Consider the following 144,179-nt stretch of genomic DNA (forward strand, 5'->3'; position numbering starts at 1 on the left):
GCCAATTTAAAGGGGTTGTCCGGGTTCAGAGCTGAACCTGAACATACCCAGAATTTCACACAGGCAGCCCCCCTGATGTTAGCATCGGAGCATTTCATGCTTCGATGCTCTCCCTTTCCCTGTGCTGTATCACGCAGGGCAAGGAATTTTTTACTTATAACACACTGCTAGGCGGAGGCTTCCGCCCAGCAGTGTATTCGGTGATGTCACCGGCTCTTGCGAGCCTACTTTAGCGCTGCCCTAGCCGTTTAACAGGCTAAGGCAGCGCTAAAGCCCACCCATCAGTGTCGGTGACGTCACCGGGCTCACTGCTGGGCGGAAGCCTGGCAGCCCTATAGAGAGCCCGGTACGTCACCGGATCTCCTAAAAAATGCCTAGGAGAGCATCGGAGCATTTCAACCCCTTTAAAAGACTGGTGCAAAGGACCGACATTTAGTGCAATCACTTGTTTATGGCAACAGGCCTTACTGCTAGTGGGAGCGGTATATTGGTTCAGAGCCCACCATGCTTTTACATGGGATTAGCTACCTGCTGGAGGGTCTGCACCCCACTGTGGGAACTGCAGTAGATAATGTTAATGATTGTGCACCCCTTTTGGTTGACTTGGAAAGTTGTTTGGAGTTAATAGAGAAACTCAAAGTCAGCCATCTGTCGATCATCCCATGATCAGCCTTGGAAGTATTGTGTATGTGCTCTGGAGAGACTGAACTGAAAGCTACCAGTGTCCCTGTTTATGAGCTACCTAAACTACCTCAGTAAGAAACACTGGCTGTTACGCTAACACTGGCCTGACTATTGCCTTGCACCACCATTGCTCCGTTTCCATTATCCGGCCCTGCACCTGGACTCCTGCCTTGCACCCTGCCAATCATTCACCTTCAAGATGCCTAGGGTGTGCACCAAGAGAAGAAAGGTTGCACCCTCCATTCACTAGACATGGCCACAGGGACTACTAGAGTGAGGACAGCCACCGTGAACCACTACTACTCCTATCTGTGCCACCACTACCACTCCTTTCCTCCTCACAGCCTCCTTGGTGGGTCGCTGCACTTACACTGCTGCTTCTTTTACTGACAGCCTGTGGTCCATTACCTGCATACTTTGTAGTATCACCATACCTGCCAACCATCCTTGATAGTCCTGGATTTTGGTGGGTGTCCTGCAGTCCGAGAAGGTCTGAGGTATGTCCCGCTCTCAACTGTCCACCCCCTGCTTCCCCATTCAACTGTCGATGCTCCCCACAGGCACAATGCGGTCACACATCACACTGCTGGGCTGTGTAAGAGAAGCGTGCTGCCCGGAAATCAGCCTCCAGCTACACAACCAGCGCGATGTTTTTTTATTTTATTAACAGAGGTGGCACTACTAAAAGGTATGCACAACGTGGCCATAACTACTGAAAGGGGAGCATAACTACCGACGGGGGGCACAATGTGGGCATAGCTACTGTAACAGGGCACAATGTGGGCATAACTACTGTGAGGGGGCACAAAATGGACATTATTGCTGTGAGGGGGTACAATGTGGGCACAACTACTAAAAGGGGGGCACAGTGTGGACATAACTACTATAAGGGTACTTTCACACTTGCGGCAGAGCGATCCGGCAAGCAGTTCCGTCGCCGGAACTGCGTGCCAGATCCAGCATTTGTAGACGGATCCGGATGAGAATGCATCTCATAAATGCATTGCAAGAACGGATCCGTCTCTCCATTTGTCATACGGACAAACGGATCAGTTTCTAGTTTTTTTTAAACATTTTTAAAGGTCTGCGCAAGCGCAGACTGGAAGGACGGATCCGGCATTGCAGTATTTTTAATACCGGATGCAGCACTAATACATTCCTAAAAAAAAAAATGCCGGATCCGGCATTCAGGCAAGTGTTCTGTTTTTTGTGCCGGAGATAAAACCGCAGCATGCTGCGGTATTATCTCTGTTTTGAAAAGTCAAAAAGACTGAACTGAAGACATCCTGAACAGATTTTTCTCCATCCAGAATGCATTAGGATAAAACTGATAAGTTATTTTCCGGTATAGAGTCCCTAGGACGGAACTCTATGCAGGAAAAGAAAAACGCTAGTGTGAAAGTACCCTAAGGTGGGGGGGGGCACAATGTCGACATTACTACTGTAAGGGGGCACAATGTTGACATTACTACTGTGAGGGGGCACAATGTAGGCATAACTACTAAAAAGGGGCACAATGTGGACATTACTACTGAAAGGAGGGCACAATGTGGGCATAACTAGCAGTGGCGGATTATAATAAGGATGTTTGGGTCGGCAGCCCTGGGCCCGGCATCTCTGGGGGGCCCAACGCCGACGCAAACGCCCACATACTGCGACGGGCCACGGGAGCGCATAGCTCCCTGCCCTGCTGCCAATCACTGCCATAAGCTTCAGGCCTAGTAGGCCTGAGGCCTATGCAGTAGTAAAATCCCAGTGCAGGCGGGCGTGATGAAGTCATCACGTGCCTGTGCCGTCCCGTACCAGCAGCTAGTGAACGCCTGGACATAGATGAGTATTTAGCTTTTAGTTTTTATTTTATGTGCCAACTTTGGGGGACATTACTGGGGGGGTCACAGGAAGACATATTAGTGAAGGGGCAAATTACTACATCGGGGGAAAATTACTATATAGGGGCTGTGTGGGATCAAATTACTATATGGCGGCTGTGTGGGGGCAAATTACTATATGGTGGCTATGTGGGGGCAAATTACTATATGATGGATGTGTGGGGGAAAATTACTATGTGAGGGCAGTGTGAGGGGAAATTACTATGTGGGGCAAATTATTATGGGGGGCAAAAGTGGGGCAGTGTGGGGGTAATTACTATGTGGGAACAGTGTGGGGGAAATTACTATATGGGGCAGTGTGGGGGAAATTACTATATGGGGCAGTGTGGGGGAAATTACTGTGTGGGGGCAGTGTAAGGGAAATTACTATGTGGGGGCAAATTACTTTGGGGCGGATTACTAGGTGGGGGCAGTGTGGGGGAAATTACTATGTGGAGGAAATTACTGCGTGGGGGCAAATTACTATATGCGGGCAGTGTGGGGTCGTTGCTATTGGGGAGGCACTGTAGGGGTAATTCTATTACAAGGACATATTAGGGGACATTATTTTTGGGGACACTATACAGGGATTATTACCTGGAGCACAATATAGGGTGTTATTACTGGGGGCACTTTAGGGGACATTATAAGGACATTCGGGGTAATTTATCAAACTGGTGTAAAGTAGAACTGGCTTAGTTGCCCATAGCAACCAATCAGATTCCACCTTTAATTTTTGACAGCACCTTTGGAGATCCAGTTCTACTTTACACCAGTTCGATAAATGACCCCAATTATGTCTACTGGGGTCATTATTTTTTCAGCAGTATAGTACCTGGAGCATTGGTGTCACGAGGGTGTCAAGAGCCACGTCTGACTCAGTTATACCCGGGGTCAGGAAGTCGCAGCGGGTGGCTGCGCGTTCGATGTACAAAGACAGTGCTGTTTCGTAATGGTAGCTTTCTGGGTTTGCCTTGCAATCCTTTTTGGCTCACTCAGGGATCGTAGCTTTTCCTCCTCAGCTGTTTCTTGTCCAGCACTCCCAACCTCCTTATATTCCAATCTCCCACTTCTCTGGTTGCCAGATATAGAACTTCCTGCCTGGACTTCTATACTGACCCACTGGAGCTGAGTAGCTGAGATCCCTGGTTGTTGTTCCAGAGTGTTACCCTCCGGATCCCTGTTGGGCCTTGGTGGTCTGCTGTTGTCGCCCACCTGGGATTATATGTTTGTCTGTATTTTCTGTCCTCTCCTTGGTGTTTTCCTCTTAGTGTCAGTGGTGCGGACTAGTGATCCCAACGCCCTGTTCACTACACAGGGCTCATCTTAGGGAAAGCCAGGGTTTAGGCACGTGATCGGCGTACGGGTGAGGAACCCGTCTAGGGACGTCAGGTGCCAGCCGCAAGGTGAGTCAGGGGTCACCACCTTTCCCTCTCCCTTGGACAGGACCTTCCCATTTCCCTCCCTTTGTGTGACGCCGGTCATTACAATTGGGGAGCACAACGGGCACAGTACTGGGAGTGGCAGCAGGATGAGATTGTCGGGACACCAGGATGGGGAGGTTGATGGGAAACCTGAAAAATGTAACATGTCTGTGTAACACTCTGTAGAGATGAGATGTGGCTGAACAAATTTTTCATGGTGGTCTGGGTCAAACGGAGGAGAAGAGGAAAGAGAAGGTCTACATGACAGTGGATATCACTGAATGTAAGGGGTAGGTGGTGCCAGGGGAGCACCCAGAAATTTTGCCTGGGGGGGTCCGAGGTAAAAAAAACCTACGATGCGCTGCACAATTTTTTGGCCCCGCCCATTGTTATAATCCTCTTCTACACATAATAGGCTACTCCCAACAAACACCATACAGCTGAAATGATATTGTTGAGGATGAAGGTAAGAGTCTCACCCTCATCCTACATAGACACACTGTACTCAATACTCAGGGCCCCAACATAAAGCTACTGTACTCAAACTCTTCTTGGTCCCTCCCTGTGACTGGAATCACCATCCAGTTCTGTTTTACACAGTGCCCCCCACGTAGCACTGTGGCAGGAGCTGTTGCAGTTTCACTTCCTCCTTCCTAGTCCTGAAGGTGCCAAAAGAGGAGTGGAGAAGGAGCTGTGCAATATTTAACGTATGTAGGTCCGGGTGGAGGAACACAATTCTACTCATCATACAGAGAGGGGAGGGCCTGCCCTGGCTGCAATGCCTGCTTTACATTATACAATAGACAACAGCAGGCTACAGCCAGGAAGCTCCTTCTCTGTCCTCCTTCCCTGGATCCTGCATGAGGCCTGTGGTTCTGACCACCATCCGCCTGTGGCCTGCTGCACCCCCTCGGCTATCCTCACCAGGCCGAAGCCCCCTGCCCCATTTCCAGCCACCACCATGCTTATAGCTGCCCAGCTCTAAATCCTCCTTCTGCAAATGGCAGGGGGAGGAGCCGGAGCATCTCGTCTCCTACATAGCGCCATACCTCTTATATCCAGTGATGTCACCTTTGATGTAGACATTCTCTTTCCTCATCTTCTCCATTCAGACCAGACCGCCATGATGACACTAATAGTATAAACATAATGTCCCCCAAAAATAATTGTGCTAAGCTGATACTGTGCCAGGATGCCCGCCAAAGTAACAGTGCTCCCCAAAATCCCACCAATAAAAATTATTCTCTGCCAGAGCACAGTAGTAATAATGTCCCCATCGTGCCCATACTAGTAATCATGTTCTCTATAGCCCCCCAGTAGTAGTAAAGCTCACAATAATGCCCCCTAGTACTAATATCTCTTTTTATAATATGACAGTACAAGAAATACCCCCTCTTAGTGCCTGCAGTTGAGCTAATGTCCCCATAATGTATGCCAGTATAAAATACCACTATATAGTGCCCCAGTAAATGCCCCCATAGTGCTCCTCTGCCTCTTTCCCATAGTGCCCCCCTTAATGTGCCAGTATAAAATACCCCATCTTAGTGCCCCCAGCACTGTCACGGTGCGGTGTGGGAGAGAGACTCCACACCGAACACCGTAAAGAAGCGGGAATTGAAACTAGGTCAGGACACCGGGGAAAAGGAGCAGTGAACCTCCTAATGCATTCCTAGACCTCGCCCTGACTCCTAACCGTATGAGCGGACCCAGATGGTAGGAGGGCTCATACACAGGAATCTCGGGCCCTACTAACCCTAAAGATACCTGGAATACAGTCAGGACCAGAGACAACCGGTTCCTCCAAAACAAGGATGAACCAAAAGTCTCCCACTGGCCTAGCTGCAAGGAAAGGGAAAGACAGAGAAAAGCAACTTGTTCGGCAGGTAAGAACCCAGAACAACTAGCACTTACCTGACGCAGCCACACACCAGAAACTGCCTAGACCCAATGTGAACCAGATACATGACGGCACCAGGCAGAGCTGCTCACCCAGGAGCCCTCTCACTGAAGGCACAGACAGGGGAACATCTAGCATCCATGCAGGACAATACACACAAACAACATTCCAGATATGAAACAACAACTAGACATACAACAGACCCTGAACTTTACCCACACCAAACATATACAAGGGAAGGTAGGGTAGAATAACATAGAAAAAAAAGGGAAGACATTGATGTCAAACTAGGGGGCCCTCACACTGGACAGATGGAATATCCAGGAAAGGAGCAAGGCTCCTGCACCAACCAAGGCTGGAATACCACTGACCTCAGTCTCACAGCAACAGGATAAGTAGAGCTATGAGACCACACCCAGATCCACACCTTAACCCCATAACCACCAGACAGAAAAGGAACCAGGAGAAAGAAGTAAAGCACACACATGCAGCAAAAACAACACGTTGCCCAAGGCAACTGCATGCACAGCAGACGTGTCATGGCAAACTACACCGGAACCGAGACAAGCACATGCCTCCAATGTGCTCCTCTCCCCCATAGTGTCCCCCGTAGTATGCCAGTAAAAAAAATCCCCCTTCTTAGTGCCACCAGATGCCCCATGATGTGCCAGTAAAAAAACAAAAACCTTAGTGCCACCAGATTCCCCCATAATGTGCCAGTAAAAAAATGCCCCTTTAGTGCCACCAGATGCAAGCATAGTGCCCCCATAATGTGCCAGTAAAAATACCCCTTTAGTGCCACCAGATACAACCATAGTGGCCCCATAATGTGCCAGTGTAATAAATGTCCCTTTAAAGCCACCAGATGCCCCTATAGTGCTCCTCTCCCCCTTAGTGCCCCCCATAATGTGCCAGTAAATAATGCCCCATAGTGCCGCTCTCCCCTATAGTTTCCCCCATAATGTGCCAGTAAAAATGCCCCCTTAGTGCCACCAGATGCCATAGTGCCCCCTATAATGTGCCAGTAAAAAGAAAATGCCCCTTTAGAGCCACCAGATGCCCCCAAATAATGCCCCTATAGTGCAACCAGATGTCACACAGTGCCGCTCTCCCCTATAAAGCCTTCCAAATTGTGCCAGTAAGAAATGCCCCCATAGTGCTCCCCCCAAAATGGGCTAGTAAGAAATGTCCCCATAGTGCCGCCCCCAAAATGGGCCAGTAAGAAATGCCCCTTTTAATGCCACTAGGTGCCCCCTATGATGTGCCAGTAAAAAAGAAAAAGCCCCTAGATGCCCCCATGGTTCTTCTTTCCAATAGTTTGCCATCTGTAAAAAAAAAAAACAACAACACTAATTCTTACCTCTATTCGGCTGTTAGCGATGCGATGCAGGCCTCTTCCGGCCTGTGTTCCGCTCTGTATGCTGCCTGGCTCAGGTGGTGCAATGATAATGACTTCATCGTGCCGCCTGAGCCGGCCTCTGATAGGCTATTAGACGCCTCTCCCTCCCCTGTCCTGAGGACGGCGATACAGATGAATATGAAGATGAGTGCTTTCACAATAGAAGCGCTCATCTACTGCCGCAGCCTGGCCACCGCTTAGATCCAGGGCCGGGCCACCTGTGGTTATCAGCGGTGCGGCCCTGACTGATTTAAAAAAAAAAAAGAATGGTCGGGGGGGGGGGGGGGGGGGGGGGCAGGGGGTCCAGACCCGTCGGAATTTGGCTCCTAAAGTTTTCAGTTTAGGATCCAATTTGGGGTATTTTTTTTTAGTCTGGAGCACTGTGTGCTGCTGTGTCCTAGATAAATGTGATGTCCTATAGCCTAGGAACAGACTGTGGCACTCACGAAGCACCGCAGCCTCTTCATACAGAAAAAAAAAAATTTAATGAAGGGAGGGGCCTGAGTTGGGTAGACAGCTCCTGTCATGCACTTAATCCTCCCCTGATAACTAGTGTGATGGGGCACATTGTAGATATAACTTCTTCATTGGGGCACTAAGGGGACTGGGCGTGTATACAGTTAGGTCCATATATATTTGGACAGAGACAAAAAAATTCAAATTTGAACAAAGCAATTGAGATGCAGTTGAAGTTCAGACTTTCAGCTTTAATTCAGTGGGTTGAACAAAATGATTGAATAAAATTTTTTGTTGCCAATGCCTGAAGTCTTGAACTCATGGACATCACCAGACGCTGTGTTTCCTCCTTTTTCATGCTCGGCCTTTACTGCAGCTGTTTTCAGTTGCTGTTTGTTTGTGGCCTTTCTGTCTGAAGTTTAGTCTTTAGCAAGTGAAATGCTCTATTGGGTTCAGATCCGGTGACTTGGCCATTCAAAAATATTCCACTTCTTTGCTTTAATAAACTCCTGGGTTGCTCTGGCTTTATGTTTTGGGTCATTGTCCATCTGTATTATGAAACGCCGACCAATCAGTTTGGCTGGATTTCAGCGCACAGTATGTCTATGAAAACCCCAGAATTCATCTGGCTGCTTCTGTCCTGTGTCACATCATCAATAAACACTAGGGACCCAGTGCCACTGGCAGCCATGCATGCCCAAGCCATCACACTGCCTCCGCCGTGTTCTACAGATGATGCGGCATGCTTTGGATCATGAGCTGTACCAGGCCTCTTTGCTATACTTATTTCTTTCCATCATTCTGGTAGAGGTTGATCTTGGTTTCATCTGTCCAAAGAATGTTCTTCCAGAAGTGTGCTGGTTTTTAGGATGTTTGTTAGCAAAGTCCAATCTAGCCTTCCTATTCTTGAGGCTGACGAATGGCTTGCACCGTGCAGTGAAGTGTGAACCCTGTGTATTTACTTTCATGCAGTCTTCTCTTTATGGTAGATTTGGATATTGATACGCCTATATCCTGGAGAGTGTTGTTCATTTGGTTGGCTGTTGTGAAGGGGCTTCTCTTCACCATGGTAATTATTCTGCGATCATCCACCACTGTTGTCTTCTGTGGGCGTCCAGGTCTCTTGGCATTGTTGAGGTCACCGATGCTTTCTTTCTCAGGATGTACCAAACTGTAGATTTTGCCGCTCCTAATAGTGTAACAATTTCTCCGATGTTTTTTTTCTGTTTTCGTAGATGAAGGATGGCTTGTTTCACCTGCATGTTTACTGCTCAGCAAAATCTTCAAAATGCAAGCACCGCACCTCAAATCGACTCCAGGCCTTTTATGTGCTTAATTGAGAATGAAATAATGAAGAAATCGCCCACACCTGCCCATAAAACAGCCTTGGAGTCAAATGTCCAATTACTTTTGGTCCCTTTAAAAACAGGGTGCCACATGTAAAGGAGCTGCAACTCCTAAACCCTTCATCCAATTTTAATATGGATACCCTCAAATGAAAGCTAAAAGTCTGGACTTTATGTCCATTATATAACTATAACTTGAACATGTTTTAGTAAACAGGTAAAATAAAAAATAAGAAATTGTGTCAGTGTCCAAATATATATGGACCTAACTGTAGATATGCACTGGGCGGACTTAAAGGCATGGCTTAGTAGTATAAGATGTGCCTTGACACACTACGCTCCTCATTGTGGTTTTATAAAGTTGATAGGTATGCTCTGACTGTGACTTACCTCCCAATGTCCCTTATCTGGCAGGATGATTGGGCTTTTTAGAAGAGGTAAGTTAGGCTGTGATAACAACATACCTTTAGTGTTGAGCGAACTTGTGTTTTAAGTTCTGCGTCCAAAGTTCGGTTTATCGAAGAATCCCGTTACAGATTCCGGTACCACGGACCATAACGGAATTTGGAATCCATAACGGGATTGTTCGATAACCCGAACCTTGGACGCAGAACTTCACAAAATAAACTACAGAATGTTTAGGCACCAGTTACTCTGAGAGAACCTATGGAAGGGCGTCGTGGTCGCTTTGCTCCACACCGTCCCAGTAGCAGGCTGCTGCTGCTGCCCCTTCACAGAATTCCCGCCACTTTTAAACAGCCGCCACGTCACTGACAGCGGCTGTGGACACGCCTTCGCCGTCCGATTGGCCGTGCGCGCGCGCCGTGCGTGTGACGACTGCGTTTGAAGAGTCGAGGGCGGGGCCGGCTTCTTGGCGAACAACTGGCGCTCGTATGAATACTTCCTAAGTGAAGGGGAAGGAGGAGGCGGCGTCGGCTTTGTTGTCGCCCTGTCACTCGCAGGTAACGCTGGCTCCGTGCTGAGGCTGTGACTGGTGGCCACTGGTGTGTGCGGCGGAGAGCCGGGTCTGAGGCCTGGGAGTGGAGCTGGTCGCTTTCCTTCACTTGTCACGGCGTGGCCGGGTGACAGCCCGTGTCCTGACAGTCGCGACACTTAGTCCTGAGGATTAGACTCGGTGTAGTTGCATTATAAGGACACGTGACCTGTGGCCTCAGCACTGTGTATGTGAGAGGATGACCGTGCGTCTGACAGGAAATCCCTGTCATCAGTGCTTTCACATCCCCCCCCATATCTCTAATAGGCGGGGGTCCCACCTCTGGCCCCTCATCTGGAGGTCCTGTGACAACAATTTTTGCTCACTTTGGCTTTTTCTTTATCTTCTTTGCCCAGAAGCACAAGTATCAGATGAAGATGCCAGAGGAGCACCCCCTCAGTACATGTGCATGCATGTTGTGCTGAGCATGCATGTGTCCTGAATGGGGCGAAGGAAGAGAACTGCTGTCAGGTGGCTCTATCAGCAGGAAGGCCTCCATCCCTCCCACATGTATTATTAGATGGTTTGCCCAAACTGACCTGTTCTCTATATGCAGGGCCAACTTAAAGGGAACCTGTCACCTCAAAAATGCATCTACACCCGCCAGCAGTACCTCATATAGCCCGCAGCCTGCTAATAATCATATGTTTCATCCTGTTGTCCGATGCTGCGCAAGTTAAAAAAAACGCGGTTTTCTTCTCCATCAGCGCTATAGGGGCGGGGGCCTCCTTGCTTCAAATCAAGGTAACCACCCCCCTAACCGCCCCCTGTTGCCTCAGAGTGACAGCCTGCGGTGCGGCCGCAATTCCCCAAGTCTCGCGCATGCGCGGTGCGCTCTGTAGTAATGCGCTATCTCATCTCCTGCTGCTAGCCGGGTTTCAGCGGAGCAATGCGCATGCGCGAGACTTGGGGAATCGCGGCCGCGCTGCAGGCTGTCACTCTCAGGCAAGAGGGGAGGGTTAGGGGGCGTGGTTACCTTGACTTTAAGCAAGTAGGCCGCTGCCCCCTTGACTTCAAGTTGGCCGGCACTATAGCGCTGATGGAGAATAAAACCGCGTTTTTTTTAACTTGCGCAGCATCGGACAACAGGATGAAACATATGATTATTAGCAGGCTGCGGGCTATATGAGGTACTGCTGGCGGGTGTAGATGCATTTTTGAGGTGACAGGTTCCCTTTATAGAGTCCCTGTCCTCTCTCCTGACATGTAACTACTTGCATGTGATCTATGGCTCTGATGTGCTGTTCCTCTGTTGTTTCTACTAGAGGTTTCTGAATGAATGGTTAGCAGCTTGCAGTAAAATTTTTTTTTTTTTTTTTTGAGATTTTAATACTGATGAGGCCATCAGTATCTGATTGGTGGGGGTCCGACACCAGGGACCCCTGCTGATCAGCTGTTTGAGAAGGCACCGGCGCTCCTGTGAGCGGGCCTTCTTTCAACTTTCCCCTAGGCCAAGTGACGACACGTTCATCAGTCACGTGGCCTAGGAGCAGCTCGGCTCCATAGAAGTGAACATGGCTGAGCGTGATGCACAGCCACTATACAATGGATGGCGCTGTGGCTGGTGAGCACGGAGAAGGCTGCGGCGCTCACAGGAGCGCTGGTGTCTTCTTAAACAGCTTATCGGCGGAGGTCCCAGGTGGCAGACCCCTACCGATTTAGATACTGAACGAAGCAAGCTTTGGATGCTACATCCGAAGTCTCTTCGTTCAGAACTTCGGGTTAATACTGTACAGAGTTCAGCCACTGTATAGTATTAAAATGTATGGGCTCTGATGAGGCGGAGTTGCGTGAGACTTCGTTGAATGATTTCGGTAGTTGATTTTTCAAGTGGGAAAACCACTTAAAATTTTGGAACAGAAGTCTGCTTCGGTTCCGAGGTGACAGGTCATATATAATTAGATATTCGCCACTTTTTCACATATATCTGTCGCAGATTCAGTCGCGAAGGGGATTTGTGGCTGAATCTGCGACTTCTTCCTCATTGACGCTGGGTATACCAGTTCTAAAAAAAAAAAAAAAAAGAGGGGGACGGGCCAGCCGCCCTGTCTCATTTATAATTTTCTACTACGCTTTTAAGTCTAAGAAATTATCTAAATCTGCGGGCGAGATGGCGTACATTTTGGCTGGCGGTGTGTGCGCCGAACTTATGTGGAGGCCGGCGCCTCTACATAACTTTAGGCGCATGAAGCGACAGAACACGGGGTATTAAGATCGGTGTCTAAAACGCTGGTCTTAATAAATGACCTAATTCTTTTGCTCTGTCAGATGTGTCTAGCAGCAGCTTTCTCATCACTGAAAACACATGCATGCTCAGCTGAGTATGCAGGTGTATGGGGAAATCGGGAGGAACAGCTGTTGGCTCAATGTGCTTTTGGCTGCTAGCTATTGAAGGTGTATGGACTCCTTACTGGCTTATTCACAGGACAGTGTCTGCTTTGAAAATCTGCCTTATCTGGCACATTTTGACAAATCTAGCATTTTCTACGCTTTTTCTCGACCTGCTCGACAAAGGAGCAGGCCTTAGCGGAAAGGGCGCAGAGATTCACGGGACAGGGGGGTGACGCCTAAAGTACCATTTTGTGCTCAAATTCTGCTGCAAAAATTTGTCTCAAAGTAAGGCCTAGTTCACACGAACGTATGGCTTTTTCAGTGTTTTGCGGTCTGTTTTTCACGGATCCGTTGTTCCGTTTTTTGTTTCTGTTCCGTTTTTCCATTCCGTTTTTCCTTATGGCATATACAGTATACAGTAATTACGTAGAAAAAATTGGGCTAGGCATACAATTTTCAATAGATGGTTCAGCAAAAACGGAACGGATACGGAAGACATACGGATGCATTTCCGTATGTGTTCCGTTTTTTTTGCGGACCCATTGACTTGAATAGAGCCACGGAACGTGATTTGCGGGCAATAATAGGACATGTTCTATCTTTCAACGGAACGGAAATACGGAAACGGAATGCATACGGAGTACATTCCGTGTTTTTTTTTTTTTTTTTTTGCGGAACCATTGAAATTAATGGTTCTGTATACGGACCGTATACGGAACACAAAAAATGGCCCGTATACTCGCAAAAAAAAGTTTGTGTGAACTAGGCCTAAGCCAACCTATAGTCGCAGACAATGGTGTCTATCCCTGCACCAGATTTATCCTCCTGCCCACAGCTCTAGACGCCTGCCTGAGCGTCCACCATCTTTAGGATTAGTGAATCTGGGTCTGTGTGTATGGAGATCTCTGTAGCATATGTAGGCACAGTAGAAGGCTCGTTCACTTATAATGCCTGATTCACTCCCAGACGGACCACGAGTCCCCTGACCTGAACTGACTGCATCATAGTGATTTATGACAGTTCCTATCTGATCGTGGATGTATTGTACTGTACTCACGATGATGATGTCAGCACAGTGCAATAGAGCTGTGATCAGATAGGAATAGGGTTGAGCGATATACTGCGGTATTAAGAAACATTGATACAGCGATATCACCATTTCCTAATAACCGCTGTGTTTTGTGATGTCATAGGAATGGTCACGTGTCCTGACCTCTTCTAAAACGTCTGCGTCCAGCCGCCTGCATAGTGCATACTAGTACATTGCACATTGCTTCCCGCAGCGGCCGCCCCCCAGCCCTCCTATTTCTCTGCCCATTTCTGACGTCTGAATCGGATAATAGCTGAGCACACGAGCAAGTCAGCAGCCAGTCTATCCTAGCGCTATTCCCCCAATATATGAGATGGGATAGTTACATCATAGACATTATGGCATCTCAATACCATATGCCACAGATGTCGGATTGGTGTCAAAAGTAAAGTGGCTGCCCCTCCAGGTAGGGAGTATATGGAGCGGTGCTCGGCACTACCACATAGTCATACAGATGTGCGGCCATCTCTTCATTCATTCCCTGTTTGGATGTGGAGTCTCTCTGACCAGGCCGGATGCCATAAAAGTTTTTCCCCCTCACCCGTGACGGCACCCATGTGACTAGGACCTCCCATCCAGGACAGGAAACCTGAAGAGCTAAAATGGTTCACACCCCCACCACCCCTCAGTTCAGGTTTCCTGTCCTCCGGATGGAGCTCTGGCAACTACCGTTGCTTTGGTTCTCACTTCTGGAGACTGGGGAGGTCCGGGTCTACTTACTGTAAAGGGACCTATCCCTGGCGGCATCAGTCTCCTTGGGAGCCGCTGCCCGAGCCTGCTCTTCTTCTGCCTCCTCCCAAGCCTCATTGGGAGCTGCTATGGCCATGTTCAGGCGGCTCCTGGTCCATTGCAGCAGGGTGCCCGCCGTCCCGCTTCCAAGTTGGCGGCACTCGGGCAGATGACATCAGCGATTCCAGCAGTACCTTATGCACAGATCCACTCCAGAGAGCTTCAGGCAAACATCCTAAAATCATGGGACGGCCCCCCGTTATTCCTTGGATCAGAGTCTCCACCTTTCTTCAAAGACAAGACTTTCCCTGTTGTGGTGGACAATTCCTGAGAATCTATCCGCAGGGGTTCCATGGACATTTCTAGACCCAACTATAATTGCCACCGACGCCAGCCCTTGGGGGGGGGGGGGGGGGGGCTCCCAGAACAGGTGCTGGCAGGGGAGGTGGGACTTGAACACGAGGAAAGCCTCCTCCAATTTCAAGGAGTTAAAGGCAGTAGAGATGGCACTGAAGTTGGCTATACCAGAAGTAGAACACAGGAAGATTGTCTTGTTAGATTGTTAGAAATCTTGGCCACATGCATGTGCATGTAATCTGCCGGGGATTTTCTGTGCACAAATCTGCACAGCAAATAATATGTGCTCATCTAACCGTATAGTAGGCATTATGGTTGTCACTCAGTTTAGCAAATGTGAATGGTGACCTTTAGGCCGTTTTTACTCAGCAGTATTTTGGTCGGCATTTGTAAGCCAAAACCTGGATTGGGTCCAAACCATGGAAGAGGTGCAAATCTTTCCACTTCTTGTCATGGCTCACAGATAAGGATACAAAATTCTATCTAAATACTGATAAGTCAAAGTCAAAATTAGGCTTCTTTTGACAGTGGAATTTGGTACAGGTTCTGCACCAAGAAGCCAACAGCTGCTGGAGGCCATGTCGCCATTCGTGCAGCTGCGGTTTATGATCAAAACCGAATCAGATGATGCAGGGCTGTGGAGTCAGTCGAAGCTAGTTTGGGTGGAGTCAGTCAGTTTGTAGAAATCTACCAACTCCAGCTTAAAAAAAAAAAAATCTGTTAAATGGGTTTTCTGGAATTTTTGTTATTTATAATAAATTGATAGGTGCATAGGAATGGGACGGCTTCTTGTAATTACACCTCCACACCGCTGCGATGTTGACGGCGAGCAGGTAAGGCTACTTTCACACTTGCGGCAGAGAGATCCGGCAAGCAGTTCCGTCGCCGGAACTGCCTGCCGGATCAGGCAAAATGTATGCTAACTGATGGCATTAGTAAGACTGATCAGGATCCTGATCAGTCTTAAAAATGCCTGATCAGTCGAAAAAATGCATTGAAATGCCGGATCCGTCTTTCCGGTGTCATCCGGCAAAAACGGATCCGGCATTTATTTTTTCACCTTTTTTTCAGTCTGCGCATGCGCATACCGGAAGGACGGATCCGGCATTCCGGTATTCTGAATGCCGGATCCGGCACTAATACATTCCTATGGGAAAAAATGCCTGATCCGGCATTCAGGCAAGTCTTCAGTTTTTTTAGCCGGAGATAAAACCGTAGCATGCTACGGTTTTCTCTTTTGCCTGATCAGTCAAAACGACTGAACTGAAGACATACTGATGCAAACTGAACGGATTACTCTCCATTCAGAATGCATGGGGACATACCTGATCAGTTCTTTTCCGGTATAGAGCCCCTGTGACGGAACTCTATGCCGGAAAAGAACAACGCAAGTGTGAAAGTAGCCTAAGCAATGAAGGGAAGGCTGCTCTGACGTGGCACACTGCCTTCTTTTGAATCAGCTAATTTGTGGGGGACCCGGCTGTAGGACCCCCATCAATCTGATATTGATGGCTAGTAATGAGCTTCCCGACACATTTCCCCAGGTGGCGATATCCACGTGGTTCATCAGGGGAATAATGGTCCAGCACCTAGATGATAAGTGCTGTAAATGGTACTGAAGATTACACAAGATGTGGGCACCAAGAAGAAAAAGGAGCGCACCAGCAATTCTACCGGCGCCTCCTTTTAACCACCTCAGCCCCCAGTGCTTAAACACCCTGAAAGACCAGGCCACTTTTTACACTTCTGACCTACACTACTTTCACCGTTTATTGCTCGGTCATGCAACTTACCACCCAAATGAATTTTACCTCCTTTTCTTCTCACTAATAGAGCTTTCATTTGGTGGTTTTTCATTGCTGAAAAGACAACTTTTCCCATTTTTTTTTATACAAAGTTGGCATTTGACCAAGATATTTATCTCACCCAGCATGGGTATATGTAAAATGACACCCCAAAACACATTCCCCAACTTCTCCTGAATACGCAGATACCACATGTGACACTTTTTTGCAGCCTAGGTGGGCAAAGGTGCCCAAATTCCTTTTTAGGAGGGCATTTTTAGACATTTGGATACCAGACTTCTTCTCACGCTTTGGGGCCCCTAAAATGCCAGGGCAGTATAAATACCCCACATGTGACCCCATTTTGGAAAGAAGACACCCCAAGGTATTCAATGAGGGGCATGGCGAGTTCATAGAAAAAAAATTTTTTGGGCACAAGTTAGCGGAAATTGATTTTTTTGATTTTGTTCTCACAAAGTCTCCCTTTCCGCTAACTTGGGACAAAAATTTCAATCTTTCATGGACTCAATATGCCCCTCAGCGAATACCTTGGGGTGTCTTCTTTCCAAAATGGTGTTATTTGTGGGGTGTTTGTACTGCCCTGGCATTTGAGGGTCTCCGCAATCATTACATGTATGCCCAGCATTAGGAGTTTCTGCTATTCTCCTTATATTGAGCATACGGGTAATGAGATTTTTTTTTTTCCGTTCAGCCTCTGGGCTGAAAGAAAAAAATGAACGGCACAGATTTCTTCATTCGCATCGATCAATGTGGATGAAAAAATCTCTGCCAAAAAAAGAAAAAGGAGGGGAAAGGCGTCTGCCAGGACATAGGAGCTCCGCCCTACATCCATACCCACTTAGCTCGTATGCCCTGGCAAACCCGATTTCTCCATTCACATCAATCGATGTGGATGAATAAATCATTGCCGGGATTTTTTTTTTTATATATACAAAGTGTTTGCCAAAGTATATGAACACCGCCACCTCCTCAGCTCATATGCCTCGGCAAACGTATCTTTTACTGCAGAGGAGAAATCTCGTCTTGCAGCGCCGCATACACCGACTTGCGTGTAATCTGACAGCAGCGCAATGCTTCTGTCCGAATGCACATCAGTGCTGCAGCTAGTCGATCGGTTGGTCCACGTGGAAGGTAAAAAAAACAAAACAAAAAAGAAAAAACCAGGCCGCAACGCAATAACTTTATTAACTTTAGAACAGAACATATTAACTTTTTTTTAAACTTTTTTTACTTACCGGTAATTTTTTTTTTTTTTAATTTTTTTTTTACCTTTTATAGAACAAACCTCTCCTTCCCCATGGGACAATGTGCAAAGCGCAAATCGCCCAAAGATGTGGCAAAGTACGTTATGCACTTTATCCCAGGTGAAAGGAGAGGTTTGCAGCAGCTGTGAGTAAAAGGGCCCTAATAGCCCTGTGTGCCTGTCCTGTGAGATGCAATCCCTATGCTAGGTGTACCTGTGTGTGGTACTTCCGGAAACACTCACCAAAGCATAGGGCAGGGTGGTCAGGACAGAAATAGCGGGTGTCACGCCTTATTCCACTCCTGCTACAGACACAACATCTTTTTCGGGGTGACGGTTGGGTTGAGGTACCAGGAACGACACTGGGGAAATGTCGCTCGTGTAGACGGCTAACTACACTGGTGGATGGGGCCACGGAACCTCCTGGGTACAGGAGGTTCTCGATGATCTCTTCCTGGAATTTGAGGAAGGATCCTGTTCTCCCAGCCTTACTGTAGAGAACAAAACTATTGTACAGCGCCAATTGAATTAAATATACAGACACCTTCTTATACCAGCGTCTGGTTCTGCGGGAAACTAAATACGGAGACAACATCTGGTCATTGAAGTCCACCCCTCCCATGAGCGCATTATAGTCGTGGACACAGAGGGGCTTTTCAATGACACGGGTTGCTCGCTCAATTTGTATTGTCGTGTCTGCGTGAATGGAGGAGAGCATGTAAACGTCACGCTTGTCTCTCCATTTCACCGCGAGCAGTTCTTCGTTACACAAGGCAGCCCTCTCCCCCCCTTGCAAGACGGGTGGTTACAAGCCGTTGGGGAAGCCCACGCGACTAGTTCGCGCGGTGCCACAGGCGCAAATCCGTTCTAGAAACAAATCCCTAAAGAGGGCCACACTTGTGTAAAAATTGTCCACATAAAGATGGTACCCCTTGCCGAATAAGGGTGACACCAAGTCCCAGACTGTCTTCCCACTGCTCCCCAGGTAGTCAGGGCAACCGACCGGCTCCAGGGTCTGATCTTTTCCCTCATAGATCCGAAATTTGTGGGTATAGCCTGTGGCCCTTTCACAGAGCTTATACAATTTGACCCCATACCGGGCACGCTTGCTTGGGATGTATTGTTTGAAGCCAAGGCGCCCAGTAAAATGTATTAGGGACTCGTCTATGCAGATGTTTTGCTCGGGGGTATACAAATCTGCAAATTTCTGGTTGAAATGGTCTATGAGGGGCCGAATTTTGTGGAGCTGGTCAAAAGCTGGGTGGCCTCTGGGACGGGAGGTGGTGTTGTCGCTAAAATGCAGGAAACGGAGGATGGCCTCAAATCGTGCCCTGGACATAGCAGCAGAGAACATGGGCATGTGATGAATCGGGTTCGTGGACCAATATGACCGCAATTCATGCTTTTTTTGTCAGGCCCATGTTGAGGAGAAGGCCCAAAAAAAATTTAAGTTCGGAAACTTGGACTGGTTTCCACCGGAAAGGCTGGGCATAAAAGCTTCCCGGGTTTGCGGTTATAAATTGTGTGGCATACTGGTTGGTCTCTGCCACGACTAAGTCCAAGAGCTCCGCAGTCAAGAACAGCTCAAAAAATCCCAGGGCCGAACCGATTTGAGCCGTCTCAACCCGAACTCCAGACTGGGCGGTGAAAGGGGGAACTAATGGTGCGGCTGAAGTTGGTGACTGCCAATCAGGGTTTGCCAGCACCTCAGGGATTCTAGGGGCTCTACGGGCCTGTCTGTGCGGTGGCTGCGACGGGGTAACTACTGCACGTGCCACCGTACCAGCTTCAACTGCCCTTCTGGTGCTCGCCACGTCACCATGTTGTACGGCAGTGCTGGTACTAGGTCCAGGGAGGGCTGCGCTGCTGGTGTATGCCTCACCACGTGATCCGGCAGCGACAGCCCCACTCTGCTGCTCTTGAAGCGGATCCTGCGTAACCTGTGGTCTAGCGACACGGGGCCGGGTACGCCTGGTGCTGCCAGGGACCTCAACCTCCTCGTCCGAACTTTGGGTCAGAGAGCCACTGCTTTCTACAGGTTCATATTCTGACCCGCTAGATTCGTCAGATGAGGGTTCCCACTCCTCATCCGACTGGGTCAGAATCCTGTAGGCCTCTTCAGAAGAATACCCCCTGTTTGACATTTTGGACTACTAAATTTAGGGGTATTCCCTGAGACTACCCAAGAAAAAAAGCAAACCTGTCTTACAAAGGGGAGGCTAGCGAAGTACCGGAGGCCGCTGCGGTTGATAAAAAATATCAAAACTGATTTTTTTATCGCCGCAGTGCGTGTAAAATGAATGTGCAGTGATCAAAAAAAAATATATTTTTTGTCACTGCGGTGGGGGCGGGCGTGGGGGAACGCACGTGTGGGCGACCGATCAGGCCTGATCGGGCAAACACTGCGTTTTGGGTGGAGGGCGAGCTAAGGTGACACTAATACTATTATAGATCTGACCTTGATCAGTTTTGATCACTTACAGATACTATAAAAGTACAAATGCTGATTAGCGATACGCTAAACAGCGAATAAGTGACTGCGGTGCGGTGGGCTGGGCGCTAACTCACGCTAACTACCTAACCAAGGGGCCTAAACTATCCCTAAAACCTAACCGCTAATACTAGTGAAAAAAAAAAAGTGACAGTTTACACTGATCACTTTTTTTCCTATCACTAGCGATTGACAGGGGTGATCAAGGGGTTAATTGGGGTGCAGGGGGGTGATCAGGGGCTACAGTGAAGTGTTTGGTGTACTCACAGTTCAGTCTGCTCCTCTGCTGGATCCAACCGACGAAAAGGACCAGCAGAGGAGCAGAGAAGCCATATAACAGATCATATTTACTAATATGATCTGTTATATGACTTGTGATTGGATTTTTTGAAAATCGCCAGCCTGCCAGCCAATGATCGTTGGTGGCAGGCTGGTGACGAACTTGTTCTTTTAATTTTGCCGGCATCGCGGGCCGGCTTTGAGCGAAATCTCGCGTCTCGCGAGATGACGCGTATATGCGTGATTGTGCGCAGCGCTGCCACCTCCGGAACGCGAATCTGCGTTAGGCGGTCCGGAGGTGGTTAAAGCTCTAAAAGGTGTGCGCGTCTGACATCACTTCCGGTCATGTGATCGGCAGGTATCCTAGTGATTGAGCATTTTATTAAAATAAAAACCTTACCATAGTCTAGGTAAACATAATTAAAAACGAAAGCGCCAAGTCAGCTGAAGTTATATATGCTGAACAGCGCTGATTTAGATCTATTGAGGCCGGAAGAGACGTACCTGGTGCGGTGCGGTGTGCAGTGCACCAGTGAGATGTCTAGGAGGTGGAACGCATGCTGCGCTCCAAGGACCGGAAGTCCAGTGCCGATAAGCGGTTGTGGCACTTCAGCGGAGGACAGGCAGTGAGAAACCGCTGCCATAGATACAGGACCAGTGCTCCAGACTAAAAAAAATACCTAGTAGCCATTGGCTCCTGAACTGAAAAATTTAGGAGCCAAATTAAATTTTTAGTCGCCAAATCGAAACCGAATCAAAATTTTGGTATCGTGACAACTCTACGCCAATCGGCGTAGGATTGTTTCGATACCAGAATTTTGATTCACTTTCATCACCATAAAAAAGTATTGCGATACTCAATACCGCGCAAAAAAAAAAAAACACCAAAAAAAGCTGTGTGCATTTCGCATTTTATGAAACGTTCGGCCCATAATAGAGCAGTCCTATCCTATTTTTTGGGGTGACTAAAAAATGGCGAATGCTCACCGCATAGGAGATATTTTTTAATAATTTAATAGTTTGGACTTTTCGGACGCAGCGCTATGTAATTTTGTTTATTTATTTTATATGAAAAAATTGGGAAAGGGGGAATTTAAACTTAATATTTTAGGCTATTTTCACACTAGCGTTATTCTTTTTCGGCACTGAGTTCCGTCACAGGGGCTCTATACCGGAAAAGAACTGATCAGTCATATCCCCATGCATTATGAATGGAGAGTAATCCGTTCAGGATGTCTTCAGTTCAGTCATTTTGACTGATCAGGCAAAAGATAAAACCGCAGCATGCTACGGTTTTATCTCTGGCGAAAAAAACGGAAGACTTGCCTGAATGCCGAATCCGGCATTTTTCCCCATAGGAATGTATTTGTGCCAGATCCGGCATTCAAAATACCGGAATGCAGGATCCGTCCTTCCGGTCTGCGCATGCGCATACCGGTAAAAATGTGTAAAAAGATACAAGACGGATCCGTCTGTCCGCATGACAAGCGGAGAGATGGATTGGTTCTTGCAATGCATTTGTGAGACGGATCCGCATCCGGATGCGTCTCACAAATGCTTTCAGTCACATCCAGATCGGCGGATCCGGCGGGCAGTTCAGACGACGGAACTGCTTGCCGGGTCACACTGCCGCAAGTGTGAAAGTAGCCTTAGTGTTTTTTTTTTTTGTTTTTTTTTTTTGTTTTTTTTTTCTTACTATTAGCCCCCTTAGGGGCTGGAACACTTGTCCTATTCACCCTTCGGCCCCTTTCACATGTGTGAGATTTCTGCACGGGTGCAATGCGTGAGTTGAACGCATTGCACCCGCACTGAATCCGGACCCATTCACTTCTTTGGGGCTGTGCACATGAGCAGTGATTTTCATGCATCACTTGTGCATTGCGTGAAAATCGCAGCATGCTCTATGTTGTGCATTTTTCATGCAACGCAGGCCACATAGAAGTGAATGGGGCTGCGTGAAAATCGCAAACATCCTCAAGCAAGTGCGGATGCGATGTGATTGTCACGCATGGTTGCTAGGATGAAAGTCTATTCACTGTGTTATTTTACCTTATAACATATGGTTATAAGGGAAAATAATAGCATTCTTTATTACAGAATGCTTAGTAGAAGGTCAATATAAAACATTTTACACACCTGTATAATAAACATTGGTGGCGCAGTGCGCCCCTCCATTACCCCAGTATAATAAACATTGGTGGCGCAGTGCGCCCTCCAACACCCCAGTATAATAAACATTGGTGGCGCAGTGCGCCCCCCCCAACACCCCAGTATAATAAACATTGGTGGCGCAGTGGGCATTGCCAATGAGGGTTAAAAAATAAAATTTAAATTAACTCGCCTCCTCCAATTGATCGCGTAGCAGCCGGTCTCCTGTTCTTTTTTTCAGGACCTTTCAAAGGACCTGTGGTGACGTCACTGTGCTCATCACATGGTACATCACATGATCCATCACCATGGTATTGGACCATGTGATGAGCTCAGTGACGTCACCACAGGTCCTGAAGAAAGAACAGGAGACCGGCAGCTACGCGATCAATTGGAGGAGGTGAGTTAATTTTTTAAATTAATTTTTTTAACCCTCATTGGCACTGCCCACTGTGCCACCAATGTTTTTTATGTTGGGGGGGGGGGGGGGGGGCGCACTGCGCCACCAATGAAGATAACTGACCTGTTAATACAAATACAGGAGGAGGTACCGCACCTGAGGGGTTAACTGCAGTTGATCGCAGCTCCCTGTCATATAGGTCGTGTGCCGGCTATTTGATTCCGGCACCCGCCTCCTGTATTTGTATTAACAGGTCAGTTATCTTCATTGGTGGTACAGTGACCACAGCCCCTCCCCTCCTCCTCCCGTCTCTCTTCTTATTGGCGGTGGCAGCATTACAGGGGGGAGGGAGAGACTCCTCCTCCACTGCGCTGCTGAGAAGAACATCGGCGGCGGGGCAGAGAACTATCATCTCCTGTGCCCCGCCGCTGTATTCAACGGCAGAGCTGCGCCGGCGGGTCTAGTCGCAAATGGCGACAAGACTAAAAAGTCTTGTCGCCATTTGTAAATTATAAGTCGCATTGGCGACCATTTTTGTCGCCATCTGGAGCCCTGAGGACGGTTACAGGTGGTAACCACAATGCGTTACTACATTAAAGCGTCTAGATAAAAAGCTAAAATGGGTGCCCAGCTAAGGGGGAAAAGCATCGGTTTATCCTTTCGATGATTGAACTACAACGGTGGGTGGGGGACCACATAGGTGACATCAGTCATCGGAGGGATAAACCGTTAGCGAGACATGTTTTGGAATATCACTCGGGTGACTCTAGAGTCTTGCGTTTCCAGGTGATAGAGGTGGTGCGTAGATCTCCTAGAGGTGGGGACTGGGACAGGAGGATTCTCTGCAAGGAGGCCCAGTGGATTCACCGGCTCTAAATTGTGAACCCATTGGGTCCCAATGAACGGATCTCATTCTCCTGTTTCCTATAGCCAATTATTTCACTGGCATTTTCATTGTGGTAAGTTTATAGTTAGTATCAGGGTACCTTTTCAGTGTACAGACCATAATCCTGTTTTTATATCTTAGCCAAAAATGGCCAATTTTGTACTCCTTATTCTCATGGGACTCCCTGGTCCTCTTATCAAAAAAGGGGTTACCAGCTTTTTGTATATATCATATGTCCCTCTCTATTCCCCCTTAGCTGGGCACCCATTTTATCTTCTTATCTAGGCGCTTTAATGTAGTAACGCATTGTGGTTACCGCCTGTAAGCGTCCTGTATCCATGGCAGCGGTTTCTCACTGCCTGTCCTCCGCTGAAGTGCCACATCCGCTTATTGGCACAGGACTTCCGGTCCTTGGAGTGCCGCATGCGTTCCACCTCCTGGACATCTTGCTGGTGCACTCCACACCGCACCAGGTACGCCTCTTCTGGCCTCAATAGATCTAAATCAGCGCTGTTCAGCACATATAACTTCAGCTGACTTGGCGCTTTTGTTTTTAATTATGTTTACCTAGACTATGGTAAGGTTTTTATTTTAATAAAATGCTCAATCACTAGGATACCTGCCGATCACATGACCGGAAGTGATGTCAGACGCGCGCACCTTTTAGAGCTTTAAAAGGAGGCGCCGGTAGAATTGCTGGTGCGCTCCTTTTTCTTCTTGGTGCCCACATCTTGTGTAACCTTCAGTACCATTTACTGCACTTATTCATCGTCGAGGTGCTGGACCATTATTCTCCTGATGAACCACGTGGATATCGCCACCTGGGGAAATGCGTTGGAAAGTGTGAAGAAGCCAACAGGGACATCCAGGGTTTAGCCACCGATGAGTGCGGTCGCCCCTTTCGGGGCGGGTGCTCCACTTTAAGGCAGGGGTAGCAATCGGGAAAACCTAGGGATTTGACACCTCCCCCACCCCATCTTGTCGGCTGCTACCCCTGGATACAGTCTGGTATCAAGTAACCGTGCGTTTTGTAACAACCACCCCCAGTTATTTACTGCATCATTACGATATATCAAATATGCAGTTGTAATGTTATTTTTGTCCCTGTTGTCTTGCTTTTTGGTACGTGCACTACACTGACCTATTATCCTTGGTGTAGGCACAAGCTATCATTTTTTGTATACTATCTTACTGTATCTATACTTTGGGGTTTATTTGATATTTATTATTATCTATATTAAAGGTTATATATTGGGGGTTTTGTGTTTGCTCAGTGATAGTTAATGCTGTACAGGCTCCGATGAGCCGAAGTCAGTTATTTGCGGAGTCCCTCACTACTTTCACACCTCCGGTTTTATTTCCGGCAGGCTGTTCCAGCAGAGAATTCTCTGGATCCGGCGCTGCCGGACGCAGACGGAATGTCCGTCGGGCCCATCCCGGCAGACAAGCTGAGACTCGGCCCGACACAAACCACTGCATGCTGCAGTTTGTGTCCGTATGATTCTGCCATTGTCTGATGGATCCGCCATGCCGGAGGTGTGAAAGTAGCCTAATATGGGGGAAGTCTTGATGTTGTGGATTTTCTAGTGGAAAATTTCTCCACGTGTGAGGGCACCCTAATATAGGGGGAAAATGTGCCTGCATTATTCTCTTGGGAATCTGGCCTTAGACCCCACATACATGGCAGTACATTTCTCATAATTTTGCATCAATATTTGTAACCCGCAACTAAAGTTGGAACCTACAGAAAGAAAAATATACCACTCTATAGAAATGCACCCCATAAAAGGAACCTCTTCCATGCTTTGGACCTGTTCCTAGTTTTATCTTAGAAGTACTAATACAAATGACTGACCTAAATACCGCTGTGTGATGCCTTAGGCGGGGTTCACACACCCTAAAAACCGTATGGTTTCCCTTATTGAGGTCAATGAAGAACAGCTGCAATAAAAATCTCAGTCGATATCCATGTCTGGCTGTACTTTAAAGCACAAACACCTCTGCAGTTTTTCTTTACCCCTGTGGAAAAAAGCTGCTGTGTAGGAACATAGGCCTAGATGCGTGCTCTAAACTTGGTGTACCTTGGTATACTTTGTTTTTCCTTGGTTTTTCAGGGTTTTTAGATTTTATGGCCTCATAATAGGACATCAGTATCAGATTGGTGGGGCTCCGGCAGCCCTCTCCACTGCCATTCAGCTAGTACCTTGGAGCCCCATCACCAGATCTACACAGCTCAGTCTATTGTGCAATGGACAGCGCTGGTAACTGCATCACTGCTCCCATTCACTTCACTGCGCACAGCGTTGCAAGCTTAGCACGTGCACAGTGCTGTGGGCAATGTTAATGGAGACTGCCGATGGGTGGGACTGGTCAAATGACCCTCATTCAGCGCCCATTTTGGGACTGTAGCGTCAGGCTGTGGGTAAGAGAATTGAGATTCCTCAGTGGTTGATACTTTTTAATGGCAAATTGAAAAGACGAGACAATTTGCAAGCTTTCAAGACTAATTAGGCCTCTTCCTCAGGAGTCTTAAAAAAAAAAAAAAACAGAGAAAGAGGCCTAAGTAGTCTCGACAGCTTGCAATTGTCATATTTTCAGTTAGCCATTAAAAGGTATAAACCACTGTGGAATGTCAATTTATATATTTTCTTATTTACATGTTAAACCATCAGACATGAGCACTGATGGTTTAAAAGCTGCTGCCAGACACCTCGAATGGCGGTTTATCCCTCAGGAGAAGAAAAGGATCAGGCTGAAGTAAGACCGTACAGATCTCATCCTTTGGATGTTAGATATTGCTTTTACCAATAATATGTTAAATTCCGCAGCACTCTTCCGTTTATGAAAAATCCAGTCTTTTTATTTTAAATCAGCAGCATAATGACAGCGACGTTTCGACCATCTCTGGTCTTTATCAAGCAGATATTGCTTTTATTCACTGACTGCAAGGGGCGTCTCCTCCTTCTCCATGGCTGTGATCTGGCCAGTCGCAGCGGAGAGCGTCACCTTTCTCTGCCACAGCTCCAACTCCCTCCCCCTAACCACACCCAGCTAGTTTATAGCTCCTCCCACACAGCTAGTTACAGACACTCCCCTGTCACTGAGACGCCCATGGACATAACATCACAGGAAATAAGAGCTGCAGCCCAGAATGAAGGTGAATTCACTTTCTTTTAGCTCAATGATGTTCATTTTAGAAATGTCATTTTTTTTTTTTTTTTTTTTTTTTTTTCGAGCACTGTATTAGTGCAGCATCTGCACTTCATTTAAGGCCTCATGCACACGACCGTATGAAATTTTCTGGAGTAGGGTCTTCTCTTCCGGGTGTAGGGCTGACGTCATCGGCGCAGGCACACTGAGGGAGGAGCGACCAAGCGAGCGCCCTTCTCTGAGCGCCTGCGCCGAATGAGGACCGGTACGGCGCAGACGCGGGATTTGAGGCTGCAGGCAGGGCCAGCGAGAGGAGGAGAGCGCTCGCTGGCCCTGTCAATCAAGTGGAGGAGGGGGCGTTTTTTCAAACAGAGGATGCGGCGGCTACCAGCAAGTCTGCCCAACTTGCTGGTAGTGAAGAAATTTACATATAATAAAAGTACGTTTTTTACTGTAATTACTGCACAGCCCGAGGTAAGAGGGGCATATATAGAATATAATAAGTCAAAAACTGAAAATTGGGGGTTTCGGGGTGACTGAAGCCCTTTAACCACCTCAGCCCCCATAGCTTAAACACCCTGAAAGACCAGGCCACTTTTTACACTTCTGACCTACACTACTTTCACCGTTTATTGCTCGGTCATGCAACTTGCCACCCAAATGAATTTTACCTCCTTTTCTTCTCACTAATAGAGCTTTCATTTGGTGGTATTTCATTGCTGCTGACATTTTTACTTTTTTTGTTATTAATCGAAATTTAACGATTTTTTTTTGCAAAAAATTGACATTTTTCACTTTCAGTTGTAAAATTTTGCAAAAAAAACGAGATCCATATATAAATTTTGCTCTAAATTTATTGTTCTACATGTCTTTGATAAAAAAAAAATGTTTGGGTAAAAAAAAAAAAATGGGTTGGGTAAAAGTTATAGCGTTTTCAAACTATGGTACAAAAATGTGAATTTCTGCTTTTTGAAGCAGCTCTGACTTTCTGAGCACCTGTCATGTTTCCTGAGGTTCTACAATGGCCAGACAGTACAAACACCCCACAAATGACCCCATTTCGGAAAGTAGACACCCTAAGGTATTCGCTGATGGGCATAGTGAGTTCATAGAACTTTTTATTTTTTGTCACAAGTTAGCGGAAAATGATGATTTTTTTTTTTTTTTCTTACAAAGTCTCATATTCCACTAACTTGTGACAAAAAATAAAAACTTCCATGAACTCACTATGCCCATCAGCGAATACCTTGGGATGTCTTCTTTCCAAAATGGGGTCACTTGTGGGGTAGTTATACTGCCCTGGCATTCTAGGGGCCCAAATGTGTGGTAAGGAGTTTGAAATCAAATTCTGTAAAAAATGGCCGGTGAAATCCGAAAGGTGCTCTTTGGAATGTGGGCCCCTTTGCCCACCTAGGCTGCAAAAAAGTGTCACACATGTGGTATCTCCGTATTCAGGAGAAGTTGGGGAATGTGTTTTGGGGTGTCATTTTACATATACCCATGCTGGGTGAGAGAAATATCTTGGCAAAAGACAACTTTGTATAAAAAAATGGTAAAAGTTGTCTTTTTGCCAAGATATTTCTCTCACCCAGCATGGGTATATGTAAAATGACACCTTAAAACACATTCCCCCAACTTCTCCTGAATACTGAGATACCAGATGTGTGACACTTTTTTGCAGCCTAGGTGGGCAAAGGGGCCCACATTCCAAAGAGCACCTTTCGGATTTCACTGGTCATTTTTTACAGAATTTGATTTCAAACTACTTACCACACATTTGGGCCCCTAGAATGCCAGGGCAGTATAACTACCCCACAAGTGACCCCATTTTGGAAAGAAGACACCCCAAGGTATTCGCTGATGGGCATAGTGAGTTCATGGAAGTTTTTATTTTTTGTCACAAGTTAGTGGAATATGAGACTTTGTAAGAAAAAAAAAAAAAGAAAAATCATCATTTTCCACTAACTTCCGACAAAAAATAAAAAATTCTAGGAACTCGCCATGCCCCTCACGGAATACCTTGGGGTGTCTTCTTTCCAAAATGGGGTCACTTGTGGGGTAGTTATACTGCCCTGGCATTTTCCAGGAGCCCTAATGTGTGGTAAGTAGGTAAATGACCTGTGAAATCCTAAAGGTGCTCTTTGGAATGTGGGCCCCTTTGCCCACCTAGGCTGCAAAAAGTGTCACACATGTGGTATCTCCGTATTCAGGAGAAGTTTGGGAATGTGTTTTGGGGTGTCATTTTACATATACCCATGCTGGGTGAGAGAAATATCTTGGCAAAAGACAACTTTTCCCATTTTTTTTTTTTTTATACAAAGTTGTCTTTTGCCAAGATATTTCTCTCACCCAGCATGGGTATATGTAAAATGACACCCCAAAACACATTCCTCAACTTCTCCTGAATACGGAGATACCAGATGTGTGACACTTTTTTGCAGCCTAGGTGGGCAAAGGTGCCCAAATTCCTTTTAGGAGGGCATTTTTAGACATTTGGATACCAGACTTCTTCTCACGCTTTGGGGCCCCTAAAATGCCAGGGCAGTATAAATACCCCACATGTGACCCCATTTTGGAAAGAAGACACCCCAAGGTATTCAATGAGGGGCATGGCGAGTTCATATAAAAAAAAAATTTTGGGCACAAGTTAGCGGAAATTGATATTTTTTATTTTTTTCTCACAAAGTCTCCCTTTCCGCTAACTTGGGACAACAATTTCAATCTTTCATGGACTCAATATGCCCCTCACGGAATACCTTGGGGTGTCTTCTTTCCGAAATGGGGTCACATGTGGGGTATTTATACTGCCCTGGCATTCTAGGGGCCCTGAAGCGTGAGAAGAAGTCTGGAATATAAATGTCTAAAAAATTTTACGCATTTGGATTCCGTGAGGGGTATGGTGAGTTCATGTGAGATTTTATTTTTTGACACAAGTTAGTTGAATATGAGACTTTGTAAGAAAAAAAATAATTTCTGCTAACTTGGGCCAAAAAAATTTCTGAATGGAGCCTTACAGGGGGGTGATCAATGACAGGGGGGTGATCAATGACAGGGGGGTGATCAATGACAGGGGGGTGATCAGGGAGTCTATATGGGGTGATCACCCCCCTGTCATTGATCACCCCCCTATAAGGCTCCATTCGGATGTCCGAATGTGTTTTGCGGATCCGATCCATGTATCAGTGGATCCGTAAAAATCATACGGACATCTGAATGCAGCCTTACAGGGGGGTGATCAATGACAAGGGGGTGATCAGGGAGTCTATATGGGGTGATCACCACAGTCATTGATCACTCCCCTGTAAGGCTCCATTCAGACGTCCGTATGTGTTTTGCGGATCCGATCCATCTATCAGTGGATCCGTAAAATTCATACGGACGTCTGAATGGAGCTTGACAGGGGGGTGATCAGGGAGTCGATCTGGGGTGAATAAGGGGTTAATAAGTGACTGGGGGGGGGTGGTGGTGTGTAGTGTAGTGGTGGTTGGTGCTACTTTACTGAGCTACCTGTGTCCTCTGGTGGTCGATCCAAACAAAGGGGACCACCAGAGGACCAGGTAGCAGGTATATTAGACGCTGTTATCATAACAGCGTCTAATATACCTGTTAGGGGTTAAAAAAACACATCTCCAGCCTGCCAGCGAACGATCGCCGCTGGCAGGCTGGAGATCCACTCTCTTACCTTCCGATCCTGTGAACGCGCGCGCCTGTGTGCGCGCGTTCACAGGAAATCTCGCGTCTCGCGAGATGACGCACGGATGCGTCCAGGAGGAATGAATCAACCACCTTCCGGATGCATCCGTGTGTTAGGCAGTCGGGAGGTGGTTAAGGTGAATGGAACCGATTTTCAGTTGCAGAATTTTTGCCACAAAATCTAGCGCGTGTGAACCCTAAAGTAGTCTACTGTTAATTGGGTTCACCTGGCAAACTAATTTATCACAGGTGTTTTCAGTGATCCAAAGAGCCCTGAGACACAATACCGTTCAGGAGTTTAATTGAAAAACAAAAAATTGCATCTTTATGACACTTAAATCCTATTAGCGTAATAATTTGGAAGGCGGTGTACATCCTCCCTCTAGTGTAGATGTGCACCCCTCTATATACAGTGCACCTAGACAGATATAAAAAAAAAAAAAAAAAGTAATCGATAATCATCCATGAGGTTGAAATAATTCACTTTTTTTTTTTTTTTTGCTATAATTGGCACAGTCCTATAAGGGATGTTGATAAAAACCAGAAAACCCCTTTAAAGGGAACCTGTCACCAGGATTTTGTGTATAGAGCTGAGGACATGGGTTGCTAGATCACCGCTAGCATATCCAGTCTCCATAGCTCTGTAAAAAAAACAAGATTTGATACATATGCAAATTAACCTGAGATGAGTCCTGTCCCTGACTCATCTCAGGGACAGGACTCATCTAAGGTTAATTTGCATATGTATCAAATCGTTTTTTAATACACAATGAAAGCACACAGAGCTATGGGGACTGGATATTGCGGATGTGCTAGCGGCCATCTAGCAGCCCATGTCCTCAGCTCTATACACAAAATGCCGGTGACAGGTTCCCTTTAAGTTATTACGGTATTGCCTAAACCAGGAAATTCTTTTTAACTGTCACCTAATGGACCGGTGTCCTTCCCTGGTGGGAACGGTGGTTCCTGGCGCCCTGTTTAGGTTACATCACTGTTGTATGCTGAGTATGCATGTTGGTTGCCAGCTATGAAAACTTTATAGGCTCTAGTCACTGCTTGTGTAGTATATTTCAATGCATTTTTAACACCCTGAAGTACCTTTAATTTTCCCCGACACCTCCACAACGGCACTTACAGGAGGGTGTCCCCGCTCCAGGACAGGAAACAACGCAGAAGCACATGATTTAAAAGGCCTCCTCCCCTTACCTATTCAGTCGTTATTTCCTGTCCTCGGGTATGCACGGAAGCATCTCCTGGAGTGCCAGGAACATTATCCTATCGCCCAGCCTTTACTCTTCTCCGCACGGTGTGGGAGGGCTGTAGCAGGGAACAGGAACCCCGGGGACGCATGGCCTCCCTTACCCGTTCCTTGGAATAAGCCCTGCATGCAGGCCTCCCAGGGCTCGCGATATTCCCAGGTAAGGGGAAGTCGCGCAGGATCCGACGTGATGACGTCACCAGGCGGGATTCTCCTTGGGCAAGAGAATCTCGCGATCAAGTGGTACTTCCGGTGGTGCGGTGTTCAAGATTTAAACAGAGAGAGGAAATCCACTTTCTGTCCTCGCTCTCCGCTTACAAATATGCTTGCCCCGGTGGACACTGACACCACTAAGAAGTCTGGAGATCCCTCTGCCTCAGCCCGGTAAGCCTCCTCCCCAGCTTCTTGGACATTTGTATGTACATTTTATTGGGTTTAAGAAATTCCTGCTTCCCCTAAAATTATCACGTGGTGTTAGTTGTGTCTTATCTTCAAATCCACCCCTGGTGTAGGTGTTGGTCTCTCTCTACTTGGCCCTATACATTTTTTTTGTTTTTGTTTTAATCCTTCTAGGGCAGAGAGACCATGATGCCAGCAGGTGCAGACTCTGGGCGCATTTCTTGCATCCAATTTGCGAAAATTCCTTTTCCTCAAAATCTAAGAAACCTTTGTGCCCTAAGTGCACTGCAAAGGTGGTTACAGAAGAGTCACCTTCCTTTTTTGAAGACCATGAGAACCATGATTAAGGAAGAAGTAAATGCAGCAGTGGACTCAAATTACGCCACAATCCCCAGGCCTATCCACGTCCCATAGATCTCTTGCTTCTGATATAGCGTTTGATCTGGATGAGGGTGACTTTAGTATCCAGACTCTTCTTCCTCTGATGACTGTTCTGGAAAACCTCTGTTTCTCCCTAAAGAGACAGAAGGGCTTCTAAAAACCATAAGAGCCACTATAAATATAGAAGTCAGCGAGACCCACTCCATCCAGGATCAGATGTTCCAGGGGTTGGGTGAGAGAAAGAAAAGGAATTTTCCCATCCATAACCATATCAAGGCCCTAATATCCAGGGAATGGAAAGATCCAGAAAAAAGAACAGCTGTGACAAATTCCTTTAAAGGGAAATATCCCTTTTCAGAAACCGATCCTAATCTGTGGGACAAGACGCCAAAAATAGATGCTCCAGTCGCCCGCATTTCTAAAAAAAAACCTCCCTCCCGTTTAAGAACATGGGTCTCTTGAGAGATCCCATGGACAAGAAGTGTGAAAATTTATTGAAGAAATCATGGGAAACAAATACAGCCATGTTGCATCTACCTGTACAGCCAGAACGTTATCCATCTGGCTTAATCAATTAGAAGAACACCTGGCAGCAGGTACACCTAGGGATGAGATCTTAGCTCCAACCGGTATAAGAGCTCACTCTACTAGAGCAATGTCTTCCTCCTGGGCGGAGTCTGCATCTGTCTCCTTGGACCAGATTTGCAGGACAGCCACTTGGGCTAACCCTAGGACTTTCTTTAATCATTACAAATTAGATATCCTCAAAAACCAGGACTTATCTTTTGGCCACAGAATTCTTTCAGCTGTAGTTCCCCCCCCCCCCCCCCCCCCCGGAGCTGATTTATCTGTTAATCCTCCTGTAAGTGCCGTTGTGGAGGCGCCGGGGAAAAAGGTAAATTACTCTTACCGGTAATTGGTTTTTCCAATAGCCTCCACAACGGCACTGGGATTTCCCGCCCTTTTATTTTCTTTTATCTTCAAATTATGTAATTTTGCTTATGTTTAATACGTATTTTTTTGTTCTTGCATCACTTCCGTGTCCTCTCTTATTGGCTGAATAGTTAAGGGGAGGAGGCCTTTTAAATCATGTGCTTCTATGTTGTTTCCTGTCCTGGGGCGGGGACACCCTCTTGTAAGGGCCGTTGTGGAGGCTATTCCAAAAACCAATTACCGGTAACAGTAGTTTACCTTTTCAGTGTGTCACATTTCAATGGAACTGAACCTAGGTGTTAAGGGAAATTACTTCTTCATACAAAGTCTCTTGCTTGTATCATGAAGGTTATACAATTTTCTGCTATACTTTCTGTATAACTTCAAACATTACCTTTTTGTCAATGCGATGAACAGGATTCCCTAAGTAAGAGTTCTGTACACTTCTAATGTAAAGGTGCTTTATATAAATTAGATTTACGAGGCCGGACCCACAGATTTAGGAGAAGCTGGCCATGTGGAGAATACAATTTTTATGAATTGTCTTACAGCAGGGGTGAGGAACCTTTTTGCTGACAAGGGCCATTTGGATATTTGTAACATCGTTCAGGGGCCATACAAAATTCTCAACTGAAAAATTTGACTGCTATATTTGGTCAAACATATAAGTGACTTAGACGTAAGTTACAGAAATTGCGCGTCAATTAAAATAATCTAGAGCACTGTATTATTGCAGCACAAAATAGTTCCTGCACTATATATTACAAATGGTACAGGCGCCATTTTGACCATGATAGCAGTCTATTTTTTAAGTTGATAATGTTATATATTTAGTTTTTTATTTGGCATTAATGGCGGCTGAGCTAAACCCAGATGGGTCCAGAGAGGGGTTCACCCAGCTTTCACTCTCCCTGCCACTGTCCCTGCCTCTTTCTTCGTAACTGTCCCTGCCTTTGTCCCTTTATCAGCCTCAGATCTGCCCCCCCACCTCTATCAGCCTCCTATTAAACCCCCACCAGCATAAATCAGCCTCAGATCAGATCCCATCAGACCTCCATTAGCCCCAGATCAGCCCCAATCAGATGTCAGATCAGACATTTAAAAAAATAAATAAGCTTACCTCTCCAGCTCTGGACAGCGCTGCCACTTGGCAGATTCACTTACCCTCCCTGGTCTTCTCCCCGCAGCGCTGTACTGTGACCTGACGGCGCACAGCATCAGGTCATAGTGCGCGTCTACGTGCACTACGTCCTGACACTGTACATGTCAGGACACCGCGTGGGGCTGGCAGAAGACCAGGGAAGGTGAGGACAGCCAGTGCAGCGCTGTTCTCATCTTCCTGTGGCTCCCGCATGCTAATGACCGCCTCCATAATGGGAGCGCTCATTAGCATTTTCACAATATGTTCGGGCCGGGGGCCACGTGAAATGGTCCTGCGGGCCGCAGGTTCCCCACCCCTGTCTTACAGGGTTGGGCAAAAAGCTTTTGAATTTGAGATCCAGTTTATATTTTTAGTGAGCAACAAATCTACATCCCATCGATGGAAGCCCAGACTAGGCCACAGATCAGGACCGACTTATCACTGATTGGTTGTTTTATAAGTGTTCTGGTTATTTCAAGTTATTCCCTATCCACAGGCTAGGGCAGTGATGGCTAACCTCCGGCACTCCAGCTGTGGTGAAACTACAACTCCCAGCATGCTCTATTCATTTCTGTGAAGTTCTGAGAACAGCCAAACAAGTGTGCATCTTGGGAGTTGTAGTTTTACCACCACTAGAGTGTCGGAAGGTTAGCCATCACAGGTCTAGGGCATAGCTATTAGGTCAGTGGAGGTCCTACTGCAGGGACCACCACTGATCACGAAAATAGGGATACCTGAAATGAATGGAGGGATAGGTTAAGGATGTGTATCTGTATGGGAGATGGATAAAGTGACAGTGCATATGCTGCAGTTTGCTCTCCGGTATGGGAACGCAACCAAGCGGAACGGAATGCTGTTTGGAACGTTACGTTTTTGTCCCCATTGACAATGAATGGGGACAAAACGGAAAGCGTTTTTTTTTTTTTTTTCCGGTATTGAGACCCTATGACGGATCTCAATAACGGAAAACATTAACGCTAGTGTGAAAGTAGCCTTAGTCCCAATTCAAGTGAATGCGGCTTAGCTGCAATGCCAAGCACAGCCACTATCCAGAGCACCACAGCCCTGTTCTAACAGCTGATTGGCAAGGGTGCCAGGGGTCGGACCCCCCACTGATCAGATACTGATGACCCTATGGAGGATAGGTCTTTGGTATAAAACACTCAGAAAACCCCTTTTAACTTATGGAATTGTTATTGAAGTGGACAATATAACTCCACTTTATTAACTTACTACAATAGGCCTAATCCACATGCAGATTAGCTGGCCAGTCCATTTTGGATTTCTGCCTCTGATTTTCTTGGAAATACAGTGTATTTACCTATGATTTTAATGTCAGCATTGATTGGATATAATCAAGAGCAGAGTAATGGCAAAACCTGGACTGCTAAGAAGAGGAGCCCCAGAATTATCTAATGGATAATACGGGCATTACTTATACAGACCTGGTCAGGAGAGGGGACCTGTCCTTTTTTCAACACTGGTATCTGTAATAAGCCAATAAAGGCTTTTTAGTGGGTGCAAAGAGCTCCCACTGTACAAAGCTCAAAATCAAAACGTGGAGAGTGTAGCACTTTACTCTGCTTGGCATCCGGGTTTCAGCCACTTTGTACCAACCTGCATTGCCTGGGGTCTTCTCTGCTTACAGCAGTGTGAGGGGAGGTCACTGGTTCACTTCATTTGCTTCATTATGTACACCTGGTCATTAATGCAGTTCTCAGTTCAGAAGCTTCATTCATAAAGTCATGCAGACATGATCATCGGGTTTGGTGTATAGTGGTGTTTAAAAGTTTGTGAACCATTCAGAATGTGACCTAAAACTACATCAGATTTTCACACAAGTCCTAAAAGTAGTTAAAGATAACAAACCAACAAATGAGTCAAACATATTACTTTTATTTGAGCAATAATCCAATATCACATGTTTGTGAGTGGCTTAAAGGGGTTTGCAGTTTGTTTAAACTGATGATCTATCCTCTGGATAGATCATCAGCATCTGATCGACGGGGGTCGGACCCCCGCCGATCAGCTGTTTGAGAAGGCAGCGATATCAGATGCTGATCTATCCAGAGGATAGATCATCAGTTTAACCTCCTTAACGGTAACCCCGAGCCACACTTGGGACCACCATGAGTTAATTTGAACGGCGCAGGGATGGATGCGGACAGCACACAGTGTGCTGTCTGCATCCGCATTTCCGGAGCGCGGCGCGAACTTCCGGCCGCATCTCTGGAAGTTTGTACCGCTCCGGGTACAAAATTTATGAAGATATCGTACCGCCAGGGAGGTTAAACAACTAAATATTTCTGGTAAGGGCTGATTAGTCCTGCACATTGGTTTGGGGGAATTTTAGCTTTTATCTTTGAGTTTCCTCCCGCGAACTGCTTGTTTAACCACTTCCTGACCGCCCATTGACTATAAAAGTCCTTGGACGGTTAATTTATCTCTGAATGGGCGTTCTGGAACGTCCATTCAGAAATGGCAGCTGCATACTAATCGTGCAGCTGCAGAGCGGGGGGGCCCACTGTCAGTGACAGCAAGGCAACCCAGAGAGAAGGCAGGGACCATTCCTGGGTGTCCCTGCCTTCTAGATAGTTGTGTATACAGATCAGGAAGCGCTATGCCGCTTCCTGTCCTGGCCTGGTGGTCATGTGACCGCCGGGGCCAGGAGAGTGCAGGAGCTGTCCTGCACTGAGGCCGTACGTCGCTGTATTATGCTGTACAGCCTCTCTGGGAGGTGTATTTCCCCCTATAGCTTGGGCTACTATGTCAGTTACAGGAGAAATCATTTGTTTAAAAAATAAAATAAAAATTAAGTTAAATGTCCCTCAGAGGTCTTATATGACCCTATCCCCCCCAAATCTGGCGCCTGCCCCGTACCTGTCTTCACTCGGCGCAGGCGCACTGAGAGGCGGACGCTCGCTCTGCCGCTCCATCCTCAATGCGCCTGCGCCGATGACGTCACATCTACACCCGGCGCAGGCGCATTGAGAAGGGGGATGCTCGCTCGGCGCTCCTTCCTCAATGCGCCTGCGCCGGGTGTAGATGTGACGTCATCGGCGCAGGCGCATTGAGGATGGAGCGGCCGAGCGAGCGTCCGCCTCTCAGTGCGCCTGCGCCGACTGAAGACAGGTACGGGGCAGGCGCCAGATTTTGAATGCAAACAGGGCCAGCAGAGAGAGATCCCGTCCGCTGGCCCTGTCAATCAACATGCGGAGGGGGCGTCTTTAGGATAGGAGGATGCGGCTGCTACCAGCAAGTAGCCGCCCTACTTGCTGGTAGCAAGGTAATTTTGCATATTTTAAAAGTACGTTTTTAACATAATCTGCTGAACCAAAATGATTAATTACAGTATGTATGCATAAATCGCAGTATAGGGATTAAAAGTAACCAAAAAAATAAAATAAAATGTTTAGTGGGGTGACAGAATCCCTTTAAGTGCAGGGAGTCGGTGGTCGTGTCCCCTCACTATTATAGGTTTTTCAGGTGTCAGTCTTAGGTACGTGGGCATGCAATAGTCTATCATTGAGACCCTTGCATGGGCATAGCAGTCAGGGAGAGCTCTTAGGGTTTTATAGGGCTCACCTATATGCTCCTTAGTTTGGGATCAAGCCAGTCGGACGTTTATTCATAAGTTCCAGCTATTTGCAACATCATCCGTGACACCTTCCTCCTCTAGACACCCGGCTAAAACCTCCTAAACTGGGGGTCCCTTAGCCTTCCCAGCCCTTCCGGTACTTGTCGGCCATGTGGCTGAATTCCAGATCGAAATATACTGCTGCGGGGGGATTGGTAGCCGCAACCCTGGTGGGGCTCTGGGTTCCAGACTTGCTCCTCTTCCTTACACTGCAATCGCTGGAGGCCGCAGGTGTCTGGAGCACAAGCGCGTCTGACGTCATTTCCGCTGAAGTAAGGGCAACTGGAAGTAAGATGGTGGGGCTCATAGTGGATTCCTTCAGTGGTTGGAGCGAATGTGCGTTCCACACAGATGCCCTGAAACAAGCTGGTGGCGCCCTACAGAGGTTCTCATGGCGTGGGACGCTTGAGGCTTGGCTTACCGGCCTTGTGTCCCATCCGGTTGACTCTTAGGATGAGTGATAGAAAATAGTCAGAGTGGCACTGCGTTTAACTTCCTTCGCCTGTACTGGCTATGTCTCTTTTTGCAAGTGGGGTATATACTCTAGCAACCTGGCTGTGCTCTGCCCAAAAGTAAACTTGAAAACATACAAACAGAAAATGTGTAGGCGACACTCGCCAATCGGTGCAATCTTCTTTTATTTCCTCCAGAGCTGGGTACATCATAGCTGAATACATCATTGCTGAGTACATGATAGCTGGATTATCTGGATATATGTACATAAGTACTCGGCTTTTATGTATCCAGCTATCATGTACTCAGCCGTGTGTATTCAGCTATGATGTACCCAGCTCTGGAGGAAATAAAATCAGATTGCACCGATTGGTGAGTGCCACCTAAACATTTTCTTTTCTTTTTGTATGTTCCCTTAGGATGATTCCCGGAAAGGAAAAGGAGGAGCTTTGCGGCAACAGGAGGGGTAAGTGCCGAGGGCATTTAAACCTGAAGGGGGTTAGCAACAGTGTCCTTGCATATAGATTCCTCCAGCTCTATTAGGAGAGAGCAGTCCTCAGAACCTTCTGTCCAGGGTCATGAGTAGGAAAACCAGACTTGGGTTTTAAGAATTTTTTTAAAATTTGCTCGTCATGTTTTCTAGGGGGAAAAGGAGACTACTCGTAAGGTGGAACCTAAAAGCAAGCCTAAAAGATGTGCTACCTGCAATAATAGGCTTCAAGATACATACGCAAAAAAATTATGCGCGGATTGTATCAAAATAATGAAAGAAGGACAGCCTTCTCTCTTAATGGACCCTAGAGCCATTATAAGGGAAGAAGTAAAAGCCTCTGTGACATACTCCATCCTGTTATCGGTCATACCCCGAGAGCTAAGAGATCTAGAGAGGTCTTAGATTCTGACTCAGGATATGGAGGTACAATATACTCAGTCGGCCGATGGGTATGAAGAAGAATTAGTTTCTTTAACCTCCACATCATATGATGAGCAGTGGAAATACTCCTCATCAGATGATATGGACTCTCTTCTTACTTCCGTTCGGGAAACTATGGACATAGAAGACGAACAACAAAAAAAGATCTGTTCAGGACGAAATGTTTGCAGGATTAATAGCAAAAAAAAGAGAGATTTTCCCTGTAAATTCTAGTCTAAGACTACATGCACACAGCCGTATGTGTTTTGCGGTCCGCAAAAAAAGGATGCTATCCGTATGCCATCCGTTGTGTTTTTTTTTTCTTTTTTGCGCATCCATTGTAACAATGCCCATCCTTGTCCGCAAAACGGCCAAGAATAGGACATGTTCTATTTTTTATTTTTTTTTGCGGGGCTACGGAACGGACATACTGTTGTTTTTTTTTTTTTTTTTTTTCGCAGACCCTCTTTATTCCTAGAGAATTAAAGAATCGCCTAGCCTTTGATAGAGGAGACAAAATTGTTGGAGGAAATCTCAAAAATAGATACTCCTGTGGCCAGGGTGGTTAGAAAAACGGCTATTCCCTTTTGAAGATTCATCTCAGCTAAAAGAACCAGTGGATCGTAAGTCAGACGGTCTCTTTAGAAAAACGTGGGAGACATCAGCAGCCTTAGTCTCGACTAACATTGCCGCTACCTGGGTGGCAAGGTCCATGCTTTTGTGGTTGTCCCAGTTGGAAAACCATTTAAAAACTCAGAGGGAGGATGTACTGGAATCTATTCCTCTCCTAAAAATGGCATCTGCATTTGTAGCAGATTCATCGGCAGAGCCAGTCAGGTTTGTGGCAAAAAACGGAGCACTTCTGAACATGGCAAGAAAAGCCTTATGGTTAAAAAATTGGTTGGGCGACCTAGCGTCTAAAAATAAATTATGCACGATTCCTTTATCAGGGTCTTATCTTTTCGGCCCGGTATTAGATGATATCCTTGAAAAAGCCTCAGACAAAAAGAGTCTTTCTGTAAGGAAAGCCCAAGAAAACTTTTTTTCATAAAAAGTTCCCGCAAAAAAATCAGACATACAAAGACAAGGGAAAATCGGGAAGATGTGCCTATCAGAAAGGAGGACAAGGCAGTAAGGTTTTTACTTAACCCGAACACCTTCCAGAACAAACAATGAAGCCAGGCCGGTGGGAGGAAGACTAAAATTCATTCTCCCAGTATGGCACCAGATAACTCAAATCATACATGAAGGCTACAGAATAGAATATTTGTCAGTTCCTCAACAAAAATATGTGCTGACTCTGTACTAGGAAAATACAACTCAAAGGAACCTGATAGAAGGCATTACAAAATTAAAAAAATCTGGGTGCGGTGATTCAGAGCCCAAAACATCAGGAGGGCAAGGGCTATTACTCAGGACTGTTTCTCGCAAGAAAGCCTAATAGTTCGTTCAGAACCATAATAAATTTGAAACCTCTGAACAGATCAATAAAATATTGACTCTTAAAGATGGGAGTCTATCAGATCGACCACACCTCCTAATTCCTCCAGGAGCGGTAATGTGCACCCTAGATCTGAAGGATGCATATTACCATGTGCCAATTCACCCAGATCACCAGAAATACTTAAGATTTGCGATAAGGGAAGAAGGCGGAGTGAATCATTATCAATTCCAATGTCTTCCATTCGGAATATCATCTGCCCCTTGGGTATTCACAAAATTAATAGATCGTGGCTTTTCTCAGGATGAAGGGAATAAAAATCGTACCATATCTGGAAGACTTTCTTCTAATTACAGGCTCAGTGCAGATGTTAATCGATCATACTCGGACTGTGATCTCTCTCCTGCAAGACCTAGGTTGGATCCTAAAAATCAGACCTGGCACCCAATACCAGGAAAATTTTCTTAGGAACTGTACTAGACTCGAGATTGCAAAAATCCATCCTCCCGGAGAAAAGGCTGCATGATCTGGAAAAAATAGAGTTTTTTCAAAAGAAATCTGTTTGTACGATCAGAGAGGCAATGAGCATCCTAGGCCTGATGACAGCTTGTATCGTGACCGTGCCATGGAGCCAGTATCACACAAGATCACTTCAGAAGATGATCCTCTCTGTTTAAGATAGGAACCATCAGTCCCTAAATCAGAAAATTCTCATAAAAGAAGACTCTCGGAAGTCTTTGGAATGGTGGAAGAACATGCACAACCTGTCAAAAGGATCGGAATATAAAGCTGGCTTATGCTTTTCCCCCCTTTTCTCTAATTCCAGCTATTCTCCGAATGATCAGGATGGGGTCATCAAAAGTGCTTATATATATTTTTGTTATAGCCCCGTTCTGGCCGAAACAAGCATGGTTTCCTGTCCTAACCTCGTTGGCCTTGGAAGATCCGATAACTCTTCCCCTGATTTGCTGTCTCAGGGTCCAATTTGGAACCCGGAAAAAGGCGGGCTAAAGTTAAGAGCGTGGCTTCTGAAAGGGACCTATTTAAAATTACAGGGGTTTTCAGACGATGTGGTATCAACCCTTAAAAAAGGCCATAAACGAGTAACCGCTGCCATCTATAATAAAATTTGGAAGAGATTCTGCTCATGGATAGCTTTGAGAAACGGAAATCCGCTGCTTCCGGGTTTGGGGGAAATCCTGAACTTTCTACAAGATGGCTTTGATAGAGGTCTTAAAAGCCCCGATAGCAGCCTTGAGCTGGTTTCTAAACTGTTCCCTGGAAGATCATAGATGGATAAGCAGGTTTATAAAAGCAACCACACAGATTAGGCCAACTCTAAAATCCTCAGTCCCACCTTGGGACCTGACAATAGAAAGGAACCCTTTGAGCCTATGCAAGATAGCGCTTTGAAACATCTATCCCCCCAAAAAAAGGTCTTCCTAGTGGCGATTACATTGGCCCTTTTAGGTTAGGTGAAATTCAAGCTTTAACCACCCGAGAACCTTACCTGAAAATTTTAGAGGACCGGGTCATTCTTAGACTAAATCCAACCTTCTTACCAAAGGTCGTTTCTACATTCAAGTTAAATCAGGAAATTATACTGCCTACCTTTTTGTGCGGATCCCAAAAATGACAGGGAAAAAAAGCTTCCACTTGTTAGATGTAAGACGTTCTCCTCTTATCTATTTAGAAGCTACCAGTGGATTTAGACGGGACTCTAATCTGTTCATGCAATTTGCCGGCCGGAACAAGGGCAAGAAAACTTCAAAGACAACGTTAGCCAGGTGGATAAAATCGGCAATTAGGGACTCCTACCAGCTGCAGTGAATATCCTGTTCTCAGGATATCGGAGCCCATTCCACCAGAGCAGTTGCAGCTTCATGGGCAGAACACACAGAAGCTTCTATTGACCAGATTTGCAAGGCGGCTACATGGTCAAATTCTCATACCCTTTGCAAACACTATAGATTAGATATTGCAGGAAACCATGACCAGAGGTTTGGACGGAAAGTTCTCCAAGCCGTGGTCCCTCCCTAGGTCTGTATTAATCTGGTATTACTCCATGTGGTGCTGTCACGCAGGACGTCCTGGAAAGTAAGAATTAGTCTTACCGTAATTGTATTTCCAGGAGTGTGACATGACAGCACCCGGAGTTCCCTCCCTATTTATCCCTTAAGTTTATTGTTCTACTATTATTTTGTTCAAGGGGTTACTGTAAGATTATTGGGTGATAATTTAGAAAACACGTGTGTGTGTGGGGTGGTGGGAACTATTAACCTCTGTTTCCTGTCCCAATGGTGGGCGGGGAGACATCCTCCATGTGGTGCTGTCATGTTGGACTCCTGCAAATACTATTACCAGTAAGACTAATTCTTACTTTTAGTGAGCTCACCTCCCAAAAACCATTTTCTTGTATAAAAATAAATAAATTTTAATTTTTCATTTTCACACCCAAGTATTCAAAATTCAATGAAACACCTGTTGTGCTCGCTACACCCCTTAAAAATTTCTTGGGTGGTGTAGTTTACAAAATGTCACTCTTAGTTGTTTTTTTTTTTTTTTACTGTGGGGTTGCCTCTTGAAATGCAACATGGTGCCCAAAGACCATTCCAGCAAAATCTGCCCTCCAAAAACCATATGGCGGTCCTTGCCTTCTGTGCCTTGCCGTGTGCCCAAACAGCGGTATACGACCACATATTGGTTGTTTCTGTAAACCGCAGAATGAAGGTAATAAATATTGAGGTTTGTTTTGTTGTTAACCCTTGATGTGTTCCAGGAAAAAAAAAATATTAAAAACCACTGCTCCAAGGTGGGAGGGTTAGTGCTCAACCACTAAAGAGGAATCAGTAGTCTGGCAGCTTGGATAAGCATAGTGGGCAGATCTGCAGATGAAGGATGCCAACAATCAGAAGAGAGCCACAAGAGCACCGATCGAGGTGATAGTTTGATAGAGGTTTTACAGATCTCATTGACCTTCAGCTCTGCCTGATTCCAAAATGTGTAAAGCCTGGGACACGACCACAAAATATGGACTAACGTACCACTGTGTTGTTTGCATCTCCAAAACCGGTTTTAGAAATGTTGTTAACCCAAAAAAGGGTTACTTGAATCTGACACGTGTTGAATAGTTTGAGGGGTGTCATTTCTAAAATGGGGTTATTTTATGAGTTGGTTCTATTGTAGAACCATAAAGTGACTTCAGAACTGGTCCTTAAGAAAATTTCCAGTCAACTTTTTTTAAACAGTTTCACAAATTGCTTCTAAAATTCTAAACCTTCTAGCATCCCAATAAAATTACATTACTAAAATGATGCCAACATAAAGTAGACATATGGGGAATGTTAAATATTTTATGAGGCATCACTATCTGTCTTAAGAGTTTCAAATTTAGAAAACAGTGATTTTTTTTTTTTCTTTCACATTTTCGGTAACTTTTGGATTTTTTTTTAAAAATAAATAAAGGTAAAACGTATTGACTCAAATTTTTCATCAACATAAAGTACAATGTGTCATGAGAAAACAATCTCTGAATGGCTTGGATAAGTGAAACCGTTCCAAAGTTATTACCACATAAAGTGATACATGTCAGATTTTCTAAATTAGTTCTGGTCAGGAAGGGGGCAAATGGCCCAGTCTAGAAGTGGTTAACCCCCACTGTCCCTAAGAAATGGGATCTGCAAGACTTTGACCATATTGCTATAAGGCTAGATGTTTTAAAGGGGATTCCTGGGGTTACTATTGCTTTTAACAGATACTCTTGTAGTTGCTTACCTTGTGTACATGTTTCCCAAGCCTTTACTTTTCCAATTTGGACTCTCCTAACCTGTTTTTACCATGTAAACAGATCCTTGTTTCCATCCTGTCTGTAGCACTTCTTGTATCCAACCAAGCCCATAATGCACTTCTCTCTTTCTCTCTGACCATAACCACACCCAGCTAGTTCATAGCTCCTCCCACCCAGCCAGTTACCGACCCTCCCCTATCACTGCCCCGGTCACTGCTTTATAAGAAATAAGAGCTGCATGGACATGGCCGTCTGTTTTTCCTACCAGAGACATGTGCCATATTCGCAGGATATTTAATGAAGGTCTGATATTTCCAAAAGTTTTAATTTTTGCACCTCATCTGAATGGGCTTGCTGAAATCCATTCACATGCTGCAGGAGCAAACTAATTCTGTTGTGGACAACCCCTTTAATGCCCAGCATGTTGGATCTAAATGTATGGACTTGTACTATACCTTACATGGATCTCTCCATTCATTGCTCAAGTTACTTTGCTAGATTGTCTTCACCCTGGCAGCTCGGGGAGTGTGCCCTTTCTGCTGCAGCTCTCTCCCTGTAACTGTCTTCTAACAGTTGGGATGAATAAAGGGAGTCTTTAACCTGTTTAGGAACGAAGACGTGAACTCAGCCTAAGGTGTCAGAATCTAAACAGTGCAAAAAGGAGCCGATCACAAGGTGTCCTGCTGCCTGGGCCTCGGCAGTCATGGAATCTAAGCATTACAGAGCTCCCATTGAAATCTATGGGCTGTCTGTGTCTAATGCGCGGTCATTACAAGTCCTCCAAAGCATGATTTGCTCTTTGATATTGCTCTTGTATGTGACTGCGGCCAGTTATAGAAAATATACATAAAGATAGGACTCTCACCACTTTTCTTACACTTTCCAAAGTATCCTCTCCCCGTGGCTGGAGCTTTGTACAATCAAACAATTTTTTTATTTCATTTTCCAAGTAAAATCAAATTTACAGTAGTGGTTCACCCATAACCCTCACGTTTCGGACTCTTTACGAAGTCCTTGTTCACGATTGTTTCTCAATACATGTACAAACTATTTGACAGCAAAACTGAACACCCATGTACTGGACCCATCCCTCTTCAGGGTGCAAAGGAAAAACTGGTCAGGATTCATGATTGAAAATAAAATATAAATCTAATATAAATAAGTTTATAGAGGGTTGTCATACACTTGAAACCCATGGACTCTGCAATTCTACATGTACTTTTATAGTGACCTGTTTGGTTGAGCGAGCGCACTTTGCTATTTTCGAACTCTCATTGCGGTTAATGAAGGGTGGCAGTGCCTGCATGGTGTGCTCACCTTCTCTTTGGGGGGCCTGTTCTGGGGATAAGGTGGGACCTGCACCTATCTGACATTTATGGCATATACTAGTGCAGTGGTGGTGAACCTATATGCATGGGTGCCAGAGGCGGCACTTAGAACCCTCTTCTCCATCTAAATTTAACTTCAATATCGCCTAGCTCTCCAGTACCAGACAATGCCCATGGGCAGGAGTGCCGCTGTTTGTGGCATGTTTTTTAATCCTGCACAACCCTTTTAAGTGAATATCCTGACTGGTCTTTAGGCTGCTATATACCTTAAAGGAGTTTTCGGTTTAAGAGGAAGTCGGACAAATCAAGGGATGAACCTGTAATAAAGAATAGATGATGACTTACCTAGCAGATCCTGTACTGACAATTTGGTTCTCCCAGACTTTGTTTTTTCAGCAGCAGTGGTGATGTCATGTCGACAGCACATGACCTTTTTTGCCAATCACTGGAAGTGTGCTGCTGAGGCCAGTGATTGACTGCAGTGGTCACATGTTTTCGGTGTGAGGTCATTGCTGCTGCTAGGAAAACAAGGCCCAGCTGGGAGATCTGCTAGGTAAGGCTACTTTTACACCAGCGTTTTCCCTTTTCCGTTATTGCGATCCATCTTACGGTCTCAATAGCGGGGGGAAAACGCTGAACTGAAGGGAATGGACTGCACCAGAATGCATTTGTGGGGTGCTAGGAGATCCCTTACAGCATTCCGCTCCATTTCATTGCGTTCCCCTGACGCGCGCACACAAGCAGCGTTTTTAAGTGCGTCCTGGGGTGCGGGGCAAGACAGATCCGTCATGACTCACAATGTAAGTCAATTGAGGTGGATCCTTTTTCTCTGACAAAAGAAAACGTTACTCTATTCCCCCCCCCCCCCCCCCATTGACTTATAATGGTTTTAGAGACTGATCCGTCATGGCTATTTTAGAGATAATACAACCGGATCTGGTACGGATGCAGACTGTTGTATTATCATGACGGAAGAGTTTTTGCTGATCCATGACTGATCCAGAAAAAAAATGCAGATGTGAAAGTAGCCTTAGTGATCATTTATTTTTTATTACAGGGTTGTCCAGTGTGCTCTTGAGACCGGACAACCCATTTAAGATCCATTTTCCGCCTACCAATAATCAGGCCAATTATCGGGGATAAGCAATTGTAGAAATGCTCGTTTCCAATAATCTGTCTGTGTAAAAAGTGCCAGTGATCACCAGATAAATGAGCATTTTCTCGTTAATCAGGTGATCATGTCATTCAGACAGCACCTAAAATAATTTTGTGCTGTGTAAATAGGGATCTGCTGACCGGGGACAAGCGATTGATGCAGCGGAGACGATTGCTTCATGTAAATGCAGGAGGAGAAAGAGACAGCGCCCAATTTGATAAGGATGAAATAAAGATGTAATAAGATGTGATGCACTTCCTGATTCATGGTTGTGACATCATGCCACATGGGTATAAGTTTGTGCACTATTGTATGTATGCTTGAGGTCTGCTAAGTCTACTTTCACACTAGAGTTTTTGGTGGATCCGTCATGGATCTGCAAAAACGGATCCGTTACAATAATTCAACCGCATGCATGCGATATGAACGGATCCGTTTGTATTATCTGTAACATAGCCAAGACGGATCAGTCATGAACTCCATTAAAAGTCTATAGAGGACAGATCCGTTTTCTATTGTGCCAGAGAAAACTGATCCGTCCTCATTGACTTACATTGTGTGTCAGAACGGTTCAGTTTGGCTCAGTTTCGTCAGACGGACACCAAAACGCTGCAGGCAGAGTTTTTGGTGTCCGCATCCAAAGCGGAATGGGGACGGAACGGAGGCAAACTGATGCATTCTGAGCGGATCCTTTTCCATTCAGAATGCATTAGGGCAAAACTGATCCGTTTTGGACCGATTGTGAGAGCCCTGAACGGATCTCACAAACAGAAAGCCAAAACGCGAGTGTGAAAGTAGCCTTGGGTATGGCCGCAACGTCGCCAGGACCTGGATTGCTACTATATGGATTAAAAGAACATTGCTTTATTTCACCATTATTAAACTGGGTGCTGCCTCTTTTTCTTTTCTTGGATCTATTCAAGGAGCTACAGTCCACATGGCTCCATTGGGGCGTGCACCTACTTTCTCTTGTTTTTGGACTTGCCAGTTGGTACTGTATACCTTTTTTCTTCTTCTTGTGTATGTAAATGCACCCTCCCAGTGGTCTCCTCAGGCTCCTACAGCAGGTACCAGGCAGCGCTAATGTTTCAGACGTTAGTTCATCTTCTTGTCAACTTGTGCGCTCGTTATTTCAGGGAATTTTGAAATCTACTGAAAGAGAAGAAAAACTCCAAGTCCTGTTAATACATCTTGTCATGAGATTAAAATGTGGAGAAAGTGTTTCTCATTATTATGGCTCAAAGACAGTTCTTTTACATTTGGACATGTTTTCTAAGTGCTGTGACGGATAGTGGACAACTCTTAATAAGCGGTTTGTTAACAAATCTGGGTGTAAAAGGATATTCCTTCACCAGTAGTTGACATAATTAAAAGGCATTTCTAACCACAAATCTTTGCTTTGCTATAACAGGCTGTCTGCTTTTGGACATTGTCTTAGCACTTTCTGTTTTGGGGAAAAGTGCTATGTCAAGAGTTGTTGAAGAACTCTTGGACTCTGTTCATAGTGACATTTTTTTATTTTTTTATTTTTCTCATCTGGATTGTTGCCCCTGACCGGCACTATAGTATGGTCTATTCTACACAGAAAAAAAAGTACAAATAGAAACCTGACAGATCCCATTATAAGTCACTGGGATCCGTCATTTCTGGTGTGATGTGTTGATCATGGGAACCATGATGCCATAGTCGGCAAAGGCTTTTCTGAGATATTTTTATCCTCTGGATAGGTCATCAGTATCTGATCAGTGCCGGTCCAACACTTTTGACCTGTTTGAGAATGCACTGGCGCTCGCAGTAGTGCCGCGGCGTACATTGTATAGCGGCTGTGCTTGGTATGGCAGCTCAGCCCCATTCACTTTAATGAGGCCGATCTACGCCTAGGCCATGTGATTGATGAACGTGACTTCACATGGCCTAGGGAAAGCTGCGAGCGCTGGTGCCTTCTCAAGCAGCTGATTGGTGGGGGTCCGATACTCGGGACCCCTGCCAATCAGTTCTGATGGACCTACCCAGAGGATAATTCATCAGTAAAAATATCTTGAAAAACCCGGCTTTTTCAAAGGCTACATGCACACGACCGTATGTGTTTTGCGGTCCGCAAATTGCAGATACACAAAAAAAAACTGTGGCTTTTTTTTTTTTTTTTTTTGCGGATCCATTGTAACAATGCCTAAAACGGACAAGAATAGGACATGTTCTATTTTTTTTTTTTGCAGGGCTACGGAGCGGACATACTGATGTGGACAGCACACGGTATGCTGTCCGCATTTTTTGCGGACCCTTTGAAATGAATGGGTCCGCGTCCTAGCTGCAAAAAAAACAGAACAGACATGGAAACCAAATATGTTCGTTTGCATGTAGCCAAAGGTTGTTACGTTTGTCATCACTTTGTGGCTTTGGTGGACTAGAAATAATTTTTTCCATAAACGGCATGGGTGACCACTTCTATAGGACTGCCAAGTTACAGCGCTGGCACATCGGTCAGTCCCAAAGATGTGAATACAGCAGTGGTTACACATGCATACCACCACTCCATTCACACTGAGCTCTCGGGGATAACTGTCCTTGTGATCATTGGGGTTCCCAGCAGTTTAGTGCTAAATGGATACATTGGGGTGGATGGCGTAGACTTACAGGCAGTCTAGACCTCCACCAGGTTTATCACAGGGGCTCGGGCTGGATGCAGGGATAGGCACTTCTGTCTAACTTCTATATCCCTTTCAGACTAGGTGCAGAAACTTCCTCCAAATTGTGCCACTTAGTGTAATTTACATCAAAATGTAGGTGCACTTTATTAACTGTGGACCACTGTTCATTGTCTTATGACTTATTGCTGTTTGTGTGGCTGAACTCTACTTTCTATAGCCGTGTAGATGTATGAATGTGCAGAATAAATGATTTGATGCTCTAGTTGACAATTCTAATTTTGTATAAATATTTGTCCTTGTGATTTTAATTTTCTTTATTTTCAATCAGTATTTTTGGTGGAATGTATATCTCTGCTTTTTCTACATTCTGTGAACCGCTATTGGTACAGGTAGGAGGTGTTCTCAGTGATAGCCTCGTGTGTGTACAGAGATGGCTGTCGGTCACTGGTAATTCCTCCTCCCTGTACTGATAGCACTTCATAGGACTGCAGGCGTCAATTTATAAATTACAAGTTTTACTGAATCTTTTCTCACATAAATGTCTTCAATCTGCTCCGCTTTTCCTGCTCTATAACATGGCGCTTTCCGATTGCATTGCATTTTTTGGTGACCGGTTCTCTTTAAACAAAAATGAAACTGTAGGCATAATGGTGGAATTTATCAGCCCGGCACTCCTGAATTCTGGCTGCAAAAATTTAGAGAATTATTGCAGTATTTATTTATTCTTATTTTATACATCACTCACTCCAGTGGGTGGAAACTGGGCATGATTAGCCTGTTGAGTTGATTTTAAAGGAATATTCAGTTTTTTGCAAGTTATCCTTTATCCTCAGGGTAGGGGCTAACTGTTAGATCCATGGGGGTCCTACCCATGGGACCCCCAACGATCATGAGAAGGGGGGCCCAGTAGGGGTGGGCCATATAGGCGATATAAATTTGTGCCACGATATGGATTTTGTGCGGTAGTGAATGATCGTGCTCTCGGCACGCACCATGGTTTCCTGAGCCGACACAGTGGAGAAGGAGGGAGTCCCTCCCTCCCCACTGTGCGCGGCTGCCGCTGGCCACCAATAAGAACAGAATAGGAGGAGGAGGGGAGGGACTGTGGCCACTGCGCCACCAATGAATGCCTGAATACCAACGTAGCGTTCATGTGCCGGCCATATCCCGCCCCCTATGACTGCACGCTGCGATCCGCCGCAATTAACCCCTCCGTTGAAGGGTTAATCGCGCGGATCACAGCGTCCTGCCAGAGGTCGGGTGCCGGGAATGTTCTTCAGTCTCTGCATTGGTGGCAGTGGGCAGTTCCGATCGGAGTCCCAGCAGTGTAATGCTGGGGCTCTGATCGGTTACCATGGCAGCCAGGAGTCACGCTACTGAAGTCCTGGCTGCCATGGTATGTTAGTGAGCAGCATTATACTCACGTGCGCCGTGGCCGCCGGTCGCTCCTTCTTCTGTCTGTGCGGCGCATTGCTAATGCTTATAGCATTAGCAATGCGCCGCACAGACCTATGAGAAGGAGCGCCCGGCGGCCACGGCGCATGTGAGTATAATGCTGCTCACTAACATACCATGGCAGCCAGGACTTCAGTAGCGTGACTCCTGGCTGCCATGGTAACCGATCGGAGCCCCAGCATTACAATGCTGGGACTCCGATCGGAACTGCCCACTGCCACCAATGATGGGGGGGGGGGGGGAGGAGAAGGGGGACCCTGTGGCCACTGCCACCAATGATTAATACTGGGAGGGAGAGGGCTGATAAGAGGGAGAGGCTGGGGGGCACATGAGAGGCTGGGGCAGTGCTCCAGACTAAAAAAAATACCTAGTAGCCATTGGCTCCTGAACTGAAAAATTTAGGAGCCAAATCAAATTTTTAGTCGCCAAATCGAAACCGAATCAAAATTTTGGTATCGTGACAATGCTACGCCGATCAGATCGGCGTAGGGTTGTTTTGATACCAAAATTTTGATTCGCTTTCGTCACCATAAAAAAGTATTGCAATACTCAATACCGCGAAAAAAAAAAAAAAAAAAAACACCAAAACCGCGTGCATTTCGCATTTTATGAAACATTCGGCCCATAATAGAACAGTCCTATCCTATTTTTTGGGGTGACAAGGTGACAAAAAAATGGCGAATGCTCACCGCATAGATATTTTTAAATAATTTAATAGTTTGGACAGCGCTTTGTAATATGTTTATTTATTTATTGTTTATATGTAAAATTGGTAAAGGGTGGATTTAAACTTAATATTTTAGGCTACTTTCACACTAGCGTTTTTCTTTTCTGGCACTGAGTTCCGTCCTAGGGGCTCTATACCAGAAAAGAACTGATCAGGCATATCCCCATGCATTCTGAATGGAGAGCAATCCGTTCAGGATGTCTTCAGTTCAGTCATTTTGACTGATCAGGCAAAAGATAAAACCGCAGCATGCTACGGTTTTATCTCTGGCGAAAAAAACTGAAGATTTGCCTGAATGCTGGATCCAGCATTTTTCCCCATAGGAATGTATTAGTGCCAGATCCGGCATTCAAAATACCGGAATGCACCCGCACTAAATCCGGACCCATTCTCTTCTATGGGGCTGTGCACATGAGCGGTGATTTTCACGCATCACTTGTGCGTTGCGTGAAAATCGCAGCATGCTCTATGATGTGCGTTTTTCACGCAACGCAGGCCCCATAGAAGTTAATGGGGCTGCGTGAAAATCGCAAGCAAGTGCGGATGAGGTGCGATTTTCACGCATGGTTGCTAGGATGAAAGTCTATTCACTGTGTTATTTTCCCTTATAACATGGTTATAAGGGAAAGTAATAGCATTCTGAATACAGAATGCTTAGTAGAAGGTCAATATAATAAACATTGGTGGCGCAGTGCGCCCCCCCCAACACCCCAGTATGATAAACATTGGTGGCACAGTGCGCCCCCCCAATATAATAAACATTGGTGGCACAGTGCGCCCCCCCCCCCCTCAATATAATAAACATTGGTGGCGCAGTGGGCAGTGCCAATGAGGGTTAAAAAATTATTAACTCACCTCCTCCAATTGATCGTCTCCTGTTCTTTCTTCAGGACCTGTCAAAGGACCTGTGGTGACATCACTGTGCTCATCACCTGATCCATCACCATGGTAATGGACCATGTGATGAGCTCAGTGACGTCACCACAGGTCCTGAAGAAAGAACAGGAGACCGGCAGCCGCGATCAACTGGAGGAGGTGAGTTAATTTTTTTAATTATTTTTTAACCCTCATTGGCACTTCCCACTGTGCCACCAATGTTTCTTATACAAATACAGGAGGCGGGTGCTGGAATCAAATAGCCGGCACCCGACCTTTGTAACAGGGAGCTGCGATCAGCGGCAGTTAACCCCTCAGGTACCGCACCTGAAGGGTTAACTCAACTGCAGCTGATCGCAGCTCCCTGTCACAAAGGTTGGGTGTCGGCTATTTGATTCCGGCACCCGCCTCCTGTATTTGTATTACAGGTCAGTTTTCTTCATTGGTGGCGCAGTGGCCACAGCCCCTCCCCTCCTCCTCCTCCTGCCTCTTCTTATTGGCAGCGGCGGGGGCAGCAGCACAGCGGGGAGGGAGAGACTCCTTCTCCACTGCGCTGCTGAGAAGAACATCGGCGGCGGGGCAGAGAACTATCGGCTCCTGTGCCCGCCGCTGTATTCAACTGCAGAGCTGCAGCGGCGGGTCTAGTCGCAAATGGCGACAAGACTAAAAAGTCTTGTCGCTATTTGTAAATTCTAAGTCGCATTGGCGACCATTTTGGTCGCCATCTGGAGCCCTGTGGGGGGCACATGAGAGGCTGGCTGCCATGGTCAGCTCCCTGCTGTTGTGTGCACAGGGCAGCAGGGAGAGTGTAAAGTCCTCTTCACCCTAATAGAACTCTATTAGGGTGAATATGACAAGGGTTATAGCCCTTAAGGAGGCTAATGGTTATTAAATAAAAAGTTTAAACCCCCCCCCCCCCCCAATATAGAAAACAATATATCGCAATATATATCGCATATCGCACATGCTTAAAATTATATTGCAATATAGATTTTTGGCCATATCGCCCACCCCTAGGGCCCAGTACCCCCTGCACCCCCCGTCCCAAAAAGAACACAGCAGCCAGTCACACATGCGCGTGGCAGCTTTATTTATTTCTATGGGAGTTCCAGAGATAGCGTACCGCGCTCACCTATTTAATGAATTCCCATAGACATTAATGGAGCTGCCACACGCATGCCTGACCAGACGCTCCATTCATTTAGCGGTAGGACCCCCACTGATCTAATAGCTATCGCCTCTCCCCTGGATAGGGGATAACTTATAACAACCAGGATACTTGTTCATTCCAGATTTATGAGCTGTGACTTTTTAAAAAGTTAAAGATTTTTTGCAATCTTCCTCCAGTAATGGAGAGATGTAGAAAGTGGACTAACATCTCAAGATAGAATTGTAAGATTCACCAGACGTTGTACGATACATCATACACTTGTTACACATTCCTGCAACGCAGACTTAAAAAATCCCCCCCCCCCCGTGATCAATGTCACCAATATGTTTAAATTTATAAACTTTTAAACCATCTTTTAAAGATTTTTGCCATATGTTGTCTGTCTGAGTACAGCGCCTCTGTTTCTGTTATTTGTTGCTTTTATATCGGGCATTATATAACAGCAATCCGATCGGCAGGTTCCATTGATCGACATGATTAGTTCTCACATACACTGTGTACTTTGTACTTTGTTTTAATTTTGGACACAATTCTCCTTTTTAGGTTGTGAAGAATAATCATCAGCTACCTAATGGGGGTGCTCCTTTCCAGATGGAAGGTTTGTATGTCAGAACAATTAAAGGGATTGTCCAGGAGTATACCATGCTTAGGTAACATGCATGATCTGACATCAAACATGTACAGTGCACATGTTGCAGAAGGAGGAGGGAGTCGGGAGACTACTGTATCCTTTACCCATGAACTGAAGTAATGATTGGACACCGGGCGCTAGCAGCGTTTGCTTCTTATGCCCCCGAGTGAAGAGTCCATGCAGATGTGGAACATAGTAGTGGAGCAGTTACAGTTTCAATAAATCTAGCCCAGTGCACATAAGATGTCTGCCTTATTTCTATCATTCAGATGCTAAAATAGTTTTTCGGTGGTCTGTAATTTGAGTACCTGTGCTATTTATGAAGCTACAAGATATAGGATTGACTATGAAAAGAAAGAAATCGGAGTCCATCAGCAAAGCCATAAACAGATTTCTAAAGGAGCATGTTCATGTGGGAGAAAATAGTTTCGCCCAGGGATTTACTTGCTTTTAGTCCGGCTCCCACAGCGCACGAGATGTTACACTGGCTTGTCTAACATGAGTACTCTACTGACTGATAAAAAGGGCCTCCTGCATTCTGTTTAGGGCTCATTCACACGACCGTATGAACGGATCCGCACCCGTTCTGCAATTTTTGCGGAAGGTCTGCGGATCCATTCATTTCTATGGGCCCTCAAAAGATGCGGACAGCACACCGTGTGATGTCCGCATCCGTTATTCCGTACCGCTGCTCCGCAGAAAAGATAGAACATGTCCTATTCTTGTCCGCGGACAAGAATAGGCATTTTCTATTATGGTTGCAGCCATGTGCGGTCCGCAAATTGCGGACCGCAAATGGCCGGTATCCGTGTTTTGAGGATCCGCAAAGCACAACGGCCGTCTGAATGGGCCCTTAAAGGGATTCTGTCATGACATTTAAGGCCTATAACCTAAACTTATGGCCAGGTCCGTACTAATAACCTGAATCCGAAACTGTCCTTAAATCTGCCTGTGGCTCTATTAGCACATAAAACAGGTTTTTATAACCTGTCATTCACCTACCTAAGGTGCCCAAGGGGACGTCACTTCATACAGTGTGCCTGGCTGCACCCATCTCCGTCTTGTGCCCAGCGCCGCCTTCCCTGTCTATAGTGCCGCCTTCCTCACCTCAGCCCCGCCTCCGCAATCGTCCGGTCCCTCTGCCAGATCCCGTGCGTGCACACTAGGCATAACCTGAGGGACTGGACGATTGCGGAGGCGGCGCTGAGGTGAGGAAGGCAGAACTATAGACGGGGAAGGCGGCGCTGGGCACCAGACGGAGATGGGTGCAGCCGGGCACACTGTATGAAGAGACGTCCCCTTGGGCACCTTAGGTAGGTGAATGACAGGTTATAAAAACCTGTTTTATGTGCTAATAGAGCCACAGGCAGATTTAAGGACCGTTTCGGATTCAGGTTATTAGTACGGACCTGGCCATATGTTTAGGTTATAGGCCTAAAATGTCATGACAGAATCCCTTTAATGAGAGAGTGCAGGAAAATGATCTTCCTGGATCCCTCTGGCTTCCACTATAATACAGTTTCTTGGGACAATGCACTATATGTAGGAATGCAAAGTAGAAATGAGCAAATTTGATTTTAACTAATTTATTTGTCCTATTATCCAGACTTCTTCAACCCACAGGTAAAGAAGCGCCCAACTGCCGTATGATTGACAGGTGGCCGTCTCGGCAACCTCCAGCACTCCAGCTGTTCTGAAACTACGACTCCCAGAATCGTCCTTTCACTTCTATAGGAGTTAAAGGGGTTGTCTCACTTCACTAAGTTGCATTTATCATGTAGAGGAAGTTAATACAAGGCACTTACTAATGTATTGTTATTATTCATACTGCCTCCTTTGCTGGCTGGATTCATTTTTATATCGCATTGTACACTGCTCGTTTCCATGGATACAGACCACCCTGCAATCCATCAGTGGTGGTTGTGCTTGCACACTATAGGAAAAAGCATCAGCCCCTCTGGTGGCCGGGACCATGGGAGCGCACATAGGCTAGTGCTTTTTCCTATAGTGTGCAAGCATGACCACCACTGATGCAGGGTGGTCTGTAACCATGGAAACAAGCATTGTATAATGTGATAGACAAATGAATCCAGCCAGCAAAGGAAGCAATATGGATAATAACAATACATTAGTAAGTGGCTTGTATTAACTTTCCCTACATGATAAATGCCACTTACTGACGTGAGACAAACCCTTTAAAAGAACAGCGAGTAAATGTGCATTCTGGGAGTTGTAGTTTCACAGCAGCTGGAGTGCCAAAGGTTTCTGATCCCTGGTATAGGCCATAGCGCTGCAGCCTCCTCACAGCTTACCAAGCACATTGTATAGCGGCTGTGCTTTGTATTACAGCTCAGGGCCATTCACAAAACGTCTTGATAAATGACCCCCTAAGTGCCCAGCTGGGCATTTAGCTTCTTTCAAAGTGCTAAACCTTTCCCTCTTAACTGATCCCAGCCTGAAGTCCTTCTCCTTTGTATCTAATGTCGCAGCTTCCTTCTACCAAATCTTGCGCAGGTGCAGACTACTGCCTAGCCTGTGTCAGCGCGTTACAATACATACTGCGGGCATCGGCTTTACAGTACGTACTGCTCATGTGCTGTAGGGCTGCAGTCCTGCATAGGTCATCAGCGCATGTGCAGTACATACTGTGAAGCCAATGCTCCCAGTATGTATTTCATTGCGCAGGCACAGGGTGAGCGGTAGTTTGCATGAGATTTGGCAGAAAGAAACTGATATCTGATGGAGAGGGGAAGGACTTCATAGTGCTAGGGGGAGAGGCTGGGATAGATTTGGAGCGGAGGGCTTGGGCACATTGAAAGATGGTAAATGCCCAGCTTGGCACTTGCTGCCTCATTAGCATTTTAATTAGTTTATTTTATGTGCGATCGAAACCCCAAAAAGGGACAAAAGTTACATCTGTTTGTGTAGTGCAGTGCTTTGGAGTTAATTTCAGATGTGACAGTGAAGTGATAGATTCCCCTATCAATAGGTTTTGGGGTAACTTGGCGCGTTACATATAATAAATAATAAAGACCTTTTTGTCTTTAACAGGCAAAGCCTTCCACCGTTCAAGTTTTGGAGAAAATGGAAAAGGTACAAGTAGCATAATATCTACTTTCTGTTAACGTTCAGATTACTTTTAGGCAGAAATAATGTACACTGGTTTTCAATTTCTTTGGGACTTTCCTTATAGAAAAGTATCAGCATTGGGCCTCATGCACAGGACAGTGTTTTTTCACTGTCAGTGATTTGGCTTCAGTGGTCCGTGTCCGATTTTGCTTCAGTTGTGTTTCCTTGTGTCTTCCTTCTTTTTTTTTTTGTCTGACAGGGGAAAAAAAGGAAGGTTAATGAAAAGTGTAATTTTATTGCACCAAGGTCTTGTAGAAAAAAACGGACGCAGACACTGATGACATACCAGTTGTGCATCCGTTTTTTTTGACGGACCCATTGACTTGAATGGGTCCGTCCTCCGTTTTCCACTGACAAGAATAGGATAGGTTATATTTTTTTGATGGACTGGAATCACGGACGCGGAGAAAAAACGGAGGACTATCAGTTTTTTTTCACAGCTCCATAGAAATGAATGGGACCTCCGCTAAACTGTGAAAAATAACGGAACGGTCGCGGATGCACACAACGGTCTTGTGCATGAGGCCTTATGTAACTTTTTTCGTTTGGTAACTTTGGTTCAGAAAAAGTCATATTAACTGAGGATTGAACCGAACACTTACGTGATGTCCTCCTTTCCTTCTTTTCAGCTGCAGATCCATCAGTTCCCAGGCTCCTCTTCTGCCAACCAAGATGGCTGCAACGCTTCTCAGGCGGCTTAGTCCAAGACATTTCCTACTTGTCCAGCCCTGCGCTTGTATTGCCCAGCACTGTTGATGTGAGCAGTGCTGGCTAATCCTAGGGCAGGGCTGGACAAGCAGAAAGGACTTCTAAATGCACCAGATAGTCTGAGAAGCGGTGCAGCCATCTTGGGTGGCAGAAGAGGAGCCCGGGAATTGGCTGATCAGTAGGTGAAAAATACAGCGGCAAGTAAGAGTTCTGTTTGTTCCCCAGTTAATGAGAATAATTTTTCTTGAACTGGAGTTTCGCTTTAACAGATTGTTTTTCAAAACCAACCAATCAGGAGTTCTGCCCTTGTTAAGCCCCTGATTTGCTTATCTTATTGGTCAAAGCGCTCACTGTAGCTCCAGCCCTTAAGGTGGATTTAGATGGCACAATTCTGTGGCTGATTGTCAGAAAGGAAGTGTTCCTTCCGACAGTCGGCTGCTCGTTCAGTGAAGGAGATCACTGTATTTACATGCAGCAATCTCCTTCACTGTCTGAGGATAGGCAATTGCTATTGCGATCCCTCGTCCTCATACAGATTCATGGTTTCTGAGCAGCAGATCACTGTTTAGACCACACAATCTGCTGCCCAGAAGCCATGATCGGTGGTGCCTGCATGCACAACAGGATCGCTCGTTCATCGGGTGATTGGCGGCACATTTACATGGGCAGATTGTCGGGAACGGTCGTTCCCGATAATCTAGGCGATTTATTGGCTCGTGTAAATGCAGCTTTAGACCCATTCAGGGCCAAACCAAAACTTGAGACTCATTCACTTGAAAGTAAATAGAAGTATGGCAGCAGAGACACTAAAGACGTAAGATATATGTCAATGAATGTACACAGTGGAATATGTCGTAAGCTAATGCTCATTACATCCCAAAATTGGTGATAGATGCTCTAAATTGTGTAGAGGGCTACATTTATTATCAGATTACCTGACGATTGCATCCATTAAATGTTTTATTCTAGAAAAACGTGCACTTATTGGCACAGTAAGGCCAGTACATGATAGACATGTGCTTGCCATAGGTGTGAAACCTAATTCCTTGTACCACTTTTTAGATTTATTATTTAAATCTCTTAGGAAGTCCAATCGTTAGAAGAGTTTCAGGACAAGAACCAGAAGCTACGGAAGATTTGGGTTGGAAGATTACTTGTCTATTCTGCATTTTTGTATTTTCTCACCTGTTTAATAGTTTACCTATGGTACCTCCCCGATGGCTTAACAGCAAGACTGATTATAATTATTCCATTTTTGCTTTTCCCAGTAATGTAAGTATTTCACCATTTACTGGATTAGATTTTTTTCCCAAATTAGTGATCAAATCTTTTGATATGCAGTGAGTAGATGGCAGAGACGAGGCTTGTTTGTGTTTTCTATATCGAATGCAAGTCGTAGTTACTAATGCGTGTTGTGGGTTTAAGTAGTTTGTGCTTTTGCTGTTTTGTTTTTCTATTTGATTGTGAATTCATGCTCTAAGCTATAAGATAATCAAACATTATGTATAACGTACAAGTCCTGTAATATACAAGCTCTATGTGTGCAGGGAAAATGTATCAATGTTACAATGATGAGTGGTGACATTATATGAACTTCCATTAAAGGGAGTCTTTCACCTAAAATCACCATTATAGAACACTAACATCAGGATCTCCATTACATTCCCCATATTAGAATGCTACCTTTTATATTGCTGTTCATCGCCGATTTTCTCTGAAAAACACGTATTCAATGTTAATTAGCTTCTGAAGGTGCCTAGGGGGTGGCGTTCATGTGGTCGGTGCCCAGGCCGCTCTGTGCTTTTCATATGAAACCCCTCCCCTTTCACCCCTCTGGCCCATCCTAGGTTCTTCTGATTACATCCTCCTCTTAGTGATAAATCCAGCGCCAGCGGCGTTTAACAGGTTCACCGCGCCTGCGCACGTCATTCCCCATTATAGGCAGAGGCACAAGGCTGGCTAGATTGGGATGTACGGGCCGGCACATGCGCGCCTCTGCCCATAATGGGGATTTAAGTGCGCAGGCGCGGTGAACCTGCTGAACGGTGCTGGATTTCTCACGAAGAGGAGGACGTAATCAGAAGAACCTAGGGTGGGCCAGAGGGGTGAAAGGGGAGGGGTTTCGTATGAAAAGCACAGAGCGGCCTGGGCACCGACCGCATGAACGCCACCCCCTGGGCACCTTCAGGAGCTAATTAACATATTGAATACGTGTTTCTCAGAGAAAATCGGCGATGAACAGCAATATGGAAGGTAGCATTCTAATATGGGGAATGTAATGGAGATCCTGATGTTGGTGTTCTATAATGGTGATTTTAGGTGAAAGACTTCCTTTAACGAGGGCTTGCTATCACTTAAAGTGACACGCTCACAAGAATTGGCTACGTTTCTAGATTGTTTGGACGGATCCCAAGAGCCAATTACCAAATGTTCCTAGAAATTTGCTACCGATTCCTAATGTGTTTGTATCTCAGCACATCTCAGAACTACAATTCCCAGGAATTGTAGTGTAACAGCGGGTGTGCCAAAGGTTGCTGATCCCTGTCATAGAGGAAGGTCTCTCTTTCCACACTCTTCCATTAGCTAGAGTGGAGAGCAACTGCCAAGAGCGGCTCCTTTCTGGCCGGCTCGTGGCGACCATATATTTAACGATGGCCCATTCATTTGAATGTGTGCAATGTAACACTCCGTTCTATGGCTGCAGTAGGGGAAATGTGTGGCAGCTTTCCTGATCAATAACAGCTAGATCAAAGGGACATGTACATTTAGAAATAGGCATTTTTGTTTTTAACTTTTTTTTTTTTTGGGTGAATCTATTGTATATGTACTTTTACCCTTCTCTTCAGTAGTTGAATTATACCTAATTGACAGTATTATTACTTTTTCCCCATCTTTCTATCTTTTTAAATTTTTGTTAATTCTTTAAACAGAATTTGGTTTGCTAGAACACTGCTGATTATATGGTTCTCCAAGCGTACAGAAAGAAATAGTAAGTACCTCCCTTTATTTTTGTCTGCTATATTTTTGATGGGTAAAAAAAAAACTAATTGGGGGAGATTCATCAAAAACTTTTTTTGTAAAGAAAAACTAGCTTAATTGGTCATAGCAACCAATCAGATTCCATCTATCATTTTCCAAAGATGCTCTTAAAAAAAATAAAAAATAAAGTGGAATCTGGTCACAATGGCCAACTAACCAGTTATCCTTTTACACCAGTTTTGATAAATCTCCCAAATTGTCTGCTGTACCATAGCTGGGAGTTTATTTTATTTCTATACTCTCTGGCTCCTAAAAACAACAAATAGCCTCTGTGGCAATCTAAAGCTGACTATACAGATGCGAGCTGACAGCTGGCATTACCCCCGACTCTGCAATATATGCAGATTGTGCTTGTTTATTACAATAGGAAAGTGAGGGACAAGACACTGTAAGACCCTCTCACCTCCCACATTAACAAATGATTGGGCAACTTGAAACCTAGCATGCCTGATCTCTCGTTGTGCTGTCAAAGTCCCTATACACATAATAATTTGTACTAAATTGTCAAGTTTAGTAAAATGTTATCTTGTGTCTATGGCCTGCTTAGCTGTTGACAGTCGATATGTTTGCTGTGCATTCAGACTCTAAGTTAAACAGATCACAATCCTTAGTCATTCTAGTGTCTCAAATTGAAATTTTGTCGTAAAGTCTGTAGGGGTCTGGACATTGGCATAAGGTTTTTTTTTTTTTTTTTTTTTTTGTTCTGGTACTTCCATCACTTTGCATGTCTAAGCTCAGGAACCTGCTCACTTCAGCCCTGGCTGTAAACTGGCTACCATGTTATATCAATTCCAGGAATAAATTCCAAATAATTCAACAAAATTGTGTCCTATTAGTACACACAAAACCTGTCCTAATCACACAGGATGAGTTGCTTCACAACACTCAGCTAAAGAGCTGCCTCCTCCTCTCTGCTCTGCTTGTCAGGGATTATGCTCCCGAATACAGCTGATAAGATCTCTGTAGGAATTGAGTTCATGAGGAGACATGAAGTACAGAGAGGACGGACAGGACAGACTGTGGTAATGGAGACTTACATACAAGTGCTGCTCCTCATTACTTCCACCTCCTCTCTGTACTTTATAACTCCTCATGAACTCCATTCCTAGAGAAGTTCAGCTGAAGTTCTTATCAGCTGTATTTGGGATCATAATCCCTGACAAGCAGAGCAGAGAGGAGGATGTGGCAGCTCTTTAGCTTAGTGTTCTGAAGTAAGTTGTCCTCCTGTGTGATTAGGACAGGTTTTGTGTGTACTGATAGGACGGCGGACATTTTATTTCCCCAATAATTTCTCTGTAGACAAAACAAGCCGCTATAACTAATAAAAGGTATTTGAGAATATATTTATAATAAAGTAATATTTAAGTATTTTCATTTTTATTAATTCCTGGAGAACCCCTTTAATTCTCTGTAATGTCCTCCATGATCTTGGAGCTACTTCCTAATCAAATCCACTGAAATTAATTTATTTTATATATATTACAGATGAAGCACTTGAAGACTTAAAAGCACAGAAGAAAAAAATTGTAAGTTTTAAATATTCCACAGTGTGATCTAAAGGCTGTCGGATTGTCAGATATTGTGTTAACGTATTGTCATATAAACATAATGGGGCCCATTATGTAACTTCGGCGTATCCACCGCCGATTCTAAATGTACTGTAAGACCGCTTTCTTGCTGGCTGACATTTAGACAGTTTTCTACGCCATGCCCCCTTTTTTAGACCTGGCGTGAGCGGGTAAGAGGTCACAGATTCTGCCACACTATGGTGTGCGACATAGTCTGCACCAGATATATGCCACAAAAGTGGCATATCTGTTCGTACGGGAGGAAGGGTGCCAATAGTAAGTCTTGAAGAGTTGTTAATTGGTCACTTTTACTTATAATTCTTACCTCTGGTTTTAGGAAGTGCAAATTGAGATATTTCTAACCACGTTAAATCCATATGTGAAAATTGTCTGCACATGGAAAGGATCTGTCATCTTGATATGTTTTTTGCTGCGACATTACTAACTGAAGAACATCATGAATACAATGCACCTTAAACATAAACATGGTCATGTTACTGACAGATCCTTGTTCTCCATCTACCTGATCACGTGTTTTGTCTATTGCCTACTTCAGTATTTCCTTTTGTCATTCTGTAAAATACATTGAGGGACATTTATCAAGACTGGCATTCCCACACAACAGTCTTTGATCCCTGTGCACCGGAGTGACATGCGCCTAGTTTATTAAGGGGCAGATACCTCTTGATAAATTAGTCGCATCTCTGGCACTTTGTGCGCCAGAAACTGACATCTACGCCAGCCAGCTAACCCCTATGCCAGTTTCTAGTGAATCCGGTGGCCGTGTGAAACCCCACCCTCTAAGCCCTGCCCCTTTTCCTCACACTTTAGAAAAGTGACGAGGCAAGTGAAAAGTTGCAAATTACCGCACAATTATAGTGTGCGCCTTGATTTGTGACTTTTCATAAACACTTGAGTAAATGCCCATCATTGTTAATTTAAAAAATATATATTTTTGCAGTATGGACTGGACATTTTGGTGCCATTTAGTGCCATTGTGATATCACATATATTTTAACATTTTGATCCATTTTGATTTTTTTTGTCTCCATTTTGATTTTACGGTCTTTGGTTCCCCTTTCAGTTCTTTGGCTGGCTGCATTGGCCAGTTGTATGTGATAGATTAGGGTTATGTCTCGGCCCCATTCCTTTTCTAAAAGTAGCTGTCTGCCGATGTCCTAACATTTAAAGGAGTTGTCCCATGACATTTAATCCCCTCTCCACGGGATAGGGGATGCATGTCCTCTGCTCTTCTCTAGGGGACTGCCAGAGAGAGCAGAATACAAGCACCTCGGCACAGGAGATGTCTGACCACTGATTCCCTTGCCAGTCACTAGAACGGTGACTTGTGTCCCCCGTTTTAATGGTAAGACCTCTAACTCTATAGGGCTGGCGGGGATAGATGAGCACTTGTACTCAGCTCTTTGGCAACTCCATAAAGTTGAATGGAGCGGTGTACGTGCATCCCCTATGCTATGGATAGGGAATAAGTTGTCAAGGGAAAACCCATGTAATAAAAAATAAAAAAAAAAGAGAAATTACATGCCAATGTTTGTTAATAATTATGGTAGATATTAAGTTAAAGAGCCCAATATTTTGTGTTTATATTATGCTTTTCAGGTTAACACACCAGTTTAGTAGGTAATTCGAGCCAGGTGCTGCTAATAAAGTACAGGATGTACCCCCTCCATGTGAGAGCATAATTTTGTGGGTTGGACTGAATTTAATGCTTCTACCAATGCCAAGTGCAGCGATTTCACGCATCAACTATTGCTGGTCATCTGCTATATTGGAGCTTACAATTAAAAATGGCAACTATCCTGAATGTTCTTCACTGGCAAAATAAATGCTGGTATTACAAATCTCAGATAACCAACCTACAATAATCCATATGCTTCTGTGCAATTGCTAATGATACTGATTAACCTGGCATTGTAATACTAAGACTTTGCAGTAGTGTAGGTGTCGGCTACCTCTGCTACGACAGCTATTGAAACTACAACTTCCAGCATGCACACTTGCCCAGTTGTACTTGGAGCTCCCATAGAAGTTAATGGATCATGCTGGGAGTTGTAGTTTCACAACAGTTAGGCTGGTTTCACACGGGCGTTGCGGAAAAAGATGCGGGTGCGTTGCGGGAACATGCGCGAGTGCAAAACATTGTAATGCGTTTTGCACGCGCGTGAGAAAAATCGGCATGTTTGGTACCCGAACTTTACAGAAGTTCGGATTTGGGTTAGGTGTTGTGTAGATTGTATTATTTTCCCTTATAACATAGTTATAAGGGAAAATAATAGCATTCTTAATACAGAATGCTTAGTACAATAGGGCTGGAGGGGTTAAAAAAATTTATAAATAATTTAACTCGCCTTAATCCACTTGTTCGCGCAGCCCGGCTTCTCTTCTGTCGTCTTTTTTGAGGCATAGGACCTTTGATGACGTCGCTGCGCTCATTACATGGTCCATCACATGATCTTTTACCATGGTGATGGATCATGTGACGGACCATGTGATGAGCTTAGTGACTCCATCAAAGGTCCTTTTCCTGTGCACAGCAAAGAAGAAGACAGAAGAGAAGCCGGGCTGCGTAAACAAGTGGATTAAGGTGAGTTAAATTATTATTTTTTTTTTTTAAACCCCTTCGCCCCTATTGTACTATGCATTCTGTATTAAGAATGCTATTATTTTCCCTTATAACCATGTTATAAGGCAAAATAATAATGATCGGGTCCCCATCCTGATCGTCTCCTACCAACCGTGCGTGAAAATCGCACTTGCTTGAGATTTTCACGCAGCCCCATTCACTTCTTTGGGGCCTGCGTTGCGTGAAAAACGCACAATATAGAACATGCTGCGATTTTCACGCAACGCACAAGTGATGCGTGAAAATCACCGCTCATGTGCACAGCCCCATAGAAATGAATGGGTCCGGATTCAGTGCGGGTGCAATGCGTTCACCTCACGCATTGCACCCGCGTGGAAATCTTGCCGGTGTGAAAGGCGCCTTAAAGTTCTGGGGGTTGCTTACCCGTGCAATAGTGTGTAGCTGCATATACTACAATTCCGCTCAAAAATCCACTTGCTGATTTTTGACACTGCTTTGCCCCAGATCTTGCCCTTTTGCATTTCGTCAAAAACAGCTTTTGAACACTGAAAAAAAAAAAAAAGAAAACTAGAAACCGCTTGTTTTTTTTTTTACATACTGCATGCTTTATTTTTAATTGTGTTTTTATAAAATAAATGTGTAGATTTTTTTTTTCTCTTTTAACCGCCTAACGCAGGATTGCGGTCCGGAGGCGGCAGCCCTGCGCTCAGCGACGCATATACGCGGCATCTTGCGTGAGCCGGGATTTCCTGTGAACGCGCGCACACAGGCGCGCGCGTTCACAGGATCGGAAGGTAAGAGAGTGGATATCCAGCCTGCCAGCGGCGATCGTTCGCTGGCAGGCTGGAGATGCGATTTTTTTTAACCTCTAACAGGTATATTAGACGCTGTTTTGATAACAGCGTCTAATATACCTGCTACCTGGTCCTCTGGTGGTCCCTTTTGCTTGGATCGACCACCAGAGGACACAGGTAGCTCAGTAAAGTAGCACCAAACACCACTACACTACACCTCCCCCCCTGTCACTTATTAACCCCTTATGAACCACTGATCACCCCATATAGACTCCCTGATCACCCCCCTGTCATTAATCACCCCCCTGTAAGGCTCCATTCAGACGTCCGTATGATTTTTACAGATCCACGGATACATGGATCGGATCCGCAAAACGCATACGGACGTCTGAATGGAGCCTTACAGGGGGGTGATCAATGACAGGGGGGTGATCACCACATATACACTCCCTGATCACCCCCTGTCATTGATCACCCCCCTGTTATTGATCACCCCCCTGTAAGGCTCCATTCAGATGTCCGTATGATTTTTACGGATCCACGGATACATGGATCGGATCCGCAAAACACATACGGACGTCTGAATGGAGCCTTACAGGGGGGTGATCAATGACAGGGGGGTGATCACCCATATAGACTCCCTGATCACCCCCTGTCATTGATCACCCCCCTGTAATAAGGCTCCATTCAGACGTCCGTATGATTTTTACGGATCCACGGATACATGGATCGGATCCGCAAAACACATACGGATGTCTGAATGGAGCCTTACAGGGGTGGATAACCCATATAGACTCCCTGATCACCCCCCTGTCATTGATCACCTCCCTGTAAGGCTCCATTCAGACATTTTTTTTGGCCCAAGTTAGCGGAAATTTATTTATTTATTTTTTTCTTACAAAGTCTCATATTCCACTAACTTGTGTCAAAAAAAAAAATCTCACATGAACTCACCATACCCCTCACGTAATCCAAATGTGTAAAAATTTTTAGACATTTATATTCCAGACTTCTTCTCACGCTTTAGGGCCCCTAAAATGCCAGGGCAGTATAAATACCCCACATGTGACCCCATTTCGGAAAGAAGACACCCCAACGTATTCCGTGAGGGGCATATTGAGTCCATGAAAGATTGAAATTTTTGTCCCAAGTTAGCGGAAAGGGAGACTTTGTGAGAAAATACAAAAAAAAAAATCAATTTCCGCTAACTTGTGCCAAAAAAAAAAAAATTTCTATGAACTCGCCATGCCCCTCATTGAATACCTTGGGGTGTCTTCTTTCCAAAATGGGGTCACATGTGGGGTATTTATACTGCCCTGGCATTTTAGGGGCCCGAAAGCGTGAGAAGAAGTCTGGGATCCAAATGTCTTTGCGCATCTAGGCTGCAAAAAAGTGTCACACATCTGGTATCGCCGTACTCAGGAGAAGTTGGGGAATGTGTTTTGGGGTGTCATTTTACATATACCCATGCTGGGTGAGATAAATATCTTGGTCAAATGCCAACTTTGTATAAAAAAAATGGGAAAAGTTGTCTTTTGCCAAGATATTTATCTCACCCAGCATTGGGTATATGTAAAATGACACCCCAAAACACATTCCCCAACTTCTCCTGAGTACGGTGATACCACATGTGTGACACTTTTTTCAGACTAGGTGGGCAAAGGGGCACACATTCCAAAGAGCACCTTTCGGATTTCACAGGTCATTTTTTACACATTTTGATTTCAAACTACTTACCACACATTAGGGCCCCTAGAAAATGACAAAGTCCTCATATTCCACTAACTTGTGACAAAAAATAAAAAATTCTAGGAACTCGCCATGCCCCTCACGGAATACCTTGGGGTGTCTTCTTTCCAAAATGGGGTCACTTGTGGGGTAGTTATACTGCCCTGGAAATTTAGGGGCCCTAATGTGTGCGAAGTAGTTTGAAATCAAAATCTGTAAAAAATGGCCGGTGAAATCCTAAAGGTGCTCTTTGGAATGTGGGCCCCTTTGCCCACCTAGGCTGCAAAAAAGTGTCACACATCTGGTATCGCCGTTCTCAGGAGAAGTTGGGGAATGTGTTTTGGGGTGTCATTTTACATATACCCATGCTGGGTGAGATATGCTGAATCCAATTGAGCACATCTGGGACATCATGTCTCGCTCTATCCACCAACGTCACGTTGCACCACAGACTGTCCAGGAGTTGGCAGATGCTTTAGTCCAGGTCTGGGAGGAGATCCCTCAGGAGACCGTCCGCCACCTCATCAGGAGCATGTACAGGCATTGTAGGGAGGTCATACAGGCACGTGGAGGCCACACACACTACTGAGCCTCATTTTGACTTGTTTTAAGGACATTACATCAAAGTTGGATCAGCCTGTAGTGTGTTTTTCCACTTTAATTTTGAGTGCGACTCCAAATCCAGACCTCCATGGGTTGAAAATTTGATTTCCATTTTTTACTTTGTGTGATTTTGTTGTCAGCACATTCAACTATGTAAAGAAGAATATTTAATTAATTCAGATCTAGGATGTGTTATTTTTGTGTTCCCTTTATTTTTTTGAGCAGTGTATTTTATACACACACACTCCCACCCCCTCTGTAAACAAGGTCTAGGGCTAAAGAGAACTAGTGCAGAATTATATATTTTATTTGATAGAGATATATATATATATATTTCTTTAGCCCTAGACCTGTAGTTTACATATGGCGACTTCTCATCAGTTTGAGGATCTTCAAGCACAACTTCTTGGGAGTCTTACAAATGAAATAAAGATTTTACAGCTCTCACAGAAAATGAAGCTTTAACCTTTTAAGACAAGCGGGCAAGTTTCCGAAATGTTTTCCTCTTATTGAGTTTTCACAGCATTTGGAGCAAGCTAATTGCTTCTGCTAATAAATAATCTACAATCGATGCTGACAGCAGTTAATTGGCACCGAGACTTTATTCAGCAAAGCGCTTGGCTAACGACCTTCTTTAAATTAATAGCATTAAATGGTACGAGGAAATAAATCTGAGAAATTGCCTGTCATTTGCTGTCATGTCTAATAACTTCCGATAATGATGGCTGATAGATTTTTGCAGATTTCATTATTGAAGTTGCTGCATGTAATTATTCTCCTCATTATATGTAAACAATTAGCAACATTTGGTGTTTCCTTGCAATAAAGCCGTTAAATACCAACGATACATTTCTATCCTTTCTTTTAAAGAGCTTTAGTAGCGGAAGATCTGAGAAAGGAGTACTGCTCTGTATTACGTGAGATGCTTGTAGAGTAGGTATTATCTCTGGAAATGGCCTAGATTCAGCTCTGCTAATGCTGACTGTTTTCTGTTATTTAAAGCCTACTTGTGCTAAGGACACATTTAACAAGTATCTATCACAACGGGTTAATGTCGTTTATTAATGAAAAAAATCACCTGCTTTGTTCCTGCGTCCATGATGGGGACAGTTGGCTGTGACATGCTCTTAGGGCTGATTCATGTGATTGGCCTGAGAAACGCGGACTGTGTGTCAGCAGCATCTCCCAGACCAATCACGTCGCCCCCTGACCTGAACTGACTGCATTAGGCCTCCTGCACACCACCGTAGGTGTCCTGTTGCCGTATTGCAGATCCACAATACATGGGCACTGTTCCATTTGCATTCCGCATCACGGATGCGGACCCATTGACTTGAATGGGTCCGCAAATCCGGAGATGCGGAACGGAAGCACTACGGAGTGCTTCTGTGGTGTTCTGTTCCGTGCTTCCGTTCCGCAAGAAGATTGAACCTGTTCTATAGTTTTGTGGAACGAACGGATCGCGAACCCCATTTAAGTGAATGGGCCTGCGATCTGCATGCGGCTGGCCCACGTTCGTGTGCAGGAGGCCTTATAGTGATTTATGATAGTAAGTTCCTATCTAATTGTGGGTCTTTTGTACTGTACTCATGATAATGTGAGCACAGAAAAAGACAAGTAGTGTATGTATATGTGTGTGTGTATGTGTGTGTGTGTGTATATATATATATATATATATATATATATATATATATATATATATATATATATAATGTAAATATATATTAGTAAATATTGTATTTTTTCACTTTATAAGACACACCTTTTAGAGTAGGGAAATTAAATAAGAAAAAAAATACTTTTCGTCAGCCCCCTATCAGAGTTAAAATTAAATAAATTAACTTTCTGCTCCTTCTCTGCTGCCTCTCTGAAGATCTGATGTTCTATCCAGCACTCACTGCTCCCTGGTCTTCCCCGGACCCGCGCTGCACTGTGACCTGGCTGTGTACAATGTCAAGTCATAGTTCGCACACTACGTCCTAAAGCTGTACACAGTCGGGACATTTGCAGCGCCCGGATGAAGACCAGGGAGCGGCGAGTACTGGCAGTGCTACAGTCACCGCTCCCTGCACCTCCTGCATACTAGTGAGCGCTATCATGATGAAAGCCTCACTAGTATTTGCTTTGTAAGAAACATTGCCATTTTTCCTCTACTTTTGGAGGAAATTCTTATAAAGCGTAAAATATGGTGTGTGTGTATTGTATATGTTCACACACAATCCCTTTTCCAGAGCACTTTTCCTCAGTCTCTGGTTTCAGCCCCCTCGATCTCTGAACCAAACGGCAGCAGAAACAGTTGTTATCCCTTCAAAAGGAAAAAAACATAGTGCAGACCCACAAGTAAAAGTATTCTCTGTGTTTTTATTATACTTACAAAGTCTGTTCTTTCAACATTGCACATAAAAAATGGTTTTCCTGCCCGACCCGGGTTTCGCTACCTGCTTCGTCTGCCAGAGCATTGTGGAGCTGCAGAGAGAAGTTAAACGTTTAAATAACTTTTCAGCGGAAACTGCTGGGGTGCAAAGGAACCGTAACCAGCAGCGGGGACCAGTTAAGTAAGAGCCCCACTGGGGGTTTGTTGGTGTATTCTAGCACAATACAAATGTTGCTCTCTGGCCTCCAAATGGTTAAAAATACATTTATTTCTTTATATATTATTTATTTTATACTCTCCTCTCCAGTCTCCCACTATTGCCATTCTGAATGTGCCCGGGTCACCGCTGTGCTCCACTTCCTGCTTTTTGTTCTTAACATTGCTGGGAATGCTGCTAAGCCAATCACAGGGGGCAGAGATCGCCTGTCTCAGCCACTGATTTGACTAAGTGGTATTCCCATTGCAATTTCTTGCAATGTCGAGAACAGGAGCTTGAATGGGAGCTCAGTAGAGACCAGCGGCAGGGCATTGGTGAGGTCAGTGTAAGCTATGAAACGGAGTTATGATCGTGCTGAAATACCTCTTTAATATTAATTGATTTAAGCAGGTCATGTCAAACAGGAAATGAATATGTACTTCCTGAAACGTTATTTAACTTTTATTTGTTTGTGCTCAGTGAAACACATGCTGGTCTCATAGATGCACAGCTTATTACTCTACATAATATGTGCCCCTTAAAGGGGTTGTCGGGGATTGGGAAGATTGGTGTGTGTGGACAACTGTGCCCTAAATTTTACACTCATGCCTCTCCTACCTTTACCAAACAATTCTTATGCCACTTTTGCCATTGAAAAAATCCCAGCCGGAAGTGCCGTTTTTCTTAGTCAGTGACGTACCGGTTCCCTTTCTGCCGAGCGAAGCCTCCTCTTCCGCCCAGCAGTGAGCCCGATGATGTCACCAGCACTGATGGGCGGGCTTTAGCGCTGCCCTAGCCTGTAAAATGGCTATGGCAGAGCTAAAGCCCGCCCATCATAGCCGGTGATGTCACCGAACACACTGCTGGGCGGAAGCCTCTGCCCGGTAGTTTGTTATGGTAAACAAAAGAGCCCTTGCCCTGTGCGATCCTGCTCAGGGCAAGGGAGGGCATCGGAGCATGAACTGCTCCGATGCTAACCTTAGGGGGGCTGCCTGGATGAAATTATGGGTATGTCCGGGTTCAGCTCTGAACCCGGACAACCCCTTTAAGTAAGTAGGATTGAGGCAGGACATGGTTTTCAGCTTCTGAAATGTGTTCAAAGGTTTCCATTCGCAGACTACAAGCAGATATCTTTTAAAATGAAATTTGAATGAATATTTTCAAGCTACATTATTATACACTAAAGTTAAAGAGGACCTTTCACCGATCCTGACATTGTGAACGAAGTATCATGACATATACAGCAGCGCCCAGGGATCTCACTGCACTTACTATTATCCCTGGGCACCGCTCCGTTCTCCCGTTATGTCCTCCGGTATGTTCGGGGACTTGGTTATAGTAGGCGGAGACTTAGGGGACTTGGTTATAGTAGGCGGAGTCTGCCCTTGTTCTGCTGGGCGTTTCCTTCTCCTAGGCTGTAGCGCTGGCCAATCGCAGCGCAGAGCTCACAGCCTGGGAGCAGAACAAGGGCAGACTCAGGGGACTTGGTTATAGTAGGCGGAGTCTGCCCTTGTTCTGCTGGGCGTTTCCTTCTCCTAGGCTGTAGCGCTGGCCAATCGCAGCGCAGAGCTCACAGCCTGGGAGCAGAACAAGGGCAGACTCCACCTACTATAACCAAGTCCCCTAAGTCTCTGCCTACTATAACAAAGTTCCCGAACATACCGGAGGACATAACGGGAGAACGGAGCGGCGCCCAGGGATAATAGTAAGTGCAGTGAGATCCCTGGGCGCCGCTCTACATGTCATGATACTTAGTTCACAATGTCAGGATCGGTGAAAGGTCCTCTTTAACCGGTCATCAGATTTCAACTTGCTAAACTGCTATAACAGCTATATAGGGGCTAGAGAGACTTTTCAGAATATGTCTATGTATAGCATCCGTAGTGACAAATACCCTAGCTTAGAAATGGACGCTTTCACAGCTCCTGCTAGGTGTCATTGACACCTATGACTTCTCCTGTGTCATTCCTTGTCCCCTGAAAAGCCATCGATAAATTAAAGATGGGATAAGGGGGCTATCAATATCACAGGACACTTGAATACTGAAGAAGCACCGAGTAGAAACTTAGTCATTTGTACACAATACAAGAGGTATATATGGATTTATTCTGAAACTGCTCAAGCCCCCCCATATAGGAGTCGTGGGTCAAAACAGAATTTGGGTTAGTTTTTACGTTTTTTATTTTTATGTTTGTACATAACTGGAACAGTCTTGGGGCTTAATCCATGTGTAATTGTTTCCTAATCTGATCCTTGTCTCATAACCAGAGAAAAAAATGTTCCAAAAAGAGAGATTAGAAGCTATTAGGCTGTAAGCTGAGAGCCACGTCCTATACACTAAAGGCATTAGACTTTTTTAAATTGAGAACCTGGTCTATGATTAACTATTTTGAGCAAAGCTGAAGTTGTATTAATGCAAGTGTATACGTCCATACTGTACAACTTTCCTGATTTTAAGATTCATCTTTTCTCCAGCAGCTTGCACAACCTGTTCCTGTCTTCCCAGTTATAATAGACAGGTGTATATATACATTGCAGAAATGGGATAATGTTTAGTACTTTCTTAACTCTGGCTTGGGGGAAACAAATACAAAAACACATTAAACTGTAGGCTATCAAATGATCTGTCTGAAGTAAAGATCAGATGCATCACACGAGGTCAGTGACTGGCTGCAGGGGGCACATGTTGTCAACAAGATGTCACCGCTGCAGCCAGGTAAATTAAAGCCTGGTCGGAGTTGCGGGTGGGATCTGTCAGGAAAGTACTTGCCTGTTCTTTAATTCCGGCGAATCCTATGCGTTATTTGTTTCCTCCTGAAACTGGATAACCATTTTTAAGCAAGCTAATTGTTCTGAAATACTTTGTGTAGAACTCCCAACATTAAATGAGTAAAAGAGAGGGTTTTACATGACTATACTATTGGACTAGCCTTGGGATAGGCTAACCATATCACACTGGTGGGGATCTGATTCCAGGCACCTTCACAGATCAGCTGATTGAACAGACCAGGCGTCCCCTCCATTTTTACATGATGCAGAATGGGACGGAGCTGCTGTGAACTGTAAGGGGCTGTTCATGTGACATTTTAGCGATCCACTGGGCTGTCTGCCAGGAGATATGTTTGAGTATCTGAAAATGGTATTCGGATGTATCCCTCAGAAGATTTACTTTGTTGGAGCAAAGGGAGTCCAAAAGATTAAATGTTGGACTCCATTTGACCAGAAAGTAGGTAAAATGAAGTTTAAATTAAATTCTCTTTGCTTTACTGAAGTGAATGGATTTGTTGAGGGACATGTTTGAATACCCTTTTCAGTTATTGAAGCATGTTCCCCTGGCAGAAATCCCAGTGGAGAGCTAAAGCGTAATGCGAACAGCCCCTAATACCACATACAGCCACTACCAGTAGGAAAGGCCATCTATTGCCCATAGCAGTCCTTCATCATCCAGGAATTAATGCTATAACGGCCCTACAGGCTACCGGTGTCGTCATTTTCGTAAATGTAGCATAGATCTTTCTTTTTTTTTTTTTTTTTTGCGCCTATTCATTGTTTATGGGATGATATCATATATTGTGTAATGTGTAAAGTTTGTATGAAAAGCTTTTACTTCTTGTTACCTTTTGATCTGTGGTGTTAGGCTCTGAATGTTTAGGTTACTATACTGCGGGAGCAAGTTAAAATCGTGTCACGGGGAGTATTCTATAGCACCTTACCCTCTAATACTTTGCCTCCATCATAAGTACATACAGCATAGCATGTAAATAATATCACAGTAATATGACCCATTATTCACACCAGACTGGTAAATGCAGTACTGATTAAGTCAAGCTAGAGGTGAATAAATACCAATTATATCAAATAGCTTATGGTTAACGTTCTCTCTGATTTGTAGTGTGTGTGTGTGTGTATTTATTTATTTATTTTTAAATTAGCTTTTTCCCTTTTTTTTATTTTTTTATTTTTTTATCAAGCTCAGACAAGCATTAAGTAGGTTATCCAAACCCTATAATGGCCCCTCACACAGGTTGTACTTGCCTTGCTCCCCGGCATCTCCCCGTCATGTGGATCTAAACATCCGGGGGTGGGGAAGCCGCCAATAGCAGGCCGCTACGGGAACGAGCCTCCCCAGCATTGCGGGTGACGCTAGGGAGGCTCGTCCCCATCGTGGCCTGCTATTGGCTGCCCTCTGAGCCCTTCCCCCCTCCCCCCCCCACTGGATGTTTTGATCCGCGCAATGGGGAGATGCAGTGGCGGGCATCAGGAGCGACATTGATGCCAGGGAGCAAGGTAAGTACAACCTGTGTGAGGGGCCCGGGCATTATAGGGGTTGGATAACCCCTTTTAAAGCTTCTTCCGGCTGTGATACATTTCTGTAGAGTTTGCCTCTGTGACATCTTTGACTCTTTGCTTTTCCACCACATGCCTCTCATGCTAGTCCAGCGGGCTGCTTGTTGTCTACTATGTAATGCTCACATCCACATGTTAGATGTAAATTAGCTTGTCTCTCATGTCAAATACTTTGGAGACAGCAAAAGAACCGCACCGCAATAAGGGTTGTCACGATAACAAAATTTTGATTCGATTTCAACACCATAAAAAAAGTATTGGGATACTCTATACTATTTGATATCACGCGAAAAAAATCGCCAAAAAAGCCACGTACATTCCGCATTTTATGGAACGTCCGACCCATAATAGAGTAGTCCTATCCTATTTTTGGGGGGGGGGACAAGGTGAGTAAAAAATTGCGAAATTGCACGGTTTTGATTTTACGGCGTCTACGCATAGGAGATTTTATTTTATTTTTTTAATATACTTTAATAGTTAGGACTTTTCGGACGTGGCGATATGTAATATGTTTTATTGTTTATATATTTTATATGTAAAATTGGGAAAGGTGGTGATTTAAACTTAATATTTTGGCTTTTTTACTTTTTCTTTACTTTTATTTAATAATTATTAGCCCCCTTAGGGGCTAGAACCTGGGATCCCTTGTACTATTCACCCTAATAGAGCTCCATTAGGGTGAATAGGACTTTACGCTGTCTCTCCTGCCCTGTGCTTTGTGCACACGGCAGCAGGGAGCTTACCATGGCAGCCAAGGCTTCAGTAGCGTCTTGGCTGCCATGGTAACCGATTGGAGCCCTGCTGGGAGGGAGAGACTCTCTCCTTCTCCACTGTGCTGCTGAGGAGAACATGGTGCGTGCTGAGAGCAGTGTGTGCCATGTTCTCTGATACTAGGCTGCGCAGTAGCACAGCCTAGTATCTGTAAAGGGCAAATCCCGGTATCCAATCGATCCGGGTACAAAAGTATCGATAATTCGATACCTGGTGCAACCCTAACCACAATGGTCATTGCTGATTTCCAGCACAAGAAGAAACACGAAGGCCTCTTTCACACGGGCGAGAATTCCGTGCGGGTGCAATGCGTGAGGTGAACGCATTGCACCCGCACTGACTCTGGACCCATTTACTCCTTTGGGGCTGTGCACATGAGCGGTGATTTTCACGCATCACTTGTACGTTGCGTGAAAAACGCACAATATAGAGCATGCTGCGATTTTTCACGCAACGTAGAAGTGAATGGGGCTGCGTGATGTTTGCTAGGTGACTATCGGGATGGGGACCCGATCTTTTATTATTTTCCCTTATAACATGTTTATAAGGGAAAATAATAGCATTCTTAATACAGAATGCTAAGTAAATTAGGGATGGAGGGGTTAAATATATATATATATATATATATATATATATATATATATATATATATATATTTTAAATAAATTAAACTCTCCTCATCCACTTGTTCGCGCAGCCCAGCTCGTCTTCCTTCTTTGAGGACCTGGGAGGAAAAGGACCTTTGGTGACGTCACTGCGCTCATCACATGGTCCATCACAAAGGTCCTTTTCCTCCCAGGTCCTCAAAGAAGAAGAAAGAAGATGAGCTGGGCTGCGCGAACAAGTGGATGAGGTGAGTTTAATAATTTTTTTTTTTTTTTTTTTTTTAAGCACTCCATCCCTAATTTACTCAGGATTCTGTGTTAAGAATGTTATTATTTTCCCTTATAACCATGTTATAAGGGAAAATAATAAAATCTACACAACACCGATCCCAAACCCGGACTTCTGCGGATGCGTTGCGTCTGCGATCAGGGAAAATCGTGCAAGCAGGTACACAATTGCAGTCAGTTTTGATTGCGTTCCAATGTTCCGTTTTTATCGCGCGGGTGCAATGCGTTTTGCACGCGTGTGATAAAAAAAACTGACTGTGGTACCCAGACCCGAACCCGGACTTCTTCACTGAAGTTCGGGTTTGGGATCGGTGTTCTGTATATTTTTTATTATTTTCCATTATAACATGGTTATAATGGAAAATAATAGCATTATTTAATTCAGAATGCTAAGTAAAAGGTCTATTGTGGGGTAAAAAAATAAATAATGTTACTCGCCTCATCCACTTGATCGCGCAGTCGGGCTAGTCTTCTTTCTTCTTCTTGCAGGACCTGGCTGGAAAAGGACATTTGGTGACGCCATCGTGCTTACCACGATAGAACCTTCTATCTTCTTTCAGCAGGACTTGCGCTGACGTCACCGCGCTCACCACGTGGTGAGCGCTAAAACGTCACCGAAGGTCCTTTTCCAGCCAGGTCCTGAAAGAAGCTGAGCCCGACTGCGCGATCAAGTGGATGAGGCAAGTTAAATTTATTTATTTATTTTTTAACCCTATTTTACTTAGGATTCTGAATTAAATAATGCTATTATTTTCCATTATAACTATGTTATAATTGAAAATAATAAAGTAAATGGGGTCCTGAGTAACTCATCCCTCGTCTCCTTAGCAACCATGCGTGAAAATCGCATTGCGTCACCACATACTTGCGGATGCTTGCGATTTTCACGCATCCCCATTCATTTCTATGGGGCCTGCGTTGCATGAAAAACGCAGAAATTGCACAAGTGATGCGTGAAAATCACCGCTCATCTGAACAGCCCCATTGAAGTGAATGGGTCCTGCTTCAGTGCGGGTGCAATTTGTTCACCTCACGCGTTGCACCCGCGCGAAATTCTCGCCCGTGTGTCTAGCATCTCTACTCAGTCTTTTAAACTACCTATAGTTCTAGTGCATGTGATCCAGTGTGTATGGAGGTAGTGGAGGGCAGGAAAAGTGCAGCCTGTAGGCAGCGGTTTACAGATGTGCGTAGACTTCTGGACAGGGTGTGTTAACTCGTTAGCTGTTTGACTTGTCTTTAAATGTTTGTAACAAATAAACTTCAACCCTATTTATCTAATGTGTCTTGTATTTCAGCTCGAGGAAGTAATGGAAACAGAAACTTACAAAGCAGCTAAACTGATTCTTGAACGCTTTGATCCAGATTCAAGGAAAATCAAGGTAAAGTTTATTCGTAAGGGACATTACACTGGTCAACTACAAATAGTATTTTTTTTTTCTCTTCCTTTTTTATTTTTCTTGGGAGTTCCCAGTCTCCTACAGCGATTAGTCTACCTGTCAAGTTTTCCTGTCACTTCAGTCCCCATGCTCCCACTGCGTTCCATTGTTTACAACCTGAACTTCCAGGTTGTGGGTGTAGATGAGCAGCAGCCACAACACTATACCTTTCCCTGGGCTGAAAACTCCACCCACTCCACACTCCACCCTCCCCTCGCTGTCTCCTCCCACACAGCTGTCTCCTCCCACACAGTTTCGATATGACGAGCAGTGGACTCCGCCTTCCCTGCTTGTAGATTGAGAGCATCGAGCAGCCCATTCCAAGATCACATGGGTCTGACATCACGACCGTTCGGGCAGGGATTCTGTGAGAGGGGATCATCATGGGAGGCCTGGTCGTGATGTCAGAGGAAATAGTCTCCACAGACAACACAGTCATGTGACCTCTCTCCTGAGACAGAAAAAGTAGTGCAAGTACATTAGTGAGTTGCAGGGGAAGCACAGGCAAAGGGATGAGTTTATACCTGGATAACCCCTTTGAGTAGTTTTATTTTTATTTTTACTTTCCATATTCAGCTTCTTGTTAATGGGTAATATATGAAATGCCTTCCTGTGAAGACTGATCTCACTTGCATTTATTGCAGGACAATTAGGGCAGAAATATTAGTTTTAGTTTTCTTATTAGTTTTCTTTTTGGCCTGAGGTTGCTGTGCAGTTTATCTGCTGGATATTTTAGCCATTATTTACTGATGATTTATTGTATTTTCTTTCACTATTAAAGGAACTTGAATCTCCTGCTGGCGTTCCTAGCACTCCAAAGCCCGGCCAAGGTACTTGAAATCTTATCTGTATGTGCTGTGCTTTGTTCTAAAAAAAAAAAAAAAAGTTGTTGTTCTCGTAGCAAGCAATGAGTTTACTGCCTTTTTTTTTTTTTTTTTTTACACTGTATTTTGAAAATGCAAGCTAGATTCTGGTAGGCAACACAGATTTTATAAATTTGTACAATAGTTTCTATGCACAAATCTCACTGTGTGTTGCTTTTGATTTGTGCATGTGATCAGCATTTTAACATTTCCCCTTACCCTATCAATATGGGGCTCAAGCTTGAGCATGCGCCCTGCATCTCCATTCATTCTCTATGGGACTACTGGAGATAGTACAGCAATCTGCCATCTTGGGCAGTTCCATATATAATGAATGCTTGACTTGCCATTCCATTAGGCCAGTGGAGCGGGATCCCTGTTCTCAGGATCGTTGGGCAGTCCCAGTTGTTAGACCCCCACAATCAGTTATTCTACATCAGTGGATAGGAGTTAAAGGGGTAGTACAGAGAGTACATGTAACCAAGATAGGACATCAATATCTGATTGGTTAGGGACAGACTCCTGGCACCCCTGCCCATCAGCTGTTTGAAGAGGAGGCCGCGCTTGTACGAACGCCACTTCCTCTTCAAGATTACACTGCGTGCCGTCTCGGAAGTCTCAGTGTAATTACAAGTGCTTGTTCCATTCGGCTGAGGATAGGTCATCAATATGTACTCTCTGCACAACCTCTTTAACGTTTAGTAACTGGAACAGCCCTTTAAAAGTTCCTAATGAGCTGTCTGACCTGCGCATATGCACTTTGAAAGCTTTACATGTAATATTGCATAACTTCCCTGTTAATGGCATCAGTGTAACGTCATTTAAAATGTGTTCTTGTGATAATTGTGTGTCCTTGTGTAATGTGGTAAGTTGTTCAGGTGTAATTACAGTGAGCTTTGGAAGAATATCTTGGCACAAGAGGAGTTTGTGAAACCTTTAAAGAATTGATGTTTAATAATTTCTGCACCAAAGGCCAAGTACTTGATATGTACATGCCTTTCTAGCAGTATTAGAGAATGCTTGCACCAAATTAAAGGAATGATTTTATTATGCAGCCCTTTTTAGTTATATATTTGGTCATACTTCCAATAGGGACACCCCCAATTATATGGCAACTCTGTGTTCCTTTATCCATGTATAGGGTACCATTAAAGCGGTTATACAACCCCTATAATGAGCCCCCAATGCCCGGGCCCCTCATATAGATTATAATTACCCCGACACCCGCGTCGCGCAGATGAAAATATCTAGCGATTGGGGGAGGGGGGGCAGCCAATAGCAGGCCGCAATGGGAACGAGACTCCCTAACATCACCCACGATGCTAGGGAGGCTTGGCCCCGTCACGGCTTGCTATTGGCTCCATCCCCCTGTTGCTGGATGTTTTGATCTGTGTGACAGGGAGATGCAGCGGCCGCTGTGCGGGGAGCAGGTAAGTATAATCTCTACGAGTTGCCCGGAGATTGGGGTGGCTCATTTATAGGGGCTGGATAACCCCTTTAATGCACAGATCCTACTGCATATCGCTCGATATGGATAACATATTTTCATGATGCAGGGGCCCTTTAAATGGTCATATGAATTACAGGTAAGGCTACTTTCACACTTGCGTTAGGAGCGGATCCGTCTGGTGTCTGCACAGACGGATCCGCTCCTATGATGCAAACGCTTGCATCCGTTCAGAACGGATCCGTTTGCATAACCATGAACAAAAAAAAAAAAAACTTTTTTTTTTTTTTTTGTTCATGATAATGCAAACGGATCCGTTTTGACTTTGCATTGAAAGTCAATGGGGGACGGATCCGTTTGAAAATTGAGCCATATTGTGTCATCTTCAAACGGATCCGTCCCCCTTGACTTACATTGTAAGTCTGGACGGATCCGTTTGCCTCTGTACGGCCAGGCGGTCACCCGAACGCTGCAAGCAGCGTTCAGGTGTCCGCCTGCTGAGCGGAGCGGAGGACAAACGGAGCCAGACTGATGCATTCTCAGCGGATCCGCCTCCACTGAGAATGCATTAGGGCTGGACGGATCCGTTCGGGGCCGCTTGTGAGAGCCTTCAAACGGAACTCACAAGCGGAGCCCCGAACGCTAGTGTGAAAGTAGCCTTATCACTTTTGTGTTCTATTCACAGCCGGCTGTTCCAAAAGTTTCCTTTGTGCTTTTAGTTTGGCACCACTTATTTTCCGGTCTCTACAATATTTTTTTTTCCATCCTTCTTGTGACCATTTTTACAGTGTTACTTGATCTCTATTACTTGCTTTCAGCACGGTGTAAAGAATCATTAAATTTCTTATGTACTGTACACACTTCCCTCAGATCTGCGCCAGAGGACGGCAGCTCAAAGAAATATAAGTGTGTCTACCCCAGTAAACCCGAGCCAGGGAACTCCCCAAGTTCCTGGGATGTTGGCGGCAACTCCAGGTCTTCAAAGGGACACTTCAGCTCCTGGTGGACCCCCTGAGCGGACTGTTCAGCCAGGATTACAGTCAGGCCTCGTACCAAGACGCCCTGGTTCGCCTGCCACTGCAATATCTGGAATGGGTAAACAGAGCACTTACTGTTATTTACAGTTTATATAGTTTTCTCTGGTTACCAATAAACCAGGTAATATTCAGACACCATGGAAATGGCATTTCATTTGGAAATAGGAGCACAGTTATCTGATTAAGCAGGAGTTCCATATTCAATTAGCCATAACTCTTTACAGCTGGCACCTTGTGATACTGAAGCCTATTGCTCGCGCTCGTTTAACTGTTATGGCTTCTTTGTTTAAATGGCAATAAAACTTTGCAGTGTTCTGTAGTCAACGATATATAGCATACCTTTTTACAGCCCTGGGTTTAGGAAAGCTTCAGATTTATATGGATCCGTTATAAAGGCAAACACGTCTAGAATATATATTTTTACTTTACAAATACCTGCAGTTTTTCTTTTAAGTTTTTTTTGTCTGTAGAGCTTATTGGAACAGATCCATCTAGATTCAGTGTGTGGACTGATGGGCATCAAATGTTTTGCTGATGGGGAGAAGAAGGCTAATTTCACATGAGCGTATTTTCCATCCTGTTGTGATCCATTGTGTGAACTTACAGCATCCGGACTGGAACCTTTATGCACACGAGCATTGTTTTTCACTGACCATCTTTTCATTGCAGCATTTTCTATATTGTCTGTTTTTAACACCGCCCTTGCCACATAGAAATGAATGGAGCAGCCTGAAAAAGTGAAGGCATCTGGATGTAATGCGTTTTTCGCTGATGGTTGCTAGATTTTGAGTGTCGTTCAGTTATTCTTCACGAGTGTGAAAAAGAGATGCGAAACGGATGCAATTCGGACAGAAAAAAATGAAACCCCGAATGCAATTTTAACTTGCATGCAAAACGATCATTTTTTCATGGGACAGACTGACACATTCCATATCGCTCGTGTGAAAGGGGCATAGCAAATGTTTGCTTCACAGTTTTGAGGCCTTTAGCGTTGCGTGCCTGTGTACTTTCCTGCCAGAATTAGACATTGTAACCCCATGTTAGTAGAGAATTAAAAATGTATACTGTGAGGCTTCAGTGTAAATTTGGTAAACTCCCTGCTTTTTGCATATATTTTTATTAGGAAATAGTCTACACCAGGGCTTCTGTTCTCATGATTTTGAGGGTTCTAGCTACCAGACCTTTAGTGATTCCCATGCTCTGATTCACATGAAAATTATAGCCAGTTTCCAGACTTATCACACTTTCCCAGGTGTTTTCACTGTTTGCAGCTACATCATGGCTGTCTGGATGCATCCTAATATAAATCATTGTTTCCTATTGATTGTTATTTTTGTACCATTTACTATTTGCAAAGTCGGTTTGATCCCAAAAATATTGGGTTAAGGAGGTTGTACAGGATTAGGAAGACATTCCTTGTTTCTTTCAAATACCGATCCACACCTGTCCATGGCTCGTGTCTAGCAATGCAGTCCAGCCCCATTCAGTGAATGAGGCTAAGCTGCAGTACCTTACTCGCGGACAGCTTTAGGAAACAGCCATGTTTTTCTAATCCCTTACAACCACTTTCAAATTAATCTAAGTCTGATTTCACCTGAATGTATTAGTCAGCAGGATTACATCCCAATTTTTTTTTGCTGCCCATAATATGGGACTAATGTTAATCTATTGGGCTATTCACATGGTTGTATATACTATATCTTAAAAACGCGGCTTCACTACTAGAGTTGAGCAAACCTGCCTTTTGGCAGGTTCGGGTTCGAGGTTTAAGTGAATTGCGTAATGGATTCCGTTCACACGGAATCCTTCGTGTAATTGAATGTCAGCATGACGCATAATACAAGCCCCGAGGGTTCTGTTCTGCTGGCCATACACTTGTATTATGCGGAATGCCGGCATTGAATTATGTTATGGATTCCGTGAGAACGGACTCCATTACATAATTCCCTTAAACCTCAAACCCACCGGAAGGCAGGTTCGCTGAACTCTGCTCACTACTTTCATCCATTTTGAAGCTAGTGTGGATTGTTCAAAGTGCGGATACATCCACATGTCATCAGTATTTCATCCGTCATGATTTATTTATTTTTGAATGTCTTGTAGTTCAGTTTCCTTCCTAGAAGACATCCTATTGGTAATGCTGATGCAATACTACAATTATTTCATCTATAATGCATCCATCTTATGAGTTACGGATGTGTGCTGAGATGTTCTTGTGAAACTGGCCTTAGATTGGCTGCATTTATTTTTTTATTTTTTCCCTATCTCAAGTATGCCCCCTCATTCCCTCTAAGGGCTCATGCACACGATCGTATGCCCTCCGAGACATACGGTCCGTGAGCGGGCCATATGTCCCGGAGCGGCATACATTGTGCGCATGGGAGCGCACAGCATCATAGGTTACTATGATGCTGTGCGCATCGGGCCGCCCGCGGGGCTATTGTCCCACACTCATAATATCATATGAGCGCAGGAAAATAGTCCTGCGGGCAGCCCAATGCACACAGTATCATAGTAACCTATGATGCTGTGCGCACAATGTATGCCTCTTTAGGACATATGGCCCGCTCACGGACCGTATGTCTCGGAGGGCATACGATCGTGTGCATGAGCCCTAAGAGGGAGAATGAATGGAAGCACTGAATTGCCGTCCCTTTGTGTGCTTGGACGCTTGCTGTGAAGAGAGCAGCTGGGAGGCTTGACTGTTTCTAACCCGAGTAGCAGATGACAGTTTTGGCCAACATGTGCATCCACACCGTGTAGTATTTTACATAGTATGGCATTATGAGGTGAACACATTTATATTGAGCTCCAGCGTGGAGCAATTAAACGTTAGTAGCTAGCAATCCAAAAGTGTTACATTGTTCACGAAGGAAAATATATTCAGACACACTTATTATTCACCCCAGGTTGGTAACTTTTTTTTTTTTTTTTTTACTTGCTTAATTTTCCCAAAATATAGTTTTGGCATTAATGCACACGATGCATGCTATTAAAGGTTCCTGTTGATATTTCACCACAGTTTGTGGAGGGAAAAATCAATTGTATGATTCCTTGCTACTGTGATCCCATATGTTGGAAAATGAATAACCAGCAGGTAGTTGAGAGTATGCCAAGCCTCCAGAAATGACCAGTAGTCCTACAGTGATTGCTTTGATGTTTGTATTAATTACTGTTGTCGGTAACAGCGTGAGTAACAAGATGCATGGAGGAGAGGCGTGCGAGTCCAAGACCACTGTAAGGAGTATAGTTATGTGTCTTTTGATACTGTTTCAGTTGTCTTTCTTCTATTTGTCTTCCCAAATCGGAGAATAACTAACTTTTAAAGTGGATTTCCCCTGCAAAAAACAACAACAACAAAAAAAAAAACTTGAAAGTCCAAGTTGTCCTTTTTATTCAGGCGTAGCAGATTTTGTATTGCAAATCTGTGACTAGGTGTAGAGCAAGGCTAGTGGCTGGGATTTTGCAAAACCTCATTACCGTGTTAGGGCGTGCTGTAGATAAGTTGCAGAGTTTTGCTTTGCAATGATAAGGTTGTAATCGTCATGTAAGTCACTGTTCACATATGTGCTGTGGCTTCCTTTAGAAATTGAAGCTGTAGCGATGTGCCGGATAAATTGTGTAATAGACCCTGTGGACTTATGATGGGTTTTGTCGCAGTTTCCTGCACTCTTGTTGCTTTTAAGTGACATGAACCCTAGTGCGGCCACCAAGTCAAGTCAAATCTAAACCAAAGCCTAGCCCATGGATTTTTGCAGTTGGTTTGTCACCAATTCTAAGGGGGGAATATTTGAAGTCAGTTTTGCTTGAGTCTGTGTTGGAGTACTTTGTGTCACATTTATGAAATGTCACCGGGTGTTTGATAAATTTGGCTTGTTTTTAAACCTAACACCTTCTGTCTAGAAAAGCTTCTCCAGTTTTCCTACTCCACCCTCTTCCTGGAGTGAGAATGCGACTTTTAATAAAATAAAAAAAAGTCTTGCAATAATAAATCTGTAGCGAAACTCCTTAAGATAGCTAACCACACCTACTTTTCCACCTATTTTACAAAACTGGAGTAAGTGGTGTAAAAATGCAAAAGGTCACAAAATTTTGTGCAAGTGCATCTAAGGCTACTTTCGCACTCTCGTTTTGGGCAGATCCATCATGGATCTGCAAAAACTGATCCGTTACAATAATACAACCGCATGCATCCGTCATGAACGGATCCAGTTGTATTATCTGTAACATAGCCAAGACGGATCCGTCATGAACTCCATTGAAAGTCAATGGGAGACGAATCCGTTTTCTATTGTGTCAGAGAAAACGGATCCGCAATACGGTTATGTTTTATGATTTGCAGAACGGCTGCATGGATCCGCAAAAAATACAAATCTGCGCATGGCCCCATAGAAAGCAGAAAATGTAAATCGTACACAGATGAATGTGGTTGTGTGCATGAAGCCTAAGCATTCCTTTAAAGTGTCTTTGATGTCAGATTTCTTGCTAACGCTGATTGGCACGGCTGTAATACTTGGCGCCACTATTTGAAAGTCCAGAATATTATATCTAAATAATGTAATTGAAGAGAAATAGTTTTAAATGCCCTTTGGTTTATTGTTGGCCTATTCTTGCAGTTCATAATGAGGCCTAGCTATTGCTGCTGTGCATTTATGTGGTTTTCTAGCAGATTTTCTAATCCTTCAATTAAGGCCTCATGCTCACGGCCGTTGTGTGCCCTTGGCCGTATTGCGGACCCATTCACCTGAATGGGTCCGCAATCATGGAGATGCGGAATGGAAGCACGGATCGGAACCCCACGGAAGAACTACAGAGTGCTTCCATAGCGTTACTGCCCGTGCCTCCGCACAGCAAAAAAATAGAACTTGTTCTATTTTTTTGCGGAGCGGACGGATCACTGACCCTTGAATGGGTCAGTGATCCGTCCGCTCCGCAAAAAATAGAACAATGACCCTTGAATGGGTCTCGATCCGTCCCAGCCGCCTCATGGATGTTGCCCGTGCATTGTGGACCACAAATTGTGGTCCTCAATGCACAGAATGGATGCACAACGTTCGTGTGCAAGAGGCCTAACTATTGTGCAAATCTGAATCTGACTGGATTCATCTCTACAGCGCTTTGATAGTAAAGGTTATTTGTTGATGCAGCAATTAGATTTGCCAGATCTCAATTCTTTATTGTATGGGATTGTTAAATGTATGCTGCTTTCAGCAACCAGTAGGAGAATTGGCAGCATAAACCCAGTACGTATCTTGTGGACTGGTTTCTAATTGAGTCAAGCAAATTCCCTCTAATATTAGATTCCTAAAACAAAGAATTGCAATTGTTATGGATAAACTTACTGTTTGAAATAAAGAACATTTGGCAATTTCCGCATCTGGTATATTGGGAGTATCTGACCAGTGCTCATTTATCCAATACATCTATTAGGGTCCATTCACACGTCCGTAGTGTGTTGCGGATCCGCAATACACCCGGCCGGCACCCCATAGAACTACCTATTCTTGTTCGCATTTGCGGACAAGAATGACATGTTCTATTTTTTTTTCGGGAGCCGCGGATCGGAAAATCGGGGCCGCGCTCTGGAGATGCGGACAGCACACTGTGTGCTGTCTGCATCTCTTCCGGCCCTATAGAGAATGAATGGGCTCGAATTCGTTCAGCATCGTTGCGGAACGGATCCGGACCCATTCTACGGACGTGTGAATGGACCCTGAGACTTGTTAGACAGCATCTTTTCATATATTTTTTTTCTTCTCTTCATTCCTTCTTTTTAAGCTGTGTATCCACCAGGACCCCCCTTAGCCCGACCAATTCTTCCACGGGAGAGGGGTGCAGTCGATAGAGTTATTGAATACCTAGTTGGTGACGGTCCTCAGAACAGGTAAGTTGAGACAGAAATATAAAAATTATTCAGCATGCTTCTACATTGCAAAAAAAACACACAAAAAATTAAGGAGGTCATAGCTTTTTTCCTGAATTTCAATTATTTATTTGTATTTATTAAAATTCTGGAGCCTCTGCCAGAAATGCTACTGGAATAAACGCTTTGGTCTGTGTTCACATGTTTTGTACCTGCAAAAGGAATGAAGAGAAATTATCACTAGGATTGTTATTGTGTGTGTATGTACCCTGTGTGCTCTTAATATATCCACATCAGTCAGTCATTATATTAAAACCAGTGGGGTGATGTCACGACAGAGGGGAGCGATAAGTGCTGCCCTAAACTCCACCCCACCTCTGTCCCTGCCTACTTGCATGGCCCGTCCTAACCGACTGTGTACAACTTGGCGGCAGTCCCTGCTTAGATATGTGCAGGGGCCTAAGAAGGTAAGAGGAATACCGTAACGGAGTCAGACAAGTCAAAGCCAGGAGGACAGGCATGTACACAGGGAGCAATACAATAACTAAGTCAAAACACAATCCGGAGTCAGAAGCCAAGAGGTCACGTCAAATACAAGGAGGTCACAAGGTCGAGGTCAAACACAGAGCCGAGGTCAAAACACACAGAGTACACGATAAACACAATGCTGGTGAGGGTAGCAAGACCAATCACAGGCAACTTGTAGCCAGCAGGCTGCCTGTTTAAATAACCCCTGGAAGTGAGTCACGTGAGGTGGCCAGCGTCACGTGACTTTGATTGCTCCTAGCACAGCTGAGTGCCGATTCATTAATATCGGTGCTCAGATCCCCTGCTGCTCGTTGTCTAGTGGATAGAGGACGCCGGCCACGCTGAGCAGGCGTGCGCGCCCAGGTCCTCCCTGGTCCCCATGGAGACTAGGACGCCGACCGCGTCCTCGCTCCGCTGTAGGCGTGGGATACCGGCGGCGCAGCGAATGAAGAGCTCGTCGCTGGCTCCCCATGACAGGTGACGTGAATAACATTGAGAAGTGACTTGTATGAAAGGTGTTTTTCAGGATTTTAATCCTAAATGATGGCCCAAATCCTGACTGATGGAAACCTATTTGTGCCTAATCAGTGCTTGGAATTTATCACAATTTTTGAGTTTTGTTTGTCCACCCGCTTTTTAAAGTGGCACAGTACTTTCACTAAACATTTGAAATGTTATAGGGACATATCAGAAATTTAGTTTAGTTGGGTTCTGAGTGCTGAGACCCCATTGATATCTAGAACAAGGGGAGAGAAGCACTTAATTACCGTGTTCTTTCCCCGCTGCAGGACAGCAAGTGAGACAGACTCAATAGAACGTCTATAGGTCTGTCTTGCTTCCGTCTCGTGCAGTGAGAGGAGAGAGAGCTCACTAAGCGAGTGCTTCTCTCCCCTCTTTGTAGATATTGGTGGGGGTCTTGGCACTTCACTGAACTAAACTTTTGATATGTCCCTATGAAGTTTACTGAAAGTACAGTGCCACTTTAAAGATTCACTACAGGTTCTCAATGGGATTGAGATCTAGGGAGTTTCCTGGCCAGAATTTAAATGTTTTGTTCACCGAGCCACTTCATTATCACTTTTGCCTTGTGACATTGGTGCTCCTTCATGCTGGAAAAAGCATATTCCATCACTAAATTGCTCCTGGATCGTTTGGAGAAGTTGCTCTTGGAGAATGTTTTGTACCATTCTTTATTTGTGACAGGCTTCTTAGGCAACATTATGAGCAAGCCCACTGCCTTGTATACGAAGCAACCCCACAGATGAATGGTCTCTGGATGCTTTACTGTTGGCATGACACAGGACTCATGGTAGCGCTCACCTTTTTCGTCTCTGTACAGTAATTTTTCCATAAGTCCCAAACTGTCTAAAGGGGGCTTCATCAGAGAAAATGAAGCCCTTTTGATTCAAAGTTATGATGACTGCATGTGTTTCCTTGGACCTAACCATGGTTAACAGAAGAAGACAATGATTTCAAGCATCCCTCCCCCTTAAAGCAACTGGTCTGCTATTCTAATTAAATCTGTATTACAAAGCGATATTGGCTGTCTTGTCCTTAACACTTTTTTATTAGGTTAATTTTCATGGTGATGGCAAGGAATAACTTTAGTCAGATGAATTGCAATTCATCTGACCATTCTTTATAACGATCTAAATTTAATGCAAGCCAAAATTAAAACCAAAATTTGTGTTGGTGTCACAACTTTTGGCCCCAAAGTTTCTACACAATATGTTGTTCTGTTTTAATACAAAGATGGTTAAATGTAGAATATATTCACTCTATATAGGATTACATATTAAACTTTATGGATCATTTATTTTTATAATAGCTTTTCTATACCAGTTAAATAAGTTGGAGATGCGCAAGTCAAGCGGTCATTAATTTGATCATCATTAAAATGGGGAATGAATGAAATATCATTGTGGCATTAAAACCAAGTAAAGCTTAATTGCTTTTAAAATATGCTTTTGGGAGATAGAGAGATTGTAAGACTAATGTCTTGGATGCTTGAAATGAAAATGAGGAGACCATTCCAGTCCTAACAAGAGATGATTTCATATGAATGTCGTGGTATACCTGCTTCTCATTTAGATTAGTGCCGTGCACGGCCGATCTTTAGTTAAGCCATACCTTATAATTCTAAGAATATGGTGGGCAGGCTGGTCGTTGCCACTTTCTGTAGCTTACTGGCAAATCTCTATTGTAGAATAATCCCATACTCTGATTCTCAAACACACTTAAGATGCTTGTACATTTTTGACAACCAATCTTAAGACACACAAGAATAAAATTAAATTATTTGGAATTTTGCAAAAGAAGAATTGGGTTTTCTGACCAACAAGATGACAGATGTACTGATTTCTCTGTCTTGTTGCTCTTGCTTTTGAATCTTAATAGATTTTGCTATGGTAGAGGCAATGGGGTAGATGTTATAACCCTGTCTAAATGTGGGACAGCATAAACATAAGCAGAGTAAAAATTTGCCAAATTTATCAGAGGCTCAAGGCTGGATGATACAGTTGTTGCATCTTATAGGGAACCGGTCATCAACTTTATGCTGACCTCACTGAGGGCAGCATAATATAGTGACAGAAATGCTGATGTCAGCGGTGTGTCACTCATGAACTAAAAGTAAGAGGTTGCTGAGAACCAGCATCATAATCATTGCAGCTCAGGCCTAGAAAAGAGTCAAATCTATCTGGCAGTCTTGGTACAATCACTTTAGTAATTGTCGGCCATTGTAGCAAAATTACCCCCCTCCCCCCCCCCTTTTTACCTTTTTAGCTTATATTTGTATGCTGTGGTTTAAAGACTATTGATCCTTAGAGAAATGTAAGGGATCATTTTCTTTACTTACTGGAATGCCCATTTTTATAGCAATTTTTATTTGTATGAGCATAGTTGCAATTGCTATGTGCGAATGTTGACCCTTTTCTTAAGTTCAGAATTCTGTGCAGATCCATTCCTTGTCTGAACTACGTTTTCCTGACACAGAACTCTAAATCCCAGACATAGAAACTTAAAAGTTAACATTTGTGCATCCTGCAGCCACCACTAGGGGGAGTGTAGGAGCCTAATGCATACTTCTACATATTTAACTCAGTAATACCCAGTATGCAGTAAGTCCCCTATACAGGCAGCAAAGATGTTTTTTTTTTTTGTTTTTTTCAGTGTCTGCACAGTGAATTTTATGCATTTACACAGCTCCGAGAGAAATAAAGATATATTGTGGAATTAAAAATAAAACTGACACTATTATAGAAGATTGGTAATTCACTTTAGGACATATCTGAATGCCGTTCTACTTGATTGATCCCTTGATCTATATTTTAACGTCGCTCTTTTTTTTCAAAAGATACGCCTTGATTTGCCAGCAGTGTTTTTCTCACAATGGAATGGCGCTGAAGGAAGAGTTTGAGTATGTTGGTAAGTATCCCTTCATATAGACTGTTCTTTTTCTCTAAGTAGTTTATGTAATTGCATACGGTATATAAATGCTGACACACACCCCCAATATTGTAAATGTACCACATTTGTCATTGCCATTGGACATTTACTGCATTCACATTAGACAACCAGCACAGGTTTGGTTTGGGGTTTGTGTTAATGAAAGCTGGCACCTGATTAGACGGGTGCTGGATTTCATTTACACAGTCCTGCTTTCTAACAATTTCCCCTCCATGCAGTGAACCTATGTTAAAACGGTGCAAGTGTTTCCACATCTGTGGCAGAGAAGAATATATGTCAGTATGTTTAGTTGTAATGGAAAGCAATACTTAGTGTAGCTGCGTTGCCTTCTATGTAGACTGCGAGTTTTTCATTTTTTGCGTATGTTCCTAAACTGCGATGCTGTGGTCACTTTACAGCATTTATGCTGAACGCAGTTTATGCAAGGTAAGTTGGGAAATGCTGCAGCTGAGTCCGTATGCTCAAGCTTGATCTTTGTGGCTATTCCTATGGGACCAAATAGAGATGTCCTTCAGAGACAGGTTGTGTTATTGTTTTGTAATTGTATCCTGTGTTAAAGCGCTGTGCACAAAAACGGGTCCAGGGGACCTCTACATGCAGATAATGGTTTACACTGGAGGTACATTCACCCAGACAGCTGTTCTTTCACAGTATTTGTGCATAGAACTTGCTTTGATTAAAGCATACAAACAGCATGCAGCCATTAAAGGCTATGGACAAATTTGGGGCATTTTTCTATCAATACATTCTACTTATTTGGCAAAAAAATAAAATAAATTTCAATTGGTCTGTATTAAAAAATGTCAGCAGTTTACATTGTACGGCTTTCAGTATCTGCAGCTAAACATTGCTTGAATGAGCATTTATGAGCTGTCACAAAGTAAAGATTATTAGTACTACAGATTGAGCTCTGACAGTTGCCCTGAGCAAGGACAAGCAACAGTCAGTCAGGGTGTTGAATTTTTTTTTAATAAAGACCAATTGGAAAATGATTTTCTCGCTCGTATCATTGGGGGACATAGACTTTGGGTATAGCTGCTTGCTGCCACTAGGAGGCGACACTAGGCTAAGAAGTGATAACTCCTCCCCTGCAGGCTATACCCCCTCCAGCCTGGAGAGAGCATATCAGTTGTTAGCTTAGTGTCGTAGGAGGCAGACCTCCCTGCTTTTGCAGGGCGGCTTACTTTTATTATTTTATCTTTTTCCTTTTTTAGGTTTGGGGAAACAGTCGCCTAGCCACTCTGTCTACCCCGGGAGCAAGGCCGGTGTCGGAATCCCTCACCGCTCGCCCTCCCCAAGAAACAAAAGTGGACCAGGGCAGCCCAGCTCCCCTGCTTCCCGCTAGCCAAGGGGTCACCTGAATCCGGCGAGACCCTCCGCCATTCCAGTCTCCTGCCACTTTGGGTGCCAGCGGCTGAAGAGGTGACCCTGCTGGTACTCTGAGAAAGGGTGAAGAGAAGAGCATGAAGATGGGGTGAGTAGTCCGCATTGGGTAAGTACCTCAGCCCCCCCCTTCTCCTTGGTCACCTCATCATAAGATGGAGGACATTTTTCTTTAAGTGGGCCATTCCCTGGTGAGGGCCCCACACTACCTCAGGCCCCAATGTAGGTTTTGGGCTTCTGTCCATACTGGGGGCCTGGGTTCTCCTTATATTCCGCCAGCAGCCGGCACTGGTCACGTTATACGGCCTGCGGGGTGAGCTCCCGCGGCCGGTGTTCAGCCAGGGCGCTTGAGAGCGCCCCTCCGGTCACTCCACTTCCCGGCCGGCTATTCGTTCGGCCGGCGCCAAAAATTTAGGCCCCGGCTTCTCTTCGGGCCTACCGGAACTCAGCCCATGCAGTTTTTTTGCGGCCACGGGATGGGTTCCCGCAGCGAGTGGACACATCTGCCCACTGATCTGGAGGGGGTATCGGCGGTTGCTCTTCAAGTCCCTCTGTGGTAGCCGGCCGGCAGTACCGCCCGGTCGGCTGTGCGCCGAACTTTATATCCCGGCTTTGCGGCCTACTAGGCCGCAACTTTCATTCCGGTTATGGAGGGGGCGGGTTCGTCCTTTTAGGCGCGAATTCTCCCCGACTAGCTGTCCCTCCTCCCCCAGGTGCCCGCTGAGCTCCGCCTCCAGTCCTCTGAGCTGGGTTAACCCTTTATGGCAAGTCGCTTTTTTTTTTTTTTTTTTTGCAGCCGACACTGGATTATCCAGTGTCCCCTTTCTGCAGGCCAAATACCTTAAATTAGGAATTTAACCCCTTCCTGCCGCTTATTCATTTAGCGGGGGCATCACAGGTAGTCCTGCCCCCCTCAGTCCATTTCACCGCATGTCCACCCTGGTGGTGGGGTATGGGACTGGGCCCATGTCCTATCCGGACAGGGGAGGATTGCTCACAGTTTCCCAATCCGCCCTCCGGGGCTGTTTGGTTGAGAAAGCACACATAAAGAATTCCCAGACCACCCTTCTGGGTCGTCTGGTGTCTATGCCACCACCTGTGAAATCCAGGGGAGCACATCTGAGGGATTCCCAATCCGCCATACGGGCCGTTTGGTTGATAATGCTCCACCTGCACGGATCCAGGGAAGCACATCTGAAGGATTCCCAATCCGCCCGCTGAGGCCGTTTGGTTGATAATACTCCACCTGCACAAATACAGGGGAGCACATCTGAAGGATTCCCAATCCGCCCTACGGGGCCGTTTGGTTGATAATGCTCCACCTGCACAAATCCAGGGGAGCACAGCTGATGGATTCCCAATCCGCCCGCTGAGGCCGTTTGGTTGATTTATACTCCACCTGCACGGATCCAGGGGAGCACATCTGAAGGATTCCCAATCCGCCCTACGGGGCCGTTTGGTTGATAATGCTCCACCTACACAAATCCAGGGGAGCACATCTGAAGGATTCCCAATCCGCCTGCTGAGGCCGTTTGGTTGATTATACTCCACCTGCACAAAGCCAGGGGAGCACAGCTGATGGATTCCCAATCCACCCTCTTGGGTCATTTGGTTGTTAATCCACATGCGCAATCCAACGGAGGACCTCTGGCAGTTCCCAATCCACCCTCCTGGGTCGTGGGTTGATTGAGTGCCGCCCACACAATCCAGTGAGCGGTCATGTAGGGATGCCGATTCCACCTCCTGGGTGGTTTGATTGTTATATCACCACCGACACAGCCTGCAACTGCCATGGCTAGATGCTGAGAGGTAGAGCTGCGCACGAGCAGGACACTTTCCTCCTCGGTCTCCTCCGCACCTCCACCCTTCCTCATTAGGGTGATATTCAGAACCCTCCCTTCTGGCAGGGGTTGGTTCTGAGGGAACAGGGGATCAGTTCTGCGGACTCTGATATGAATCCAGTTTAATCTTCAATGATTGCATCCATACTACCAGCAGTACTGATTGTATGCATTGCCCCCTTCCTTAGGCGGCATTTGCATTACTACTGGATACAGTACTTACCCTTTGTATTCCCTCCTTCCACAGGTGGACTGACTGCACTTGCACTGGTCAGTGCCAGCCATTCGCGTCCCCCCTTTCGGTAGTTGACGGATTTGCTGTTCCACTGGGTACAGTACTGGCATTATGCATTAGCCTCTCTCATAGGAGGCGTTATGGCTTTATCGCGGGTGGCAGTGTTTACTGTAAGTATTACCCCCTTACATAGGTGGCGGAATTTCTCTACCCACCGGGTACGGAACTAATCATATGCATTATCCTCTTCCATAGGGGTGTAATTCTCTACCATTGGGGTCAATTCCTGCTGGGTGCATTACCCCCTGCCATAGGTTAGGTACTTGCGCTAACTCAGGATACAGTACTTCCTATATATTTTTCTCCCCTTCATAGGTGGAGTAATTGCACTTCCTTTGAGTGCAGTGCTTACAGTACGTGTTACCCCCTCCATTAGAGGGGTTATTACACTACCGTTGGATACGGTTCTGATTATCTCCCTACCTCCCTTCCTTGACGGAGGATTGCGCTACCACTGAATACTATTCAACAGTCGTGGCATTACCCCCTTCTACAACTAACAGGAAATCACTGAGCATCTATGCATGCTTTAATTCAACTAAGCCACGACACTAGATACCTTGGCTTCCTTCACAGGTGGGCCGCGGCAACAGTCGTTACCATTGGTGCCTGGTACTCTTCATCTAGTGGTATATGGATACTGGGGCTGCTCCCATATTGTATCCTCCCGTTTCTTCTGGTACTGGTTGTTGGCGCAGATATGTCGACCTTTGTTCTCTCAGGGGGGTCACTCAGCAACACTCAGGTGCCCTAGAGATTCCCATCCCCATGGGCCTCCACCGTTCAGGTCGGTCAGAAATTGGTCCTCTACAACGTGTGGTGTGCACGCCATTATACAAATGTTAGGATTACGATCCAGCGAGCCCAAGGTTGCACTGACTCTGTATTCTGGGCCACCACTCTTCCTTATTAGGTGAGGGTGTTTTGCTGGCATTCTGCATTGGCTACTACGGCGTGTTCTCTAAGTCAGAATGGCCGAGTGGTCTAAGGCGCCAGACTCAAGAGTTAATCTCTTCCGTGTATGGGATGTTCGGGTCTCCAAATGGAGGCGTGGGTTCAGATCCCACTTCTGACAAAAAGCAGGGGTAATTTTCACATTAGGGCCGGAGATCGAACTCGCGGCAGTGGGTCAGCCCCCTCAGATAGGGGTTCTACCCTGGCACTGCTTCAGCGGTTGCTCTTGTTTTGCCCCTTTTTAGACGGAATGCCTCAGGATGGCTCTGGTTGACTGAGATAGCATGGTTCCATGCTACTTCTGGGTGTCCTTAGGCCTCTCCCTCAGTTTTACGCTGGGAGGAGTAGGCTGTAGCTCTTACTGTACAAGGGGTATTTGCACCTCCACTACATGCTAGGGTTCCTACTGCACATTCCTGCTGCACAGTTCCTTCGTCAGACGGCGGTTTCTTCTGACTCTGGAATTGGTATCCTGTACGGTGTGGCCTCCTCCTCAGCTGGAGTGTGGCATTTGCGTTACTCTGGTGGCTTCCTTTGTATGGGCTCCTCCTCAGGGGTGTATTACATTACCAAGAGATTCTGTAAAGTGCCAGTCTCTGATGGCAATGGGCTTTTGCCCTGGCCTCTTAATGGTCTTCATTACTGTTAATTGTCCGTTGCTCTGACAACTATTGTTCTTGTGTCGTCAACTCGGGTTTTGCATTGGCGTAAATGCCATAGCTATCAGCACCTTACTTTGGGTGCGCTCGACTGGGTAGCTTAGTCCCTGTGGCACTCGTCTACCACTACAGTGATACCTTCCTTCAGATGGTGGTCATTCCTTTCACTGCTCCTTCCGGGGGTGGACTACGGTCCCCCCACGCCAGGCTGAGCGGGTGTCTGTCACGCCTTGCCACCACTGGTAGGGATTTCGTTCCTGGAACGGAACACCCCTTTTTTCTTTCCTGTCCTTCCTCTAGCTGGATTGCTGACCATCTTTCCCTTCTGTCTACTCGACCGGTAGCAATGGGTTGTATAGCTATGGAATCCGGGATCTATTTTTTTCCACGGAGAGTATTCTCTTATCTTGGTCTCTGCCCGGAAGTCAATATATGTCACTTATGGGGCTTTCCATTACCGGTTTCTTTTACCCAGAGGAGGATCCTGCGAACCTGGATTTTGGTTCCGCTTCCACAGTTGTGGCCAACAACCGGCTTCGCCCCAACGATCTGTAGATCGCTGGAGGCGTTTCAGGGACAAACAAGCCCTCCCTCTGGGGCTTCTTCTTCTTCTTCTTCTTCTTGTACGTCCATTTGTCCTTTGTCATTTGCATCAGGCAGTGCTCCGCCCAGAATTTTCTTTCTGGCGGAAGGTCGCCGCTTTCCGGGTCATCTCAAATGGTTTTCTCTTCTTTCTCCCTCGTATTTTTAAGGGCGGGCTCTCCATCAGCCATCTATTTTGACCTCGGAGATTTGCTGGTCCATATCTGGCGCGTTCCGCTGTATGGGTTTTTACCTGATTTTCTTGGAGGTCCTTGTCATAGCTGGCGACTTCCAACGGGATGTTTTTTCCTGGGATGTCTGCCTGACGGTTGCTTCCTAGCGGAGTGATGGCCTGCCTGACCAGCGGTCGTCACTTCTCGGGTTCATCTACTCCAGGCATCGCTTCTAGAAGGCAGCGTCTTGGTCTTCCGGCAAGTTCACTGAGTTTTCCGGGGGCTTTTCTAGACATCAACTGTTGCTGCTCCAGGCAGCAAGATCTTGCAGGCGGCAGCGGATTACGCATCATCGAGGGCGTTTTTTCTCCATGGGCGTGTGATTTGTTTCCCTCCCCGTGGACTGCTTTAGGACGTCCCGCGGTCTGTGTCCCCCATTGATACGAGCGAGAAAACAAGATTTTTGTGAACTCACCTGTAAAATCTCTTTCTCGCGTAGTTCATTGAGGGACACAGCTCCCACCCAGTGTTCTGTTTGCCGCAAATAATGGCGGGGTTGGTGGGCCAGTATGGTCCTCAGTTCTGGTTCAATCCCACTGATGTTTGTCAGTTATTGGTTGTTTACTGTATTTTCCTTATTGATTTTTTTTCTCCTACTCCTATTGCTTGGGCACAAACTGATATGCTCTTTCCAGGCTGGAGGGGGTATAGCCTGCAGGGGAGGAGTTATCACTTCTTAGCCTAGTGTCGCCTCCTAGTGGCAGCAAGCAGCTATACCCACGGTTTGTGTCCCCCAATGAACTACGCGAGAAAGAGATTTTACAGGTGAGTTCACAAAAATCTTGTTTTTAATCCAAGAAAAGTAGAGCGAATTAGTAATAATAAGGTTTCCATAGCTGCGTGCTTGTATCTCAGCGCTCAAGATTGCTTAAAGGGTCAAAATTGAAATAAATAATTGATGTGTTATAGAGACATATGAAAAGTTTTGATTTGGTGAGGTCTGATGGCTAAAGACCCCAATGATCTCTATAATGAGGGGAGAGTCGTGCGGGTCGGCGTGCTGAGATCCCAACCGATCTCTAGAATCAGGTGAGAGAAGCGCATGCATATAGAGTTCTCTCTTTGCTGCTGAGGATGGAATTTAGACAGGTCCATAGAATTCTATGGAGGTCGTGCAACAAGGAGAGAGCTAGCAAAATGCGTGCGCTCCTCTCCCTTCATTCTAGAGACTGGTGGGGATCTCATGACATATCAAAGGGTTTTTGAAAAGTTAATGACACTTTCATTTTAAAGGGCCACTGAGTTTTGGTAAAACTTTTCATGTCAGTCATTAATGTTTTTCCTGTATTGCTAACAAATACACCAATTTAGGTTCAGATACTCTTTAAAGAGAGACTACACACATTTACTTTAAGAATAGTACAATATATACGGTAAGTTTATTAAGGTAATAGTGATAATTAGGCAAGTTAAGTTTATGCAAAGAATAGAAAACTTAAAAAGAATAAGGGTTAGATAAAACATCACACAATTCCTAAATACATAATTACACATACACTTCCTCTAGAGTCCTGACTACATCCAGAGTGAAGGTACTTACATCACCAGTTGAGTTAACGTCATCTGACAGCGACACACATCAGCTGGGAAGTCCGTTTCAGCGAAAGCAGTCAGAGACTCTATTGGGAAAACGCCAGAGACGTCTCCCTCACAGGTGAACTTCAATGGCTTATTGAAACGGTCCAGCTTTTATACTGTTTTAACCAAAGAGCTTCCCCGCCTAATGGAATGTAGTCAGCTTATGCAATCCATAATGGTCACTGTGTATATCTTGTTTATCTGTTGCTATTTTGGACCTTGGGGTGACCAATTCCCAGATCCGCAATAAATCAGAATCCCAAGATAGCCTTCACAGACAGTAGTTAACTCTCTTGCACACACATTTCCACACAGGTTTTTTTTGTTCATTTTCAGGTCATAAGGGTTCTATCAAATAAATGGGACAATACCTTGTACACGTTTCAGACGTGTCGTCTTTGTCCATTTTATCTGATAGACTGAACAAAGTTTTTGTTAATTCCATCAGAGAGAAATGGACAAGGTCTCACTGAAACATGCCAGACAAGTGATCATTTATCCAGACCCATGTATAAATTGAATAGAGACTCCACATTCACACTTTAGGGGGTGAGCTCCGAGACCCCCAACAGAATGCTAGAATGAGAAGAAAGAAACGCTCCTTGCTGCAAGAGAGGGGCTCAGTTGACATCGATTCCATCCTTTGTAGCGATAATAGGGAGGGTGCTATGTGAACATTTCTCTCTTTCTCTAGCGATTGGCAGGGGTTTGGCACTCAGACCCCCTCTGATCAAAACTTTTGATATGTTTTTTATTATGTATGTAATGTATGTAATATTTTGCCAAAACGCAATGACCCTTTAAGGTGTCAGTTTTTTTACTTCACTAGACTACCAAATACTTAATGATGTAGAGCCAGTATTTTGGGGTCTTGGTTTCACCGCATGTTAAAATTTGGTTGACTGCTAGGTTTATATATATTTTTTTCCTTTTTAGCATTCAGATGCGCATACTGTTTTTTCTTAAATCCTGCAAGAAAAACTCGTCCACAAGCCCCACGACTTCAAGAATTTAACCTTGAGAGGCTACCAAGACCAAACTCCCAGAGTTCCACAAGTTTGCTGCAGGCTGCCGCTGAGGAACTGGAAATCCAGACTTCCTCAGGTATTAATTCTATGAGTGTACCAGAAAAAATGTATATCATTGTGTAATATAGATGTTATACAATATTACTTTTTCAGACAAAACTTATAGGGCTGCAGCTAACTATTATTTGACTAATCGATTAGTTGCCGATAATTTCATCGATTAATAGGGGAAAAACACCAAAATGACAAAAAAAGGGGTTTATATGATTTTACTTGAAAAATTATGTTCAAAGGCCATATTAAAACAAATTTAGGAGTTACATAATTTAAAATTTTGCATTACAATGTAAAAAAGACAAGTTAATGGGGATCTGTGGATGGCACTGTTATGGGGAGGGGGATCTGTGGATGACACTATTATGGGGGATCTGTGGATGGCGCTGTTATAAAGGTGATCTGTAGATGTACCTTACAAATACAATGAAGCTCCAGTAACAGGCAGAGCAGGCGGCGGCGTAACGTCACTCACTCGCGTGACGCGCCTGCTCCGCCCACTTTATGAATGAAGCAGGCGCGTCACGTGAGTAAGTGACGTAACTCCGCCGCCCGCTCTGCCTGTTACCGGAGCTTCATTGTAGGTTAGTAAAGATGCGCTGATTTAAAGTTGAAGTAAAAGTTACTGCTGGTTAAGGACCCTGACCGCCTGCTCCCGCCCCGCATAGCAACGAATCGGCCGATTATTCGATAACTGGATTAGTTGACCACAAATCCCGTTATCGAATATTATCAATAACTTTGATTAATCGTTGCAGCCCTAAAAACTTATTAGATGTGTGTTTTTTTTTTTTACTTTTGTCTTTTTACCCTCTTCCTCAATTGCTATAGATCCATCAGAGGCAGGAGAAACACCAGATGCTGACGAAGTTGTTGAGGAGGAGGAACCATCAGAGGCAGGAGAAACACCAGATGCTAAAGAAGTTGTTGAGGAGGAGGAAAAATGCACAGAAGAGTTGTCTGATGAAACTGTGAAAGAAGTGGGTCAGGCATTGCCTGAAGAAATTGTGAAACCACCTAATGTTAATGAGAGTGAGGAATCGTTCATGGAGACGGAGTGAATGTGCTTGGGGCCTTCTTTAGTTTATGGCAGCTTAGGCCTCACGAGTTATTACTTGGGAGATTACACTTCTGATTAATCTAGCTAGATCTGCCTCATGCCCTGCAATGATGTGCCATATCTATGGGTCATCCACAACTGTATAGCACTTGTACTTGATATTTAACCTTCTTTCATGCTAGAATTGACCTGGATGTGTTTTTGGCCAAGCGTTGATAAGGTATTACCAAGCGTTGATAAGGTATCGATAGCAGAACATTTTATTTTTAATTTGAGTATTTTAAGGTAATGAGTTTGCAGGGTTATTTATTTTACATGTAGCAGTCAGAGAGAGGTTTGGATAGACATATTTTGTACCAAGGATATTTATATATTAATCTGCTGATGTGTGTGATATCTGGGTGGGGAATGGACCACAGCTGGTACCTTTTCAAGTGTGTCTGCAAACATCAAACCAGCTCTACAATTTTGAGTGAGCAACGTACTCAATAGTATTTTTGGGCACCTACTTTGTTGTGATCCTGAACAGCCCCTGCTACATGCGTTTGCTGTTTGGTTCATGTTTACATTAAAAACATAGGAAAAGCTTTTATTTGTACTTGAATAATGAGCTATATTTATATGTGTACGACAATGGTACACCCGTCAGTTTGTGCCTTTTGTGTGTTTTATTGTTAAATGTAAATAAAGTCTGGATTAATGTAATGTGGTTGAGATGTTATTCACAAAATAGAATTACAGTAAGTGATGGGTGATTGAACGTTATTCTATATCTTACATTTTTATATTCCATATCCAGGTGAGTAGTAGGTTTAAATGGTTTCTCCTGTACGTAAAGGGCATCTGTCAGCAGGTTTGTGCCTATGACACTGGCTGACCTGTTACATGTGCACCTGGCAGCTGAAGACATGTGTTGGTCCCATGTTCATATGTGTCCACATTGCTGAGAAAAATGATGTTTTAATATATGCAAACGAGCCTTTAGGAGCATCGGAGGCTCTGCTCTCTCTGCAACTGCTGCACCCTCTGCACTTTGATTGCCAGGGCCAGGCGCTATGATGTTTTACTGCCTGGCCCTGTCAATCAAAGTGCAGAGGGTGCAGCAGACTATATATCAGTAGTCCTTGAAACGCGAAATGGAGTTGTCACAAGAGTTTAATTTAGATGATAAGCGTGTGATCAGTGAGGATTCGACAGAGCATGAAAGTGGGGGTCCTGTACCCACCTAAGTATGCATGGAGTGGCTGATGAGCATGTTTGCTGCCAATCTATTCATTGGCACAGACAGAAATGGTTAAGTGCTGCACTCTGCTTCTCGTAGGCAGTTCTGTAGAGGTGAAAGGAGTGACAGCCCACATGCTCCACCTCTACTCCATTTATGAGGAGGGGGGACAACAGGACCACTGTTCTTTTAATCGATTGGACCCCCACTGATCAGACACTTATCAGTTATTCACAGGCCAGGTGATAAGTTTCAATCTAGGGAAAGCTCCTTTAGGGTAAATGCACACGTTTAGGATTTATATGCGGACAATCCGCACTGAAATCTGCAGGTGTTCGCAGGGAAATCCGTGCGGTCAATCCTTATCAATTGGTGCAGATTTTCCACATGCAAATTTTGCTCTCTCCATTAAAGTTAATGGAGAAAATTTGGTCAGAAAAAATAAATTGACATGCTGCGGATTTTAAAATCCGCACCGTAGGTCAAAATTCTTGTACATGAGAATTTCAAATTCTCATAGAATACAATGTCCATGACCTATGGTGTGGATTTTCCGCACGGTAAATCCGCACACAATCCTGTTCGTGTGCATTTACCCTTAAGGTTACTTTACCAGAATATCCGTAAAACTATAGATCATGAACAAGTACTGATTTCAGTCTGAAAATGTGGCACGTAAAGCACAGAACTTTTGCATTTGGATTTGTCATGTTCTCATTCCAAACTGACAAATTTACTGGGGCTTCGAAGATCATTTTCCCTTTTCTTACAGCTGCTGTGTGTAAAAATGTTAGTGACACGTTGCAAAATTCTTAAGCGATCAGATTTCATAATCAGTCCTAAGAAAAGATTCTTGTGGTATGAACTTTGTACAAAGTAGATGTTATCAACATGGACAGACATGTACAAATAGTGCTAGCCTGGTAATTTTTCCTTTGGTATTAAGACTTCAAATATATAGACTTTATTTGTGTAGATTATGTTGCTGCTATTGGTGGTATGTACCATTTAAACATGTCTTCATGTCAAATTATGCAGTGACACTTTAAATATGGGGTTTAAAAGGAAAAATTCTGTTTATCTAATATTTAGACTATGTAAACTTGGAAAAGGCAGTCTAAATACAGTATGGAGCAAATTTATGACCGTGGATTTGGTACATCTTACTAGAAATTAAGGGGTCATTTATGATGCGAAGTATGCCACTTTTTGGCACAGATTTGGTCACAAAAGGGATTTGTGGCAGAGTCTATGACTTTTCCCCACTCATGCCACTTTTCCGAGGTGGCGGGGAAGGGGTCCAGCCCATCTCATTTATAATTTTCTATGGAGCTGGCGTAGATTTAAGCAAGTCACACAGCCGGCGCCAAAGTTATGCAGAGGCTGGTGCCTCTACATCACTTAAAGACATCAAGCACCAGTGGGCATGGATTAAAGCCGGCATCTAAATCTCTGTTCTTAGTAAATGTCCCCCTAAGTCTTTTGTCTAACTTTACACACCCGGTTGGCTTACATGGCACCAAATTCTTTTGTAATTTTGCAGCATTTTAAGCTATGCTACTTCCCGCTAAGCCATATCCCCTTCTCTAGTGAGGAACAAAGGGGGAGATTTATCAAACTGGTGTAAAGTAGAACTGGCTTAGTTGTCCATAGCAACCAATCAGATTCCTCCTTTCATTTATCACAGCTCCTTTGGAAAATGAAAGGTGGCATCTGATTGGTTGCTATGTGCAACTAAGCCAGTTCTACTTTACTCCAGTTTGATAAATTTCCCCTAGAGTATGTAAAAGTTTAAATAAATGTGGTGCAAGACATAGCCAGTTTTGGGTTTGTTTTCCTCAAATTGAGCCTGTATTCTGGGGCATTCAGCCTAGATAATCTTCCCACTGAGTTTTTGTTTTTCCCCTTATGCATAAGGCAGTCTGACTTGTAACCTGTGGATTCCTGGTAAAGCTTAAACCTCCAAGCATGCCCTGATAGCCAGCTGCCTGACATGTTATAAGTTGTAGGCCTCTTTCACACGGGCGTCATGGATTTGGGCCGGATAAGAAGCGGGTGCGTTGCGGGAAAATGCGCGATTTTTCAGCGCGAGTGCAAAACATTTTAATGCGTTTTTTCACACGTGAGAAAAATCGGCATGTTTGGTACCCAAACCCGAACTTCTTCACAGTAGTTCGGGTTTGGGTTAGGTGTTATGTAGATTGTATTATTTTCCCTTATAACCATGTTATAGGGGAAAATAATAGCATTCTTAATACAGGCCTGGAGGGGTTAATTTTTTTTTAAAAATTTAACTCTCCTTAATCCACTTGTTCGCGCAGCTCGGCTTCTCTTCTTTCTTCGAGACCTGGGTAAAGGACCTTTGATGACATCACTGCGCTCATCACATGGTCCATCACGATGGTGATGGATCATGTGACAGACCCATGTAATGAGCGCAGTGACGTCACCACAGGTCCTTTTCCTCCTGCACAGCAAAGAAGAAGAAAGAAGAGAAGCTGGGCTGCGCGAACAAGTGGATTAAGGTGAGTTAAAAAAAAAAAAATATTAACCCCATCAGCCCTATTTTATTAAGCATTCTTTATTAAGAATGCTATTATTTTCCCTTATAACCATGTTATGTCACCATGTCCTCTCCTAGCAACCATGCGTGAAAATCGCACCGCATCCGCACTTGCTTTGTATGCTTGCGATTTTCACGCAGCCCCATTACCTTCTATGGGGCCTGCGTTGCGTGAAAAACGCACAAAATAGAGCATACTGCGATTTTCACGCAACACACAAGTGATGCGCGAAAATCACTGCTCATGTGCACAGCCCCATAGAAATGAATAAGTCCGGATTCAGTGCAGGTGCAATGCGTTCACCTCACGCATTGCACCCGCGCGGAAATCTCGCCCGTGTGAAAGAGGCCGTACAGTAATGCGAGCTGGAATTAGTTAGCATAGCTCTGTTTTCTGGCAAACTATTATTGAACCACAGTGTTAAGAAATGTTAAAGGGAAAAAGCCGTTGAATCAGGGGCCCTTATACAGATGATTATTAAAAGAAGGATGCAAATGACAGATGAAATGACAGGGCAAATAGATATTTTAAAAAAAGAAATGGAAGCATTCCCAGATACTGATGCAGTTCGCAAATGGCATGAGAGAATTTGCAAAAATTTGGACATACTAGAAAGGGAAATAATGGGCAAAAAATCAAGAAAACTATACCATATGGAGAGGAAGGTGGTCACTGATAGGTATGAACAAAGGGAAGTAGAGCACATCACAACACAGGGACAATTTGATAATGTCAAAATTACAAATAGATTTGAGACACTTGCAACACCTCATTTTTTAGATTTTACACCCCCACATCACAAAACACGCACGAGGAACACACGCACCCCTACCCCACCACGACAGGAGACACAAATACACAATCACCCAACACAGGGTTATGCTCACGATTACAATTTGAGGGAGCGTCCGAGGGAGTATGCACAGAGCAGAGGGAATCACTTAACACACAGACAGGAACACAGACACTATCAGAACACAGTGTATCACCACACACCAACAACGAACAGACAGAGACACGAGCACAACGAACAACGCGGAGAGGACGACATGCACAAAAAAAGAAAACACAGAAATTAGCAGCAATACCTACCAATGTAATAAATATCAGTGACACTGTCCTCACAGACATCCAGGCGCAACTTCTGAACAAAGGTCGGAAGTTTGCTCCCACTAATCCTATGGACAAATTTGCCACATACATTGGTGTGGAAAAGTTCATCAGACGCTTATGTCTCAAAAAATATTTCCTAAAAAATCCAATAAATAGGGAGGCGGATTTGTTGGGGAATACTATAAAATACCCACACACAGACCTAAAAGCCAGGTCAAAAAAATTCCCTAGACAGGAGATCAGTAGTGAAATGGCCACATTCAAGAACAATGTAGAACGTGACCTGAGAAAAATTAAAAGCCGTAGGGTCAATGCAAACTTGAATAAAGAGGAAATTAAGGCCATTAAATCACTACAAGAAGCTAACAATATCACAATTAGGCCAGCAGATAAAGGCGGGGCCGTTGTGATACTCAACACAGCAGATTATATACGGGAATGTCGCAGACAATTAGGATCAGAGCACACATATCAGAGACTTAAAGGAGATCCAACACAAGAGTATCATAAGATTCTAAAGGGTTACTGTAGTAGGGGAACACAAGCAGGTTTTCTCTCAGAACAGGAAGCGAGATTCATCCTGGACACCGAGGGGAGGATTCCGATGTTCTACTGTGTCCCCAAGATCCATAAGAGCCTAGAAGCACCCCCAGGCCGCCCAATAGTGTCTGGTATTCAGTCTATATCGTGTAATCTATCTAGATACATCGATCAATGGCTCCAGCCCTATGTCAAACAGGTGCCATCATACATTCGTGACACCACCATCATTAAAACATTGGAGAATGTCAAATGGGTGGACGGATGGATCTTGGGGACACTGGACGTTGGATCCCTCTATACGGTGATAGAACATACTGGGGGGATTCAGGCACTACATGAACAACTATCGGGTGATGCTGGGCTCCCCAGTGAACAGTTAGCATTCCTACTAGAAGGTGTGAGATATATCCTAACTCACAATTATTTTGCTTTCGAAAGTGAGTTTTATCTGCAGTGTACCGGGACCGCCATGGGCACCAGGTTCGCCCCCAGCTACGCCAATTTATTCTTGGCGCAATGGGAGAGGGAGGTCATTCTTCCCAGACTGGGGGCGGACCTGGTGCTGTGGCGACGATACATTGATGATATTTTATTCATTTGGCAAGACACAGCTGAATCCCTTGATTTGTTTCTAAATAATATCAACAACAACGATAGGAATTTAGTATTCAGCCCCACCACTAGCAAAGAAAAGGTTGAATTCCTTGACTTGGAAATATGGATTAAGGAAGATCAGTTGCAATGTAATACGTTCTTCAAGCCAGTGGCCAAGAATAGCTTCATCAGGTTTGCCAGTTGCCACCTTCCACGGTGGCTGATTAATATACCCACTAGTCAGTTCCGCAGACTCAAGCGGAACTGTACGAATGATAGCAAATTTGATGAAGAGGCCACTGTCTTGAAACAGCAACTGTTGGATAGAGATTATCCGGTCCAAGTTGTTAACAAATCATTGGAAAAAGTAAAGGAGATGGAAAGAGAACAATTCTTTATGACAAGCGATCCACAATTACAGGTTGAAACAATAAGGATCATTCTCCCATTTAGTTCCTAATATAGTGGTAGAAAGGAGTATCCGAAAACATTGGGGACATCTGCTGAATGATAGGATAATTGGGCCCCTTTTGAGTGATACACCAAAAATAACATACACAAGGGCCAATAATTTAGCAGGCAAAGTAGCCCCAACTGTTAAAGTTAACAAGGATAATCAGAAACAAAACAGTTGGCTGACAATAAATGGTTTTTTTTAAGTGTGGCAGGTGTGCGAATTGCAAAATAACAAGTTTCCCTAAAAAAACCACTGCAGTAGTGTCCACAGTAAACTCCTTTAGTCTAGAAATACAAGAGTGCTTAACCTGTGATTCAACTGATGTTATCTATGTATTGGAATGTGGATGTAGGAAACAGTACATAGGTAGGACAAAAAGAACACTCAAAAAGAGGCTAGCGGAGCATGTGGCAAACATTAAAAAAGGCTTAGAGACACACTCCCTATCAAAACACTTTAACCACCTCAGCCCCCAGTGCTTAAACACCCTGAAAGACCAGGCCACTTTTTACACTTCTGACCTACACTACTTTCACCGTTTATTGCTCGGTCATGCAACTTACCACCCAAATGAATTTTACCTCCTTTTCTTCTCACTAATAGAGCTTTCATTTGGTGGTATTTCATTGCTGCTGACATTTTTACTTTTTTTGTTATTAATCGAAATTTAACGATTTTTTTGCAAAAAAATGACATTTTTCACTTTCAGTTGTAAAATTTTGCAAAAAAAACGAGATCCATATAGAAATTTTGCTCTAAATTTATTGTTCTACATGTCTTTGATAAAAAAAAAATGTTTGGGTAAAAGTTATAGCGTTTACAAACTATGGTACAAAAATGTGAATTTCCTCTTTTTGAAGCAGCTCTGACTTTCTGAGCACCTGTCATGTTTCCTGAGGTTCTACAATGGCCAGACAGTACAAACACCCCACAAATGACCCCATTTCGGAAAGTACACACCCTAAGGTATTCGCTGATGGGCATAGTGAGTTCATAGAACTTTTTATTTTTTGTCACAAGTTAGCGGAAAATGATGATTTTTTTTCTTTTTTTTTTCTTTTCTTACAAAGTCTCATATTCCACTAACTTGTGACAAAAAATAAAAACTTCTATGAACTCACTATGCCCATCACGAAATACCTTGGGGTCTCTTCTTTCCAAAATGGGGTCACTTGTGGGGTGGTTATACTGCCCTGGCATTCTAGGGGCCCAAATGTGTGGTAAGGAGTTTGAAATCAAATTCTGTAAAAAATTACCTGTGAAATCCGAAAGGTGCTCTTTGGAATATGTGCCCCTTTGCCCACCTAGGCTGCAAAAAAGTGTCACACATCTGGTATCTCTGTATTCAGGAGAAGTTGAGGAATGTGTTTTGGGGTGTCTTTTTACATATATCCATGCTGGGTGAGATAAATATCTTGGTCAAATGCCAACTTTGTATAAAAAAATGGGAAAAGTTGTCTTTTGCCAAGATATTTCTCTCACCCAGCATGGGTATATGTAAAATGACACCCCAAAACACATTCCCCAACTTCTCCTGAGTACGGCGATACCAGATGTGTGACACTTTTTTGCAGCCTAGATGCGCAAAGGTGCCCAAATTCCTTTTAGGAGGGCATTTTTAGACATTTGGATACCAGACTTCTTCTCACGCTTTGGGGCCCCTAGAATGCCAGGGCAGTATAAATACCCCACATGTGACCCCATTTTGGAAAGAAGACACCCCAAGGTATTCAATGAGGGGCATGGCGAGTTCATAGAATTTTTTTTTTTTTGGCACAAGTTAGCGGAAATTGATATTTTTTATTTTTTTTCTCACAAAGTCTCCCGTTCCGCTAACTTGGGACAAAAATTTCAATCTTTCATGGACTCAATATGCCCCTCACGGAATACCTGGGGGTGTCTTCTTTCCGAAATGGGGTCACATGTGGGGTATTTATACTGCCCTGGCATTCTAGGGGCCCTAAAGCGTGAGAAGAAGTCTGGAATATAAATGTCTAAAAAATTTTACGCATTTGGATTCCGTGAGGGGTATGGTGAGTTCATGTGAGATTTTATTTTTTGACACAAGTTAGTGGAATATGAGACTTTGTAAGAAAAAAAAAATAATTCCGCTAACTTGGGCCAAAAAAATGTCTGAATGGAGCATGACAGGGGGGGTGATCAATGACAGGGGGGGTGATCAATGACAGGGGGGGTGATCAATGACAGGGGGGTGATCAATGACAGGGGGGTGATCAGGGAGTCTATATGGGGTGATAACCACAGTCATTGATCACGCCCGTGTAAGGCTTCATTCAGACGTCCGTATGCGTTTTGCGGATCCGATCCATCTATCAGTGCATCCGTAAAAATCATGCGGACATCTGAATGGAGCTTTACAGGGGGGTAATCAATGACAGGGGGGTGATCACCACAGTCATTGATCATGCCCCTGTAAGGCTTCATTCAGACGTCCGGATGCGTTTTGCGGATCCGATCCATCTATCAGTGCATCCGTAAAAATCATGCGGACATCTGAATGGAGCTTTACAGGGGGGTAATCAATGACAGGGGGGTAATCAATGACAGGGGGGTGATCAGGGAGTCTATATGGGGTGATCACCACAGTCATTGATCACGCCCCTGTAAGGCTTCATTCAGACGTCCGGATGCGTTTTGCGGATCCGATCCATCTATCAGTGGATCCGTAAAAATCATGCGGACGTCTGAATGGAGCTTTACAGGGGGGTAATCAATGACAGGGGGGTGATCACCACAGTCATTGATCATGCCCCTGTAAGGCTTCATTCAGACGTCCGGATGCGTTTTGCGGATCCGATCCATCTATCAGTGCATCCGTAAAAATCATGCGGACATCTGAATGGAGCTTTACAGGGGGGTGATCAATGACAGGGGGGTAATCAATGACAGGGGGGTGATCAGGGAGTCTATATGGGGTGATCACCACAGTCATTGATCATGCCCCTGTAAGGCTTCATTCAGACGTCCGGATGCGTTTTGCGGATCCGATCCATCTATCAGTGCATCCGTAAAAATCATGCGGACATCTGAATGGAGCTTTACAGGGGGTGATCAGGGAGTCTATATGGGGTGATCACCACAGTCATTGATCATGCCCCTGTAAGGCTTCATTCAGACGTCCGGATGCGTTTTGCGGATCCGATCAATCTATCAGTGGATCCGTAAAAATCATGCGGACGTCTGAATGGAGCTTTACAGGGGGGTGATCAATGACAGGGGGGTGATCAGGGAGTCTATATGGGGTGATCACCACAGTCATTGATCACGCCCCTGTAAGGCTTCATTCAGACGTCCGGATGCGTTTTGCGGATCCGATCCATCTATCAGTGGATCCGTAAAAATCATGCGGATGTCTGAATGGAGCTTTACAGGGGGGTGATCAATGACAGGGGGGTGATCAGGGAGTCTATATGGGGTGATCACCACAGTCATTGATCACGCCCCTGTAAGGCTTCATTCAGACGTCCGGATGCGTTTTGCGGATCCGATCCATCTATCAGTGGATCCGTAAAAATCATGCGGACGTCTGAATGGAGCTTTACAGGGGGGTAATCAATGACAGGGGGGTGATCAGGGAGACTATATGGGGTGATCACCACAGTCATTGATCACGCCCCTGTAAGGCTTCATTCAGACGTCCGGATGCGTTTTGCGGATCCGATCCATCTATCAGTGGATCCGTAAAAATCATGCGGACGTCTGAATGGAGCTTTACAGGGGGGTAATCAATGACAGGGGGGTAATCAATGACAGGGGGGTGATCAGGGAGTCTATATGGGGTGATCACCACAGTCATTGATCACGCCCCTGTAAGGCTTCATTCAGACGTCCGGATGCGTTTTGCGGATCCGATCCATCTATCAGTGGATCCGTAAAAATCATGCGGACGTCTGAATGGAGCTTTACAGGGGGTTGATCAATGACAGGGGGGTAATCAATGACAGGGGGGGATCAGGGAGTCTATATGGGGTGATCAGGGGCTAATAAGGGGTTAATAAGTGACGGGGGGGGGTGTAGTGTAGTGTAGTGGTGCTTGGTGGGACTTTACTGAGCTACCTGTGTCCTCTGGTGGTCGATCCAAACAAAGGGGACCACCAGAGGACCAGGTAGCAGGTATATTAGACGCTGTTATCAAAACAGCGTCTAATATACCTGTTAGGGGTTAAAAAAAACACATCTCCAGCCTGCCAGCGAACGATCGCCGCTGGCAGGCTGGAGATCAACTCTCTTACCTTCCGTTCCTGTGAGCGCGCGCGCCTGTGTGCGCGCGTTCACAGGAAGTCTCGCGTCTCGCGATATGACGCATATATGCGTGACTGTGCGCAGCGCTGCCACCTCCGGAACGCGATCCTGCGTTAGGCGGTCCGGAGGTGGTTAAAGTTCAACATAATTGTGACCCAACCAGCCTCAGATTTACAGCTATAGAAAGGGTCAAAAAACTATGGAGAGGGGGTAACCACATTGCCCACATGTCTAGGCAAGAATCCCGCAGAATTTTTGAATTTGACACCATTGTTCCCAGAGGTCTCAATGCCGAGATGGAGGTATTTGGGTTTCTGTGAATATTGGGGGGTCGTCCGGTGGGGATGGGAAATCGCAGTTTGCCGACTATCGGCACTGTGATCTCCCCTCCCTCACTGGAAGGCTCCTCTGAAATACAATCAATAAATTTGGCAAGAAAACTACCAATCAATGTATGCCAAAAGAACATACATGGATGGGCTTCATCTTAACACCCTGCAAAGCATTAAAATAGTGAAACCGCACATAAAACGCAGTTCACACTGATTGCGGTTTGGATGCGTTTTTGATGCGGTTTTCTTCAAAATGTCATTCTGACCGTGGAGCCTTCTGCATGAACCTGTTTTTATTGTTAATAAATATATGGGATGTTATTTATGGTTATAAACTTCATTTAACTATGTTTTAGAATAAGCTATAGTGTGCTGTGAATTGTGATACAAGCAAGCAACAATGTGATCCATCCCACCTATTAGGTGAAGCCCAGAAAAGTGGGATTGTGGGAAATGCAAAAACCCACATATAAGGAGTGAGAATCCACTCACCCAGTTGGCCACTGAGGAAGGGGTGTATGACCCTGAAACGCGTCTGGCATAGACAGAGTGAGCGTGGATTCCGGAAAAGAACAAGCAAGCTCTTCACCTTAAAGATATTGGCATATGAGATTTCTCTCCGGCACAGTATCGGAGGTCAAGTCGCACACCAGTGACGTCAGCGTAGCGTCCAGCCGGCACCCTAGACAACCAGGTCACGTGGGACGCCACGTCTTGGCCGAGTACACAACGCGGGACGCGGTGAGTGTACGGCCGCCTGGGAAATCAGTGCTGCACAGAGCCAGCCAGGAAGGGTTAGACCGGAGCATCGCAAGCGACAAAGAGACTGTAAGTACTGGAGTTCAGTCTCCAAATCTGCCACCTACCTCTGTATGTCCTAATCGGACAAAGGGACATTAGCACCATCACCGCTCCAACAGGCCGGTATTAACTGTATTACCATTGACTTTACTCCTGCACCTGGGTGGAACAGAACTCTTATTGGGACAATTACCGCGTTACTATATCACATTGTCGGCAATCCCTAATTCATCTCTAGAGTTTGGTGTCAGGAATACTATCAGTGCATATTTATTTTATGTATGTTTTAATGATTTTTAGGGGATGTTCTTAAACTATTAATAAATATCTGTACTTTATTCATCTAGTGATCCCTTTTGTGAGTGCCCCCTCATTTCTTTATAATGTTAAAGGGAGCCTGTAATCTCTACTGTGCTTCCCTCGCTGTGGGCAAAAGCTGGATATTCATCTGAAATGCATTTTAAGATTATATTCACACGGACACGTGGAGAACTTGCTGTTCTGCAGCCCAAGAAAAATGAGCATGCTGCAGGAAATCAAAGTAACACCTGAAGATCTGCAGCTGAAAATTCTGCCATGAGTGAACTGGAATGGCACTTTCGGGGGGGGGGGGGGGGGGGGGGAAACAAACCTTTAGGGCTCTTTAAAACGAGCAGATGCTGTGCGTGGAATCTGCTGTGTAAAAGAGTGTCAAGCCCCGTTCCGGACAGCAGAGACACGGAGCATTAACATGATTGATAATGCTTTGTGCCTCTCTGTGACCTTTTTACTACAAAATTACAGTGACTATTTTATCTCACTGTGATTTTGTAGTAAAAAGATCAGAGAGGGGCAAGGAGCATTATCAATCATCTTAATGCTCAGTGTCTCTGCTGTCCGGAACGGGGCTTGGCTCTCTTTCACGCAGCGGATTCCACTCACTGCATCCGCTCGTGTGAAAGAGCCCTTAACCTCCTAAAACAGTTGCATTAAAATTGGAAAAACTCTCCCAAAAATGTAATTTTTTTTTTAAATAAAAAAATCTGGCAACTAAAATGTAATGTTGAGAAGTGCAAGATGGGGCGTAAAAACCCAAGAGCAGAATATAAAATCAGTGATACAGTCCTAACCTCAGTATCTGAGGAAAGGGGTTTAGGGGTCATTATTTCAGAAGACTTAAAGGTAGGCAGACAATGTCATAGAGCAGCAGGAAATGCTAGCCGAATGCTTGGGTGTATAGGGAGAGGCATTACCAGTAGACAGAGGGAGGTGCTCATGCCGCTCTACAGAGCACTAGTGAGACCTCATCTGGAGTATTGTGCGCAGTACTGGAGACCATATCTCCAGACGGATAGTGATACTTTGGAGAGCGTTCAGAGAAGAGCTACTAAACTAGTACATGGATTGCAGGATAAAACTTACCAGGAAAGGTTAAAGGACCTTAACATGTATAGCTTGGAAGAAAGACGAGACAGAGGGGATATGATAGAAACTTTTAAATACAGTGCTGCCGATAATTATTCATACCCCTGGCAGATTTTGACTTAAAGAGGACCTTTCACTAGATTAAAAAATCTAAACTAACTATACAGACATGTAGAGCGGCGCCCAGGGATCCCCCTGCACTTACTATTATCCTTGGGCGCCGCTCCGTTCGCCCGGTATAGCCTCCGGTATCTTCACATGTTAGGCTCCACCCAGTGGAACCTGCCGGCGTGGGTGGAGCCTAACATGTGAAGATACGGGGTGAACGGAGCGGTGCCCAGGGATTATAGTAAGTGCAGGGGGATCCCTGGGCGCCGCTCTCAATGTCTGTATACTTAGTTTAGATTTTTTAATCTAGTGAAAGGTCCTCTTTAAAGTTACTTCTTTTCAACCAGCAAGTAATTTTTTTGATGGGAAATGACATGGGTGTCTCCCAAAAGATAAGACGATGTACAAGAGGCATTATTGTGGGGAAAAAAACATTTTTCAGCTTTTATTTACATTTGAGCAAAAAGTGTCCAGTCTAAAATTATTTATACCCTTCTCAATAATCAATAGAAAAGCCTTTATTGGCTCTTACAGCAATCAAACTCTTCCTATAATTGCAGACCAGCTTTTTGCATGTCTCCACAGGTATTTCTGCCTATTCATCTTTAGCAATGAGCTCCAAATCTTTCAGGGAGGAGGCTCTTCTTTCCACTCTGGAACGCATGTCCGCCATGGATGACGTCTCTAACTGCGCCGGATATAGGTCGCAGCAGTCATTGGGCTGCGCTGTAGCTTTACAGCGATATGCCCTGACGTCACTTCCGGTATCTGGATACCGGAAGTGACTCGGGTGGCGTGCGTTCCACAGTGGAACGCACGTGCACTAGAGGAATGCATCACTGCCGTCACCTGCGGCGCTTATTCTAATTAGCACCCTTGCTGGGTAGGTGACACACTATATAAGGGGAGGGCCTCTAGAGACTCAATGTTGGACCCTGGGAGAGGCTGCAGCAAGCATGGGAGGCTAAGCGCCCTGAGAGCATCCATAGTAAGTAACCAATGTCTTTATATGATCCTCTGCTTTGGGGGTGACTGTGTTTATGGGGCACTCATATCCATTTACTTACCCTTGGTACCTAGGGCACGCAGGATTTATGGCGTGTGTATCAATAGGGACGGCGTCATCTGACTCAGCACACCCTCTAAGGTATGCTCACTTGGTCGATTTTGACTATATTCTTTAAAATGAATATGTATATCTAATGTCTTCATTGACCATTCTTACGTTTCAGTCCATCATCTTCATAAAGTATATCGGTTTTGCCACTTGGTCACACCCCTTCAGGAGGGCGAAACTAGGTCTATCAGGAAATGTTTATCAGAAAACGTGTTTATATCCACTGAACACTGAGCCTGATATAGTGAGTGACCCTCTTTAATGAGGCTCCCTATTATGGTGGCGGTCCCCCTCACTATTGTTTATCTGGGTGTTTGGCTATAGGCACTTGTTTACAGTTATATACAATTGGATGTATAAGCATTATCTAGAATAATTCATTCACCCCCTGATGATCCCACACAGTGGGGGAAACGCGTTGGGGTTTACACGGATGCGTCTGTGTAATTTTTTTCAGGTGTCGTTAATTGAGTGTTATGTAGTCTCTTGCACCGTGTACCTTTTGGACATTATTTTCAATAGGGCTGTATACATGGTGCATATATTTGTATCCTTTTCTGTCCATGCCTGACCTGTCCACCAATCATCCCTTATTTATCTGCCCTTCCCCATTAGGGATAACTAGGAGTTGCCAGTTAGGTTCGAGGACAGGGGGTCTCCACCTTCAGGATTCGCCCCTGGGCACAGGGCCTAGGTTTAGGACCATCATTAGGGTCATCTATTCCCCACTAGGCTTTATTGGTGGACACGCCCAGTCTTGGACATTTTAGGATATATGTTTGTTTTGGTAATACTATTAAAGATTATCTATAATTTAGGGTTACACTTTAGCTGGACTTTCATCTTCTTTCCATCACCCTGATCTTTAGCTCCCTCCACAGATGCTCAATTGGATTCAAGTCTGGACTCTGGCTGGGCCACTCCAAAACGTTAATGTTCCTGTCTGCTAACCATTTCTTCACCACTTTTGCCGTGTGTTTTGGGTCATTGTCATGCTGAAATGTCCATTGGTGCCCAAGGCCAAGTTTCTCTGCAGACTGCCTGATGTTGTCGTTGAGAATCCTCATGTATTGCTCTTTTTTCATGGTTCCCTGGTCCATTGGCTGAAAAACACCCCCAAAGCATTAGGTTCCCACACCATGTTTGACAGAAGGGATGGTGTTCTTTAGGTTGAAGGCTTCTCCTTTTATATGCCAACTGGACACTTTTTGCTCAAATGTAAATAAAAGCTGAGAAATGTTTTTTTTTTTTTCCCCACAATAATGCCTCTTGTACATCGTCTTATTATCTTTTGGGAGACACCTATGTCATTTCCTGTCAAAAAATGACTTGCTGGTTGAATAAAAGTAACCAAGTCAAAATTTGCCAGGGGTATGAATAATTATGGGCAGCACTGTACATAAAGGGAATCAACAAATAAAAGAGGAGAGGATATTTAAAAGAAGAAAACGGCTACAAGAGGACATAGTTTTAATTTAGAGGGGCAAAGGTTTAAAAGTAATATCAGGAAGTATTACTTTACTGAGAGAGTAGTGGATGCATGTAATAGCCTTCCTGCAGAAGTGGTAGCTGAAAATACAATGAAGGAGTTTAAGCATGCATGGGATAGGCATAAGGCCATCCTTCATATAAGATAGGGCCAGGGGCTATCCGTCAGTATATTGGGCAGACTAGATGAGCCAAATGGTTCTTATCTGCCGACACATTCTGTTTCTTTTATAGATTTTTAAAGTGTCTATATCTTGTTGGTGCACAACTCAGGAGAAAAAAAAAGCATTTTTAACCTCTTAGGCTGGTTTCACACGGGCGCTGCGGGAAAAGGTGCGGGTGCGTTGCGGGAACATGCACGATTTTTCAGCGCGAGTGCAAAACATTGTAATGCGTTTTGCACTCGCGTGAGAAAAATCGTGCATGTTTGGTACCCAAACCCAAACTTCTTCACAGAAGTTCGGGCTTGGGAACGGTGTTCTGTAGATTGTATTATTTTCCCTTATAACATGGTTATAAGGGAAAATAATAGCATTCTGAATACAGAATGCTTAGTAAAATAGCGCTGGAGGGGTTAAAAAAATAAATAAAAATTTTTTAACTCTCCTTAATACACTTGATCGCGCAGCCCGGCATCTCTTCTGTCTTCATCTTAGCTGTGTGCAGGAAAAGGACCTGTGGTGGCGTCACTCTGGTCATCACATGGTCTGTCACATGATCTTTTACCATGGTGATGGATCATGTGATGACCGGAGTGACGTCACCACAGGTCCTTTCCTGCACACAGCTAAGATGAAGACAGAAGAGAAGCCGGGCTGCGTGATCAAGTGGATTAAGGTGAGTTAAATTATAATTTATTAATTTTTTTAACCCCTCCAGCGCTATTTTACTATGCATTCTGTATTCGGAATACTATTATTTTCCCTTATAACCATGTTATAAGGGAAAATAATAATGATTGGGTCCCCATCCCGATCGTCTCCTAGCAACCGTGAGTGAAAATCGCACCGCATCCGCACTTGCTTGCGGATGCTTGCGATTTTCACGCAGCCCCATTCACTTCTATGGGGCCTGCGTTACGTGAAAAAAGCAGAATATAGAACATGCTGCGATTTTTCACACAACGCACAAGTGATGCGTGAAAATCACCACTCGTGTGCACAGCCCCATAGAAATGAATGGGTCAGGATTCAGTGCGGGTGCAATGCGTTCAACTCGCGCATCTCATCCGCGCAGAAAACTCGCCCGTGTGAAAGGGGCCTTAGTGACATAATTTTTAGCTTTACCATTTTGCCTCTTCATGTTCCAGCAGTCATAACTTTAAGTTTTTCTTCAATTTTTTATTTTATTTTGCGAGATTAGTTGTTGGTTTTTGTAGGAACTATTTGGGGTATATATGGTGTATTAAATAAATGTTGTTTTATTTTTAGGGGGGCAAAAACACTAATTTTAACCCCTTCAGGACACAGCCATTTTTCACCTTCAGGATGCAGCCTAATTTTGCTAATCTGACGTGTCACTTTATGTGGTAATAACTTTAAAACGTACTTGGCCAGGCCATTCTGAGATTGTTTACTCGTCACATATTGTACTTTTTTTTAAAATACCAAATTTACCATAAATTTAAAAAAATTAAAATTTCTCTATTTTTATAATAGATAGTAATACCTCCAAAAATAGTTATTACTTTACATTTCCCATATGTCTACTTCATGTTTGGGAAAAATACAGCAATCCGCAGCACTCGCCAGTGTGGAAAATCAAAGTGATTTATTCACAAATCAGCATGGTACAAGCGACGTTTCGACCTTCATCGGTCTTTCTCAAGCAATAAAACAAGTTATCAAACAAGTGCCTTAAAATGGCTTAAATAATCCAAAAGTGGGTTGGGATGTCCCTCCCCAGGTGGGATGATACACCAGGACCTATACACCTATAGATCTTCACATATACATAAAGAGGGTTATACCCAATCCAAATCAGTGTAATGTATTAAAACATACGTGAATCATTTAATACAGTATATGGTCTGATATAACTTTAGAAATACCTCTCAAGCGGAGATCGTGTCTCTGAAACCTCGCTCCACGTCCATATAATTCTTGGGAAGCGCGCCAAGTATCGGCGTGCCTGTTGCTTTAATGCGCATGCGTCCGCGTCTGCAATCAGCCAATAGGAAAAAGATACCCCTGTGACGTCAGCTGTTGCCAATGTCCGGGGAGGCAGAAAACTCCACTGCACTGCATACAGCTGAGTGTGTCGCATGGGGATAACGTCAGTGGTTGCCATGGGGACGCGGACGCCCACAGAATGAGTTGTGAGCCATCTGCGTCACCAGGCAATCATCCGAATCGTCTTCTGTCACTTGGTGGCTCAAAAAAGGAGTAAGTGGGGAGAATCCCAACTAAGTATTCTTATCAGTCCTCTGGTGTTTGGAGGGGGTCAATTTAGGAACCCAGTCATTTCATGGGTCACTGATTCCAGACCACAAAATACCCTTTAGGATATATGTGGTTCCTCCAGGGCGAACACCGGCTTCACTCAGTTATACGCCCCTATGAAGACACCACATACCCATACATGCTTCCCCTTCCTCAGTCAGGGGATCACGGTCGCGCAAACTGTCCCCCGGGCCGATCATTAATGAATGTCAACAGCCCCGGTGACAAACCGCGGCCGTCCACACACACATCTAGATACACTCAGAATTCAGGCTATATAGTGAGACTCACCCCCACAAGCCGATCTTGTTTACTACATTTGGTGACCAATAAGGTGGTTGAACTGCATGACTACGGAGGCATCCAAAGAAAAAGAAAAATGGCGTGGAGCATCGAGGACTTCAGGGAGACCATTCCTGAAAAAAGAGGGTTAAACGTGTAGGAGAATTGTGTAACCCACAGACAGGTTTAAACATAAACAATCACAACAAGAGCATTGTTGGGCACAGAACTTGGTTGCAAAAAATAAAATGCTCATTTATGCAGAAGAAGAAATGACAATTATGGATTCCTCATTGAAAGACCCCTAAATTAAAGTCTCTATTGAGACCCTTGGGCTCAAGCGTGTTAAGTCTATAGATCCATTTTAATTCTAATTGTTTGAGGAGAGTTTCTCTATCTCCTCCCCTCTGTAAATGTGACACTCCATCTATAATCTGGAACCTTAATTGTAATACATTATGTCCAGACTTATGAAAATGTTCCGGTACTAGAAGATCCAAGGCTTCTTTGCGGATCTTTGACTTGTGCTGTGTTATTCTCTTTTTGACCTCCTGTATGGTTTCCCCCACATATAGGAGTCCACAGGGACACTGAAGTATATAGATTACATAAGATGAATTGTCTAATTTCATATCTTTTTCCTGTATGGGGATGCACAAAAGTTTTTTCTTTTACCATGCTGTTGCAATGGCAACAGCCCAGGCATGGGTAGCAACCTGTTGTTCTATTTTGTTGCTGTGTATCCGGGGGTCTGTCAGCATGTACCAATCTATCCCTTACATTAGGGCCCCTCTTATATGAAAAAAGGGGAGGGTTTTGAAATTCTGGGGTGTTCGGGAACGCCTGGGCAAGGATTTTCCAGTTTTTCCTAATCACCGTGGCAACCTGTCTACTCGGCATTGTATATCGGGAGACAAAAGGAATTCTACATTTTACTTTTGGGCTGTTCTTGCTTTCCTCGAGTAATGTTTGCCTTTTTCGTCCTAAGGGCCCTATCCTGATGTTTTTTTGTCAGTTCTGGGGGGTAACCTCTATTGATGAATTTTTGATTCATTTCTTGTAATCTAGTTTCTACCCTCCCCTCATCACTCACAATTCTGCGTACCCGTAGGAACTGACTATAGGGGAGTGATTTGATTATACCCCGTGGATGTGAACTATTGTATTGTAAAATGTTGTTTTGTCTGTTTTCTTTATATGGATGTGTCCAGTGTATTGCCCTGTACACACACCAGTGTATCCAGGAATTGTAATTGAGTCATAGAGCTGACTCTGGTAAATTTCAGGGCTGGATGGATATTGTTTAAATACTCATTGAACTCCTGTAGTTCTGATTCAGAACCTGTCCATATAAAGAATGTCATCTATGTATCTCATCCAGCCCCTTACTTTGTCGAAGAAGCTGGATGGATACACAAATAGACTTTCAACATATGACATATAAATATTGCAAAAAGAATTTATCCTTAAACATAAAATAATTGCAGGTCAATATGATCTCCAATAACGCCAAAATGAAGTTCACCGTTCCTGGTGTAAACTCAGAATTGTGTAAGATGTATCTGACTGCCTCTAGGCCCTTGTCGTGATCAATGCTAGTATAGAGGCTAACCACGTCAAAGGATACTAATGTGTCCCCTGTCTGGAATGTTAAGGCTTTTCATTTGAGTAAGAAGTGGGTGGTATCTCTCACATAGGATGTGGCATTTGTTGCGTATTTCTGGAGGACCCTATCTAGAAAAATTGCTGATCGTGAAAGGACAGAATTAATGCCGGACACAATAGGGCGCCCTGGCGGATTAATCCTGTCCTTGTGTATCTTGGGTAAGGTGTATAATACCGGAGTAATGGGATGCGATACAATTAGGTAATCATGTAGTGAGTGATCAATGATATTTTTAGCGTATGCATCATCGACCAAAAGTTAGATTTTTCGAGAGATCTCAAATTCCGGATCATGGTCGATCTGACGATATACTGAAGTATCATCAAGTTGCCGCTTAATCTCCTGTTCATATTTTACCGTGTCCATGATGACGATGGCTCCGCCTTTATCGGCGGGTTTGATAGTGATTTCATTCCTATTGCTTAATTTAGTCAATAATTCCTTCTCTGTTTTAGTGAGGTTGGACTTAAATTTAATCTGGGAGTGTTCTTTCAGTTTGAGCATATCCTTCTGTACCAGTGAGATATACGCCTCGATAACATTAATATTTGGAGAGGGTTGAAACCTACTTTTAACTGAGAGATTAAACTCTTTAAGGGTCATAGTATTACTAACACTCTCCATCTCCTTCTTATTTGAACTGTTGTCCCTATTCGAAAAGAAGCCTTTAAGTCTTAAACGCCTAAAAAACATAAACAAATCAACCTCATACTCAAACCAATTAATAAACCTAGTAGGGCAATAGGACAAGCCTTTGTTCAATAAAGTCAGTTCAGATTCGGTAAAAGTGAAAGAGGAGATATTTACCACCAATTAGTCTATCTCGGTCTGTTCATGGTGTGCACTTTTGCTTTGTTCAAATGTCATGTCCGGTTCTGATGACCTTTTTTTAGGACAAGAAACCAATCGGGAAAAGCAAGACAGCAAAGGAGTGGAGGATCCAAGCATAGGCGATGGAGGAAGCACTATAACCACCAGATCGAAGAAACCCCCCTTGGGTCAGAACCGGACGGGACATTTGAACAAAGCAAAAGAGCACACCATGAACAGACCGAGATAGACTCATTGGTGGTAAATATCTCCTCTTTCACTTTTACCGAATCTGAACTGACTTTGACAGGTTCAAAATAACAGATTGAGATGATGATGTTAGTACTTATTGCTCTGCTGAGTTGGTAGTTGTACCCGATCTCTCAAAGTGTAGGTGTTCAGAGACTTCTGGCCTAAAAAAGATATGGAATTGAATTCGTAGTGGAGGGTATTGAGGAGGAGGAGGCATCTAATAAGGGAGTCCCAGGTGGAACTAAAATTGGGGACAGTTCTCTTTAGTTTTTGTTGGTCCCCTTTCATAATGGGTCCCTCTCCCCTAGTGCCAGGGTATTTTGGGGGTCCCATTGTCTTCCAGGATAATGAGTAGATTATTGGTTCCCTCTTGGTTGGGATCTCGGGGTGGAATATCTAGACCTCGCCCTGGTCCGACTTCTTCCGCTCCAATTTAATCGCCGATTTTGATATTGTTGTGATTGACTATAGTCTGGATGAGAACTATCTGGTTTAGATGCGGAGCTTTGAGTTACCGATCCTTTCTGATTGGACTGTGTTACGTCATACTCAGTTTTATTTCTAAATTCAGTCAAGTACTTAATAAACTGGCGATGTTTGCATTCAACTAGGCTCGACTTGAACCTCTCTGTATTCTGTTTTAGTTCCAATTTTTAATATTTTTTTGTGCTTATAATAAAGGCTACGTTTTAAACTAGGGTGGTACTCCGTGAATAGTCTATTTAGATTCATACCACCTGAGTATATCTACCCTCTGAAGGGTTACTGCCTTAGCTGTGATTTCTTCCTTGATTTATAGATTGTTGTAACCACTAGATCAAATTGTTCTGGGTATGGCCGGCTTCTTGATTACACAGTTTGACAAAAATAAATGGGTATTGGAAGCAAATGAAATTTTCTCAGAGAAGGAATTGTCTTCTCTGAATACGACTACTCCATCAATTAAGACCACCTTTAGGGATCTATATAGTATTCACAAAGAATACCAAAAATCGTGGTGGGAAATTCAGTCCCTTGACAACTACATAAAAAACTCGATTGTACCAAAGGGTTTACGTATCTTCATTAAACCAGCTAAACGTATATGTACTCCCGATTTACTATCAAATTGGGAAGTAGAGGTCACAGATAGCTCTCTACGTTTAATGGAATTATTACTAGACCAGGAAATGGTCAATATAGAAGGAATTAAAAAAACAGCTCAATAGCCAAACAGAAATAGCATTGAAGTTCAGGGACCATCCAGAATTCTCCAAAAAAGAATTGGAACTACAACAGAATATAGAGAGGTTTAAGGCTACTTTCACACTCGCGTTTGGTGTGGATCCATCATGGATCTGCACAAACGCTTCAGTTCAGATAATACAACCGAATGCATCCGGTCAGAACGGATCCGTTTGTATTATCTGTAACATAGCCAAAACGGATCCGTCTTGAACACCATTGAAAGTCAATGGGGGACGGATCAGTTTTCTATTTTGCCATATTGTGTCAGTGAAAACAGATCCGTCCCCATTGACTTACATTGTGTGTTAGGACGGATCAGTTTTCCTCCGCATCGTCAGGCGGACACCAAAATGCTGCAAGCAGCGTTTTGGTGTCCGCCTCCAGAGCGGAAAGAAGGCAGAGCGGAGGCAAACTGATGCATTCTGAACGAAAGTAGCCTTAGTTGAACGCAAACATCGCCAGTTTATTAAGGACTTGACTGAATTTAGAAATAAAACTGCGTATGAAGTAACATTCCATTCAAATCAGAAAGTATCGGTAACTGAAAGCTCCGCATCTGAAGCAGATAGTTCTGATCCAGACTATAGTCAATCACAACAATATCAAAACCGGTGATTAAATTGGAGCGGAAGAGGTTGGACCAGGGCGAGGTCTAGATATTCCACCCCGAGATCCCAACCAAGAGGGAACCAACAATCTACTCATTATCCTGGGAGACAATGGGACCCCCAAAATACCCTGGCACTAGGGGGAGAGGGACCCATTATGAAAGGGGACCAACAAAAACTAGGAGAACTGTCCCCAATTTTAGTTTCACCTGGCACTCCCTTAGATGCCTCCTCCTTCTCAATACCCTCCACTACGAATTCCATATCTTTTTTAGGCCAGACTCCTCTGAACAACTACACTTTGAGAGATCGGGTACAACTACCATCTCAGCAGAGCAAGAGGTACTAACATCATCTTCTTCTCAATCTGTTATTTTGAACCTGTCAGAAATACCTTTATCAGATATGGAACAGAGAATTCTAACCAAAGGACTGTCGTATGTACCCACCACGCGATTTAATTCCTTTGAATGGGTGAAAGACCTCCACTTGTTCACCAGAAAACTAAGGTGGCACAACATTTTCTGTTCCTCTGATAAAATAAGAAGCCTTGAACTGGGACTTGAACCCAGTGATCTACAAGGACTTGATGATTTGGTGGAACTACTGGATGAAAACGAACGTCCGAAAGGACAAGGTCCCTTTACCACTCTTAGAAATTAGAGCACCAAAACATTGGGAGAAGCCAATATTGACCTTTTCCTGAGATCCGTAACTAGGGATCTTAAGAATATTGTACGGACACGGCCCGGGTATAAAAAACTATACGTCTACAGAGATGGAGGTGTTACGACATCTAAGCATAAACAAAAACCTGGTAATTAAACTCTCGGATAAGGGGGGTAATTTGGTTGTTATGTCTGTTCAACAGTATCAAAACATGTGTCTGTCACTTCTGTCTGACAGAAAAAGCTATGAATTATTGAAGTCTGACCCCACCTTTCCGTATTCACAAAAGCTATCCCAGATGCTGTGGGAGGCCCTTGAGGGGAAATTAATTGACCGGAAAGAAGAGTATCTTGGACCATCTAATCCTAGGGTGGCTACTTTTTACGGTCTTCCTAAAATACATAAAGGCACTAGTCCCCTCAGGGGCCGACCGATTGTATCTGGGATAGGCAGCCTTACTGAACATGCAGGCACTTATATCTATCAAATACTTTGCCCATTTGTCACAGACCTACCCTCGTATTTATAAGACACAACACATCTACTTAAACGCATCAATGGTATTACATTGGAACCAGACAGTTGGCTAGCATTTATTGATGTGGAGGCATTATATACCTTAATTCCCCACAACAAAGGTGTGGCAGCTACTAAACACTTTTTAGATTCTAGGTCCAATGACTTAAAGGAACATAATCAATTTTTCATTCAACTCTTGGACTTTGTTCTTACCCACAACTGCTTTGTGTTTAATGGCTAATTCTATCACCAGCTAAGGGGCACCGCGATGGGTAGCCCATGTGCACTGACCTATGCAAATCTGCTCTTGGGCTGGTGGGAGGATCCCATCGTTTTTTCCGAGACCATGGCACACTGGACCAGATTTATCACCTTCTGGTCCAGATTTATAGATGACATTCTGCTACTGTGGTCAAGGACAGAGGATGACTTTAAACTCTTCATGAGTGAGCTCAATATAAATCACATAGGGCTATATTTCACATATGAACTTCAGCGTGACACAATAACCTTTTTGGACACACAAATCCAGAGGGGAGACAATAATGGCATCGAAACCACTGTTTCGTAAAAAAACATCAACCAACAGCCTGCTAATTTGGGGTAGTTTTCATCCGAGACCACTGAAAAAGCGCATCCCAAAGGGACAATTCCTAAGGGTACATAGAAACTGTTCGGACCAAAAGGATTTCACCAGGCAGGCCTCACAACTATTTCATCTTTCAAGCAGAGGGGATACCCCGACTCTTGTCTCTATGAGGCCTGGAGTAATGTTAAGTCCATAGATAGGTCCACACGATTCCATTCTGAGGGGAGACAGTGTTCACCAGAAATAATCTGAATGATCGGCACATACGATACCGCATCACAACAAGCTCGGAAAATCTTGGGACGATACTGGTCTCTCCTCAAAACAGACCCCGACTTGACAAACTTACTCCCAGACTACCCAGCAACAACGTTTAGGCGGGTTTGCAGCATATGGGACACCTTAGTGCACAGCCACTTTGAAGCTCCAACTAAAAACACCTGGCTGCTGGACAGGAGATTGGGTACCCATAGGTGCGGAAAATGTAAGGCATGCCCCTTCATCGAAGTGGGCGACATTTTCTCTAACAGTGCCCAAAAACTGACGTACACCGCCTGTACGTTTGCAAACTGTAATACCGTAGGGCTAGTATATTTGGCTAAATGTAAATGTGGAAGTAAATATGTCGGCAAGACCTGTAGAGCCTTCGAAAAAAGAATCTTGGAGCATGTTGAGGATGTTCGCAAAAAACGCGACAAACCACTCTCAAGACATGTAGTACTCCATCATGGAGACAATATTACAACACTGCGATTCTCCATGATTGAGACAATTAAACACTCTATCAGGAGAGGAGACTTCGACAAAATTCTAAAACAAAAGGAATCCAGATGGATTGATGTGTTAAATACTATTTCGCCCTTTGGTCTGAATGAGAATATTGACTATTCATGTTTTTTATTGTCGGCCAACCGAGTATCCTAGTGAGTGGGTTATATATCTGTCCCAGTTATAATTACTGTTAATTGGGTATATGTGGCCATTCCCAAAACCGGGCATTCTCACTCTCTCTATATATTTTTTTCAGCTTTTTTAATTCTACCCTCTAAAACCGGTTTACCATGTAGATGAGTCTTACTAAATCCACCATAACGTACAGTATGGGCCAAAACCTCCCCCTTCCCCTCTTCCTCCCTATTTTTGTTTCTTTTTCTTTGGTTTATTATCGCTTCCTTTTTAATACTGTCTTATTTAATCACACAGGTGCCCTATGTGGCCTATTTATGCTAACTACATCTTTATGAGCATAGCAGTACGGCACTATTGTACTTAGCTCGTGGCGCCGGTCATGTGACCTTTGTGTGATCACATAGTTCGCACTGCGTGACCGCTGGGGGTGTGAGCGTGATCACGTGACCGATCGGTCATAGTTGGAAGCAGGACGCGAGTCTTGGTATTCAGGATAGCGTCCTATTAAACATCCAATACAAATGCTCCACTTTTTTCCGGCGCCCTATTTAAATCGTCAAAGTTATACCCTCTTGCCACTTTATTATACAGACCCACCGTGTGATGCAGGTGGGTATTTTGCTTTAGATATCGAGTAGTGCCTGGTTTTCATGGCACCTGGTGCACCTGATATACCTTTGATTATTCTATCATAGACAGTATGCTGCATCGGCCCACTGATGCTACCGAACAACAACCATACTGGCTGATTATCTTTCCCAGCACTTCTGGTTAAACATATGGGGCAAGCAAGTATCGTCTACTCTAGCAATAATTGACTGAGCAGTATCTACAGGGTGGGCCATTTATATGGATACACCTTAATAAAATGGGAATGGTTGGTGATATTAACTTCCTGTGTGTGGCACATTAGTATATGTGAGGGGGGAAACTTTTCAAGATGGGTGGTGACCATGACGGCCATTTTGAATCCAACTTTTGTTTTTTCAATAGGAAGAGGGTCATATGACACATCAAACTTATTGGGAACTTCACAAGAAAAACAATGGTGTGCTTGGTTTTAACGTAACTTTATTCTTTCATGAGTTATTTACAAGTTTCTGACCACTTATAAAATGTGTTCAATGTGCTGCCCATTGTGTTGGATTGTCAATGCAACCCTCTTCTCCCACTCTTCACACACTGATAGCAACACCGCAGGAGAAATGCTAGCACAGGCTTCTAGTATCCGTAGTTTCAGGTGCTGCACATCTCGTATCATCTGAAGGCAATCGTCTATGCTGTGAAGATACGAGATGTGCAGCACCTAAAACTACGGATACTAGAAGCCTGTGCTAACATTTCTCCTGCGGTGTTGCTAAAAGTGTGTGAAGAGTGGGAGAAGAGGGTTGCATTGACAATCCAGCACAATGGGCAGCACATTGAACACATTTTATAAGTGGTCAGAAACTTGTAAATAACTCATGAAAAAATAAAGTTACGTATTGTTTTTCTTGTGAAATTCCCAATAAGTTTGATGTGTTATATGACCCTCTTCCTATTGAAAAAACAAAATGGCCGACTTCAAAATGGCCGCCATGGTCACCACCCATCTTGAAAAGTTTCCCCCCTCACATATACTAATGTGCCACAAACAGGAAGTTAATATCACCAACCATTCCCATTTTATTAAGGTGTATCCATATAAATGGCCCACCCTGTATTTTGCACCTCATGTGAGGACGTATATCATATATTCTCACTTGAGTGGGAGGGGGATATGTGGTTAACTGGCCCAACTTCATCATTGTTGTCTATTTGTTGAATCAGTGTTTCATGACTAACTGGTGTTACAAAGAAATCGCTAGACACTAGGTCAGATTACTTATATGAAAAACAGTTTGGATGTTTATTTAAATACTGCATGTGTGTCCCCCGATGAGCCCATGTAATGTATTGGGCGAAACGCGTTGTAATGAAGGGACCTATGCTTTGAATGTTATGATCATTGGAAGCAGAAAGTGTCTTTTGGCATATAACTATTGAACATGACAGTAATTGCACTGAGCATATATTTTGTGGAATATTTATCACTACATCTATTTTTTCATATTTGTTTTGATATATTATGTCTTTTTTCCTTTTGGTATTAATATTCTGGTTTTGGGTAATTTTAGTGCTTATAATAAAGGCTACATTTTAAATTAGGGTGGTACTCTGTGAATAGTCTATTTGGATTTATCCCACCTGAGTATATCTATCCTCTGACGGGTTACTGCCTTACCTGTGATTCCTTCCAACAAAAATATTAAAAAGTTATCGCTCTTAAAAACCATGGCAGAAAATTCCATGTTAGAAAATCCAGATGCCACTCATTCCCTTCTGAGCCCTGCCGTATCCCCAAATAACAGCTTACGACCACAATTGGGGTCTTACTGTATTCAGGAGAAAGTGGGTAGCAAATTGTGGGGTGATGTTCTCCTGTTATCTTTTGTGAAAAAGAAAGTTTGGGCCAAAAGCACAATTTTCCTGTAAAAAAAAAAATGTATTATTTATTTTCAAACCCAAGTATTACAAATTCTATGAAACACCTGTTGAGTTAAGTGCTCGCTACACCCCTTAAAAATGTCTTGAGTGGTGTATTCTACAAAATGTGGTCACTTTTTTGGGGTTTTCACTGTGGGGATACCTCAGGGTCTCCATTCCAGCAAAATCTGCCCTCCAAAAACCATATGGCGCTCCTTGCCTTCTGCTCCCTGCCGTGTGCCCATACAGCAGTATACGACCACATATGGGGTGTTTCCGTAAACTGCATAATGAGGTTTGTTTTGTTGTTAACCCTTGATGTGTTCCAGGAAAAAAATTATTAAAATGGAAAATCTGCTAAAAAAGTGAAATCTTGAAATGTCACCTCTGCTTTGCTTTAATTCCTGTGGAATACTTAAAAGATTAACAACATTTCTAAAACTAGTTTTGAATAGTTTAAGGGGTGTCGTTTCTAAAATGGGGTCATTTATGGGTTGGTTCTATTATGTAAGTCCCATAAAGTGACTTCCGAACTGAACTGATCCTTTTAAAATTGCTTCTAAAATTCTAAACCTTCTAACGTCCTAAAAAAATAAAATTACCTACATTACCAAAATGATTCCAACATAAAGTAGACATATGGGGAATGTTAATTAATGAATATTTTATGGGGCATCACTATCTGTCTTAAAAGCAGAGAGATTCAAATTTAGAAAACAGTGAATTTTTTCAAATTTTCACTAACTTTTGGATTTTTTTTTTTAAATAAAAGTAAAACATATTGGCTCAAATTGACCATTAACATGAAGTACAATGTGTCACGGGAAAACAGTCTCTGAATGGCTTGGATAAGTAAAACCGTTCCAAAGTTATTACCACATAAATTGACACGTCAGATTTTCAAAATTAGGCCTGGTCATAAAGGGGGCAAATGGCTCGGTCTGGAAGTGGTTAACTGGAGATTGATGGGGGAAACTTGATTTTGTTTTAAATTTTAGCACAAGGTTGCAACATAACAAAATGTGAAAAAAAAGACTTTCTGAATGTGTGAATCTGTATATGTACATAAGCATTGTTTTTCACTGATCATCTGTCCATGCATGATCTGTCAGCATGATCTATCTTTATCGATTTTTCACACAGTACTGGTCCATTCAAGTCAATGGGTCAATGAAAAAAACTGACAGCATGTGGGAAGCATCCATATGCGGTCCATTTTTTACTGATGGCCACTAGGAGATGTGTGCTATTCTTCTTCAGTTTTTCTTCACTCAGATGAAAAACATAATTAAAAAGTAACCTTTGCACCGCAATCTGCGCCAGAAATTTGCCTAATATAGGAGTATTTTTGATAGTAAATGACCCCCTCTGTCTTTAATCTTCCTTCACATGACTTTTTGTGGCTTGTAAAAAAAAAACACCATGGGGAATTGTATGAAGTTTGTACACCTGTTTTCTGCTGTACCAAAGTCACAAAAAATGGCACATTTCCCTTTTGCGACACATTTTGCATGTTTTGCCATTTTGAATAGCTTTCATCATTTTTGATTTTTTTTTTTTAAAAGGTGACAATTTTGCAGAGTCACTCCAGTAGGGGAGTGGCATGAAAAAACTGTAGTAGCATTTCTTGTCAAATGTTAGGTTTAAAAATGTGCAAAATTTATTAATCAAGGTGCAACTTTTGCCTATTCACACTCACAACAAAAGTGATACAACATGATACATTCCCCCATGATTTTCATGCTTTTTTTTTTTTTTGCAAGCATTGTTTGTGTGATGTTTTATTTATTTTGCTCTTTTTCTCATGTTTTTCCAGTCCTATAGAAACACTTATGGAAAAACACTGGATAAAAAAATTGTATGTTAAAACAACTCCATGGACCCCAAGAATGCACCAAAATTGGGGAAAAATGCCACAAAAATGCACTGTGGCAGATTTACTAAGTCTGCCTAATATCTGGTGTAATCTTAAACTAGATAGTTTAAAGATTATTACTATTATTTATTATAAAGCGCAACTAATTCCATTGGGCCGTAAATCAAAAGGGGTTTTACATATGTAATATAAAAAATACAAAAACCATGAAACTATTACCAGACTGGTGCAGAGGGGGAGATGCAGCAAATTTATTATAGGTGCTCAGACAACTTCACACTACCTGTTGGTTGACTTAAAGGGGTTTTCCGAGACTTATATACTGATGACCTCAGTATCTGATCAGTGGGGGTTCGACACACAAAGCCCCCACTGATCAGTTGCTTGAGAAGGCAGTGCCCTCAAAGTAGTGCCGCAGCCTTCTTGCAGCTTCCCTAGGCCAAGTGACAAAACGTTGATTGGTCACATGGACTAGGCGCAGCACAGCCCCTTAGAAGTGAATGGGACTGAGCTGCAATACCAAGCACAGCCACTACGCAATGTATGGCGCTGTGCTTGGTGATCTGAGAGAAGGCCGCTGCACTCACAGGACCTTTGTTACCTTCTCAAACAACTGACTGACGGGCGTTCCGGGTGTCAGACCCCCCACCGATCAGATACTGATGACCTATCCACAGGATTGGTCATTGGTATTTAAGTCTTGGAAAACACTTTTAATAATGGTATAATTTTAGTGCATGGTATGCTATGCTCTCTTTCCTGCTAAGCCATGCCCTCCTTTTGTCAAGTGAGGTATAAAAAGTGTCTAAAACACACATAATGTGGTGCAAACCATGTACTCCAGGTTTTTGGTGCAAATTTAGAGCTCAACGGACAAGAATAGGATATCTTCTATCTTTTTTGCAGAACGGCCATGCGGACATACGGAAACGGAAGTCACACAGTCACCTCAGTTTTTTTGCAGACCCATTGAAGTGAAAGGTTCCGCATGTGGGCCGCAAAAGGAACAGACACGGAAAACAAATACGTTCATGTCCATGAGCCCTAAGCCAGAATTATGTTATTGAGGGAATATGTCATGAAGTCAGATTTCTTGAGTCTGCTTTGACATAATTTGCATCAAATTTATCAAACGGTACACATTTGGTGCATCTTTAAATATAACACTTTTGTCTACAGATGCACCTCTGAATGCCACCTCCTTACTGGAGTGTGATTGTGTCTTTCTTGCCACAAAAAAAATTCCAAAGAAATCTGACATAAAAAAATAACTAACATAGCTTACCATGTCCACTTTTCCACCTACATTTTAAAATAGCCAATAGCAGTGTAAAATCACAAAAAGATGCAAATTTTTGTGCACAAATGACATGCTGCAAAAGTTTTGATTTGTTTTTAATACTTACATTTTTGTTAAAAATTGATACACAACAATACATTGATATATTGTACATCAGTAAATCATAATACTTTTAAAGGACTTTTAGGTCCCCCTGATAACCCTCCTGCTTGTGATCTTTCTAGCATATCTTTATTGTAATGGATAGATCCTTGTAGTGACCTCTAACCCGGTCATTCTAAATGTATGACCCATTACTAACAAAAACATCTGCTTAATTTTCAAAAATCTGTTTAGTGTTTTTTTTATTTTTTACATGTACCATGAGTTGTTTAAAGATTGCAAAGAATAAAACATTGCTCCTTTTAAATTTGATAACGTACGAGTACAGAACTGCGACCTGTGATACATAGTAATATATCAATATGACAGCCAATAAACTCTGCAATTACCTTTGTTGCATCATAGATTGTGAGCTATCTCTTCTGCAATTGTTTCCATGGTTTGTTAATAAGGGCAGATATTCATCGGTGTAACACAGGCTGTATTTGTGATCTTTTACATGTTTGCTTTAGCTTTTTTTGTAATTAGATAACTGTGATCTTAAAGCCTTTAAAAAGTTTCACTAATAAAATAAAAGATTTTTATTGACAATTATTTGAAAGGTTGTTTAGTATCCCAAGTATTAGTATGCCAAGAGTTATTTTTAAACGCAGGGGTTTATTTTAAGAAAAAAGGCACAACCAGATACATGATACATGTTGACCAATAGAAGTAGATTGTTGACCAATAGAAAATTATAAAATGCCCTAAAACACAGTATTTTTTGTAGTGACCTTTTAATACTATTTCCGGGCATTGTTTTTTTTTTTTTTGGTCCTTTGATGCTTTTTTTCAAATTGCAGGATACTCAGGGTGTAGCCTTTTTCGAAAATCTTTCCATAGACTAAAACATTGTGTGTCTAAAGAACAGCACCCAAAAAGGCATGTAAAATTGCATGAATTTATGTTTTTTTTTTAAAAGCCATAAAAAGACAATGAAAAAAAAACCTAAAGCGTGGAAGCACTTTAATGGAATCCAGTTCCCTATAGCTTATTAAACAGAGATGTCAAATATTTCTACTACTTATGTTTTCTTACAAAATTTCAGTCTTCAGGGCTGAGCATATTTGAATCATTTTGTTGCATATACAGTATAAAGCAGTGTACCATTTGAAAAAAAAATTTTTTACTTGGAATGCAAAATAAAAAATTCTGACATTTCTTATGCAGTGTTCCAAACATTATAAATGTACGAAAAAATCCCAAATGCATAACTTTGTTCGTTTGTCTTCAAATATACCGCCAGCTATAAGCACATGTTCAGAAATGAATAGTTCAGGTGAATATAAGAATCTTTGTAATATATCCCATTAAGCAATTATGCTTCCTCCTGGGTTTCTTTTCTTCTCCTACCCTTCACTGGAGGTATGATTTAAATGTAATGTACCGCTTCTCTGCCCAGGCATTCAACTTATTAAAATGTATCTGTAATATAATACTGTCCCCATTTATGTGAATTACATAAAAAAGCTTAGTATCTGCTGCTGAAATTTAGATTTTAGTGTAAGCCCTCTACAAGTTCTTAAATAAATATATTAAAAATAACAGGTTCCAATATGAGGCCACAATGGTAAATTAGTATTTCTCCCACTTTTTTCTCAGGATCAGAGCTCATGCTCACAAAAGTGTGCCGGCTGGACCCGTTTTGCGGACTGCAAATTGTGGTCCGCAATGCACGGGCACCGACCGTAGGGCCGCTGTCTGCAAACGAGAATCTGCATCGCAAAAAGTAGTGCATGCAATACTTTTTTGCGGTGCAAAGGCAAGGACAGAAACACCATGGAAGCACTCCATAGTGATTCCGTAGGGTTCCGTGCCTCCGTTCCACACCTTCCGGATTGCTGACCCATTGAAGTGAATGGGTCCACATCCATGATGCAGTGCAAAAACGTCCCTCTGTTTGCGGGCCGCGATATGGGCCCAGCCGGTAAACGTTCGTATGCATTAGCCGTCAGTGCGGGTCCCAGAGTTCAGCCCCGCATTGATCATGACGTGATTGCATATCCTACCAATATTCTACAAGAACCTACAAACACCTTTAACTTCAACTGTCTGGGCGATGCATTGATCACACATATGTACGGCTCATTACAGTACAATTAGCCGAGCTTTTTCTTATAACAGCTATTCATCTATTTGCTTTTAATCTTGTGGGACGTGGAAATTTAGAATGAGAGCAACAGCAGAATGTCTGGCACAGTTACAGTGTATATGGCTATTTATAATACAGAGCTTGTGTGAGCTGCAGCAGCTGTAGGGCTCTGAATGTGCAACACGGAGTAACCCTTACCTGTCTGCTGTGCACTTTTTTGTTTCCTTTGTCTCCTATATCCTTTCCCTGTCCCCTATTTCTGTTAAGCATCCTTTGTTTCACCTTACTAGACCAGTTTACAAGATCCAGTGATGCACCATGGTTGAGGCGCACACCAGCTCAGTGGTTAAACATCAAGTGAAATATTGACTTCATTAACTGACACCAAGAAAGGCATTTCTGTGTGTTACACAACAAAAGTGAGAATTATCCCCAAAACGTTATGGCTAATGAGGTAAGAGGCAAGGACAAGAGCAGAGATGTGCTATGCAGTGCTTCTGTCTGGGCCCACTCACTCTGCTAAAAGCTCTGCATAGCACATCGGTACAGGGTCTACTGCACTAACGTGCTATACAGCGGCCAGCACGCCCAGGCAGGAGCTCTGCATAGCACATCGGTACAGGGTCTACTGCACTAACGTGCTATACAGCGGCCAGCACGCCCAGGCAGGAGCTCTGCATAGCACATCGGTACAGGGTCTACTGCACTAACGTGCTATACAGCGGCCAGCACGCCCAGGCAGGAGCTCTGCATAGCACATCGGTACAGGGTCTACTGCACTAACGTGCTATACAGCGGCCAGCACGCCCAGGCAGGAGCTCTGCATAGCACATCGGTACAGGGTCTACTGCACTGACGTGCTATACAGCGGCCAGCACGCCCAGGCAGGAGCTCTGCATAGCACATCGGTACAGGGTCTACTGCACTAACATGCTATACAGCGGCCAGCACGCCCAGGCAGGATCTCTGCATAGCACATCGGTACAGGGTCTACTGCACTAACGTGCTATACAGCGGCCAGCACGCCCAGGCAGGAGCTCTGCATAGCACATCGGTACAGGGTCTACTGCACTGACGTGCTATACAGCGGCCAGCACGCCCAGGCAGGAGCTCTGCATAGCACATCGGTACAGGGTCTACTGCACTGACGTGCTATACAGCGGCCAGCACGCCCAGGCAGGAGCTCTGCATAGCACATCGGTACAGGGTCTACTGCCCTAACGTGCTATACAGCGGCCAGCACGCCCAGGCAGGAGCTCTGCATAGCACATCGGTACAGGGTCTACTGCACTAACGTGCTATACAGCGGCCAGCACGCCCAGGCAGGAGCTCTGCATAGCACATCGGTACAGGGTCTACTGCACTAACGTGCTATACAGCGGCCAGCACGCCCAGGCAGGAGCTCTGCATAGCACATTGATGATTCTGCCTGTACATCACTCATTGCACCCTCACAGTGGAATCCGTTTACCACAGACATGTCAGCAGTGTACGAGTTTACAGATTTCAAAGCGCTATGGACATCTGAACTTTGGGGACCTATTTTGTAAGTAAAACAGAAAAGAAAAATATATTACAAAGATTATTAATACATTTAGAATGTTTTAAAAAATTGTTCCAAAGTTTAGGTACATTTTAAATTATTTTAAAACTGGGCTCATCATTTTTTCAAATACATTATATCCTATACCTTCTTTTTCAATCCTTTTTGAACTTCTATAGTTTAATCTGTATTCAGTGACTAAAGATAGACATACACATTAAGGGGAGTCTGTCGCCTGCCAGTTTTTTTTTTACTTCCTATGAAGCTACTGGTACAGGAGGGAGGTGTCATCAGTGATTGATAGCATTGGGTGTATAAGTGTACATAAGAGATAGCTGTCAGTCACTGATAACCCCTCCCTCTTGTACCAATAGCTCTTCACAGGAAGTGAAAAAAGCAAAGATATAAATGTATAAATTGCTGGTTTTACTGAATCTTTTCCCACAAAACTATATATGAGTCTGCTCAGGTCCTCATGACCTATAACATGGTGCTTTCAGATGCCACTGCATTTTGTGGTGACAGGTTCCCTTTAAGAGGACTCATGAGCATAAGATCTTCTGCATGATGAATGCATGACACATGAGTCCTCCCGATGTATTACGGCGGCACTTGGCTGTGCACAGCAGGGGAATGGGGGAGAGTATGAGAATAAAAGTAGCTGTACAGACACAGCAGAGGGAGTTCTACTCATGTACTACTGCTCCTAAAAGCGCTCCAGTGAGGTGATAGATTCCCTTTAAATAAATGTAGGCCAACCCCATTGATATTAAGGATTAACACAAGGAAAATACAATACTACATTTTGCCTTGCCCTCTCATTTTCTACCACCATAGCTATTTATGCCATATACACATGATGTGGCATTATACCCACCTCTGAGTTCCTCACCTGTCATAAGAACAGGGGTCCTGTGGCCCATTTTTCTGATTTTTTTTGTCACCACATTCTCTGTACATTTAAATGGTGAAGTGGCCACATGAGTCCATGGAAGTTATGGAAAGAATTGAATGCTGCTTGCTTGCCTATTTCCATAACTTCAATAGACTCCTACATTGAATTGTATGGAGAATGTAGTGGAGAATGGGAAAGGCCCGTGTCTTGCTGTCCCGCTACTTCTATTAGGATCGTTATTTATTTAACTACTACTCCTCTCGGTTTTGCCATCACTTCCACTCCCCTTCTCTCCTTGTGCAACGGGCGCCTCCCCCTGGGGCCCTCTATGTAATGTGACCCAGGTATAGGAATGCCGAGTGGTGTAGTGCGGCCTAAAATGTACCTTTATATGTGTCACGGTGCTCCTACCTGGATATCGCTGGACCCCAGGCTTTGTCTCCAAAGCAATAAATAGGGGGAACAACAAGACCTGGACCAGGAGTCCAGACCTTGTATATAGTTGAACAGCAGCTTTACTTGAATAAACGTTCATCAGAAACAATCTTCAAGCTTTGTCTTGGTCCCAGCAGGCTTTAGTATTAAACTGGCAGGCTTCTTCAATAACTCTGCTTGCTTTCTCTCTCTCTGCTGTACTGACAGGCTGACTGTATAACTTTGCTTCTTCTGTATGCTGCACTTCTCTTCTGTCATCTGTCTCTAGATTAGGCAAGGGAACTTTCTTCCTGGCTCCTGAGGCTCTAAGCTTTGGCCTCCATGGTCAGCAGAGCTTAGGGTGCTCTGGCTGGCATGGGAACGTCCAGCAGAGACGTGCCCCTGTACACCTTCCCCTAGCTGGGGGTAAGCTAGACTAACTCTCTCTAATCCCCACCCTTCCTGCAGGAAGTGGGACTTGCCCACTGGGGGGGGGAGGGGCTTAGAATGGAATAGGAAGCTCTATTCTACCTAACTGCAGCTCTGCCATGTTTGCTGCCACCTGCTGGTGAACCATACACATTACATATAAACAGTTACATAACATTAGAAATGCACAGTGTGAGGAACCTAGAACAGAATGCATAGATTACATTTTGTTAGCCTATTAGAGATAGTAGCAGGGTGAAGAAGTGGTAATGCGTTACACTTGCTCTGTTTGCAGTTGCAGAGCTGCTTCTAATTGTTATTCAGCTTCTGACTTCGGACACTATGAATATCTTGTGAGGCCCTTGGGGCTCTGCAATACCCCAACAGGTTTTCAGGAACTGATTAATTACATCTTCAAGGATCTTCTGTACATTTATGTTGTGGTCTACCTGGAAGACATCCTGGTCTTTTCTCCTGGTCTGGCCACGCATTGCAGGCATGTCTGCACTGGCCTCCAGTGTCTGCATGAGAACCAAGGACGCATTATTAGATCTTTTTCCAGGAGATCTATCCCTCATATGTCTCTGATCAACTCTGATGATGTGTATGTGGCAAAAAACAGTCTGGGCATAAAGACAATTACTTGACTTGAAGGATATTGGCTCTGAAAATAGGTTGTGGGAACCTGCTGAAAATATTAATGCTCCTATTCTGTTGAAGAAATTCTTAGTCTTCCAGATGAAAGAAGTGGGGGCATAAGGGGGATATTATAACATCAGTGGCCCATGTTTGTCGCTGACCCTTCTTATATTAGGAACATTATTCATTGGACTACTTACTCATTGGACTACTCCCATTTTTGCCATCACCCCCACTCTCCATGCTTTCTGTGTAGTTGCACAGCTGCTTCTAATTGTTAATCAGCTTCTGAAATGTTGGGCTGCCCTCTCACTTCTTGTCTGAGATTAGGCTCCTAGTTTACTAGTTTAACCAGGGAAGGTGTGCTATTCTGATTGTCTGCCTATGTACTGAACTGTTGCCTGTTTACCGATTCTGATACTCTGCTGTCTGCCCTGACCTCTGCTTGTCTACTGTATTGACCATTTGTCGCCAGCCATGACCTTAGATAGTTTCACAGTATTGCATGAACTCTGCCTGCCTTGCTCTCTGTTTACCACCTATGAGTATTGCCTGACCCCTTGGTGCTTTACTTTGGTGTTCCTGATCCCTGTAAGTCAGCATCCATCCACACCAGGACTATTCCAAGAGGTAGCGGCCTGATGGGTCCCCTGCAGAGAAGACCAGATCCCTATATAGGGGTTAAAGGGTGAAAACCTGGGTATCGCCAGGATAACGCCTTTAGGACTACCCCAAAATCACACCTGTTGGTACAGTTCACACTCACTGCCCATTACAGTCTCATCCTGTTTCTATCACTTACAGTGGAATGCAAGTGTAAAAATGTTCATACATATAGCTAAAGTCTGTAGTATTTTTTAATTTCTATGCAAGTCATTGCATAGAACCAAAAGTCACCAAAATCCAGCATTACATCAAACCTATTGATATAGTAATATTTACTACTGTGTTTGTTTGTGTAGCCGTTGGCTTCAATGTTATTACTTGCTAACATGAAGACTGAATCCTTTGGTGTCCATAATCTATTTGAAAATACCTCAATGCTTTGTAGAAGAGAATACAAATGCTTCAAGTTGAAGGTAACTGTCAAGATGTATGAGTGTTTAATAATATGCGGGCTTTGATATGACTTTTGACATCAAAGGCCTGCTACAATACACTGAGATTGAAACAGCTCAACTGTAACATAAATAGGGAACAATCCTTAGGGAAAGAAAATAGTTTTGGTCTTTTGCCTGTCTTTGTCCATTTGGACTAAGACGACTGAAACAGTAGGAACTAACAGTCAATTTTGAAAATACATATATTGCAGACTATCACTTCTAGACCTTTAGTCACCCGTATAGTACAAATTCTTCCATTTAATACTCCCCTGACTAATAATATGTAAGGTCAATTTACATCTAAAGGGACCCTTCCATCATTTTTTTTCCATCACATATTAACAACCTATATGTGAACATTCTATGTATTTTTTTGGTCCAAAAAATCAGGTGGACGGTTTTCTGGATATAATTTTTTACTCTCTGTGTATTTTACTTCCTGTCCCGACTCTTTAACTTTCTTCTTTTATTTTGACCTTTAGCACGGCAAACAGCCTTTCTGACTTTCTCAGTCAGTCCATTTACTCCGTCAAGAAAGGAAAGGGGGATGAGTAACTCAGTTAGAGCACCACATATTACACTAAGTACAATGCTTTTCTAAGGGCATCATTTTCTAGACCTATCAAGAGAACAATAAATCTATTATACTGTCATCCCAATTAAACAATTTACTATTATGGTAACAGCATATTCCTGTCATAGCAGTAGTAAACTGATGATGGGTTCCATATCTATGTAGGAGGTTTATCCCTATGGGCTGAATGGTACAGAAAGACAGGAATTTGTGTTTAATTTTCAATTGTATAGTACTGCTCAAATGAAAAAATAAAAACAGCCAAGAATTCTTTAAAAATGGGTTTTCTATAAATATTGTCTTTAAAAAAATACTCGTTTCTGACAGAAGTTACTTTTGCATTTCTCACAATACATGATGTCCCACTGAGTGTCAAACAAGAAAAGGAATATTTGGGCTGGTATTAATGACATCCCAAAGAAATATGATGCCAGTGTTACATCAATCATGAACTGCTAAACAAGGTTCTCCTTAAAGAAGAACTCCTACAAAAATGTTATTCTCTGACCTGTTAGAAAGGTACATGATGTAATCTGTAGAGAATGCAATCTTCTTACCAGAGGCAGTATTCATGAGTTATCCCCTCCCTTCTGCTTCTCAGCTGTGTCATGTGACCAGCAATACGACTTTCCAAATAACCCAGCATCTTATCTGTGGACAGGAAGCCAGTTTTTCTATGTATTCCTTTAGGAGCCTCAATGTCAGTCTCCTGGGAATTAATAGAGACGTAACTGACTTCCTGTCCTGTGTCAGTTGGAGATCAGAGTGTTGGTCACATGACAAGGATGAGGATCTGAAGGGAGGTTATAACTCACAAATACAGTCACTGATGAGAAGATTACTTTCACTACAAATTACATCATGCACCTTTCTAACAGGTCAGAGAATAAAAAAAAAAATTGTGGGAGTTCTACTTTAAGGCTCCTAAATGGTTAATGTCTGGTGCCTTTAGGGGAATTTTTTTAAGACACAGTAAGATGCACCAAATCTATTAAGAAAAACATGCCACTTAATACATTTTAGCATTTTATGACAGTCTGTGTGCCAGTAAAGCAGATCTATGCCAGCTATGAACTGGTATTGATATACACTATAATGTACGCCAGCCAGTCTCTGGAATAAGTTATAGTAAATCTGTTCCGCTGTTGGAGACCATGCCTCACCAGTGTGCACCAACATTTGTGACCTTTTTTGGCAGAAAACTGGGGCAAGTCACATATTTATGGTCAGTATTGTGGATCAATCGTTAGCACTAGAGATGAGCAAACCAGTCAAGATTCGTTTCAGGTTGGCTTTGCCGAATTAAAAAAAAAGTTTGGTATATAACCCCTTCTATCCTTCTAGAGGGGGTTATATAGAATTTTTAGGAAAACTCTTTAAAAAAATTTTTTATATATTTTTTTCCACTAACATCCCCCCTCCCCAAGCCCTGGAACACAATAACAGCAATAGTAAATGATGTCTAAGCGACACTGACATACATAGCTATGGGTAAACGCACATTTGACGGTGTTATCACACAACGTGTTTAAAAAGACACTGAGCCGGCACATGTCTCATGCTTTTTCATATTCCAAAGCTTTCAAATATTGTCCCTTTATCAGGGGCAAGTGATATTTAAACACACACAGTGTTATGAAATTTAAAAAAAGTGTCTTTGGGGAATGTGATGGTTTGCAAGTGGCATTAGTGGCATGATGCAGGCCGCAGCATGCAGCAGCAGTACATAACGTGATAGTAGGCAGACAGACAGCAAAAGTGGCAAGATGAGGCACCAGCAACAAGGGGAGGTCTATTGATCACATTCTGCCTACCTGGACTGTGAAACAACTTCTGTACTAATACAGTAATCCCGTACTTATGCCGCCTCATGAAGTTTAACCCCACCAAATTTAAAGACCCTCCCTAAAATTAAAATAATTCAACCTTGTTAAAACATCCCAAAAGCCCACCTACAAACATTTTTTTTTTATTTCAACCGTGTCGAAAGTAAGTACACGGAAACTGACCCTCAGGCATTAGTGGCATGATGCAGGCCCCAGCATTGCTTTGACTGTGATAATTTGTTGGTATTGACACAGTAATCATGTACATTTAAAGAAACTTACCCCCCCCACCCAAAAAAAAAAAAAAAAAAGCATAAATTTCAATGGTGTGGAAAATGAGTAGATGGAAACTGACCCTCAAGCATTAGTGGCATGATGCAGGCCCCAGCATTGCCTGGACTGTGAGAGAGTATCGGTATTGAGTCAGTAATCGCGTACATTTTTGCAGAGCTTTAAAGAAATTTAACAACCCCCCACCTCCAAAATGTTTTTATTTGTTTATTTTTTGATCTGTAAGCAATGACATACAGAATAAAAAAATGTCAACCGTGTAGAAACTGAGTACATGTGAACTGATAATTAGTAGCATGATGCAGGCCGCAGAAGCAGCCCTTCAGAAGATGATAATGGGCAGACAGACAGCAACAGTGGCAAGATGGGGCACCGCCAGCAAGGCGAGGTCTATACATCGGAATCAGCCGGAGGAGTGTAAAAATCCTCTGGAATCCAGCCTTGGTTCATTTTGACAAAAGTCATGTTTTGGAGACTGGCAGAGGACAACTTGATGCGGTTGGG

At 44.0% G+C, this 144,179-nt stretch overlaps 1 protein-coding gene, 1 long non-coding RNA gene and 1 other non-coding gene across 5 annotated transcripts; 2 read left to right on the forward strand and 1 right to left on the reverse strand.

Moving 5' to 3' along the window:
- Nucleotides 1-9,910: 9,910 nt before the first annotated feature.
- Nucleotides 9,911-102,774, forward strand: LNPK (lunapark, ER junction formation factor). Of its 3 annotated transcripts, XM_040439761.1 has the most exons (14): nucleotides 9,916-10,036; nucleotides 50,474-50,534; nucleotides 54,918-54,972; nucleotides 58,057-58,098; nucleotides 59,927-60,114; nucleotides 61,773-61,831; nucleotides 63,367-63,407; nucleotides 79,056-79,139; nucleotides 79,978-80,026; nucleotides 82,377-82,601; nucleotides 88,322-88,427; nucleotides 92,290-92,360; nucleotides 100,864-101,031; nucleotides 101,841-102,774. In XM_040439761.1, the coding sequence occupies exons 3-14, from the start codon at nucleotides 54,946-54,948 to the stop codon at nucleotides 102,068-102,070; spliced, it is 1,290 nt and encodes a 429-aa protein (XP_040295695.1). In that variant the 5' UTR covers nucleotides 9,916-10,036; nucleotides 50,474-50,534; nucleotides 54,918-54,945; the 3' UTR covers nucleotides 102,071-102,774. The 3 variants fall into 3 exon arrangements, with proteins under 3 accessions (XP_040295694.1, XP_040295695.1, XP_040295693.1); XM_040439760.1 differs by lacking the exon at nucleotides 50,474-50,534 and having other exon boundaries at nucleotides 9,911-9,978; XM_040439759.1 differs by lacking the exon at nucleotides 50,474-50,534 and having other exon boundaries at nucleotides 9,917-10,036.
- LOC121007664 lies at nucleotides 95,026-95,702 on the reverse strand. Its single transcript, XR_005780453.1, has 2 exons — nucleotides 95,185-95,702; nucleotides 95,026-95,107 (listed from the first exon to the last, which is right to left on the reverse strand). It is a non-coding gene; the product is annotated as an uncharacterized LOC121007664 (long non-coding RNA).
- On the forward strand, nucleotides 96,887-96,996 carry TRNAL-CAA. Its single transcript has 2 exons — nucleotides 96,887-96,924; nucleotides 96,951-96,996. It is a non-coding gene; the product is annotated as a tRNA-Leu (tRNA).
- Nucleotides 102,775-144,179: the final 41,405 nt, after the last annotated feature.

This window comes from Bufo bufo, chromosome 7 (assembly GCF_905171765.1).
Source record: "Bufo bufo chromosome 7, aBufBuf1.1, whole genome shotgun sequence".
In the NCBI taxonomy this organism is placed as follows: Eukaryota; Metazoa; Chordata; class Amphibia; order Anura; family Bufonidae; genus Bufo; species Bufo bufo.

Coding starts and splice junctions, on each gene's coding strand:
- LNPK (XM_040439760.1), top strand. CDS start 54,946: ATGGGGGTGCTCCTTTCCAGATGGAAG. Junction 79,140..79,977: donor CAGATTCAAGGAAAATCAAG/GTAAAGTTTATT, acceptor TCACTATTAAAG/GAACTTGAATCTCCTGCTGG. Junction 92,361..100,863: donor GGAAGAGTTTGAGTATGTTG/GTAAGTATCCCT, acceptor TTTCCTTTTTAG/CATTCAGATGCGCATACTGT.